Below are 144,179 nucleotides of genomic sequence, written 5' to 3'. Positions count from 1 at the left end.
CTCTTATTCCCCTATATCCTCTTTTTCTCCATCTGAGTGAGCACGGTAAATCTGGACAAGTCAATGTGCCAGCGCAGCACATTCACGGAGAGAGGCGAGTGAATTACTCTGGCAGACGAGCCATGGCTGCCGCAGTAATGGCAGACACACGCAATCTTTATTCATCAATGCACTGACTGAGAGCCATAGTGCATGTTGGGATAGGAAATTGAGCTATATAGAATTTCTTAAACGCTCAACTCTGTTGGGATGTATTCTCATAATGTTGTCAAAACTGCAATGGACATAAACTTTCCTAAAACAGCTTTTTTTAGCCCAGTACTCAATCTTCAGCATTTTGGTTCGAAACTGTATTATAAGAAAACAGAAATTTGTGAATGAAAGTTGATGTAGTTTAATAGCTCAAATCATAATCGTAGAAACTTCATTTACTCCCATCAATTGCAAAATTACATAGTCACATAAGTTTTTAGTGAATTTACTAGTTTGACAACATTTACGTTTATTAATTGACAAATTCATCGACTTTGATATTGATTCATCAATGTTTATTTCATTTCTAAATTCGTTTTACTAAAGGAATTTGCAATCAAATTTGAGCCCATTTACTTCCTTAATACATCTTTCCATTTAAAATCTAGCCATTTTTCTCATTAAAATATCCTGAAATTCATCACAATATAGAAGTAAAAAGCATTTTTAATGTATTTTTTTCTGATTATAATTGGCCTTGATTTTAATATAATTAAATCCTAATCTAATAATCATTGTGGCTTATAACATGTTGTTTGTAGTGTTTTGGCAGTTTTGGGGGCAGTGTATGTGATGCGCGAGTGCTTTCCCTCATAAATCCACCCAGGGGCTGAGACACTGCCCTCTCTCCCCACCATTAACTTTCTTCCTCCCTCACTCCATCCCTCCTTCATGAAGGAGTGATCAATTAAACTCCTGTCCAGTCGGGACCACACGTCAGCATTTCCCCATCTCTGTCTGTTTAGAGATCTAGACTTCCTGTCTGCTCCATTAGCTCACATAACTCATGATACGATATATGTTGCGTAAGAAATAAACTCAGAATTGCATATTATTACGGTACTGAAAGACAAAGTATACATTTGACATGAGCTTTGCCATTTAACCTGCTTTTATATTAAATGTGGGAAATGAAATTTATTTAAAAAATAACAGACACAGCCTTACTCATCTCACTCTGCATCAGCAATGTCACACATTTCCCGCTCTTAATTTTCAGCTCTATCATTTTCCTTATTTAAGCTTCAGCTAACCATGAAATAATGAAGCATAGACTGCATATTAGACAAGAATACTTTATTCAAAGATGGGAAATTTGTGTCTATATCCGAGAGAGAGAGAGAGAAAGAGAGAAAGAGAAATTTGAAAGTAATTTGCTTGGTCCCCCATTAAGACGAGATGGCTGGCATTTCATAAGAGCACAGCGAGCAGCAGCAATCTTTTGGCAGCGTGTACCTTTTTGGATGAACTTTAATTAATACCGTAACAACCACTAATTGCTATAATGACAGTAGCAATAAAGTAGTACTTGCAATATGTGCTGTCACCAGAAATGTTTCCCAAAAAAATTTTTTAATCTGGTTTATCATAAAAATTCACCTGAAAGATGTACCAGCCTAAAGGAAGATTTGACTCAGTATACTGTCTATTTAGTGTGAAGCCACACAATATAGACATTCCTCTGAAGACCTTCGCTGTGAATTGTTCATCTGCAAATCTTTTTCTGTGAATTGCCAGGCCCAGTAAGACACATAACAAAATTAAATTCAACAACACTATTGCCTTGTTTTCTATCAAACTCAACTATAGCCATTCAACCTTCAAAGAAACAGCCCAGGTTATTTACAACTTGCTCAGCCGAGTCATTTCTACACCACTAGCATCAACAAACCAACAGCAAAAACTGGTTTCCCTGAACACGTGCCTCAGCTTCCACTGTTTTCCAATGATCAGGAGAGATCGTAATGATCAATGTGGTGGATAGACTCCCGTCTCACGGTTAAAACAGCCAGTCAAGTTTTTAGAGGCATCTCTTGTTTGATTACCCATGAATATGGACCTATGAAAATCTGAACAATACTTATTTTGCATGATTTTAGCAGAAGAATTTATGATATCAAACATCATAACACTGACCAACAGTTTAAGGGATTTGGGTTGTTCCCCATTTAGTATAGAACTGTACTTGCATGACTGGACATAGCTGATGACCACAAAATGCACTGATTTTAACTAATCTCCTGAGTCCCTGGCTTAATGATATGGATTTAGGCTTGACTACCTGTTTGCCCAAACAATGGCAGATTGGGGTAATGGAAAGGCAACCTGTTTGGAAACAATTTATATATATAAATATATATATATATATATATATATATATATATATATATATATATATATATATATATATATATATATATATATATATATATTTTACAAATTACACACAGTAGCTTTAAATGTCAAGATTTACTGACAAGCTTCAATTGGTAATATTCTGCTTAATGTTCATTGGTTGTACAGTGCCCTACAAAAGTTTGAAAACATGGTGAGAAGCCATTAACGCATTCATTTATATTTATGCATTTAGCAGACACTTTTATCCAAAGCAACTTACAGTGCATTCAGGCTATACATTTTTTTTTTTTTTTTTTTTTACCAGTATGTTTGTTCCCTGGGAATCGAAACCACAACATTTTGTGCTGCTAACACACAATGCTCTACCACTGAGCCACAGGAACACACGTTCATGAGATGCAGGGTAGTAGTGAAAAAAAAAAACACAAGACCTAGAACCGTTCATGCGTAAGACGGCGCAAAAGATGCGAGACGCAAACGCAGCAGTGAAACATCCTTCTAGTGCATGTTTTCATAGAAAACTATGGACACGCAGAATAATGGATGTGAAAACAGCTTCCAGTCAGCTTTGAACAATGTCAGCACAAATCATTTCTTAGAATGGAAGCAGTAAAGTAACTTGCAATTATTACTGAAGATCAATAAAAGTGATTTTCTTTTGGATTACATAATGTAAATAAATACTCGTCAGAGTTAGATTGTGATGCTTTTTTACTGGGTTTAACTGGCCTTGCTTTCTTTTTTTGAAGATTACTTGGTCAGCACACTTTTAAAGCTTTAAGGATTGATTAACAGACCAATCACAAAACAGTATACAACAGCTCACGTATGTTCTGGATACGTTAATATTTTATTTACTAAAAGGATTGTATAGTCTCTTATCAATGCAAAATCATCACAAAATGGCAAGGATTTATGCTGATATTGTGCAAAACCCCACTTTACCCAAGGCGTTTCCAAACATTTGTAGGACACTGTATGTGTAAGTGGGAAAAACAGAGCAAGAAAGAGAGATTTACCTCAAATACCTGTTTTTTTTTCTAGGTGACAGTAGAGAATCAGGGCACAGTCAGTGGTTGTGGCTCTGCTCCTACTCAGATATTCATAGGATCATCTCTGAACACTTCACACTGTCTGTCATTTCACAGAGATGATGGGAGATTCTGCCCTTGTCTCCACTGTCTTTGTGCCTGCCATTTCTCCAGTATGTCTCAGGGGATTATTAGTCTTTCTTCCCACACTCTTTCCCACTTCCCTTCTGCAGTATGTTTTTCTCTCCTCAACTGTTTTGTGATGGATGCACTCACTGTTTGGCTTTTTTGGGGCATGATGAGCGCTATTTCTCTCAAGCTGCGAAGCCCTTCTTCCTCTTGCCAGTAAATGTTGCTGAGTCTCACTTACCCCCCGACCACCTTCTCCGTCTGTTTCTGTCCATCCCTCTCTTATTCCCCTATCACTCTTTCATTTTCTTATCCACTTGTCTAAACCACTTCTTCAGCCCATCCTTCTCTCGTTTTGCGCTGACTGTGTCTCTTTCTCTAATACACGCCGTCTCATTTTGTCTTTCATTACCCTTGTTCTGCTCTTGGCTTGTCGTCTTGTGAGGGCCTAATTTCTCCATCGGTCTACATCTCTGTCCACGTCAAAGGGGTATTCCATCTTTCACTTTCTCTATATCACTCCATTATCTTAACCACTCAAACCCTCTAGCAGTTCTCCAACTCTCCTATCTGTCCTTGAATCAAGTGCCTTTTTCATTTTTTTTAAGATGTGGTTCATATGAGCCTTTCACCTCACGTCTGCCACTATTATCAATATTTCTCTCTGTTTCTTCTGCTCTTCCCTCTCTCTCTCCTCGTCTTCCCTTAGTTGAACGTTACCAAAATAGATTTTGACATCTTAGAGAACTTTTGCACTGTGCTAGATGTAAGATGTACAATGTCACACAAGTTTGAGTAACACTTTACTGGCCGTTCCTCAGAGGTTCATGTCGGGTTATGAGGCGGTCGACACAGTTAGAAGATCAATAATCAGTGTTTCACTTTTTATGTTTAGGTTTTCATTCATTCCATTTCTGAACAATTTCCATATAGTGAACCAATCCGATTGTCATTTACAGACACTTTGCAGTGAAGGTTTTTAGCGTTCCACCAACATCATAGTTCAGTTTGAGATGTCTGAGCGAGCCTTAAACGTCCAATCAGAAGCATTCTCATTCCAAACCTCAAGATCCTGCATTATTCCAAACACAGTCTTGAAAATAAAAGCTTAATGAAAGTCACTGTTTTAGGGAAATGAATAATCCCCATTCACGGTCAAACCCAAGTTTCCCGAATGCACGTTCTTTTCCAACAAAGCAATCAGATGAAGTCCTTAGAAACTGCCTCCACAAAGTTAGGAGCTGACATGAGAATGGAGATGGTGCAGATGATGTTGAAAACACTGAATGCCACCAGACAAAGTCGGTCGATTACGGCTGCAGCAAACTTCCACTGTTCAGCCATGCTGTCGTTCTCATCCTGTCCGCGGAACCTATCAGCAACGTATCGCACCTCTTCTAATATAGCCTGAAGCTGTGGGTCTCCTCCACCGCTGGTCCCCGAGCAAGAACAGCCTCCGCCGCCGCCGGACACTGTGCTCGGACAACCTGTGGCCTCCAGATTGGGAGTGGGAGGCGGTGGAGGGCTGCAGAACTGTGAGGGCAGGTGAGGTGGTGGGCTGGATCCCACCGCTGGAGGTGAAATCACTGCAGGACGTGGGCCGCCTGACATGCTGTTTCTTTGCAAAGAGTCAGCGAGCAAGGATGGTGGCGAAGCTTCGTCGAGACTGGAGAACCCGATGTAGAGCATGTTGCCGTTGTTGTTGGCACTGTTGGTCTGATTGTGAAGATGCTGGGTGTGGCCGGCGGCCGCCGCGGCTTGCAGGAGGCTCTGGGGGTGAAGCGGGTGTAGCGTAGAGGACGTGTGGTGGTGGTGGTGGTGCAGGTCTGCAGAGGCAGATCCGGGTGCGTTTGGGAGGCTGCCGCTCTGGGATCCCGAAGAGCAACGTCTTAAGTGAGGGGCACAAGGAGGGCGCTCAGGGTCTTCACCCTCACCAGGACGCTTCATACGCAAAAACCAGGCCACCCACTGGAGCAGGACTATCTGAACCTAAGAGAAGGCAGATAAACATTTGTTTTATGATTATTGAAAGGTATAGTTCACCCAAAAATTATTCTGTAATTAATTACTCACAGATGGGATGCGCAGGAGAAGAATAGTTGAATTAAGTCGCTCTTTTTGTTTTATTTGCGCACAAAAAATATTCTCGGAGCTTTGTAATATTACAGTTGAACCTCTGATGTCACATGGACTTTTTTACTGATCTCCTTGCTATGTTTTTGAGCCTGGGAACATTTCAGTTGTGTTGCTGACTAAGCAGGGTCAGAAAGCTCTCGGATTTCATTAAAAATATCTTAATTTGTCTTCCAAAGATAAAGGTCTTATGGGTTTGGAACGACATTAGGGTGAGTAATTAATGATAGAATTTTCTTTTTGGGTGAACTAAATAACAAATATAACATGTATCCTTATATAGAAAACAAATGTGTGTGTGTAGTAGTAGTTATAATAATCCTCATATTTTATATAAAAAGTACTGTTTGTATAAATCCTCACTCCATTCTACTCTTTCATAATCAATACTTATTCAAAAATGTATGATAAATAAAAGTCACCTTGAAATATATGCGTTTCTTAGTGCTACTTGTTCCAGTGTTGCTAGTTGTGGATACTGTAAGGATGATTTAATCAAAACTGAATTAATAAAACTGTGTAATTGGAATTATTCGGATTAACTATACTTTTTTCAATTTAAGAATATTATCTTTGTATAAATCTCATATCTCCTTAATTCCCCTATGGTACCAACTTTTAAAACTGAATCAAATTTTACCCATATCCAGCTTTCTCAGTAAAAAAAAACATATGATTTGAATATTAACAGTAAAGTCCAATGCGCAAGATGATAATTTTATGTATTTATGTAAGAGGAAGCATGCATTTCACAGCAGCATGTCAAGCCATTTGAACTATATATACTATATATGCGCTACACGTACAGTCTTAACAAAAGGTTATACAGCACTGTCTGAACAGCAAATAAAGCAAAATAATCCATGCAAATCTTTCTTCAGCCACCGTCAGCTGAATCAAGATGGGAAAGTTTTGAAGGAACAGAGTTGTAAAACAGCAACATATGACGGCGAGAGTGATAAAGAGGTGACAAACTAGAATTATTCAGTTGCACTGCCGAGTCCTGGCCAAGGAGAGGCATAAAGCATGGCAAAACGTATGACTAGTGGGGATGGCAATGCTTTCATCTGCAGAAAAACTGCAGTTTAAGCAACTAGGTCTTTTTTGGCGTCTTCACACGGTTTGGTGTATTAAAAGATCATTCAATACAAGCCAATGCATGTTTGGCTATCATAAACAATAGTAGTGCGACTAGTGCAATATCAAAAACTTTGCAGAAAATATATAATGAAAAAAAACAGGCATTACCAAGACACTCTAGACAACTGAGGTTTGTGTTTGCCCTTGAGGTTTTAACAAGCATCACAACAACATCTTTCCCTGATCAGTATCCATCTGATAGCTTCTTCTTCTGTATCTCTGTATCTCTTTTTAGCTCTTTAGATTTTGAGATAACTACCACTGTTATGCAAGCGTTGCTTTTTCCCAGTTGTTCAGATAAAGAGGGTTTTCTTTTTCAACAGAGATATGGCTCTGTTGGACATTTTCATAACACATTGTTCATTGTGTGTGAATGTTGCTAAAAACTGATTCCAGGATAGGATCTTTGGAATTGTGTCACTATTATTATTGCTCATACTTTGAGTTAGAAATTAAATAAACACCTAACCTTCAGTATTAATCCTAATTGTGCAGCTGAGGTGTTGTATTTCGTTTTATGAGCAGTGAGGCACACAATGTTGGTCCAGCAGCTGAAGAATTCCATAGACTTTCATTTAAGGAAAACAGAAGTCATATCTAAGGGCCAGAAAATCATTGAGATTTGAGCCTTTTGAGGCCACCCTAACACATACACTACCATTTAAATAATACTTTTAATACAAGGAAGCTTTCAATTCATCAAAAGTGACAGTAAATGCATGCATGTTACAAAATATTTCTATTTCAAATAATTGCTGTTCATCTTTCTACTCATAAAAAAAATGCATCATGATTTCTCATAAAAATATAAAGCAGCACAGATGTTTTCAACATAAAAACATTTTCATTGTAAAAAAAAATTTCTTTAGCACCAAATCAGCATATCGACATGATTTATTTTGAAGGATGGGCTGCTTTTTTTAAGCAGCACGTAAAAATCCAGTTGTGATGCAGAATGGATGTCAGCCTCTTTGAGTAAATAGACATGTCAGCTTTCTCTTGTTGTTGCATTTGGCTTTATAAGTGAATGGGGTTCGATCAGCAGGACCGGGGCACATCAGCTGAGCTGCTAATTAGCTTGCAGAACGCTCAAATACGGTCATTCATCAGCACCGACAGATTGCAGATCTATATCCATCTGCATCCTATTTACTCATTTAGTCCCCTTCTGTTGACTTTATCTCTATTATCATTGAATAAGTAAATTACTGCTTTCAATGCAACTGACGTGAGAGACGTTGCTGCTTGCATTTGTGAATCAGGGCATTGATTGTGTATGTGTTTGTATGTGAATAGACGTACCCATTTTGGCATGTTCCCACCGTTGGGGTCATGATGGTGATACTGGAGCACAACCACTGTCGCAATAACTGACATTCCGACAATGATCATTATACTGGCAAAATACTGTCCTGAGAGAGAAACAAAGAGAGAAAAGCATGCATAATAAAGCTTTCATTTATTACTCTCTCAGCAGAATAGCCTTTTATCATCCAGTCATACTACTAAAAACCAGGGCAAATGTTACAAAAAAGGGGCAGTGATTATAAAGGAGTGATGCTGGGAAGAAAGGCAGAATGAGGAACAGATGAGTGAACCATAAAAACTCAATCATAAAGGAGAAGGGGGAGCAGACAGGAGAGACAAAGCGATGTGGGTGAATACTCTTCCAGCAAACACATTTCTGCAGATTACATCTTTGCGGCTTCTGAGGGCCTATAAACCAGAGGGTGGGAAAAGAGAATGTGGGGCGGACTGCTTTTTTCTGGAGGATCATCTCTGGGTCGGATTCATTTTTATTTTCCTCCTGCTGCTTCTCTCTCCTGACCTGCTCATCATTTCCAGTTAGCGGTCTTTTACGATGCATGTTGCAAATTACCATGAGAAGCCAAGCGTATGGTTGCCAAGACCAGGGCTTTTGGCCGTGATACAGAATGATCAATTTATCCTTCAGTGGTGCAATGTGTGCATCTCAGCACACGTAAAATATATGTCATTATGCACCAAATTTGACATATCATTAACAATAAGATCAAAGGCTTGAATAAAGACTCTAATACATTCAAAGAGCCCTGTGTTGTCAAATGCAAAAGAACTAAAAGAGATAGATGCTGAAATACATACTGTAAGAAACATACTAGGAATAGTTCACCCAAAAATGTAACAATTTCTCACCCTCAGGTCATCCAAGATATAAATAAGTTTGTTACTTAATGAGAACAGATTTGAAGAAATTTAGCATTACATCACTAAATGGATCCCCTGCAGTGAATGGGTGCCGTCAGAATGAGAGTCCAACAGCTGATAAAATGACTCCAGTCCATCAATTAATATCTTGTGAAGTGAAAAGCTGTTTTGGTCTGTGTTTGCTTGTAAACAATGCTTGCACATATTTCTCTCCTGATCCAGATGAGACAACTTTTCTTTGAAGAATATTACAAATACATGACTTGTATTTTAGCTGGAAGCAAAATGTCTTAATGATTGATTTGTTTCTTACAAACGATCAACTTTTCGCTTCACAAAATGGTATCTGATGGCCTGAAGTCATGTGGATTACTTATGGGTTATTGTGTTGTAATGTTTTTATCAGCTGTTTGGATTCTCATTCTGACGGCACCCATTCACTGCAGAGGATCCATTGGTGAGAAAGTGATCCTGGACATCTAGGATGGCCTGAGGGCGAGTAAAATTTTGCAGCAAATTTGGGTAAACAATTTTCTTTCAAATGTTAAAACATTCACAGACACACACATGCATGCTTTACCTATTAGCGGGATGGAGTCTGAGGTTGCTGGCATGATTTCTGCCACCAATAACATGAAGACTGTTAATGAGAGTAGCACAGTAATACCTGTGAATAGGTATAAAACAAAAAGAAATGGACTGCATGAAACATACATGTAACTGCATAATGAATTATACACATCTAACAAGATATTAAAAGTTGACTGGTCCAGGTCAATGAATTGGTCTGTCAGTTTTCGGACATTTTTACATTGTAATGTATTGTTTATATAATTTTTTTTTCTAACTTCATTAAACTGTATGAAATTAAAGTTTATTTAATCTGAGCTTTTTTGTATCTCATATTACTATAAATCATGTCTACAAATGGTAGTATATATATTATAAATAATAATTCTTTAATATGTATACATGTATTTATTTTTCTATTCATTGGCATTAAATCTCCAGCCCAGCAGTGTAGATATTAGCATCTGCCACTGAAAAACCAATAACAGTCTACCACTAGAATAAATGCGTTTTTATACAGCATCTCTAGTTATGTGTGACATTGGCACTACATAAGATGCCCAAACACAGCTTCTTATTGGATGTAACTCATCGTGACAGAATTTGATTGGATCTGATTGGACGGCAGTGCAGGGCTTGGAGTGATACATAAAGTGAATTACATCAGGCCATTTCTCTTCCTCAATAGCTCTTTAGTTCAGTTCAAGTCATCTCCCTCCCTCTCCGGCTGCTATCCATCTATCCCTCTTAACCCCCCCCCCCCCCCCCCACACACACACACCGCACACACACACACACACATACACACACAACTCATCCATCTCTATCTGCTGTTTAAATCTGCTTCCGCTCTCTCACTCAGCCTCCTTCTTCTTACATATGTTTTTTGCTTAGATTCATAAGTGCTATCTTGGCATAATGAACACTCAATAAAATTATTGTCACAAATACTCCACCAAATGAGACTCACTGAATTCATCAACTGGATTCATTTAAAAAAAAAAACTCTTGGCTTTACATCAGGGCTGCCATTAAAATGTACAATTAATTAATTATGTTATATGCTGATTAATTGAACACAATTATTGGAACTTTCACGGTTTGCATTTCTTTGTATTACAGCCTGTGCATCAGTGGTGGGGAGTTTTCAGTAACTGTCAGTAGGTGGCAACAAGTATGAGTGAATCACTGAATTGTTCATTCAAATGATTCATTCAAAAACACTGAGTGATTTATAAAACAAGTTACTGTCTTGATAAGGGAGTCATCTATTATCCAATTCCTTAAAATACACTGATTGATTTATTCATAAAATGAGCACTGTTTATCAAAAAAAAAAAAAAAAAAAAAAAACACTGGAGTGCAAAGTTAAAAAACTAAATAAAACAAAAAAATGAGTAAAACATCTTTAAAAAATAATCTATATGGAAAATTCCTTCAGATTAGTAAAGTACTACATTGAGCCATATTTTACCGTTTTTATTTTACAGTGAGTGAGCTGATGAATCTGATTCATTCGAAAGCACTGATTCATTTAAGAATAAAATAAGCACTGTTTATTAAAAAACCAATGGACACTGTCAAAATACAGGATAATACCTGTAAAAAATCTCTTTTGAAAATTCCTTTAAATTAACACAGTATATTGTCCCATAATCTTACAGATGTTGGTTTTATTTTTATTTTTTTACAGTGAGTGAGTCTTTGAGTCACTCACTCATCTGATTTGTTTAAAAACACGGATTCATTTAGGAACAAGACACAGATGATCAACCATTCATTGTTCAGAAATATTTTTGTTGGCAGCAAGTTACTCATCATTTTTGTTTATTGAACTGGTGTAGATAAGAAAAAGAAGAATAAATGCACTTAATTAAATTGTCATTGTGTAGTTTGGTAGTCCACCCAAACATTTAAATTGTCAGTATTTTCTAACCATCGTGTCGTTTCAAGCCTGCATGACTTTGTTTTTCTGCAAAACACAAAAGATATTTCTTTTAGTATGAAGCCCCAAATATACCTTGTTTTTGAACAATCGAACGTGTAGCCTTTCAAAGTATACTCCATTTGATTTTGTGTGTGAACATGGGCGGTCATCACATGCGCTTTAGAAAGCTTCATCCATGTCCAGTGTCTGCTTCATTTTCCCCCCTTAGGTTATGACTGATAACAAATACCTTGAACTCTTTTAAACCAAAGCTGAGCTGTCTCATACCCTCTCCCACAGAAGAAAGAGAGTCATACAGGTTTGGAATGACATGAGGTTGAGTTAATGATGATAAAACTTAACTTTTTGGTAGATTATCCATTTAATACATGCTTTTAAAATTTACGTTTGAACTTCTTTGAGATCTATCCTAAGCTAATTTCTGATCTATCAAACATGTTTTAGTATTGCAGCCTGTGTTCCTGGAAAGTGCAATGCATTCTCTCTCCTTCTCTCTTACACACATTGACTCATCACTGCTTTAATTACATCATTAGATGAATTGCCCATATGAGTGAACAGCAAAGCACTTCCCTTCCCGTGCTCGAATTGAAGAAACTGCCTCTTTTCCTTTCTCTCTGGTTGCTCTAAGCTTCTTTCTTCTCACTTTCTACTCTACTTATATACTGTGAGTTCATGCCTCTTTACATTTCCTGACAGACATATCAAAAATTCCTTCCATTTAATCTCTGGTGACTGCTTTTGCTCCTCTTTGTACTGTCTGCATCTTTTAAAGGCAAAGGTCTCTTGACAGCGAGAAGAAAAAAACGCAGATAAAAGCCCTTGATGTAAACCAAGAGTTCATTCGATACGACACAATCAGGCACTATCTACGAAATGAGCACCCACACATTTTCTTTTGCATGTCCCTGCTCTCTGTTTTGTGTCTAGACCTTGGCAAGCCTGTGGAATTTTTTCTTTTCTCAGCACTGAAATCGAGATATGCGAAAATGTACAGCATCTTTTTTTTCTAAATCAGTCATGTTTAGTTATAAAACATAATCGAACTTAAAAAAGAGGATCTTTAAATCTGAAGCCATCTCCGCTTTATCTTGCTGTTTAAATAAGCTGTCAATATATTTCTCTTTCTCTGTCTATCTTTCATAATACCTAGTGAAATCTTCTCTCCGGAGTCGGCAGGCAGTAGAAAGATAAGCAAGGTCATTGATGAAAGGAGGACGCAGGGAACGAGGAGGTTTAAGGCGTAGTAGAGCGTCCGTCTGCGGATGGTCACCACAAACGTCACATCTGGGTAGGGCTCCTTACAGCAGTCATAGTACAGCTCGTTTCTTGTACCCGGCACACCTGATTAGACACAGAACGTGAGGAAAATGATGAATATATAATGACGGAAGGTCAAAAATAAAAAAATACCTGTACTTGTGGTCTCATGTTCAAAGAGCCGAAGCTGCTCTTCCACCTTTGATCTATCAGAGAAAACCAACATCCTAATCAGCAGATGCAGCCAGAAGCAAGTTCTTCTCTGCGACTGAGCATCATCCTTTTGTCTGAACATCATTAGTGTCCTCGGTAGCCTTTCAAAAATGTAAAAGGCAAGAAGGAAACCAAATTTTGCATCTGGTTTGACATCTGTGTTTGGTCAAACCAAAGGCATTTTGTGTCGTTTTGTGTGGTCGGTGTCATTACATGAAAATAAACGGCAAGAACATTCTTCAAAGACAGAGCTTTTATGTTCTACAGAAGAGGAAAGGTTTAGAGCAACCTGATGAAACAAAATGACCTAAAACTGAGGTTCATGAGAGAACTGCAGGGGTTGATGGAAAGCTAATAATTAATTATACAAAATGTAATTAATTGTGAAATAATTGTGGCTCCATGATAATTGCAGTATGATCAAATGTATTCAGCATCTTAGAGCAGCTTGGTATGATTTAACTTATTTATTTACATATTTATTTACAATTTTGGAGGGACAGAAAGTTACAGCAGTATTCCAACAAAATAAAAGCTCAAGGATGTAAATTGTTTAAAGCTTGAGGGTTTAAACATTTGAAAGTGAAGAATTTAAGACTTATAACTTGTAACTTGCAGTGTAAATGTAATGTACTGTGGCACTAACGGAGCTAAAAAGAAGTTTGTTTCCACTTTAACGTCCAGTTACAATATTAAAATAAAGCTCTTTTTTTACTGTGAACATGCAAATGTATCATTGAATTATTGAAATGGTAACTTAGTTATTCTCTTAAGTATTGCAAGTAAATATTTTAGGTTAACCAAAAGTTTGAGAACCCCTGCTTTAAATCATGGTTAAAGCAACTCAAGCAACTTAGCCAACTAAAAATTTAATTACATAAACTAGTATGACAAACTAACAATTAAGCAAGGAGTAATCTGTCTTACTCAGTGTTGGGGTAACGCATTACAAGTAATGGGAGTCACGTAATCAGATTAAATTTTTTAAGGAACTAGTAAAGTAATGTATTACTTTAAAATTAACAAAAAATATCTGAGTTACTATTTCAAATAAGTAACGCAAGCTATACATTGTTTTCCTATTTATTCACTGACACATTTCCTGTCCCCATGTTGAGGAAATTGGGAGTAAGTGCAGAGGCAGAGGCATTTTCTCAGAGCCGGCACAGCACTGATGAGGGTGATGACATAGCACAAAGTAAAAGTAAAAAAAAAACCTTATGTGGCCCATTAACATATCTGTCGGAGCGTAAACAAACCTGCCTGCTACTATTACAACTAGCCTATTAGAATACAGGGTTCACACAGATAGTGTTTTGGTCACGAGAAGTTTTGTTTTTTTATTAATTATTATTATTATTATTATTTAAGTGCAAGGTCTAGAGATGTGTTTTAGAAGCTGAGTTTCTTTAAACTTGAGCGCCGTGTTTTAGAATTATGTATTATGCACGAGAAATATGTGCGAGAAGCTGCTATAAAGACCTGAGACTAGAGCGCAGCATTCCAGACGTCGAGTAGAGCATTTACACTGAAATACAAAGGAAAAGTACAGCAGTGGAATGTAAAAATGGGTTTCGAGTAAATGACCCTTCTAAAAGCTACTTAGCAAATACAGATGACAGAGTATTAATAAAACAAAATTGCATAGTCACCAAATTCGAAAATCTAACATCCAGGAAATAAATATGTCTTAGGCAGTGATACCACCATTTAATACTAAAATAAAATCAAATAAAGAAATACTTTATTGTGTGTGCTTTACAATGAAACACAAGCTCATTGCGATTCCCTGACATAATAAATTCACTGCAACCCATTTAACAGATGCATCATTTAACAATACAGTAACAATAACAATACAGCAAAATAATTAACTAACTACGGTCATCTAGCCTTCTGTTAAACATGAAAAATGATTTCATCGTAGCTTACTCGGTAGTGCTGCATTCTTGCACCACTTGCGCAGGAATTTGTGTCAGAAATGTAACAATTAAAATGAGACTTTGTGAAACAGACTGTCCTGAATTGTTGCTATAGTAGCATCATATAAATGCTAGAAAGCCTATGCATTTGGCAACTATATATTTTTTAATAACCATTATATTTCATAATTAAAATCTATTTTCACACTCATCTTGGGTGAGGGGTGGGATAGTCCAAATAAGATGGCGATGCCCCAAGCCCCTAATCATCAAAAATATACTCAAATGAAACCAATCTATGATTTTATGTAACTGATTTATAACCAGCCTATAATCACAGTTCATACAACAAGTCACAGATTGGTTCATAATGGCTATAATCCAGTTAAATAAGAACCTAAACCAGCCTGGACCAGTCTTGATCATAAATAAAAAATTCTGACTACACAGAAAATCAACAACCGTAACCAACTGGTTTGGTAACACTTTATTTTAGGGTGTCCTTGTTACACTTTACATGTAGTTACTATTACAATAACAATTAATTATGCATAATTACATGCAAGTAACCTTAAGCCAAACCCTAATCATAACCCTAATAATTTATAAATGTAAGTACATTAATTAATAGTTATTTAATGTTACTCCATACTTAAATGTATAATTACAATGTAACAAGGACACCTTTAAAAAAGCGTAACCGCTGGTTTTAATTCCAACAGGGCTGTATTGTTGTATAGACAATGTAAACCATTGCACTCTTTTAAAAATGATAAAGAGAATTTCAAGAGAGTGACTGGCCTGATATTACAGATGTGCACAGCAAAATAGCAAATTATGCAATAAAGCAAATGAGAAGAGTCAGGAAGAGACAGAACTGTGCATTGCAAGATGTTTTTCCAGTCCGCTTCCTCTTATCCACTCAATTTAATTACATTAATTTGAATACTAACAGGCTCATCGGATGAATATGAATGGACATGAATTTAATGAGATGGGCTGGATATTTTCTTTTCCCATTCTGAAGCTATTTCAGTTTTATACAGCAGGTAAGAGTTCTCATCAGTACTTTTCAAAAATATGCAGTATGCATTTTAGCCATTTGAGTATGCTTCTGCCAAACTGACCTCTCGCTGCCTGAGCCGTTGGCAGTTACTACAGCAACGCAAAGCGCACAACATCATCTGCCTGTGGGTGTTACATTCGCTTGCTTGTGAGAAGCTTACAAGGGAGGTTGTCTCTACTCACTCACCCACAAGATCCCACTCTCCGTTGGGCATGAAGCCAGAGATATCAGCCTCATTCATCTGGAGATCCAGCAGCCATCCGTCAAATGTCCACGAGCCGAATTTGAGCTCGCACTTCTGGATGTCAAACGGAAACCAGCGTACATCCACGTTACAGGTGCTCATGAAGATACCTGGGGTAAAGACAACAAACATGAGAAGAAAGAGGAAAAATATCTGTGATTTTCATTCTGATTTCAACTGCCTGATGAATGTACTGGCTCGAAATGCCAAGGTCTTTCTTCATCAGTGCCATATTGCAGCAGACAACACCAAATTGAATCCAATTGACCTTTTTACTGGAGTAAAACCAGACAATTAAAAGATACACATTCAGAAATGCCGGCGGTCTAGGAAACACCATTACATAAAGACCTTTATGCACTGTACAGATAACCAGGCTGACAATCTCATTATTATTACACACAGACACCAGCTAGATGAGTCATATCAGCAACTCACTCAAGTTTAAATACCACAAATTAGACAGATAAACTTTAGTTTAGTGTTTCAAACAGCGTGCAAATAAGCCATTTTAAACACTGAAAAGAAAGATTATTACAGTTGGAGGGGACAATAAGAGTAGTTTGCAATAGCCAAAAAATAATGCCAAAAATCATTAGGAAATTGAGTAAATATCATGTTCCGTGAAGATATTTCTTAAATTTCCTACTGTAAATATATCCAAACTTAATTTTTGATTAGTAATATGCATTGGTAAAAAATCAACTTCAAAGGCGATTTTCTCACTATTTTTTTTTTTTTGCACCCTCAGATACCAGATTTTCAAATAGTTGTATCTCATCCCAAATATTGTCAGATCTTAACAAACCATGCATCAATGGAAAGTTTATTTATTCAGCTTTCAGATGATTTCAGATGAAATTTTAAGTGTCTTAAGACTTTTTTTGTGGTCCACAATCACATTCATTGAAGAAATTACACTTGAAATGAAACAAAGGTAGGAAAAGGGAAGTTTGTTTTGCCTCTGAACACTGATTCAATATTCCAGCAAATTTACCCAAAAAGCCCACCATGAACCTTTTACAGTCTGTTCTGAATAAGTTATTCTCACACAGCAAACATATTTATATGCACAAGGACTAAATCGCCACAGATGTATAAGTGAGCAGTACTTGTGCTTGAATGGAATTATTGAAGAAAAACTGACAAACTGCAAGCTGTAGCACAACACTTTTCAATTTCAGAAGTGTTCTGAGTGGCTGTCAGAGCTTCTGTGGTGTTTGCGGTGGTTGCTCTGTAAATGGCCATGAAAAAAGCTTATCATGGTTTCAATCACTTATTCAAACTAAAAGCACATGTATCATTCATGCAGTAATCATCATTCATGATGAGGGTGAAGTTTCAGTAGGTTTAGGAGTTTGTTTAAATGAACAAAGGGAGTGATGTTTTTGTAGCAAACACCATTAGCAATAGGAGAGCATGAGTAACTCAAAGCATTCAAGTGCATTTCAAAGGAGAAAAAAAAACAACAGAACATGCTGTTCATTCCCTTGACTACGCTAAATACATTTTAGCCTTTGAAAAGTCAAGTTTCCAGAGCTGAGGAAAAAAGGATAGAACAGCTAAAAGATTTCGTACAAAGAGAGAAACATTGATTTTCCGATAAAAGTGATATTTTTCAGGTGATAATGTTCTGCTGTGCTGACCCCATCCACAAATCACTTCAAACCGTTCTTCACTGCTTCAGAAGATTCCTAAATAATTCACCTCTGTGCTGGGCCTCTGATGAGACGGAGGATTCTCTTTAATCTATGGTCAGATGAAGACCAGAAACTCTACTGAAAATGGTCCCAGGTTCTCAATTTACAGTTTTGGTGGAAAAAAATTAACAAAACAAAAAAACACTTTCAAAATGCTTGGCCTGATCATATACGCACATACAGACACACACACACAGGCACACACACACACACACATACATACACACACACATATTATGTATTTGTATATGTATAATACAGTCACAACATGCTGCTGTGTGAGATAAATAACCTCCCTAGCATGCATGAATCACCCCTTTACCAGATCTAAGCAGGTGGAGCTGGGGAAGGCGGAGGGTTTCTGAAGCGCGCTGCAACCGCTACAGCAAGCACTAGCCAATTATTTTTTACATTTTGAGCAGCAATCTTATTGGCTATTGATACAAAACAAAAATCAAAACAAAAAATGATTTGTTTTGAAAGGTTTGACCTGCCTATGCATTTTAAAAGTACAGGACATGTCAGTATTTCACATCAACTCCCTATTTGCAGCAATATTATTCTAATGTTATGGTTGCTTCTTCAGTAGGTATAATGAGATGTGTTTGCATGTTTTGGTGTCACACTTTAACTTAGAAAAACACACAATGTGCCTATTTTATTCCCAAGTTTAATACTTAGGGCTTTTGCTTAAATCCCTAACCCTAAGTATTCAAGCAATTTGCTTTATAAAGCTGCACTAATTACATTCAAGCCTGCTTATGGAACTGGGGGTCTTCCATGTGGCTACGATCCAATGCCAGTCCTAATGCATTTGCAAGAAGATTTTTTCTTTTTTTTACTTTAGAAAAAAACACTGTCGTAGGCACAAACTAAAATATGCCGCTGACAGTGAAACAAAGTGGAGGGAGTCAGTGTGTGACTCACAGAAATTAGCCAGTCTTGCGTTTCCAAAGGTTTACCTCTCTCAAAAATCATCCACTGGGAAGTATTCAAACTGACCCCCGTTTTTGTCTTTGCTAGCCGGACCCCCCAGCATATAAAAACCTCCTCTGATATTTTGACATTTAGAGAAATCTTACCCAGAGCAGTTTACAGTACACTCAAGAGCACAATGGTGATTTTTTTTTTCAAATCAGTCTAAACCTAAATCAATACTGGACTTAAACACAGCTCAGCCTAAGCACCTCAGACCTGGATTTTTGCTGCCTTTCTTCTTGATGTCAACAGCTTCTACTCCAGAGAACCAAGAGACTAATCCTAAAAGCTAATCAATGAGAATGGCTAGCGAGCTAGCAAACCCACTGCCGCTAAATGGATTCTTCAGACGCTGAAAAATATTAAATAAGATGACGCAAAGAAGAGCAGAAACCTCTAGCTGAGTGAAGCAGCCGGTGCATACTAAAAACCTCTTATGACACCTGCTAATCACGCTTTCATATGTCTGGGCAGATATATCTCATATTCATGTAGTTTAAGTCTTTCATTGGTCACCACCACCTTTTTGTCAGTATATAAACACACAATGTTTAATTATATCCGTTTGCATTGTGGGGACTCTCTGAGATAAACAAAATGAGAAAGACACAGAGTCGGAACCTCATCAAACCAGTCTTTAAACAGCAAAAATAAACAAAATAGACCAAATACACACCCAGATTTTGTGTAACACACTCAAGAACATGCAGGCACTGTAGTTCGCCTTGAATCTGTCAGAAAAATGAGTCACCAGCCCTACAGGGCATCTCCTGTCAGTCCCAACAGGGATGCCACCGCAAACACAGATGAGTCAATATTAGAACAGGCTAATCTACTCTGAAATGAAGTTTGCTGTCAACACAAGCCGCTCACTGCAGATTACTTCTAAATGAGTCTCTGAGTCTGATCTACTGCACACTTATTACAATCATGTTCGTTTCATTCAAAATCAGAGTATTGAAAAATCATGAAAGCTTTCACAAATATCTTCAGGTCACATTTCAGTCCAAATTTAAACAGAAAGAAAATTAAGCCTTTCCTATAAATACATTATTTTATTTTATTAATAATAATTGTTATCGCATGTTTTTTCCATTATTTATTTATTTGCATAATTTGTATTGCATGACAATTAAACGAAGACATTATAAATTATATATGTGTGTGTGTATATATATATATATATATATATATATATATATATATATATATATGCACAATTATTATACATTGTCATAGTTGTTTATAGCTTTTAATTTATGTTGGTTTAAATAAATAAAACAATTTATAAAAACTGCAAGGTGTCATTAATTGTCAAGAATATAATTTATATAAAAAATTTATTAAATAGACTTTTTTCGTTATACAAAATACACTCTGGACATATAATCAATGATAATCAATTCATGAAATGTGGTAAATTCATAGGTGCTGTAACACATTTCACTGCAAGTATCTTCTTATCGCCATCCATGTGCATAACATCACTGACTGACACAGATGCCAGGACAAACAGTTGCAGCAAATAAACAAAGCTTTCTTTCTTTTCTCTGTGTGTGTCCCTGGCATTTGCCCAGATCACTGGATTACCAAAATCTGCTCACACCCACAAGCCACTAATGAATAAACATATTTCTGAAAACGAGATGTGAGATTTTCTCTCTATTTCTGTCTGTCATTCTCCTCCCTGCTTTTCTTCTCTCCTCATCTCTCTGCCTGACTTGACTTCAAAAAGGCATTTGATTTCTGTTTGCTACTGTGGGACTGGATGACTTTAATGCGAGAAAGAGAAAAGCAGCGTTAAATTGCGATGAAATCAGCGTGAACTGCAAATACGAGCCATTGGGGCACGATCTGCTCGTGATAGAAGTTTGTTTGCATCTGCAGTGACTCTGAGGGTTATTTAAAGACTCCAGCTTTAGTGCCGAGCATGTTGTTGTGTATCAATCTGCATATGCATGTAAGAGATCGAAAAAGAGGTGTTTTTCTTCATAGACATAAACCGTGAATCTGTGAGACTGGAGAAACCATGTCATCGCTTCAGCCTGTAAACGTACAATGCATATATTTTCATCAAAGGGAGATTTCCGTTCTCATTCAGTTTCCCAAAATACTTGCAATTTGCATTAGCAATGCATATTCTTCAGCACTACTGCCCTCAGAGGAAATAAAGTAGCTGCAACATAATTCATGATCTTCCAATCTCCTACATACAAATCTATAAATTGATGACCCATGAACCATCATTTACTATGACACATGAAAGAGGCTTCTTTGATTTCCATACTCAGTAACTTTTTCATGCTTAAATGGCTTTAAAAAAATACATCTATTCATCTGTATGACTGCATTTATACCGACAATATAATATTGCACATTCCATAAAACAGATGACCTTTTCCTGCTGCCTTCCTGTGTTTATTTCCATGCAGAAATCTTTTTATAGCTTAAACTACCACTGGTGTTTTTGTGTTGTGAACTGCAGCTCACTATTGCTTTTATCATTATATGTGCCATAAACCTTAAGCATAAGCGTTCACACTGACCTGGAGGCAAGTAGTTGCAGTAGCCACTGGAGTTCACTACAATATTCGATTTGAAGGTGGAGTCAAACTTGTCATCTGCACTGCAAAGGGAGGAAGGGTGCATATATTAGACATTTTGTGTTGGGTATCAGGAAATATCACAAGCCAGATTCGAACAGTGATCACCAAACTTTAATGTTCACATTTAAAAAATACCAAGCCATAGCTCCAACATAATCAAAGACATGATTGATAACTAGAGACAGTGATAAGGACAAAATCTTGATGCAAATTTAGGCAGTCATAAGATTCACTCAAAGTGAAAGCTAAATATGAGAAAAGATTCCTGTGGTTCATGAGGTTATAACAAGGTAGGAACGAATAATGAATGAATAATGAATAATAAAGGCCATGATTAAATTTAATGTACAACTAAGTAGCAAGCTCCCAAGTGAATTAAAAAAAATGGGAAGTCTACAGCAAAGGATGTTAATAGGCTGTTTGGACACCAGCTCTTCGACTAAACGATCTGCTTTTGCTCAAGGACCAAATTTTCAGTTCATTGATCTGTAGTTGCTCTTCTGTTTAGCCCCACACTTTGAATTATAGCCCCAGTACTGCAATCCTCAGTCACACACGCACAAACTAATGCTGCCGAATCCAGTTCCCAAGGTATCTTTGCCCAAGTAAACACAGATAACTATTTTTGATGTTGTGCTTGAGAGTATATGATTTCACTGAAGGATTTTCTTCTTATTCTGTAGTGTCTGTCTGCAAGATCACTGTAATTAATGGTTTTCGAATCTATGAATGCATATCTCTTTCAGGGATGTACACTTAACGTTTTTTCCAAAGTTACTTACAAATGAGAAAATAGGTATTCAGATACAAGACACAAGATGGAAATATATCCCCAAGAGAAAAGCAAAAGAAAACTAATACTATTCAGTGTAACAATATGAATGGGAAAAAATGTCTTGTTTCATTGGACAAATGCTTATATACCTATTGTAGAGCAGGAGGTCTGGTGTCCAGACTTGGTCTGTGGTGAAGCGAAGGTTTTTGACACCTGGGTACTCAGACTGGTTCCACTGCAGATAATGATCATACCAGTGCTGAAGAATATATAAAGAAAGAACTGTGTCAGCTGTTTCAACACATGGACATGTATTAGTATGCTTTATGAGGCCAGATTGAATAGATTTCATATTTTGACTTTAACCTTTTGAATTTGACCTTTAAACAAGAAGAGCAAGAAAACAAGGTGAGGCACTTACAATGGAAGTGAATGGGGTAGATTTTTGTAGAAATGCATTACTTTAGAAAAGAAAATACATTAATATGTTTAAATCCATGCATTATTTGAGCTATAAAGCTGTTTAAATCATCAATTTTAAAGTTGTTTTAAGAGTGATATTGTCGTGTCAACAAAGTTTTGTGGCTTTACTATTTATAGAGTGAGTACTTTAATATTTATGGATTGTCCCCATTTACTTCCAATACTTGCTGTAACCCAGCTTCGTTTTCTTGAAGAAAAACTACAAGCGGAAGTTGATTTTGTGGTAATCAGCATCAAATCTGTACTGAACTCAGAAGAACTGATGTCATAGATATGATGAGTAATCATTAGGTCATTTATTTAAACAAAATACTACTAACTACTAAGATATGGCTTACCATGTTAAGCCAGATATTGGTGGTCAATACTTGATTTTTCTCATCCTGTATGAGCAAGAAAGGCTAGAGTGAGTTCAAAACCAACTGCGAGCTTAAAGATAAATGTCAACTATAAATACCACTTGGCAAATCCAGAAAAAGGATCTCAGCTCTAGACAAAATCAAGTTCAAAATCTTGAACTAGCATCAATATGTTAATAGGAGGTGACAAGAAAACAGCCAAAGGGGTAAAGAAGATCATGTAACACATTTGTGGAGCACAATTTCAGCCAGGCTCAGAAAGCAGTATGCAGAGCATTTGAGAAGTATATTTAATGGGTCAATAAAACATGATTAACAAAGATGCCATAACAGAAAAAAACTGACCACGTGACGACAAGAGGAACCAGAAAAAATACACCTTGAGTTATCAGATAAACTCCATACTCCACAACACACATGAAGGGAATAAAAAGAAAAAGAGTGACTTACCACATCCATGATCTGTATCAAGCTCATAGACAGAAAGACAGTGAGCGGTTGAGAGTCATTAGCAACAGGCCTTTCCATGCGGTTATAATCCTTCAGGAGGTTCTTCAGCAGGGTCCGCTGGTACGGACCTTGCACTGACACTGTCAGAAAGACATGAATATACTATACAGCACAGAACACAGACTTCAAATCAAGACATTCGTTCACTGAGCTGAGACAGAATGATAAACAGATGGAAAGATAAAACAGACAGTCAGTCAATCAGATGGATGGATGGATGGATGGATAGATATTTTCCACTGGTCAATCAATAGAGACTTTAATTAAGAGAAATAATACACAATAGAGAAAATAAAGGACTGAAGGTTAACAGAGGTGAGGTGTAAGGGGGGCTATAAAGTATGTCTCATATATAGGCCACCTTTGACAACTGCTAATTAGCATAATTGCCATCGTAAATTCTTAAGAAGTACATCTGTGAAGGACCAGAGTTTAAAAACTCAATTATTTCTGCCTAATAGCACCAGAAAAGAGGTTTAAAAGCTGCTTGAAGAGTGTGTGTATGTGCCTGGCATGTGTGGAAAAGGTATGACTGAATGAAAGAGAATACATTTAATGGTTAAAAGCAAGAATGGACCTGCTCTTGAATTTATTAATATCATCAGCTTCCCTGTGGAAATTCACAACTGACTATGACCACTAGCAGCAATAAAGAGAATATAGAGCTTGTGGCATTACTGACACGACAAATCCTTCGGGGTCATTCTGTGCTGTTTAGCAAAAGCATCAAGCAATGATTTTCAGGCACACAGACATTCCCAAAAGTGCATCAGACTCGAGATTAGATGAAAAAAAATCCTGGAATACAGCATTACTAAGTTAAGATAATAGAAATAAAGGTGGAGGGATGCCATTGTTTACATGATTTACCCTTGTGCTGATTGACAGAATTAGAAGAACATGCTCCGCCCACACACTCAGCTGAACCTATCGGAACGTCTCACTCTTCAATCAAAACACCAAATGTGAATATAGTGAGGGTGTAAGTGTCATGTGTTCACAAATAACTTAAGACTCAACCAAGAAGGGTTATTTGACACAAGCAATGATTTATATTTGAGAATAATTACATTTCATAGTTCAAATGTTCCTTCACAAATGATCACCTACTCTGATATATCCATGACCTTCTGGTTTTACTTATTAACGAGCAGAAAGATCAACCTTGGACAAATAAAGGAGAAGGTATTTATTGCTTCCAAGGTTCTGATAAAACATTTCTAGAGCTCACGGTGGAGGCAAGTAAATAATAAGAACTACTGAAAGAAATATCTGATGAATTGAATTTTCATTTAAACTTAGAACTGTGCAGATATTAAGCAAATATCTACCTGCTTTTTACAGTTAATATTGTATTTAGATTTTTATAGACCTCATGGTCTACCTCAAGATATTTATTTGCCAGTTTTTTCTATAATATTGAAATAAATATATTTAATCACTGAAATATGAGGTTGATTTGGCATTACTGTTTCATATTCTTATTAGAAACGATTATAAACAACTTACACATGCAGCTGCCCTTCATGAAATTTTTTTACATTTTTAGTGTTTAAAAAGATTGGAAAATTTAATTAATTTTCACATTCAAAAACTCCCCAGACGTTGTATAGAATTTAAAGATATCAATCACTAGTTGGATTTCTTTTATTTCACTGCGGTGTGTTTTAACAAATTAAAATTAAGAGTCACCTTTCTGAAAAGTGCATTGTGGTAAAAGGAAGTGTTCATGCTTAAATAGTATTAGTCTATTTTCTACTTAGATCAGAGGAACTTAGAGTCAGAATAAGGACTAAATCTTAAAATTATTATTAAAATTTTTCCACACATTACTGGAAAAACACAAAATAAAATATAAAAGAACACACATAAAAAGAGGCAAATCAACAGAAACCGATACTTTGCAACATTTCTTAATTTCCTGCAACATTAAAACGCTGAATATTCTATGGTGTGACACAATTTTAAAAATTATAAAGAGAATAATATATTAAGAGAATGTATGTGAAACAAATCCAGATGGCCTGGAGTGAGACTAACAACCCAAATAAAAGTTCTGCTTTATGACAGACAGGAGTGATGAGAGGAAAAGAAAGAAAAAATAGAGAGAAGCTTTCCATGGCAACACACACACACACATTCCCTCTTTCAACTCTACTGCAGCAACATGTCCACAGCAACACCGGAGATCTGAATCTACACATGCATCCTGTGCCTCCGTCACCTCTATGCAGTCTATGTACTTATAGATTTAGAGGAATGAACGAGAGAGAGAGAGAGAGGAGACGGGAGGGGGAGAGAAGGTGCAATTTATGATTGCAGAGTCTAATTCTTCATGGCAAAGCAATTTTGTTTCATTCTGCCTCTCGTCTCTCCGATTCCATCTAATTTTTCCTCTTTCTCTCTCTCTTGACTGCAACAGTGGTAAACACACACACACACACACACACCAAACATCTGGTGGCATAAGGTTGCCCACAGGCAAACAGGTTTGCAGAGAGCACACAAATGAGAGAACCAAAAAATAATAGTATTCAAATAAAAACCCATTATCTTATGCTGCTCTCTTTTAAATGTTTGCCTTCGTTCTCTTTCCTAAATAACAGTTTCATACACACACACACAGATTTATATACTTACATGCATGTGCACATAGTGAGGAACCTACCCTGGATCAAAGCGGAGATCCCACACAGAGTGAAAGCCAAAGAGTGCCACATTCCAGGAGATGTGAAGGAAAAGCGGGGCAGAAAACAGGAATATGTTCGGATGTGGAAAGAGGAGAAGGAAATATCCTGGTGGAGTGAAGGAGAGGAGAGGAAAGCAAGAGCTGGCTTGATGCAAGCAGTGGACAGAATAAATGTGGAAGAGAGAGAGAGAGAGAGAGAGAGAGAGAGAGACTCCCCGTGATGTCGGCAAATCGCAGCAAGTGAGAGAAAAGGGGAAAAAAAGACCTGATTGATTCGAGGCTCACAAGTCAGCTTTCTCTCCACCCAAATCTCTGAGATTCCTTAAGAAGGACAGATGAATGAGGAGGAGGATTGGGAATACAAAGGGAGGCAGATCAAGGGAAAAAAGGGGGAAAAGGGGAACTGATCTTCCTGTCTACCTAAAATAATCACATTCGGTTAAATCCTACCCTCTTTCTTCTCTCTTTGTCCCACTTTCCTTCTCCATAATTTGTGGCTTTACAGAATCGCACAAATTCTCAAAGTGAGGCTATCATCTTCAGAAAAAGTCAAATGTGTCACAGCAGGAAAAAAACTTTTGTTATATAAAAGATTTTCTTTTCAAAAAGTATACAGAAGCATTGCTGGATTTAGGGGTTTTATAATTTTAATATATTATAGGGTAATTCTGAGGTTAGTATGATTTTAAAAAGAAAATCTAATTTGATTCAACAAGGCTGCATTATATTCATCAAAAATGCAGCAGCACAATTGTTTGTTAATAATGAGAAATGCTTCTTGAGCACCAAATTAGTATATTAGAAAGATTTCTGAATACAATATAATAATCTGAAGACAAGATAATAATCATTAAAAAAAAAATTAAATTTTTTTTCATGTATTTAATTTTTATCGAGATGATGTGAATAAAATGGGGGGAGGGGGTTAAAGCAGCCAGAAACACTCTGCCTCTAAGGAAGATAAAATAAATTGTATTGAGAAACTTTAATAAGACACACAACACTTAAAACGATAAAACAAGTGTGTATAGCGGGAATTAGTATGAATGTCTATTTTATGCCCATTTTCTCTTTCAACAACTGTCATGGCAAATAATAATTTAGCCGATCAAGTCAGTGAAAGTCCCACTAAAACTTTAGCGTAGCCTAAGTTTTATAGCAACTTACCTGAAATAATATATATATATATATATATATATATATATATATATATATATATATATATATATATATATATATATATATATATATATATATATATATATATTATACATACATAATGTCATAGGTATTTGAATATCTAATATCTATCGCCCCTTTTTTGTCCTAATTTGTAATTTCTTACCGCCAAGCAGTTCAATCGGACCGCGCGTGTACTTCCGGCTTGAGGGTGTCTAAATTGCATCTCGTCACAAAATGCGGTCAGACACATTTGGTAAAGCTAACATCACAACACAACTTCATTGTGAAAGTAAAAACAGAAAACAACAACATTGCCATAAAAAAACTGTAAAACAATATCACAGCCTGTAACAGTAACAGTAGTTAACAGTAATCACATATTCTTCAGCAATGCTTTCTGGGAATTAACTTCCATTTAATATTAAATTGTTTGCTCAGATGACTCTTTTAGGCTAGCTGGGGCAAAATTTGAGAGAATATTGTGACAATATTAAATGTGTGTGATTCAAAGTAATTTACCATTTTTAGTATCTGTGACTAAGAAAAGCTAGATATAATGTGGGCTAATTGTTTTTTTACAGTATGAATTACAGTATACAGTTGTTGTTGTTGTTTTTAATCTGTGATGGACACCAGTAAAGTCAAGCATGTTCAGGCACTCTTGCGCATGTGTGTTAATGGGATAACAAAGATTATGGTGGAGGGGGTTTAATTGAGGGAGTGCTGGGATATGCATGTGGCCCACAGTAATGTGCTTAGTTAAACTCCTCCTCTCATTCGTCCTGACGAAGTGCTGAGACAGGGGCCGGGGAATGGAAACCAGAGAGCGAGTGAGAGCCCTATAATAGATGACCCTATTACTACAGATGGCCTTCGGTAGTACTTCACATGAGCGCAACTCACAGTCAGGCATCCGGAGAGACTTTCACTCTGACAGCAGCATAACATATAGACATGTCACGGAAAACAAGCATTTAATATATCAACTAAAGACAGCAGCATTAAAAATTATGATGGCGAGATGTTTGATTGCATTTAGCAGGAGGCTTTCTTACCTGTCCAGTTTTAGGTGTTATTGTTTTGTTTGTTTTTAAAGAGAGTGCTTAAATGCTCTTAAGAGTATGTGGAAACCTCAAGTCTATCAAGAATTAACTGGACGGTGAAAACTGGCCATTGCATGGAGCCAGACAGACATGTGAATTTAGGGATTGTTGAGGCTGAAGGTCAAGTTCACCCTTGAGAGCATCTCAATGTAAGGCAATGGCAATGCTAAATCATGGCAACAATAAATATGAGGCTATTGTTTATGGCTAAATGTGATCATCCTCATTTGTGGGACCCCCATCCTAAATTTTAAAGCCATCTTTAATATATAATTATAATATAATTTGAATATATAAAGTTCCCATTTATTCCATAAAATTATTACTGAGAAGTCTAAAATATTATTTTGAAATTAGTTTCTATTACCCTACATTTTAACTCATTATAATAAGTACTGTTAGATATATTAATTTCAATCAAAGTATATCTAGTGTTTATTTTAATAAATGTAACTTCATTGTTTGCAATTAAATATAATATAATACAATAGTTTTTCCTGTGCCATATATTGATTAAAATAGCTTTTTGTTATTTGCCAACAGAGCATGTTTTGATGATAACAAGGCAGTCGAAATGCATGTGTAGTCAAAACATAAACCCCAAAAGCTAAAGCAGACTTCTGGGTTACTGATTCTCTGACACTGTGTGGTCATTTTGGGAACTGCATTTGTAAAGAACGGTTGAAGCCGGCCTGCTGATCTAAAGCAAAGTGTGTGGTATCTAGACTAATGTTCTTCATAATGGGAAAATAATTGTCCATTGCATGAATTAATTGTTTCAAAACATGGTTCACAGGAGAACACCATGTGGTAAGGATTGCATCCTGGTGAATTCATAAGAAAAAACGAGTAAGCAATATAATATCTATAGGCTATCTATCTATAATAAGAGAAGATAGTGGAGTATACTGAAGTTTTGACTCTTGAAAGTAATCATGAGATCCTCCCATGAGGCTGCAGTTTCATTCCCACAAGGCGTCATTAGGGAGCCACAATTTGCAGTTGATTTGGTTAAGGAGGGACACAGACAATTTAGTCCACTGGTCTCGTTCCTGGAGGGTAGAGAATACAATTGAATTGATTTCATCATATTATCATTAAGGAGCCACTGAAGATAGCAGCTCGGCAGAGAGAAGCAATCAACTAATGATCTCAGAAACTAAATGACACGACACAACCGCTTCCTGTCAAAGTGCTGCGCTGTGGGCCTTTAAACGCTGTACAGATGAGTTTGAGTATTATAGCTCAGACATTTTATTTTATTTTTTGACAGTTTATCTTATATACAGTATTGTAAGATTAACTGCTCTTGATGCATCTTGTCGTGTATCACTTTATCTTGCGGTTCTTCTCTCAGGTAAAGATTAATAAAATGTCATCCACTGATGCTATTTGATCATCACCATTCTACACTCAGTGGGTTATTATGTTCAAGCCACTCATTTGGGTCTTTGGTGCCTCAGCCTTGATAATGAATGTCATCTGTATTTTATGAATACTGGGAAGAAAAGCCTTTTTGAAAAGCTATTAAGAAATCCTAATGCATTTATACTGCAGGGTTTTATTACATTTAACCAGAACCTCAGTAATACTGCTCCGGGTGTGCGAGTTTACTTTAGATGGGTTAAATGCAAAACACAAATTCTGAGTATGGGTCACCATAGTTGGCTGTATGTCACTTCACTTCACTTATTAAGCAATACTTCATTTTTAGATGGGGATTTTTTGGGAAAACATGCAGGCTATTAACTCATGGTATAATAAGTGCTTCCATTTGATGTTTTTTTCTTTTCTTTTCTTTTAGAAATACTACGGTTCCTGATTAAATGTATACTTCTATTCAGCGAAATGGACACATTAAAGACTTTTCATATGTTACAAGAGAATGTTTCAAATAAAATGCACTTTTTAATTTTCTATTCATTAAGGAATCATCAAAAACAGTTCTCATGGAAATGTTAAGCAGCATATTAAAATACTTGCTGTTTAAATGATTTAAGCATTCATGGTAATGGATTTTCTAAGCACCATACCTGCATATTATACGGTTTGATTATTTTTTCTCAGAATAGCTTTGGTATGGGTTGAATACTCAATTCTGATCAACTAAATCAACCACGTGTGCGAAGCATGACAGTTAAAAAAAAAAAAAAAAAACTCATCACAAGCAACACTGTAGCCCAAAAATTTTATTGAGAGTGAGACAGAGAGAAAGAGACGTTAGGTTGGAGGGTGTTTCTGTCAGTTCTTCAGACCTCTATGGGTGATTGGATCTACTTCATCTCTTGCTTGAAATAATCAGGCTGCTGTCACTGAGGCCGGTCCGTCTCCTCCCTCTCTCTCAAACAAAGCATCCAGAAAACATCTTAATGCTGCTTCCTTCTGAAGGAACACCCTGGAGAAATCATATTAAAAAAAAAAGGTCATTATCAGACACAACAGCTAAGCTCATTAACAACAAGAGCATGAATATCACCCCGCAGTGCCCTCAAACATTTGGAAAGCAGCACACATTCTGTTTTTATACTGTAGGTGAAGTTTCATTTCTGTGCCTCCAGTTACAATAAAATGACTTCAAACTGGTTTCTAAGACATTATTGCCATTAGTTGGACAAAAAGTTCGCACATCCAACATTTCACTGGTTGAGCCGATGCTCAAATAGGCCTAGAAGCTCTAATAATCAAGCCTCAATCATCCACATGATACTTAGCTGAACATCTATTAAAAATCACCTAAAGATTTGCAAGAGTTTAAAAGGTCTGAAAGAAATCAGAGAGACTAATACACTGCAGACCTGTGATGATGAATATAATATGCACAACAAGCCCCTAAATTACGGAAAGATTCGATTTATATAAACTGAAGGATAAAGAATGGCCAAGAGTTGGGAGGGGATCAGCATCCAAACTCCCAAAAATGTCTGTAAATGCTGTCATACTCGATGAGAAATTATTTAAATCTATCCTAAACTGAACTCAGAGCAACATTATGTTTGCACCAGTCAGCAGCTGTTAACTTAACGTACTGTCTGTATGGTTCATTTCAATGCTATTCCCAATAGTGCCAGTGTTTACCTGCGTGGCATCATCACAGATCTTCCAGCATCAGTTTAAGCTAAATCACTCATTTCCATTCAAATGACTCTACTAAATTACAGCAATTTACAGTAATGTTATGACTTGAATCAGGCCAACGAATATCCGTGAGATCTCAATCTGCATTTCAAACGGTCCACTTGATTTATGCTTCATTCCTTACATCAACAGCAGATTTTTCAGGCGGCCTTAAAACAAATTAACATACTTAACATACTTTATTATTATTTACATTATACTATTGTATTTAAAAAATACTTACAGAACAATAGTGAAATTAAAATATATACAGAAGCTATAGTATCAAATACAATTAAGATATTTCTTTTGGATGTAGTATGCAAATGTATGCAATTTCCATGGCTCACGAGTCTCAGTGCACAAAACATAGAAATTTGTATAAATACTATAAAGTTGCATCCCTGATTCTTAGAAAGCAATGCTGAACCTATTTATATTTTAAAATTACATCTACTTAAGTTAACGTCAAGCCTCGAGACAATAACTACAGTAGAATAACAGAAACCCTCAATAGAGGTCGGGATTGTTACGTCACGTCACAATGCATTGCGGCAACCGCAGTACGGAAGTAGATGTACTGTATAATAGCATATGTTAGGCGGTAGGTGACGTCGGTCATTTGGTCATTCATTTAGGTTATTTTTTGGAAAATGGTTCAGTATTGCGAACTGCTGTAATCTGTCTAATGATCGTTTTCACAATTTTCCTACTTGGAAAAGAAAACAAGGAGTGTCTGAAATCACCAACAGGCGTCGGATGGCTTTTGTTTGTTGAACGATTGTTTTCTCCAAGTTTGATCAGCAGATCTTGCACCCATCCATTTGTGAACTGCAGGTGAGCCTCCAGTGACTTGACATTTTTTAACTGATCGGAGGTGTAAGCGTTCACTCCACAGACCAGGTAGGAGGAAATATCAGGGAAACTGAGGCTGGGTAAACTTTCATAATTATTACACCAAACATTGTGTTCATAGGGATCGATCCCGATTATAACCTCGATTTTTTTTTAAGTAGCGTTGTTTGGCTTCATTAAGTTTTTCCGTATATGGTATAGCCAACTTTTTTTTGTCACATTCTATAACTTTTTCTGGAGACACGCCGGCTACACTATCTAATTACAAACCGGCTTTCTATTGCCTCTACAATGGCCGCTGTTACCCACAATGCACCATTCCATGACGTCTACGCCCGAGCTCTATAATATGTGGGTTTATAATACTACCAATTCCACTGTTGCTCCTAAACATATCTGAGTTTGAGTAAAAACACAAACAAACCTTCTGTGAGTCGAGCTTTGCCTCCGGTGGGCTGACACAGCACAGTTGAACAACCAACGCAAAGCACGACTGTCTGTGCGTGGCTGAACACCGTCGTGATCTTATAACATCCTGAAAAACAAGACGGACATTAAGACCATTCAGATGACAACTAGTCCAATGATCCAGAGTCACGTGCAGGACACTCACCTGGACACTTGACATCCATGAAATAAGAATTGGGGCACTGTACGAGACGCTTCTTCTTGTGCGTCCTCTTCTCCTCCTCGGGGGTCGGGTGCAGCAAATCTTTTGCGAGCTATAAACACAAACAATATGATTTGACATGGAAAAAACCGCCAATAAACACCATTTGTCCAGCAACTTCCCACTATCCAGACAGCATTTTGGCCATAACAGCAGCATACAATGTCCAAATATATTGTCTAGGAAGGCAGATAATTGTGTTTTGAGAGAGCCATGTAGAGGCCATTGCGTTTTGATCATTTTGAGTTAATTCTGGCAACTCCAGAGAGCTGCACGAAATCCTTTACCGTCATAAAGCAACTGGTAACTCCTCTCAAACATAGGCATTACACAGTTCAGCTATTTTAAAGTGTTATTTTATAATTTCAGACTATACAACACATAGACACGTAATCGTGCGTCACATTACTGTTAAACGTCCATATTTTTATACTGTGCGCGCGCCGCCATCTTGATGCAGGGCGCGAGCGCATGCTGCCGAGCCATTCAAGACTTAACACTTGTTTTTACTTTCATCTTCGAGTTCATGCGACAACGCGCACATTAAGGTCAGCCATAAGGACATGTTCTTTAACCCGCTTCGATATTTAGGTCTCAATGTCATGTAAGTGGTCTATATTGACATGTTTTCGCTCTCCGGTACTCACTGGCATGTTGGCGAAGATTAAGCCGCTGCCAGAAAGGAAGTTCCAGGCGGAAACAGACGAATATCATCGGACGGACGCGGACGTGAGCGGAAGTGCGTCATCGCACACAGATCGCAGACATATTAGTAGTGGCAGAAGATGTCAATAACAGTAATACAAACGGGGAAAATAAAGAGTTTAATCTTAGGAAAAATACTTATTTTGGCTAAGTTTGACATACATAAATACATCTGTTACCTTTATGTTATTTACTACTGATCATCATGGTTATGATGGCTTACCTTACTGTTTGTGGGCTTTATTGCTATCTATATTGTTCTTTTATCTCTCTATTGTTAAATGCTATTCTGTGGTCTGAATAATTAATTATGAATTATTTTTTTTATAGCTAACGTTACAGTTTGAAGAGGATGCGGGGCTACTCTGCAGTTTTATATAATAGACTTCTATAATAGGCCTATCCTTAATATTTGTATGCCAGTACACATAATAGTTTGAATTATTTTTAGTTTTTTCTTTCCTTTTATTTTTACTGCACAACATCCTGGTCCCCATTTTGAAAACGTTTTGCCTAGGCTATTTCATTATATTTTATCCAATGTATAATATTGATTATTGCATTCGTCTATTTCAAAGATGTCAGGGAAGAGGCAAAGGAGCATTCTTTCATGCTTTGCTCTAAAAGATCAGCTCCCTAAAAAGGTGGCTGGGTCAGAAGAGGAGACTGTGGAGAAGACAGTAGTGGAGGTGGCAGTTAGGGTGCCAGTAGAAGATGGGTCCATGGAAGAGACTGTGGAGGATACCGTAGAGGAAACAGTGGAGAACCCACTGGAAACAGGGGAAAAGGGAAGGTTAAGTAAAGCAGCCACCTATAGGTGTTCCTGAAGGAGTGGTCAACCCGATGGCCATTCATCACAATGGGAACCACAAGCTCTTTTTACTGGTGCTTAGTCTGCAGACAAGAGAACTCCTGTGTCCATCAAGGTGTGAGGGACATAAGCAGGGAGGCTTTCTAAAATAGCTGCATTGGTTTTAGTGCTCCCTCATTCAAATGCATATGCTGAGAGGGTTTTCTGCATGGTGGGATTAAACAAGACCAAAACCAAGAACAGCTTAGCACTTGATGGCTGGCCTGAAACCACAGTGCTTCAAATGGGAGCCACCAACCCCTGGCCTCAAAACCAGCTACCAACACCTACAATAAAAAACACTGACCATTTTCTCTCGCTCCCTCTTACACACACACACACAAACAAATAAATGCTGAATTAAATAAATATTATTTTATTTGTAAGAATATGTGTCATTTAGGAGATCAGACACCCGTCCCCATCAAACCCCTGCGCCATCGCGGCCGGCGCCAAAATCTCACTCTGAACTCAGTTCAAAACTTGAGAGCCCTGTTAATAGACTAAAAATAAAAAGGTGCAGAGACGCAAAAACTGGTTTAACGTGTCCTACATAAATGTTGGAAATATATGGTCAAAGATATCTTTATTTTGTTATCAATTCCTATCTTATAAACAAAAAATACCATGATACTTTTTTTTCATTTTAGATTCTACAGTTGTTTTTATAACACATGAATTAATGAGTGATTCTGTTCATGTTACATAAGAGTACTATTAATTTCTTTAACTGTTTAAAGAGGGGGAAAGTAATGAATTCTTGGGTGGAATATGCAGCTGGTGACGGGAAGGTTCTTCTTAGGTGGAAGGTCGTCTCAAGTACGCTGATGTTCATGGAGTTAGCAGAACCCAGGAAGTGGAATCAAGGCTGCTCACTTCCAGCTAATCATGAGAGACAAGAGTCTGCAGATGTGCCCATCCAGAGACTTGAGGCTGCTGGGAAGCATCATGGTTCACTGCCACTGCTGTAGCAGCTCCTGATCAGCATTCCACAACAGACAGTTTATCTACAGGGGATCGAGGGCAATTTGCTTACAATAGAATAATGAGTTTGCTGATAGGATCCTGCTGGCTACAAGCCCAGGGTTTTCCAAATATACAAGAGGATGTTCAGTATGATACACTGGGCTGGTTAAAAATAATTGCCTATTATTCTGGTCTGATTATCTCTAACACATATCATTGAATTTTCTTTTCCAAACGAAGTTAAATGGACAAGGTGTGTTTCATCAAATAAGTGCTTTGTGGTCAGGTTATTCACATAGCCACTGAAAATGGCTTTCCTGCGATCTTCGAAAGATCTCTAGTGCATGTGTACACTCAAATGGCTGAAATGGAAGAGTGCCTTTCGGTATGTGAGACAGTTTGATCAATGCCTGCCTATCAGAGGAGCTGAAAACACACACAAGTCATCAGCAGCATGGCACTTATGCAGTCAAATCCTTATGCAAATTCCTATCTTATATTCCTATAAATAAATAAAATAAGACTTTTGGTAAAATGGACAAATGTAATTATTAACATAATAAAATCCCTTTATTCATTTTTGTTCACAATAAGTGTTATAATCAGTGCATGTTTCTTTTCATTTAAACATGGAAAAAAAAGTGAAGCACTATACCAATCATCTAGAAATGTACATTCTTTGAAACCTTTGGTAAATTAACTTTTAAAAACCTTAACACACAAATCCCATGGGCCTACGAAAAGGATCTTTTCTAAGATCAAGAAAATTCCTTGAAGAAGAGCGTGAAACAAATAGGCCACATAGAAATAGCTTGGCCACCATCACTTAAAAACATTACTGTTAGCAGATGGGAAATAGGCCTTTTTTAGGCCATTTTTTACATTTAGGTTAGTTAATACGTGCCATTTGACATCTTTTGAAATATTCAGTATAAACGTAATTTAGGCTAAACAACATAACTAACAAATGTTGCATATTTCTACATTATATCTATTGGCTCATTGGTATGATTTTCGTTTGCAAGAGGTCCCAGATTCAAACACTAAAAGACAAAAAACCTCTGCAATTGTATTTCATTACATGTCTGTCAGATGTTGCAAAGTGTGGTAGTAAGGTAAAGTGGGGAAAAATGCTCTTACATTTACTAAAATACTCATTTACTTACTTACATTTACTAAAAGAATATTTTACTTACCTCACTGGCAGATATTTTTACTTGTTTAAGCAAAATGCATTTTTTCTCTCGATATTTTGAATAGAAACAAGACTAAGTAAGATAAGCCATTTTTGCAGTGTGTGAAATCCGCTTTTTCCTCCGGTACATCACCAGTGTAAACTTCATAGAGAATACTTCTACATCACTCTTTTCAACGTAATCCAATTTTGCAATAAACATTTATCTTGACTTGATCTTGTGGTTATCCCCCACTCCTACCATATATTGTGCAAAAACCTACCACTACAGTTCTTGTACTTATTTACAATTTAAAAATAGCTGTTAGACATTGATTTGTTCTCTGTATTTTTAGTCCCTTTGGCAGGAAATTGTCTCCTATGAACTGAAATGCAATGTAAGAAATGTGAATGTAATACAAAAAAAAAAAAGACAGGACACAAAATAATATTAAAATGTGCAGTATATGCTACAAATGATGTAAGATGTATAAAACATTTCACTCAAAAGTTGCTTGTAAATTTCACAAATAATTACAAAGAAGCATTAAGTAGCACACTGATTCAAATAAAATATTTTTAACGACTGATACAGTATATTTTCCTATAAATATAATCCAATAAACTTTGGAATTCTTCAAAAGCCTTTTTCTACTTTGACAATTGTTCATCATTGTATAATGCACAAACTTCCATTCTGGACACAGAGGTTTTCAGAAAGTCCTTTGTGTTGGATTGGCGAGATCAGATATCAGTTATTTATCTGCTCCTCCTGGTAGGTGGAGGTGGAAATGGCTCCATATGGATCAACAACTGTTTGAGCGCAACGCACAATGGTTACCACCAAAAAAAGGCAAAGAATTAAGAGAAAAAAGAGGGCAAACCCCAAATCCACATCGACCTCCAGCCATGATGATACTGGTGGCGTTGGCTGGTCCATCTGCGTTGCTCCGGAGAGAGGCAATTAAAGACCCACCAGACCTTTTAGTTGCAGTCTGTGCCAAAGTTAAATGGCTCGTTCTCCCACAAGGAAATTGAGATGTTATCCACCCTACTTGTGTTATTGTTTCCTTGAAATTGAGTCAAAATCCTTTGGTGGAACTGGAACAGAGTACAATGACAATCCCTCCGGCAAACGCACAGTTTCAGTGTTTGTTTTTTTGACAGGGATTTTTACCGTGGCTTTGCGAATTGGATCCCAGAATACGAGAATGGTTGCTTACGGTGTATGAAGCCACATCACCCTGATTAAAAAAGAAACATCATCAAATTGAAACAGTAACATCATACAGGCTTTGTAACTAAATATTTGCCACCCACATTTGATGTCAAATTAATTAAGGCATGATTTAAGGCATGATGAATTATGAATCAACTGAAATATAAATAAACTTTACTGGCTCTGTTCCCATTACTTCAACAAGACACTAAAGATGAATATTCATGCTAAAGGGTAAGATACTGCCTCCCATCATAGGCTCTGTTCTAAAATCTAGAGGAACCCTGCTGTCCTCTAAAGCTGCAGTTGCATTACATTGGTTACCTTGTCGATTTTCAATAGTGTAGTGTTGTTTAAAAATCTCATACAAAAGTCACCTGGGGAAATCTTTTGCCGTCACAAGACTTTCCGGAACCTGTGGATTCCTATAACTGGATTTCACCGGCAAAATTCGTGAACACAACTAAAAGTTAAAGTGTTTACAATAGTGACCCTGGACCACAAAACCAGTCATAAAGTTTTTTTTACTTTGAGATTTATACATCATCTGAAAGCTGAATAAATAAGATTTTCATTGACGTATGGTTTGTTAGGACAGTATTTGGCCGAGATTCAACTATTTGAAAATCTGAAATCTGTTAGTGCAGAAAAAAAAACTATATATATGTATATATTTATTTATTTATTTATTTATTTATTTATTTATTTATGTCCTTAGCAATACATATTACTTATCAAAAATGAAGTTTTATTATTTTTACGGTATAGGAAATTTTCAAAATATCTTCATGGAAGATGATCTTTACTTAAAATCTAAAAGATTTTTGGCATAAAAAAAAATTAATCATTCTGACCCGTATATTTTTGGCCAATATATCTACCCAAACTACTTATGACTGCTTTTGTGCTCCAGGGTCAAAACTGTTCTGCGAATTTTAGCAGGCAAAACATAGTAATTTCAATAGGAATGAATGAGATGAGGAATTTTGAAAGATTTCCCCAAGAAGATTTTGTGAGTTAGTCAAGCAGATTCTCTGCGCTGACTAACAGAAAACTGCTTGGTTTGAAAGTGACTTGCTTCATACTCACATACACTATTGACAATAGCAAATTTGCCTTTTCAGCCCGCAAAATTTTGCTAACATAAAGAGGCAACGGAGAAATCTCCTTACATTCAATTCAATTCAAGTTTATTTAACTTCATAATAATACACATAAGTTCACATGAAGTACATAGGAAACCCAATGGAGTTAGAAATGCTAAGCTAACAATGTAGATGAGGTAGCTTGAAGTGGCTTAAATGTTCACTTTTATTTTTTTTAGGGTACTTGAATGTATAGTGAATATTTTTTGCATTTATTGAATATAATCATCAAGGATTTTTTCACTTTGATCTTTGAACACCACTCTCTCACGAACACAATTACGACAGTTAGCGGAAGCTAGAGATTATGGTTTATAAAGTTTTAAATCTGGATACTTTTTCTAACAAAAATGCATTGATTTGCTTCAGAAGCCCTTTATTACTTTCCAGGTGCTGTGCGGATGGATGCACTTTATTGGACTTCTTTTGGACTTTTGAATAATTCACTGCCATTATTAGGCTCGGAAGAGCGAGGAAATTTTTAATTGAACTCTTTTACCTCTCATAGACCTCTGGCTTCATCTCATTACCCATGCTAACCTCTACATGATACCCCATCTCTGCTGTCTTTCAGTCAAACATCTGTGTTCTTCGAGTTCACCTGGTCCAGCTCCATCAAGCAGAGCGTTTGCATATGTGTGCCCTCCTACTGGCACCCAAGCCATTATGAATAGTTTAACAGGAGTTGAATGACATTGGATTGAGCCTGGCTGCGCTCTTTACCGAGGGCTGTGGTTCATTCACCCGCCCGGTTCAAATGCACCCGTAACTCAAGCAGGCCTCAGACCAAAAAGGTAAAAACTCCCACATGTCACACCAAGGGAAGGGAGAAGGAAGGACAAAGAGGAACATGACGGAGGACAGGAAGGAGAGAGGACGAGAGCAGAAAGACAATACGCAACTGCAATTAGGTTCGCCACCAGGGCAGCGTAAGGGGAAATTGAGTCAATGCAGGGAGGCAAAAGCTTTAATTTGATTGGCTGCCAGGCCAGACAAGGGATAGAACAATGATTTTGAAAAGATATCCTCTCCAGTTAGCAGTTCGCTGATGACTTCTACACTCGTGATCAGGAGAATAAAGGGGACAGCAGGAAGCAACAGTTGAGTAAAGTAGAGAGATGGGTGATTTCCAAAAGCTCTTATAAATAATGGACAATCCTAAAGAGATTTCATTAGGGTAACTGAATAAAGCTTAGCCATTGCACAATTATTCTGGCACCCCATGGAGGTATAGATCTCATTTCAGGTACACTCATTTAAATATATTAAGTGACATATTAAAATATGCAATTATTTAACATTAATTGTGAATATTAAATTATAGAGATAAAGAGAGAGAGAGTTTGGACTCCTCATTATTAACATATCCAGAAAAATGACTGAATGGTCTCTTATGCTCACCCATGTTTATTTGATGTAAAAAAGTTTTTTTGTATTTAAGATTTCTTTATTTCTTTACATCATCATTCCTGTGAGGCAAAGCTGAATTTTCACAATCATTACTCCTGTCTTCAGTGTCACACGATCCTTAAGAAATTATTTTTAATCAGTTGATTTGCTGCTCAAGAAACACACTATTATTATTAACAATGTTGAAAAGTTTTTCCTGCTAAATCTTTTTATGTATAAAGTCAAAAACATAACTATTTTCTAATATATAAAATATATCTAAGATATATAGAGCACTTATATGGAGGGTTTATCACAAATATAATGCATGTTATGTAACATTTTATTATCGGTTTTGAATTAATTTGGCATCATGCACTCACCTGCTTCTCATGTGCCATCCCAGTCCCCTCAGTGAGGCGTACAGATCTTATCTAGATAGATTACAAACTAACACATGATTAAAATGACCCATAGGCCAGGGTTTCATAGAGATATGGAGGAAGAGAGCTGGATCACTGCAGGCAGACATGGACAACTGAACAGCAAGCGTACTGACGCTGTGACCTTTATGTAGCGGCGACGCCACATTACCATAGAGGACCAATTACAGTCATTGTGTGATCACGCAGATTGCTGATCTGAGATCAGATTTCAGCCCATAACCCTTCATTTAGGTTAAGAGTCATAGCGTGGTCGGTAACTGATCTCAGATATTAAAGTGGCAGTTAACCGTAATGTGCTCCAAGGTTCATTACACAGCGGAGAGAGAGTCACATAGCCACAACAGTGGAGAGTTTCAGTGGACGTATCTCACACACGTGTGCTGTACAAACATTTCGGCTTGTGACAGATCAAAAAACGAATTTCTACCATGCTTACATTTTGCATTTAATTGATTGGCAGATTCTTTCTCGTTAAAAGAAGCGAAGTGGTGGCATTTATGGATCTACTACTTTTACAGGCATTAAATAATAATAACTATACTTTTGATTTTCTAAGTGTATTTAAAAACATCATTGAATGTAAAATCTCTAAATACACTCAAAGCAAAGCAAAGATTAAATATACTTAAAGCAAAGATTCTAAAATGAACAGATTACATGTTGCCAATATATAAAACATCTAATTCTCTTAATTTGTTTGGCATTTGTGTTCAATTACAAGGACTAAAAGTTTAATATCTGGAGGAACTGCATAAACTAGTTTGGGGGGCAGAATATATTTATTTTTAATAAAAGGAACTAATACTTCCATTAAAAAAAAAAAACACTTTAAATCGATCAAATGTGATATTAAATACATTTACATGGTTGCAAAATAAACGCTGTTGTTTTGAACTTTATAAAAATTGTTCCTGAAAACACTACCACTCTTTCCCCAAAAAAAATTAAACAGCACAACTTTAGAAATATTTAGATTAAATGATTTCGGAAGGATCATGTGACACTGAAGACTGAAGTAACTACTAAAAAGTTTTTTCATCACAGGAATAAATTGCATTTTAAAACGTAATAAAATAGAGAACAGTTATTTGAAATTGTTATAATATTTCAGAATTGTACTGTTTTTACTGTATTTTAAATGCAGCTCTGATGAGCACAAAAGAAAAGAAAAAGCAGACAAAAAAAACTCCCATCCACAAGAATCTTTATCTTTCGTCACTGAATAATGATACAAAATACTGGCAGTTGGGACACAGATCAAATAGTTTGTTTATGCAGTGGACCCACTGTGGACAGGAAGTGGTGAAGGGGAAGGTTTGGTCTTCTCACCGGGCCGCGGGGAGAGATGAGGTTGAATGGATGTAAACAGAGAAGGAGTGAGAGAGAGGAGGATGGTTCAGCTTAAAATCTTAAAGCCATGAGGTCAGGAACACAAGGACGACAAGCACATGAGCAAATGACACACATACATTTACAAATAAGGCACTTGTGACAACTTTTGGAAACTTAAAATAACTTTGTAAAGCCAATCTGGCAAAAATGCTAAAATGCATTACATGCTGAGCACCTGTATTGACATTGACTTTCATATATTAACAAAAGAAATACTGGACCACAATTTGTAAACCTGTTGCTTAAATTAAAACATGAGATGACACTTAAAAGTACAGTTCATCCGAAAATGAACATGATGACATCGTTTTTTCACCCTCTTTCTTCTGCAAACATAAATGATGAACTATTTTGTCCATACAATTAAAGTCAATGGTGTCCAGTGTTGTTTGCACACCAAGTTTCTTTCGTTGTCCACAGAAGAAAAGTCAGGTTTTGGAGCAAAATGATGCTGAGTAAATATTGACAATGAACTCTGCCTTCAAGGTTTAACATGATCTCATGTAAAGCACCAGACACTGGGCAAACATTACATTTTGGATCATTTCCATAACCTTTTTTTTTAACTATGAAATCCATTTCCCATAAATACAACAAATGCAAGCCAGAGATTCAATTATGTCAAACCGTTTGCTAACAACACAATCATTATAATGCATTTTACATTAGACAAGAGTTACAAAGTGCATCCAGCACTCAATACTGATTGTTATTGTAATTATTCATCAGATAAATGGAAGAGAAAAACACTAACTACAGGTTCTCCTGCCAAGTACTTTGTTTTTTTTGCATTTTACAAAGTCATTTTCCACATACTGCATAAATGATCAGCTTATCAGGTTTCCTGAAAATATCTGGACCTTAAATAAAAAATAACCTTAAATGAAAAAAAAAAAAAACACTTTAAAATAACTGTGTTACTAATATATTTAAGAATGCCTTTTTACAGGACACACGCCGACCAACACAAATATTAGATACGAGATTCTTTCACACACACATTTGCTGCTTTGTTATGAACTCAACAGACAAATGTTGAATGCAAAAAGCAGCACACTGATTTAGCTCTTTGGGACGTGATACAATGGCAGTACAAATCTCTGTGTATCTGTAAAGTGGTAGTGTTGCAAGAATGGGTCAGTATTAGTGCAACTGGATTGGGGGAAGATCAAGTTTTCTCAGTAAAGCAGGTGTGTGAAGGTCAATTGGTGAGATTGTTATTATATAGAGAACTAATGGGTGACACGAAACAAAACGAAACATTCCAATCAGTTTTTGGCAACTTCAGAACTCTAAAAGGCCCGTTCACACCAAGAACGATAACTATAAAAATAACGATATCAGCGTCCACACCAGCGAACGATATCGTCTGTTTATTCTAAGCGCGTCTGCTGCTTTAAAGTCTCGAGCTCATTTCAGCAGGATTTATTCTGATTGGATGTCAATGTTTTTATCATTCATCAGAAAAAAAAAAACATTCTGAGAGTGATTCCAACGATATCGTTCCTCTTTGTCTTTATCGTTACAGTTGTGGTGTGGACTCCGCTATTCTTTAATATTGAGAATGATTTTTAGAACTATATCTTTATCATTATCTTTATAGTTATCCTCAATACTGCGGGATTCTTGGAAATTTGACAGTTGACCTGACAAAACATGCAAAAAACGTATTACTGACAAATAATGGGAGGCTAACAGTGTGTGTGTGCGTGATGCCCAAAAGACAAAAAGGAAATGAAAAGAACATCAGCACAACTTTGAACTAATAAGGCACTGAACACCTAATAAACTAGAGGAAATATTTCCAGTAAAGCAAGTGAACGTTGTATTCACTAACATTAGACAAGACCCTGAACAAACAAAGGATTATTGAAATGATACGGTGCTTATTTATAGTGTTTTCAATTATTTGCAAAGGGGGAAAAAAGTTACATCATTCCTCCTTTTCAAAGTATGTCCTTTTCCAAAAAATGAGTATCATGTATATATCTACATGTATTGTGAGCGTGTTGGCTCTGGGCCTTTTCAATCCATTAGTCTACAGGTCTCGTCCATGTGTACCTCCTCTCTGGTCTCTGCTAGTGTCACTCGTTCTTGCGGTGATGGTTGTTGTTTAGAGGAGAGTGGCCGTTCTGCACTGGTCCATTTTTCACTGGCGCTTTCCTGTCCTCCTGTTCTTCCTCATCGTCCTCCGTGTCCGTTTCTTCTCGGTCACTCCTCTCGTCCTCCACAATATCCTGTGGCATGACAAATGAACTGTGATGAAGCATTACAATCCTTGCAGTTCATATTTCTTACAGATCAATAGTGCATAAAATGCCTAAATATAATATCCAAAGTAGTCCGGTCTGTGCTGGATAACTTACATTGCCTGGCAAGAATTTGATGGCCATACGCAGAATGAGTATGGCCCAGAAGATGTGCAGACACTGCAGCACAAACAGCAGCCCATTAAAGAAGTAATATCCAAAGAACGGAGGATAAACGGTCACCGGATACACCCAAGTACAATGCAAAATCCTGAGAGAGACAGAGAAGAGAGAAACTGAGAGTTTAACATCTGACATTTATCTAGCAATGAAGAAATTTTTTTTTATAGAATTATTAAAAAGTGGGACATTGCAATCAAAGTTTGAGGCAGGCACGAGCTTTCATTTGATATCATAGAAGCAAATCATTTGATCTCTCAAATGAGATCAATACAGAAAGTGGGTCAAGAGAAATGCATGATTTATAGGTTTAATTATAAACCTTGGGATCAAGACAGAAAATTGGCCAACTCACCAAAATGGGAAGATGACGAGTCTGGTGATGATGAAGATGACAGCAAATACGATGAATATATAGTTGCACGCTTTTCTCCAGCCGGCGTAGTTAAACATTTTGGCAGACTGTTGGGACAGACAGAGATTGGACATTATGTCTGTGACTCTAGCACAGAAAGCACCACTAGGAGGCAGTGTTTCAAACCGGCATTAATATCCCTGACCACATACTGAAGCAGATGTACTGAATTACCTTTGCCATTTATAAGAGCGACATGACTTTACAAGCACATGAAGCTCGATAAAAGCAAAGGAAAATATTTGTTTAATAAACAGTATTTGGCTTACAATTATTAATACCATGTAATGGACAGCACTATGAGTGTATAAAGTATGTCTGCAAAACACTCATCTACTCAACCTCCGTAGAGAAAATGATTCACTATACATTCTATTAAACAAAATGATGTGTTGTTATTATAATGTTGCAAATAAGATAATCCAAAAGTTTGAAGAACAGTCTCTCTCTGTATTAAAGTGGACACAGTCTCTAATGTTCCAGTACCTCCAGCAGATAGTCGGAGGCGTCATGCACCAGCATAATGAGGGTTCCTGCTCTGATGTAGTTCACACACCAGGAGAAACTAATCAGCAGGATGGTGGCAACATGGTGCACTATTTGTTCTTTAAAGTCCTGAAGGAAAGAGAACGAGGGAAAATATGATCTTACCAACAAAATAATGCAGTGGTTATGGACTTAGTACTGCCATGGTTTATTAGAAGTACCATGCTAATAACATAAATGTGACCCTGGAGCACAAAACCAAGTCGCTGGGGTATATTTTTAGCAATAGCCAAAAAAACACTGTGTGGATCAAAATTATACATTTTTCTTTTATGCCAAAAATCATTAGGATATTAAGTATGTTCCATGTATTAAGTATGTTCCATGAAGATATTTTGTAAATTTCTAACTGTAAATATATCAATATATATTTTTTGTAATATGCATTGCTAAAAACTTCATTTGGACAACTTTAAAGGCGATTTTCTCAGTATTTTGATTTTCTTGCACTCTCAGATTCCAGATTTTCAAATAGTTGTATCTCGGCCAAATATTGTCCGATCCTAATAAATCACACATCAATGGAAATCGTATTTATTCATCTTTCAGGTGATATATAAATCTGAATTTTGAGAAATTGACTCTTATGACTGGTTTTGTGGTCCAGAGTCACAAATAAGGTAATTCTTGGGCAATAAGGTACACTGTCAATCAAACATTTGGGGTTGGTAAGATTTTTATGTTTAGGAAAGAAGTCTCTTGTGCCCAACAAGGCTGCATTTATTTGATCAGAAATACATAACTTCACATGCTCTTTTAGAGAATATTAGTATGCTATTGCCAAAGTTTTAGACTCAAAGTTCAGGATGAGCACAATAGACTAGCTGACTGATTAATCAAACCATCACTTAAAATAGGTGACCTATTAAAATTCAGTTTGTGAAAATACCACCAGGTGACATTCGATCTGCTGGATTTTATTATCTCATACACGTGTTTTTTTTTTCCATGTTGGATTAAGCTTGATTTGATATTCATGATATTCATTCATTTAGCTGACACTTTTATCCAAAGCGACTAACAATTGCTACATATGTCAGAGGTCGCACGCCTCTGGAGCAACTAGGGGTTAAAGTGTCTAGCTCAGGGACACATTGGGGTCTCACAGTGGATTAGAACCTGGGTCTCTCACACCAAAGGCAGGTGTCTTATCCACTGCACCAACACCACCTGATTTGATGTCGATTTGATGGTTTTGTGTAGATATCTCATCTTATTGGGCTCTTAAATGTTCCCTCAAAGAAAGAATGAGCATTGATGCATCATCTTCATTCAGCTCAGTTTTGAAGCTTTATTTGCCCGGTTGGCAAGAAGTTCAATGAATAGCACCAAACATGAGACGTACTTTATGCATCTATTTGAAAGATGAACTGTTTAAGCTAGCCAAAGTTGGTTTATGGATTTGCCAAGCTAGTCTGAAAAGTGTCTAAAATCTGCCAACAGAGAAGTAAACACCAGCTTAGGCTGTTTTTTCAGCAGGACTTATAATAAAACATTGGACAAGTGAACCACTGATAAACCTAATCCTGCTGTACTTTTACTGTTCACTAATGCTGTGTGGAATGGCTAGAGTTCTTTCTGTGCTGGAAAGTGCTTTGACACTAATACTAAAAACTGATACTTTTTAGGTAGGGTTTTTAGTTTAAAGTGTTTGGCTCACTCACTTTTCGCTTGACGTCTGATGCGACGCTGAAGAGAAGGGACATGTAAAAGCCTAGTTCAATCATGTAGTACCAGTACTGAGAAGGCAGCAGCGTCTAGAGAGAGAAAGAAAGAAATGAGAAAATATCCTGAAAGATGACATTTCAGTATGTTTAAAAATGTCCAAAATGTATATAATGAGTGAGTACATCATAAATGTATCTACCAAACCATCTTTTTGTCTTATCCCAAATCACTATGGTATATTTATAATAAGCGATTATTTTTGGACTGCGTGAATCGCCATACACATACACTTTGAGAAGTAGCTCCGGTTAGGATGTGCTTCCGTGGGATGCGTACAGTTCTGTTTATTAATCGCTAGAGCGCCAACGTTTACATAGTGTCGCTTTAAGGGACAGTACTCTGGCATCAGTTTGCATATTTCTCATATGAAACAAATTTGTATTTACATAAGCTTAGCAACACCGAAGTTCACGGAAAGACCATTTCAGATTACAAGGTTGTGCAGACACATTTTACACCCACAAAATTAATAGAAGAACGAAAGAGGTAAACGCACCATCATTGGAAACCCTGCCCACATCTCCTTCATTGTGTAGAGCCAAGGTTTCTGCACAAACACAAACAATATGAAGACAATATGCACCAAGACAAAAGCGCTCTCATATTTCATCTCAACAAAAGCAATGCAGGTCACAAGTATGACATTACATGAAAGTTATAAACAGGAGGGGTTGTGGTCCATCATTATAGGTTTTTGAACAGCCGATGCCAGAATTTAGAGAGCAGGTTGGCTGATAGATTTTATAATGGTAGATATAAAGCTTAGTTTGTTGGTGTTTTAATGCCAGGCCAGCTATTGGCTGTTATCAGTAACAAGTTGAAATTTGCTTTGGAATAAAACTCTAGAATGGATTAATGAAACATTTAGAGACACTAGATTTAACATTCATGATCTTAACAACATTCTGATCTAAGGCCTTTCCTTAAATTCTTGACATTAGTTTTGTAGACAAAGATCATTTGTCCCTATGTATGGTTTCAGAATTTTTGTGTTTGATTTTTGTTTGCACCTAACGCCCACGCGTTATTTTGAAGAGTTTACTATTATTCTAAAAATGTAGAAAACGGTAATAAAAGAATAAACAGGTTTGTCCAATTTTGCATCTATAGTGAATGTACATACATATGAGATAGATATAAATTTAGTTTTAGAAAATAAGGTGTTCATAATATTGTTGAAATACAAATTCGGACTATAAATGGGAACTTTGCAAATATCAGAATAAATTCTGTGTAAATATTGTGCAAACTAAACAATAGTAACCCAAAATGTCATGAAATATTTGAAAACAAAAATTATGCATTATCCCTGGATAAAAATAACATCAGTTTTTTTAAATGGCACTTGGATCAACCAGCCAAGAGGAACCATACATCAGCTGATTAATGAAGCCAATATTATAGGAAATAAATATACATATTTTGGTTTATGCCAATAAACTAAAAAATGGCCAAACACTGATTTGCTACTGAAGAGGAAAAGGGAAACATCATTAATACTCACATCAATAAGTGCAGCAAGGCCAGCAATGAAAGCAAGAAGGTAAAAGGTAAATCTCCAACTGCAAGACAATCCATATTCATTTCAGCAAATAATATCCAGAAGCAAACACATTACCAGCAACATAATATACAATCCCAAACATCTCTCGTAAGAAGAAATGACATTATTTTTTTCGATTAATAATTCAGAAACATTACCTGAACACAACTCATTCAATTTAAAGGTCTAGACTTACTTTTACATTATGGAGTTACTACATAAAGTGACAAAATGTACAAAAAGGAGGCAAAACAACACTGATACAGTCCACTCACAATACAATTACTACTATTGCAAGCCCACATCACGCTCAACAGCCCCTACAACTGTATTTAAAGCATCTACAACCTACTGTTGTGACTGACAGCTGGAGACGGCATGATAAACTCATTTAAAGGATCTTCCAGGCTCAATACAAGTTAAGCACTATCGACAAGCACTGTGCACTAACAGGTAATGCACTTTTGAAATATGAAAATTTAATTCGTGTTAAGCGCCAACATGAATTACATTTGAACTTTAAGTTTGTGTTGTAGTGCATGGATTTCTAGTTATTCAGTAGAATGAATGTAAAAAGCTTTATGGGGTCATAACAGGAAAAAAGATATGCAGAATAAAAAAATTTGCAAGGTTAGTAATCGATAGAACTTTAGCCTTTGATTGACAAGTATAATATCAAGAACTATTCTTCAAAAATTGATTGAAAGGTTTGCTGCTCAGCAGAGTTATTTTATCGGCAATTTTTCAAAATGAAATCTCTAAAAATTATTTACTCGCCCTCAAGTCATCCAAGATGTAGATGAGTATATTTCTTCATCAGAACAGATTTGAAGAAATTTAGAATCACATCACTTGCTTACCATTGGATCCTCTGCAGCGAATGGGTGCCGTCAGAATGCGATTCCAAATAGCTGATAAAAACATCACAATAATCGACTAGTAATCCACACCACTTGAGTCCATCAATTACCATCTTGAAGTGAAAAACTGCATGCTTACAAAAAAAATACTATCGCTTTCACCAGATCAAGCACGGTTTACAAAACTAAAACAGATGGATTTTGATAGGAGAGGCAAAGAGGATGGACTTTTCACTGGAGAAAGCTTTATTAAGGACTGTGTTTTGGCAAGAAGTGATGATTGAAAAGTTAAATCTTAATGATGGGTTTGTTTCGTACAAACATGCAGCTCTTCCCATCACAAGATGTTAATTGATGGACTGGAGATGTGTGGGTTACTTGTGGATTATCATCTTGTTTTTATCAGCTGTTTGGACTCATTCTGACGGCACCCATTCACTGCAGAGGATCCATTGGTGAGCAAGTGATTTAATGCTGAATTTCTCCAAATCTGTAACCTTAGAAGAAACAAACTCATCTACATCTTGGATTGACAGATTTTCCTTTTTGGGTGAACGATTTCAAGGTAATTTACATTACCCCAAATGCTTTGGATTAATCTTAACACTGTATTGAACCCTGTGCATTCCTTTAATTATGTGTGTTGGATGTGGTTCTGAAGCACAAGACAAATGAATGTTGAAATGTCAAGGACAAGATATTATAGGGGTCATATGATGCCATTTAATTTCTTCCTTTCTCTTTGGAGTGTTACAAGCTCTTGGTGCATAATGAAGATCTGTAAAGTTGCAAAGACTACAGTCTCAAACCCAAAGAGATATTCTTTATCAAAGTTAACACTCTGCCATGCCCTCTTAAAACAGCTCATTCAAACACGCCCCCACGTCTATGTCGCTATGTGGAAATATTTGCATTACGCCGCCCAAATGTTCACGCAAAGAAAGAAGGTGTGGTTTCAGTAACCACAGTTAGTGTTGAAGAAGCCGTGTTAGGGAGATGTTGTGTGTATCTAGGAGAAAGTAAAAGCACTTTATTTGGCCTTCCAAAAGTAGATGCATTTAGGAATCTTTAAGATTACTTACAACAGAAGAGCAATGTATTTAATGGACGACCGTTTTGTGAACCTAGGAGAGGAGGTCATTCTGGCTTTGCTACGACAATGTGGTGCTTCTGAATCAGCTACTGGAAGTATGATTTTAGTTTTAAGTATATTGACTGTTCAGATGCACTCGCATATGTGTGTGTGTGTGAGAGAGAGAGAGAGAGAGAGAGGGTCACACAGTGGAGTCAGCGCTCTTAACCGTCTGTGGTTTGTGTACTGCAAACACATACAATCTTCATTACGGTGTCTGTCACACCACTCTGTTCCCCTTTCACGCTTGAACTGATGGTAAAACTAAGGACAATATTAACGGTCTTTACTTTTATTTTGAAAGAAGAAGCTTGCAATTATGGAAAGGGGCGTTGTATTTCCGATGAGTGCTTGCTGTGTTTGGCCAATCGCAATGCACTGGGTCAGTTGGCCAATCAGAGCAGACTGCACTTGTCGGAAAGAGACTTTGTACAAAACAATACGTTTGATAAAGGACCTACACTAATGTACAGTATTCGAAAAATAAAGTGTTTTTTGAACATTAAAGCATGTCAAAGTATTATATTACACCTAATACACAAAATAATGATCTTTGAAAAAAAGCATCATATGACCCCTTTAAAGGACCAACCATTAAAAGGATGGAAATGTGGTTCAAACAGTCTGTGAATTGTTCTGTACCTGGCCTCTCTGAACTTCTTCAGCTTGTTGGGTCGCTCTTCATTCCTTCGTCGCCTGAACCATCTGTGGATCTGACTTTCTGAGTACCCGGTCTTTTTACCTAAACTCTCAATTTCACTCTGAAGAGTAACAGAACACATGAAGGGTCATTTAATGGCGAGACATGATTTTATGGATTTGAGATATATATATATATATATATATATATATATATATATATATATATATATATATATATATATATATGTATGTCGCTCACGATTGGACTGAAACAACAAAGCATTGAAAATGTGTGTATATTTAAATAAACAAGATAGCAAAGACCTGCTGCATACATTTACATTCATAATGCAGATGCATGAATCTAAAGCAGCTTATAAATGAGGAAACATATTACAAGTAAAGGGTTTTCCTGTAATAATGAGTTTGGCAATGTAGTACCTGTTTGGGATTTTTATTTGTGATTCTGAAGTACGACTCCAGCGTGGGGTTGTGCGCAGCTTGCACTCTGACTTTCTCCTTTACGCCAAAAGCTGCGGCCAGCTGAATGGCCACTGTCCTAAATTTGAAAAACATTAATAAACTTTCACCACTTGAACTGGAAACTGAAAAAAACTGCATCAATATTAACCATATTTAAAACATTGATCATTCAAAGCTTATGCTTTAAAGGTTTTTGAAATGCAAATGAACAACATAATTCAGATTGATTATTGGATAGTTCCAAACAGATAAAATTATATCAAATATCCTCCTTCCGAGCTCATGTATACAATACAGTATGTATCATTCACTCCATATTACACTACTGTGCTTTCTCTGTTTTTAACCAATCAAATAATAATGGCCACTAAACGTGACAGACAATTTATGCATAAATGAGTATTGCATAAATCATATGTCGTAAATACAATACTGTCATTGGTGATAACCAATATGATAAGAAGGTTTCATGCTGACCTCTCAAAGATCTGTCGTATAATGAGGAAGGCGAGGGCGATGGGCAGGGACACCCAGAGGTCAGATGCCTTGGCGTAGGTGAGACTGTCTCGATCCTCCAGGTCAGCCCAACCCAGTCCTTCTGGAAACCACAGCCTCTCGTTCCAGAACCACTCGCTCAGCCTGGACAACATCCTGATGCAGAGGAGAAATCAAACATAACATAATCAGATATTTTCAAGACTACCAAAGAAGATCTCATGGGGCTTTTGCAAGTGTGAGCCGCTTGTTTTCTTTGACTTTTATGAATGAAAAAAAAAGTACACACATAAACAAACAAACACATATATGGATATTTAGCAGTAAAATTTTAAATCAATATTTGTATCATTTCTCCAGCATTTACCCCAATTAATTATAAATAAATATAAAGATTCTAACTTCTGAAATATGGTTGTGTACACAAAATCAGGCAGTGGTGTTAAATTTTTAATTAAATTTTTTTCTGAACAAAAAAAACAAACAAAACAAGCATAATAAACTAAAAAATATTTAATAATGTCTATTACTATATGAAAATGATCGTCCAAAATAAAAAATTTTAAAGCTACTGCTGGTCAGACAATCTCTTTTATAATGTGCATTCTATGTTTTCAACAAATTCTAATTATTTTAGCATGTTTGGTTCATGCTACTAAATCCTACAGGAAAAATGAATGGGAAATTAATGAATGAATAAGTTTTATATTAATAGTTCAATACAGCACACCGGGATTGCTTTGAGGGCGGCATAATTAAGTTTGAAAAAGCCTGTAACACACCCTATGTTGCCTTAAAATTATATGTAAGCAGCTTACTAGTGTTTAAAATACAATATTTACAATACACTGTCAGTAAACCAGTCAAGCAAGACATTGAGAGATTCAAAGCTGAGATGTCATCTGCCCTCAATACTGATAGTCCACATTTCTCAGAAACTAAATATGAGCTCAAAACCACTGATAAGCTATTGTCCCAGAGGAACAACATGAGCTCTCCTGAGAGGTATATACACACACCCCGGTACAGGACCATTCACATGAGTCTAAAGAAACACGCAGAGGACTTTTCATTGAAAGCCCCTCCTTATTGTCGTGCTGTCAGTGACACGGTTTGAGCGGGTGGGCCTCCGGCTGTCCTAAAGCCTGCTCTTGTCTCAATGGAGTCATTCTGAGAGGTCAGCATGACATCATGGCCGCGTGTCAATAGCTGGCAGCAGCTGAAAGGGTGTACTGTCACCTGGTAATGAGCACTGCTTGGAGCCGGCCGGGCCAGAGAATGAGACAGATTCTCTTCCTTTCCGTGCTATTCTGTGTGAATGAAGCGCTAAAAGCACTCTGATAATAAATGTTATCCAAACAAGGCCTGAATATATCAACAATGTCAAAGAGCCAATAATGTTTGATAAAAGGCCTGAGAAAGATGATGATATAAAGTGGTGCAAGTAAGCGAAGTAGTGAATCATAAATGATCAAATAAAGGCAAATGTATCTTCTAAATCATTAATATTCTCTGAAACAGTTGGTAAAGTGCCAATCCAAGACATTTTTTTTTTTATCTCTACAACTACTAACAAACAATTTCCCAAACTTTTGTGAGTTTGAAATAGCAGAATGTCTCACAAAGGACTTAATTAGTTGCCAAGCATTAAATAAGACAAATGGCCTTTGAACCCTGAGGCTAAAGACTGTCTGGCATATCAGCGTTTGATTGCAGTCACACTCAGCTTTGAAGAATTGTTTGGTTAGCGAATACACAAACTATAAAGAGCAACTGGAATGCTCTGGTTTTGTTTTTGTTTGTGAATGAATCAGTGACTCAGACCTGGGACGAAATTGGAGGAAAAAATATAAATTAGCTTTGTTGTCATTTTGGGGAAAATTAAATGTGATGCTTAGTCGCGATAAAATGGGAGTAGTGACATATTTTTATTCCATATTGTGATGTAAATCCAAGTTGGGAAGTGGGAATCCTCTCAATGAGTGGAGAAGACCTGCATACGTTATCATGGAGAAGTCTGTCGTTTTCACCGCAATATTGAATTATGATATTCTGATTAAAATTTTCTTCAAATGTTGATTGGATTTTGTAATGAGGCACTAAATGAGAGCCTAAAGAGACAGAATTTAAATTGACTAAATTAATTGTTCACAGTAACCTTCCTTACATGTATTTATTAAACATATAGGGTGAACTTTGTTTCATGCCAACAGTGTGTGTCAACTAATCATTTCAGTGAATGATTCAATGACTCATTCATAGAAAGCATGCATATTTAAACAAATAGATGTTTCAGTGTCCAAACAGAGTATTATGTCCATTCATGCAGTGTTCATAAAACAATAAGTGTAAAATATTCAGATGACCTAAATGGATTCATGAATTAATCTTTTAGTGAACACAACCAAAGATTTTATTTAAAGGGATAGTTCACACAGAAATGAAAATGTTGAAATGAAATTGTCCTTATTCACTCACCCTCATTTCGTTCCAAACCTGGATGAGTTTCTTTTTTTATGATGAAGCCAACATCTTATGTTTTGTTACTTTTTTGTTTAATTCAACGTGTTACTTGTCGTTTTATTCTCAGACTTTATAGCAATGTCTCTTTTTTGTGTACAGTGTAATTTACATATTGTTAGAGGATAACAGTAAAATGCAAAAGTTAATAATAAAAATCAAAGAGAGAGAAATGGTGCTCGTCTATAAAAACGTCTTGTGCATCGTACGTCATAGAGTAATACGCCACTTCAAAGCCCTGGAGTGTAGCACGAGACAATCACAAGTTAAATCAAACACACACATACGCTTCTTACGAGCGTGAACAGTTTTAGACGTCCGCGATAACGGTTCACATTAAAACGTGCGAGTTATTTGAACAGCCGACGTCCAGCTTTGCAAAATACCGGTACCTAACAAAATTTGCCACAGACATGGAGTCAAAACACGATCTGCAATCTAGCATTTAAAAAACTAATCCTCTAATGTTGCACTGACTCACTAAGCTTCATCCGAGCAGCTTTTAAACACGGAGTCCGCCCCTAAAAGCCACGTAAGTAAAAACATTGTCGGCTTTCTCTACTGTCGATGCATTTCAGGATACATGAACAGCATAGGGTACAAGTTACGACCGATATTTGTTCGTAGGCGTGTTGTAGTCACAACCATGCACACTTAACGTTAACCACGCGCTACAAAATTGAGTAAGTTACTTCCATTTCGCCGCTCCCTAATGTGTAGGCCGTACACATCAAACAATTTACTTCAAGAGGCTATCGTGCTAAAACTAAACAGCAAGTTAGAAATCGGACAAATATGAATAAATGAAAATACATCTACGGAATTGACAGACGCAGGAACGAGCACAGCTGCGTATAACGGTAACTTACTTACTTTTAACAGTAGCCAGAAACACAAGGGTGCGAGGAGATGAGATGGATCTAGCAAAGGTGCATGAAAGTGGGTGTAATCTTGCAGTTATTCAGGGCAATCTGTACAATTGTGTGCGTTCTTCATAATCCATAATCCAGTCTTTCTGTATATTTTTCTAAAATCCCCGTAAAAGGACGCCAAGGGAAGTCTGGTGTTAAACTGACTTCCAAACTCCTTTTTTTCCTCCGCTTCGTTCACTGTTGGTTTTAATCGTATATCTGTCAGTCCACGTGGAGACACAGCTCAAACTTTATACTTTTTTTTTTTTTAAACACTTTTCTCTTCACATATCCGAGCTGAAAGTGTCCAGACGTACTTTTGCCGGGTGTTGTTGTACAGAGGTAGGCGAATGAAAGAGTGAACATGAGAGCCAAAAAAAAAACTAAATCTGAAGGGCGGGGCAGATGCTATTTGAGGTGACGTTTTTGCTATTTGCATGTGAGTTATGACGTGTTAAGGATGACGCAATATTCGAAGAAGCTGTGATGCTGACTGTGATTTACAGCTTCTCAATTGACCAGTTGATAGCTGAACATGCATGGAGAACCATCAATGCATAGATTATAGAGTAGCTTAGCCTTATTTAAAACATGATATATTTATTAGCCACACAGAACTAACGTCTGCAAGTAATATTAGTTGACAGTTTAAGGTTTTTTTTTTCTACACACAAACACACACATATTTTTGTTCTGCTTCATTTGTCTGTTTTAAATTTTTTAATCCAAAAGAGTACATCACATTCAAAAAAATAATTGTCTTCATTGTGCATGTCTTGGATTAATAAAACAGAAAATGTAGTTTAGTACAACTTTAATTCACAGCATATAATGCAGTGGAAACCAAGAGGTTTTACACCGTGTCTATTTAAATAATTTGTGATGAAGTTCATGCAGTCACTATAAAGATGCAGAACTGTCCATATTTGCCTTTGTTAAAGCCAATAGTATGAAGACTTTTAGCACACACAGAGGATGTTATTAATAATAAAGGGTGAAAATATGTTCTGCTGCAAGTTGGTAACAATTATATATACAGTATATATCATACTTAATCGGAATTTTTATGCATATGAAAATATCCAACATACACACAAATTCATTCCCGTAATCTCACAGACACAAAAATATTGTTTAAAATTTTATTCAAATTTTTTTTGTTGTTGTAATTGACAGGTTGTGAAACAACAGTTGAAGAAAATAAATAGAATAATAATAATGATTGTTCATTAATGGTAAATCTGTAAATAAAATGTCTAAAAATACATGGATTCATCAGAACATGTGCCAATGATTCTCTATCTTCATAAATAATAATAAAAAAAACGCCCTCCATCAAATAAATTAATTGCAAAAAAAGATAGAAATCACTTTCCCTAAATAATAATAATAATAATAATAGTAATAATATCCCAAACATTTAAATCTTGACCTTCATTTTAAAAGCATGATATATACAGTGAAATACATTTTTAAATGTTTGTAACTTTCATGAATCTTCTCGAATCATTAACAAATTAAAAAAAGAAAGAAAAACTAACAAACCTAAAAATAAAAACTCTAACTACAGCTTCTCTGTGATAAACTATATTCAGTCGTTTTAGGGAGGTTCGCAATATAGGACCAGCATCCTTAACCTCAGGTAATTTGTTTCCTTAAGTATTAAAGATGAAGAACTATGTATAACTGGACTCTGATTAGAGACCAAGAGCAAATCCTTTAAAACTCCCAAAAGGACTTTCTTTCTCTAGCTACCATATACCTCCCATGATTCTTTGCTCTGATCACACTGACCCAGTCCCACCCTCCCAACCGTTTCGATATGTCTACACATGGTCCCCTCAGATTTCTATATACATATGTTAGATCGCTGCAGAAAGACTTTAATAGATCATAGTTCCTTTGAACCCAGAAGCGAAACTACTGTAGTACTGATATATTTGCATTGGTCCCATTTGTGTGTGTGCAGGGCATAGATGTGTGGACGAGGGCAGAAATGTCACGACCCACAAGCACACAGCGTGTGAAGCAGAAGAGCGTTGCTGATTGGTCTTATATCGTATACTGTTTAGGTAGCAAATCATTCTATTTAACCTGCACTTTGTGCGATAAATCTGTCTTTGTTATTAAATGTGTATTTTTGTTTAAATAATCTCGGTAGGTCTTATACTGTAGTTTTTGTGAAAGTCGTTGGTCCCGTAATTTGAAGTGGAGGAAAAGTGACTTCGACAATCCTCTCCTTTCTTCCCTATGAGAGGAAAGAAAAACAGCAGTTAAAAGCAAGCCATATAAACACAAAAAGTACTTCTTAACACTATTGTGCATTTGGGCAGGTTATCTAAGGCTACGTCCACATTGATCTGGATAAATGTGATCTCTTTTCGTCCACAATAATAATCCGAATTTTCTTGCATCTGAAAATATCACAAATACCCATTTTTTTGGTCTGGCAAAAACAGCTCTTTGAAGATGCTCTCCCAAGTATATAAATTTGAGAACGTTGTAGTGTGGACTGTGATATTCTGTGAATGGAGGTCACGTGATCAGGGCTGATTTTGTGATGTGTTGTGGGTTTCGCGATAACGGAGATGGAATATGAACAATTTACGCAACTAAGTCTTCTTTGACACCTTGCAGTGTTACATATGATGGAGGATGAGAAAAACACAATGCTGCAGAAAACAGGTTAAAGCCGTTGTCATGGGTTTCCATGTTCATGGAGTAAATATTTTTATGTGGCTTTTTAAAAATGCTGGGTAGCCACTGTTTAGTATGTGTTTGGTCAATCAGTCTACACTTGCATCACTAGTAGTTCCTTTAGAACTGTTTTAGACCCTACTCTGAAGTAGCAGCTAATTTAGTTCCCCTAAATGCAGTTCCAGAACTCACACGAACATGCTTAAAAACGGGAAATTCCATCAACAGTTGTAGAAATTATGAAAAGGTTCCTCCGATGCAAAAGCCCATATTTATTACTAAAATGACAGCGCTAGAATAACTATATTATGTCTGGTCTCTGTAAGCGTTTATGATGTTATACATGAGCACAGCAAGAGAATTTAAGCATTTTCAGGTTAGCAACGTTTTTGAATACGCATAAAAATGCTAGTGTGGACGGAGAGCATTTGAAACCTTTTAAATCTGTATTAATGTGGACGTAACCTAATGTTTACCGTTCTATACTTCCATGCAACCTACAATGTAAATCAGTGAATGAGGTTTTTATGCAAGTGTGTGTTTCTATGTTAGTGATCGTTTAGAGTGGGGAAACATTTCTGGCAGGCAAACAAATTTCCAACATGCACCATAGGAATTCTGGGCTGTGTTGTGATCAGCTGGAGACTTAACTGCGTCTTTTTTGAGGGCTCAGACGAATGACTGAATATAAATGAGCAAGTAAAGGTTTTCTGTTATAACCCAGAATTCCTACAGAGGAATGCTGTTCTTAGGTCGGCACAATGCGTCACTCGTTTCACCAGAACAACCACAAAGTGTCACCTCAAACCTCAGCGTGAGAGGTTTGAGAGATATAATGAATGAAGTTCCCTACCTCTCGTTCGCTCTCACGCTCAAACGCACGGATCGTTCGCCTCATTCACGCAAGCACGTACACAAGCTCACTCGTTGGCACGAAACAGCATATCCACTAGCACAAACGCTCTCTGAATCAAATACAACCACACTGACCCCCCCCCAACACCCCTCACCCCCCACCCCACATTCACAGTAACTATAACACCACCAGACTACATATGGGAGTATTTTATATAAGAAATAGAGTCATGACCAAACAAAACACAGAGGAGACTGATCAAAAACAAAATCCACCCAAAAGCAGCACATTGAGCTGGTTGATTAGAGTTCAATAGCATCAATTTAGTTTGAGTAACTCCATTAGCTACCGGAGTTACTTTAGGAGTAAATCACAGATTAGTAACAGTTATTGATCAGTATTTATAAAACAAAAAGAGAGAGAGTCACAACGCACCAAACACAGTCCATAGTCAACACGGTAACCCGCCATGCACTCTCAGCATGGAGGATACATGACAAAGGGCCAAAAAACAAAACTGCTAATGGCAACCATCACAGGCAGGAATATCTCCACAGCAACCAACACAGGCCAATCAACTTACAAACCAACGCTGTGGGAGGAAGGGGGAGCTTTATTGGATGCTAGGCCACCGTAGCCATAGCGACGTGGACTCCGCACGAGTTATGATTGGACGGGCAGCCTTGGTGTGGATGAGGTTGTGTTTGTTTGATTGTTTTTTTTTTTTTTTTGTGAACAATGACACAGCACAAAAACAATAAATGAAAGTAAAAATTAATGAGTGTTTTTTTTTTTCCTTTCGGCTTTTGTTTTTAAGATCTAATGCTGATGAGTTACTCTTTAGGTTACAGTTTTTAATTATACATCATCAGGTCAGTGGTAACAAGTTTAATAAGTCAAAACAGGCTAGACTGGTTAGTTTAGATCAGCTCACAAAGCATAATACTAAGAGATTTAATGGAGAGGCACTAGCTTTCGTCACCTGTTCGGCTCAGTATGGGCGGTTGGCGTCTTTAGGCCTCTTCAGCTGAACTTTAAGCCTCTTCATGCCGATCTGAAAGCCGTTCATGGACTGGATGGCAGCCTGAGCGCTCGCCGGGTTGTCGAAGCTTACGAAACCTGCATTGTGAAGGACATGACCAGAAAACAGAAGATGTAAATGCTGTGGAGGAAGTGCTTCGGTGAATGAGTCACTGATGATTTAGTTTCAACGGTAAACTTCTGCTTCTTGCTTTGGAGAAGTATGACATACTAATTAAAGAAATACATAATTAAATAAGTCATGGAATGCAATAAATAAATTGGCACATACCATTAAATGTATGCTTAAGTAAATAAGGAGTGAAATACATATTTTTATGCGACATTAAAGTTCATATTTCATGTCATTTTTCATCTTAAGGCATATATTATTTTTTATTTTAGGTTTTCATGTTACATAAATAGATTTCACAACCAATTTATTTATTTGTTTTTGGAAATCACTCACCAAAGCATTTGCTCTGGTTGGTGGCGCGGTCAACGAACACCTTGGCTGAGATGACGTTACCGAATGGCAAAAACATCTGCAGCATCTCAGAGTCCGTGAACTCCTGAGGCAGATGATAAATAAAGATATTGCAGCCTTCTGGGCCTGGAGAGTAACAAGAGAGAAGATATGAGACATTGGCAAGGGCAGAGGAGGAAATGAAATACATCAGACCACACTGTTGCACAAGTTTCAGTCTAATTCTTCTATCATAAAAAGGAAGTAACATGCTGATTCCCTAAAAAAACATATTTTAAATATTTTTGTGGCGCAGCATGAGATTCGGAGAACAATGATTGAGAAGTGTGTTCGATAATAGTATAAGGAATTATCAAAACAGGATGCCGGTGGTTATAAGAGCCAATTGAATAGGAAATGACATCATTACCTTCTCGTTGCTGCAGCTGCTGCAGCTGCTGTGGCTGTTGGGCAACCAAAGTGTGCTGATGTGGAAATGGTTGACCGACCAATCCATAAGCAGCGGGATATGTAGCTGTGGGTGGAGTAATGAAGTTAAACATGAGATCAAGATAAAGTAATCTATTCAAGTGCCATTCCACAGTCTGTTTTTGTTATTTTGAGCAGATCAAACCTTGAGGAAGACCAACTGCATTAGCCAGCCCTGCTGCAAAAACAGTCTAAATCAACTCAGCTAGTGACTTGCTTCATTTAGTCTTTGATTAAAGCTCAGCAGTGAAAACAACTTCTGACAGTACTGAGAATCCCATCAAATCTTTTTTTTTTTTTCGTTTAATGAAAACAGTGGAAAACTATTTTCCTTTGTTGGAAAAGAGAGCACTGTATTTCACATTCTTCACTTTTGACACATTTCGAATAGCGATTGAAGAGTTCAGAAGCCTCACCCGTGTAGTGTTGCATGCCTGTATACGCCTGCTGGAGAGGATCCAGTGCAGGACTCTGAGCTGAAGAACAGATAAACATTGAAAACAAACAGAAGAAAAGCAGTGATGAATGAGACAATAATAATGGTAATGGTAATACAATTATAATTCAATAAAAAATGTAGCACTGAGAGCATTAGTTCACAGTCTTTGTTACATGTTTCAGCAATGCATTTCAAACATTAATAATGAGTTTAGAAGAGATTCTCAGAATTGATTTTACTCATGGATAATGTTTAATAAATCGAGAGAAGCAGAAATCATGATCACATTTAAAATAGCAGCCCTATAATATAGTATAATAAAGAATTAAGACTGGAGGAGCTATCCTCACCCTGATATGGATGGAGACCATTGGTGTAGAGGGTTTCAGATGCAGAATGGCCATTGGGTGGTGCAGGCACTTGAGGGTAACTGTTGACTGCGATTGGTGGAGGCAGAGCAGACACAGGTGTGGCAGCAATGGTTGGAGGAGTGCTCGTACCTACAGCACAAGGACAATTACAAATCCACGAATAAATCTAACAACTCCTGGAATGGGAATACGAAATATAAACTGCTTTTCGTTGACTGTCATTTACCTGAGGAGGGTGTGATGGAGGCAATGGGTGTTGCTATGATGCTGTTGGGATTGAGAGCAGCCAACTGCTGCATCTGCACTGCAGCAACCGTCGCAACGGGAGACAGGTATGCGGACTGAGCCACCAAGGCCTGCTGCTGTTGGACGAGCTGGAGGAGACAAAACAAGGAGTGTATCCAAACTATGACACATAAAGTTCTGACTGAATTCAAGTCCTGTGCAGGGGTTGTACAGGGGTTATTAGGTCAATGCCATTTCAATGAGAACCTCCTTTGTGCAGAACGGAAAATAATTATGGAAGTATTTCTGGTACTGCAACTTCCAGTTATTGCCATAATCCCAAATCAATTTCATCCCAATGTATTTTCTGTGAACTGGTGCATATAGTGGCCCAAGAAATATTTGGACTCTTAAGCCACACGTAAAGCATAAAACTCACTGTGTTATAGAAACAAAAAAGGAAACCTATTAGAGACTGTTCAGAATGGTTACATAAAACTGTTCAAAACAAAGTCAAAAATATTTGCTTCCTCATTGGATGATTATAAAAATCACCTGCAGTTGAATTATTTAATGTTTCATTTGATCTGTAATCTTATTCAGTTCATGTAATATGCACTACTGTTCAGACATTTGGGTAAGATCAGTAAGGATTTTTAAAGAGTCTATGATGCTCACCAAGGCTGCATTTCTTTGACCCAAAACACAGTAAAAACAGTAATATTGTGAATAATTTTCAGCATCATTACTCAAGACTTCACGTCACATGATCCTTCAGAAATCATTCTAATACGCTACTCAAGAAACATTTTTTTTTGCTTAGGCTGCTTAATATTTTTGTGGAAAATGTGATTTACTTTTTAAAGATTCTTTTGTAATAATGTATAATTCTTTACAAGCATTGATTGTGAACTCCAAACCAAACTTTTGAACAGTAGTGTAAGTTTGGTATATGGACTGCATTTATATAGCGCTTTCAACAGACCACATGGCCATCCAAAGCGCTTTAAGTTTGTTCTTGCACTGGGTGGCTTGTGTGGTGTTAGTGCTCACTGCCTGTGTGTAAGCGTTGTAGGCTCCCAGGTGTAGGCTCATGGGACTAATGACACCCAGCTGGGAGGCCACCTGCTGCATACGCCTGATTCCTCTCTCCTTCTCTGTGTCTGCAAACTTCACTACCAGACTAGAAGATGCACCCTGAGGGGATCAAGAAAACCAAATAAAACAAACTGAGAGGTCTTGAGGTAAAATATGCAGTGGGTGAGGTTTAAACAAAGCACAAAGACTCTGTAGTGAGTGAGTATGAATAGCGAAACAATGTGCTAGTGTGTTGTGTTATGCTTGTAGGTGTGATTGTGGGAGGAATCCTGAATGTGTCTGTGAAATGAACACTAACCGGGAGAGTGCGGCTGCCGTGCAGAGTGCTAATAGCCGCCTGAGCTTCTGCATTACTCTGGTATTTTACAAATGCACAACCTGCAACACACGACACATTATTAGACAAAGCCAGAGCAATGTGGCAAACGCATTAGTCTGACATTTAATAGTCTGAAACAATGCATCATCAAGTGAGAGTATTTAAACGTCCAATTAAACAAATTCAATCAAACACAACAAGCTGCGTTTGGTACTGACGCCCACATAATTTCACAAGGCCTATGTGTGTATGTATGGGAAACAGTTAATGATTTACTACAGCAGGTGCATCTGTTCCATTCACACTCACACGTAATTACCCAGAACACACATCCATCACATTATAAATCACAGCCTGTCCCGAACGGCTATCATTCATTAGCCAACATATGCATGAGTGAACACACTGCTGCAACCCCACTGGTGTTGTATTACTACAGATGTGCTTTATGGCCTGCAGTCTTACTGAAAGTCAAAAAAAACTGGAAAGCCTTACTAAAACCACTTGTTTCCAATATTTTATACAATTTATAATATGTGGTTAACTTGCAGTCAGTGCTCAGAATGTGAGTCTGTGAAAATGGGGATTGTTTTTGGGGAGTGGGGAGTATTTTTGTAAGGGACTGTAATTTATCACAGACAGGAACTCCACTCCATCTGTCCCAAAGAAGAAATGCAAAGAAATTTAAATTAAATTAAATTTGAAATGCAAAGAAAGAATAATAATGGGTAAAACTTTATTATTATTATTATTAAATAAGTATTGTTATTGTATAATAACAAATATGTTATGATATTTTTTTCTAATTTAAACAATAGTAAATTATCAGTTATTATCATTAAATAATTATTATATAGAATGAGAATCTATAACCAAAATTAACCAAGGTTAGGTGGGTGGAAAAATTAAATAATAGTGTTTAATATTGTATTAGGATACAAAATTCTTCATTGTTTCTTTTTTTTTTTTTTTTCTTGTTTTTAGTCAAAATATCCTTAAAATAAGACAAATTTACCTGAGCAAAATTGCATAAAAAAAATTACATTTGTTTTCCTAGAATATATTGAAAATATGAGCACATATTTTTATGCATACAGATTTTTAATTTGTTTTAAGCATACACTTTAACAACTAAACAAGGAAATGTAATTGATGTAATTGCACAGACAGAAACTCTACTCCATCTCTTCCAAGAAAAGAAATGCAATGAAAGAATAATAATAATGAGTAAATGTTGATCTTTAATGATTAATAAATAAGCATTCAATTCTTTAAGAAAATAACTGTGAAAAAATAGGATTCACTAAAATAATTAAAAAATATATATCTTCCAAACAAAAAAGCTAATAAATGAATAATAGCAATAGTAAATTCTAAGTTAATTAATTATTATATAATATTAAATAAAGCGATTCATTAAAAATTCAATAATAATGATAATATTTATTAGTAGTAGTAAATATTACAAAAATATAAATATTATTATTGATTAATTATTATTAGATATCTATTAAATTATAAAGCAAAATAATTAATAAAAATACTATTATTGTTATTATTAATTGGTTAACACTGTTCCTTGCAGGGGAATTGGGGAAACACAAAGTGCACGTATTCGAATGTGGTTTGTGCACCTTTGCTGGCTCCATCAGGGCCTCGGAGTACCGTGCACTCCTCTATACTCCCGAAAGGCTCAAACATTTTTCTGACATCGGTGTCTGACAGCTGTTTCCCCAACATCCCCACAAACAGCTTCCTATCTACACACAGAAAGACAGATCATGATAAGTATACATATATTAGAGAAATGGCTGTGTGAGATCATGCATCATTCTTAAGTGGTAATAACCATCAAATCATCGCAGACAATATTTGTCACTCCACGTTAGTGTAAGCGTCATGGTGTGATAATATGAAAGGCCACTAGAGAGCCCTAGAGGACCGTCACTTGCTGAGCAACACAACAGCACTAGCTCGTGTTTTGTTTGTGTATCAATACAGAATAAAGATGAAAGATCCATTTGCATTGTATTTGGGATTGTGTTGCTGTTTTCATCCAATAAAAGAGGATTAATTCAGTCTGTACTCATTCCACACCCATTTAATGGGTTTAAAATGTTGAATTCTTGAATTATTAATACATTTTGGCATTTGTACTATTCTCGTAAGTGAGCAAAACGTGACAAAACTGTCCTTTGAAGACATTCTTAAATGTAAATGATCAAGTCTATATATATATATATATATATATATATATATATATATATATATATATATATATAAAGATAAATAGACATCCATGTGTGTGTGTGTGTGTGTGTGTGTGTGTGTTATACCTCCTCTGCCCTCACTGTCCGCTGGCTTCACTTGAATGGGGCGGTTCATCTGAAACAGAGCACATGATGAACTGCACTTTATAATCCAGCTCCTTCATTTCCTCTTGTGTTTGTGTGTGCTTTTATTGCAGAAGATCATGAATGTTTATGCACATGTAGATCTCATGACCTCATGATCTGCCTTAATATTCTCCAGTTAAAAGAAAGCTCTCCACACTGGCTATGCTGCTGTTTTATTTCCGTCCATTTCTCTTTGTTCTCTCCATGTAGCCTTTGTACTTGTTTGCCTCTATTTGAGGCCTAATCGCCATCTCTCTCTCGCATACTTACTTTTATCTCTCATCAAGAATCAGTTTTATGCTCTTTCTCTCCCCATCACACCTAATCTCTCTCTCTCTCGGGCACCAGGAAAAGCACCCCCCCCCGCGGGATTGGGGAAGTGATGGGATTAAGCACGCTCGCTGGCTAATCTGGATTACAGATGCATGGCAGATTAATATGGTGAGAGATTCTGGGTTTGTGAAACAGAAAAGAGAAAGAGGGAAAGAGGGATGGGGATATGAGAGGGAAAAGAAACATGAAAATAGAAAGGGAGAGCGAGAGAGGAAATGAAATGAAAATAGAAAGGGGCAGAATCAAGGAAAATGAGAGTATATGATAAAGCATTTTGACAATTTTAGATTAATATACACAATTCTTCATTAATATCCTTGTCTTGTTTTTATTGAAAATATCAAAACAGCGTTAAAAACAAGATTACCTGAGCAAATTTATATTTTAAAAAATGTCTTTTGTTTTCCTGGAATGTATATTGAATATACGTGTACATATTTAAAATTACAAATATATCAGTTTCACAATTATGATCACAACTGCTACAATGCTAAACTGTAAAAGAAATCTGACAACAAACTATCACATATTTCTTATTCTAAACAAACATCAAATGATTGCTAGGACTAAATCATTTGTTTTACCATGAAATGAAAAGAAAGTATGGATTTGCATGAACAGTAGATAGTATTAGTATTGTAATTCAAATGATTTCGCAACTCTACGTGAAATTGTCCAATCACTGGAGCTCTAATTGAAATAAATACAATTAGTAAAGGACTAGATGAGAGGCAAGGAGAGAAGCTGTGAGCTCAATCGCTCTAATCAACATAAAGACGTTAATTATGCAGCAGGTGACATTTCGGCCCAATTCAGATCGCCTGTTTTATCCGGCCAGCAGCGATTGCTCATCTGGGGTCCGTATTGATCAGGCACTCGCTCGCTCGCAATCACTCACACACACACACACACACACACACACACACACACAGAGCCGTATAAACCATACATAATGACTTCCACTATTTCACAGCACGCCAAAAATATATTACACGACTCGCAGAGAAGGACACAAACAGAAGGGCGTTTATCAGGATGACTAATGAAGCAGGTCTCATTGATTGCTGCAGTAATGTAAAGCACTGTAAAGATCTCCAACACCCACTATACGTCTGTTCTGGATCAGTTCTTTTGCTTTCCTAGTGTAACTCCCTCTGGAGATTACTAATCTGATCTCAGCTGTAAGAGCTTGTTTTGCAGCGCTCAAATCTGATTTGCCCAAATTGCTTTGTTTATCTTCAGAAAACACAGGCATACAGGGGGAAAAATAACTTTTGAGGGCATTTTAGCATTGTATTGAGGGCAGCTGCTCCCAATTTAGTTCATACACAAGGTTGATTAATGGTTTTCTGTCACTCTAAGGCAAGGACTTTTCTTTGACCCCTAAAATTCAAACTATTATTTGCTGAAAATCTTGTTAAATATGACTGGAGTTCACATAAATTCAAATATGGGTCAATGGCATTTGACGTCATTAATCCTCCATATTGAAATATACACTACTGATCAAAAGTTTCTCTTTTTTTAAATGCTTCTGTTTAGGAAGGATGCATTACATTGATTAAAAGTTACAGTAAAGGCATTTATAATGTTACATTATGCTGTTTTTCTCTGAAAATAATTATATTCATCAAAGAATGCTGAAATAAAATGTTCACAATTTCCACAAAAATAAAAAATTTCAACATTTATAATATAAAATGTTGAAAAATCCAGCTTTGCTATGTCACAGGAATAAATTACATTTTAAAATTAATTAAAACAGAAAATGTTTATTTTAAATTGTACAAATATTTCACTGCTTTGACTGCATGTTTCATTAAATAAATTCAGTCTTGGTGAGCGGTTTTCAAAAACGAACCCCAAACCTTGGAATGCTAGATTATAAGATCATAAATAAGATTTGCAGTGGAGTGAAAAAATATAATAATTTAGCAAATAGCCTCTTGTGTGTCTTCAGAAGCAGTGAAATAACATTAACTTCCAGTGCATGTTAAAGGATATTCTGACAGGGAATAAATGATGACAGAATTTCCCTTTTTTTGGTGAACTTTTCCATTAAACAGTCCAGATCAAAGTTTTCTATATTATAACGGTAAATGAAAAAGTACGGGTCTTTCAGTTCGGTAAGCATGTGTACTGAACAAATCAGCATTGCTTTTTAACCACTGCATGAGTGAAACTTCACTGGAAACTTCCAGTTTTATATTTTGATAAGAAACTAATGTCCACTTTTCCAGGACATTCAAGCAACAAGTGATGCTTTGACGCTATTTGATTTGACATGAGAAATAAAATGTCAATAAAACAGCTTGTAAACAAAACATCAAGTAGCATTTCATTTACTTCAGACGAGTCATCAGTGTCTTGAGCTTATAGTTTGCTAGAGAAATGAAGTCTAGAGAAGACCATTTCAAGAAATATTAGATGTTTGTGATGTCTTATTTAATGTATGTTTCAATAAGCGTGTTATGAAACAAGTTATGACAGCCACTGTGTAAATGAATATTTTTTAACAATAAAAAGAAATTGTTGAATTTAAAACTTGATTTAATTATTTTTGTTTAGTTCATTGATCTTACTGAAACCATACTGAACCGTAACATCAGAACCGAGAGGCATATCGAACCATCATGTTTGTGTACCATTACACCCCTAATATATATCCATCAACAGAGAAAAAATAAAGCCCTCCTGTTAAACATGCAAAGGTTCTTCTATGACATTAACCTTTATTTTCGAGAGTGTATAACACACAGCAGGTTGCTGGCCAACTGTTGACTGCATGAGCACTTTGAAATGGTCAGTAAAATGGATTAGGTTAATGACTGTGCCATTTCAGTTTCATTTTCGGAAAGGAGCCAACTCACATCAAGGTTGAGACAAAGGAACAGCTCATTTAACATGCATGCATCAACAGGAAGATGGCACATCAATCCAAAAAATACTGGAAAGCATCACTTCTGTTCTGATACACTGGGTGGTACAGGCTTTACATGAGGAGCTTTGTTCAGATCTTGCACTGTGACGAGTCACGGAGCTTCAAGGATTACAGAACAGAAAAACAGAGACAGCGGCAGAGAACAAAAAGAAAAGGGTGAGGAGAAAAAGGTACAAAGGGACGAGAGAGAGAGAGTGTGTCGTGGCACTGCCACTTCAGGTCGGCACGGCAACCAACCCTGTGTCTCCATGACAACGGTGAGACGAGCTACCCAGCAGGTAAACAAGGTTGCCCCGGACGACGATGGGAGGGTGAGGTAGTGATGGTGAGACAGAGGCCGACGGAGGGATGGGAATTAATAGAGAGAGAGACTAAAGTAGCGGGTGGAACTGCTGTGGTTACCAGAGCAACAGAGACGGTGAAGACTCTCCATCCTCTTCTGGGTGACACAAACCTGTTGGCTTCCATAAACACACAACCCAACCCAGAGACTCCGAAAACCACACGAATGATTAAAGGGCTCATTCTGCCCAATTACTCCCATTATTACACATCTTTTCCCACATACTGTCCCAAGAGCGTATTAATATGCAAACTAGATACTGTGTTTAGATAATATCGTGTTTAATTATATTACATAAAGAAAAATGGTATATCAAATTTATTTATATTTATATTTATATATATATATATATATATATATATATATATATATATATAAATATATTTTATAAAATATATAAATATATTTTTTTAAGCCAAGCTTTGTATAAGGATGATATATATATATATATATATATATATATATATATATATATATCATCCTTATACAAAGCTTGGCATAAAAAAATAATTTGGTGATTAAAAAAAATCCCATTGTTTTTGCCTTTTAATGTCTATTCATGGCATTTTATTTTTAGAAAAACTTAGTTCTGGTGTCCTCTACAGATAACAGCATAGACAGGTGCTTTGACCTACTATGGATGTATCCATCCAAAATTTGGCAAACTCCCTGACCTTCTGTGATTTTTGTGTCTGGATTCTGTGATTCTGTCTGCGTTTTCTACATCACAGAAACATAAGGCCCTACCTTTAAACCTGAGGATGAACATCTCATGCTTTCCATAAATGTCCAACAGATGTTTTTATATTGCAGTACCACCACTGACATTAAAACTAAGTGCATTTTAATAAAGCAAATCCTAAACCCTAACCTGTAGAACAACTGATATTAAAAACACCAGGAAACTGAGACTCAACAAATGTGTGCTCTTTTTTTGTATACAGAAAAATGTAAAACACACCAGTACAAACGTAATCCTTCAATCTGTGTTGCAGCAGGAAAATGCAATTGTACGCTTACAAAAATAGAAAATATTAATGTAATATCTCTTCATAAATGCCATTAGAAGCACAGGTCATAACAGTCACTGCGTTCGTCTGCCAGCAAGAACACTCCATTGACATGAGCACACACATTTAATCTCCGCCTTGATCTGAGGCCAGGGATTTCAGTGGGATTATGGGATATTAAATCCATAGATTATTCAATCAACTGACATTTTACCCTGCGGCCACCCTCCATGTATTGCCTCAAACATATATAGAAATAAATTACCATGTTTGACCTGTAAAATACCTATGTTTATATATCTAAAACAAACTGTGAAGACACACCCAAATCTGCCTTTCCCATTCACACAAAATTCAGAAAGCCGGTGACTCATAAGAGTTTAAAAATCAGATCACAATTCACGTTCACTCATTCATGCACGCACTATATATGCCTGCAAGGCATGCTGTTTGTTCATATTCCCCAAGTTTCTCTGTGCATGGAAAGAATGACTGGGTGTGTGATTGCACTCAAGCTCAAGAGGATCTCTCTTGCGACTTGTCATTGTGTGTGTTTGGCAGATGTTAAATTAGGTGTGTATCTACACAAAGACTATTCTCAATCTTGCCTCTGTACCCATCATGCAATGCTGGCCATTGCATTGAGCTGGTTCCCTAGCAACCCAGCATCCCTTGTCCCAGCTGTCTCCTGGCAACAGGACCTGCGACCGTAATCAACCTGCACGCTACCCCACCCCCAATATATTCCACTCGCTTTCTTTCCAATATCCTTTTCTCTAGCTTATTCTTTCAGCCGTTTTATCTATCTCCCATTTTTTTTAACACCGTTACAACAGAAATATGCATTTTCATCCACATTCAACATGTCAAAGAGAACATACTTTTATCCATACTAACATTTCTTATCCCCAAACACAACATTTTACATTTAATATAAACAAGCAGTTTTCAAAAATAGCTGAGAAAGGTAACACTGAAATTAACTTTTTTTTTTTTTTTTTTATTCAAGATTTAGCATTGCTTAAATTAATGTATAATATACATTTTAGGTGCAATAGTTGTTACCATTCAATTTAAATGTACCTTTTTGCAGTTCATTTGCTGCGTTTTGTATTTACACTGAATACAAATATACCTTTTTTTTTTTTTTTTGCGGTCATCAAAACTGCATGTATTATAATCTAGTAAGAATGAGAAAAGTCATTTAAATAGCATGTAATACTGCTTGAAATGCCACATCAATTACCCTTAAACAAGGAAATAACATCTCGGCTGGACGATTAAAGCTCCTGAAATCTTTATTCTTGAGATAATCAATAAACTCTAATTAATTAGCATGTTTCAAATGTGTCATCCACTAGACCTCTGGCTATTACAATGGTAACACAGACTTTGAACTGTCAGCGTAGATGCCTGCTTAAACAGGGAAAGATGGACAGTATGTGAAAATGAGAAGCTGAGATATGCATTGGTTGGGCTTGCTAACTCAATATGCATACCAAATTCTAAATGTAGCACATTCAAACAACCTTGCTTTTGCCAAGCAAACAGACCTCATATGAGCGATGCTTGCAATAACGCCGATATCTAACACGCAAACACGCCGTCAACACTGGTGATGCTGTCCTATTGTTTGAGATAGGGGTGCCACTTTATTTTTGTCCATGGGAACAAAATGCCAAGTGGATGAGGGAAGCTATGGATTTCAACACTCTTTTTATAAAGTAAATAATGCATGTTTGCTTGCTAGTCTTTATAGATTAGATGGACTTGGTTCTCAGTTTGTAAAAATGAACAGTCACACTTTATTTTAAGGTCCAATTCTTGCTATTTACAAACCATTAACTACAATTTTTGCCTCAATGAACTCTTATTCTCTGCTTATTAATAGTTAGTAAGGTAGTTGTTAAGTTTAGGTATTGCGTAGGGTTAGGGATGTACAATATGGTCATGTAGAATAAATACATTACAAGTACTAATTAACAGCTAATATGTTTCTCATAGACATGCTAATAAGCAACTAGTTAATAATGAGAACTGGTCCTATACTAAAGTGTTACCAAATGAACAAACAAAAAAAGTAACAATAGAGAGCGGTTTACTTTAAAATGGAAATCTAAGAGACAACCATTCATTCCTATGTATTTGACACACAATATTCTTGAAGAGTGAATATTCTTCATTTGAAACACAACTTGCCTGGTAAGAACAGGTGCAGAATATTATTTATGTTTTAAAAAAATCATGATGGGCACTTCAAATTGAAAATTCGATACGACCTTATTACTCATAAGGAAATCTGCAAATGCCATATTCATCATTTAGTGCCTTTATGGGTTTTCCTGAGCAACAATATTGATCTGGGACACATTCAGAAAGAAGACTGATTGCCACCTGCACACAAGCTCTTAAGATTGCATGATTTGTTGCAGACGACAAAACCAACCAAATCAAGAGAGGAAGTAGGATGGACCCAAGAGGATCTGTTGTTCGTGACTTTATTATAACGAATGTCTGAGCATCTGAACACTACCACAAATGTAAACATGATGAAAAGCGCAGCTAATATTTGCAGCCAAAAGTAGAAAACGGCCATTAGCTAGTTTATTTGTGTCTCAATGGTGTGAAAAAATCAGCTGTGCACAGTGGATAGATGTCCATCAGATTAAGTTCTGCTCTCATGGAGTGTGTAATCATCAAAGGCCACACACATGTGCGCGCACACACACACTCATGCTAGCAGATGTCTGTCTTTAAGCCCGTGGATGTCCGCCGCCTCCCCTTTCAACAGAGGCACCTCCCCCCCACCACCACCGCCACACATGGCTCATTATGTCAAATTTTCTTTCATTACCCCCCTTCCCCCAATTCCCCCCCCCACCCCCCTCCATATTTCCTCCCTTTTCACATATCCGTCCAATTTCTCTTTAATTAGACCTACTTTCACCTCTCTCCCTCTTTTGCGCTCTCGAACCCTGTAACCCTACAATTCATCCGAACAATGGACTCATCCTGTCTGGATGTGAGTATAGACACTGACACTAAGTCAAATATACTTAATCTCGCAGCCTCTGGAAAGGAAGCATATGAGTGCATGCAATTTCGCATTTGACGCGTCGGTTTGTGTTTGTCTGAATTGATCGCTTGTCTTTCATTTGTGTAAAAAAGTCTTCATATGAGTTTGCATATGCTTTCTCACACATGATCCACTTGGATTTCTATCGAAGTACATCCCGTACATGTACAAGTTCATAAGAACCCATTAGTAGTGCACTGTGACACATATTTGAAAGTATACAACCACCGATCTTATCTTATTTGACTTTCTGGATGCACTATACATTCTACGACGGAAATCAGAATGAGCACATTGTACTAAACTACAAACAAACATCCAGACATTCGCTCTCACACACTCCATCCCCCTCTCTGATAACACCTGCCCTCCCCTCCCCCACAACAAAGGCACAACAGACGCTCTTTTAAACACGCGTTCAGACGCACAACAACTTGTCCCAAACACAAAAATGCCAAAATGTGCGCGCACACACACATCACAGATAAATTTTAACTGCCAGTTTGCGATCAATAACCAATGGAAGTACTAGTTCAATAGAGATGGGGTGTAATTTGATGCTTCGAATCAAAATTATAACAGTATAAACAACATTAACAGTGCAAACAGAAGCTATCTGGTCTGTCCTGCTGATCGACTACGTCTTGCTTTCTTGTCACAATTTTTATGGCTGAGGCAGGAGTAAGAGTAAAGATGTTTCCCAAACAGCAAATAAAACAACTTAGAGCACAAAAAAAACTCAATGTGAAAGCTGATGTTTATCTTAACTGAGGTTAGATAGGATCCAGCTGAGTCACATTTTAGCATAAACCGCCAACACAACAACTGTGTTTCAAATTCATCCAGTATTTTAGCCCTGTAGTTCACTTGCTACTGTTGCTACTGAGAGAAGGCCAAAGGGAATATACGATTTGAGATGTGGCCAATGAGCGACTACAGGAAACGGTAGATCAAGGGTATGTCTGTGAATGCAGTGCAGGATTTAAAAGCGCAAACGAATGCGTGCACGACTGAAGTGTCTTGGACGATGTGCTTTGTTGTGGGGCCATGTGATAAACAGAGTTGAGGCAAACACGTTGGGATGGCAATGAGAGTGAGAGATCGGAGAGATGGAAAATATAAGTGGGGGAGGAGGAAGAGGGCATGGGAAAGAGGACTCCAGGTCTCCATTCTCCTCCTCTGTCTACAATCACTGCGTGCCTCTCACCTGAAATTAAACATAAGGCCAGGTGCCACTCCAGCCATGCCATCTGTTCAACCCCTCCTCCCTTGTCTTCCTTTACCTCTCCATTCAATTCCCTGCTCTCAGTTTATCTTTTATTCAGTTTCAACTTTAGCAAAACTAGAATATTAGACAGTTTTTGTCAGTTATTTGTTCCTCATCCAAACAAACCGTACCATCTAAAAATGAATGAAATATGACTTTTACAAAACCCACACATTTGAGTGTTTTGAATCTTCTTTCATCTGCAGAACACAAAAGATGTTTTGAAGAATGTTTTAAGCATTTTTGTAAATACAATGAAAGAGCGTAATAAATTAAAACTACAACTGAAACTGAAGCTATTAAATATCAGTTTTGTTCATTGAAATAACGTAAATAAAATAAAATGAAATTAATTGAAAGAAATGGTAACTAACCTTGATAAACTAACAAAAAAAAAATTAAAGCTTAATATAAACATTATAAATAAAAAATGTTAACAAATACTATAATAATTAATAGTAAAAAACACTGATGGAAGTCAAAGGAATCCAAAACAGTTCTCATTGGTTCTCATTAACTTTCAAAAAACCTTTAGAAAAAGTTTTCTAAACATCTTTTGTGTTTTGCAGAAAAAAGAAAGTCATACAGGTTTTGAAATGACATGAGAATGTGTAAATGATGGGAGAATTGTCATTTTTGGGTGAACTATCCTTTTTCTTACCACATTTGAACAAGCGGTTATGTTTTCATCACTCGCAAAATGAAAAGCCACAAACCGAAAAATCTGAAAAACAAATCTGAATTGGGAGTAGTGTGAACAAAGCCTGAAAGAAAAAAAAACAAAAGGTGAGAAATTAAGGTTCCAAGCCAATTTCTGTCTTATCTTATCTGTCTTTCTCCCCTCATCGTGGTTACAACTCCTATCTTACCCGCACACACACTCTAAACACACATCACGCAGCGTCGTGGCTGGAGCGATTCTCTATGATTGACAGGGTGGGGGCGGAGCATGCTCTGAATGGCAGGTGCCATGAGCTGGTAATAACGCCACACAGCTGGGCTGTCTGCGTGTGTGTGAAAAAAGAAAATAAGAAAGAGAGAGACCGAGAAAGAGGAAAGAGGAAACAGATTTCTTTGTAGGGGAAGGGGGGCAGTTGTTCTTAATAATGTGGTTCCCGTCGTACCTCATGGGGGAGGTTTGAACACAGTCTTACCAGGCTTAGGTGAGGGGGTAGACTAATAGAAGGATAGAGGGATAGAGAAGGAGGAGAGAGGATTTAAAGCCAGGGGAACCCGCTGATCTGCGCCTGAAGAGGTCGGCAAAGGTCAGACTACTGTCATGCTAATAATGGGATTTGTTCTGGAGTTACTCACGAGCACACATGCGCATAACGTTACTCGCAATAAGGAAAAACAATCTAATACTAATTCCCTAAAACAAAGGCAGAACGAGGTTTACTTTGTTCACACTTTGATTTAATTTTGCCGCTTCGAACACTAGTTTTCGATGTTACGTAATGTGACATACAGAGCAATAAAGCCATATATCCCTTCATTAGCCAACGTCTGGTGGGCCCACAGTTGGCTCAGAGTCTGTTCAGAAGCACCAGAAGCTTCTGTTTGACCGCTCAGTCCACATCGTGTCTCATCTTTTACGACGCTCAGCTTCCTCTAGTGAAAAATTAAACTCGCTTAAATAGAATTTGATGGGAAGCAAAAGATTCCCTGTGGGTTTGCTTGCTCCAAGTCTAATCAATGTGACAAAAAAAAAAAAAAAAAAAAAAAAACACCACGCGAGCACTAAGCATATAGTTGTATTAAAGGGATATTCGACCCAATAATGGAAAACACTGTCATCACAAAAGAAAATATTCTGAAGAATGTTCCAGCTTTGGTTCCCATTGTATGGACAAAAAATACAATGTAAGTTAATGGGAACTTAAATTGTTTGGTTACTTAAGAATATCTTTTTTTGTGTTCAGCAGAAGACACAAAGTCATAGAGGTTTGGAATGGAATAAATTAAGAAAAAATGTACATTTATTAGGAGAACTATGCCTTTAGTTCCTGCCTGTAAATCACAAAACAGACCATATGATCTCATCCTCAAGTTTTATACGTTGATGTTGAGTACATTCGACTCGCAACACCGCTCATAATGATCCTGTACATCTGGCAAATCTGAAAAAGTAGGTAATTTATGCATGAAAACATAAAAAAAGCATTAAAGATGTAGAGATTGGAGGTTTCTGAATTTACAGGTTGCCCATCACGGCGCTGGCAAGGCAGATGGCCTAACAGCTAATCAACGACTTCTGAGAGCGACACGATCAAGGATGCCTTCAAGGAGTGTGCCCTCCTACATACCTAATTAAAGTCTGTTCCGTCAACACAGATTTTCACACATCCTGTCTCCTGAACCACATAATGTGTTGTTTCCACTTTTAGAAATGACTTCATATCCCTCAGCCTTGTTAGAGGAGCTTTATGGTAAAAGATTTATCCTATATGTAGTCTGCTATATATAGGCAAATGGAAGTGTTTGTCTCACTTAAATCTATTTTTTATACAGCCCGTTCACATTATTAACAGCGACAACTCACCCCCGGCAATGTCTTCTGCTCGTGCAGTGCATTCTGGGCCTTCAAGGCTGACTCCCTCGCACAGTACGTCAAGAACGCACATCCTGAAGAAAGAGCAAGAATATAACGTGTGATGTAAAAATAAAAATCTACCAGTCCTAGACAGAGCATGAATAACAAGCAGTGTTGTGCGGACATAAAAGGATATGACAACTGTGACTAAGAAATGGGGAAAACTTTGAACAAATTGTTTTCGCTCCACAAAGATGCATTTTGGCTTGAATAGATTTGTTTATCTCAGGAAGCTAGACTTTAGCAACCCAACTCAAAAGGAAATAAGAGGAAATTAATGCTATTACAAACTAAAGGTTAAAGATTCTACACATTAAAACACAGTAAGAGAAGAAGACATCACTACATATACTAACACAGACGTTTCTCTTAAGATATGAAGAGGAAGCTCATCTAGCACCATAAGTCTCCCATCTCCCCTTGAGACTGTCCGTTCAATAGAGCCGCGTCAATCTCGTTTAATTACCTTTGTGCATTCCCGTGTACTTGTCCTTGATCACCGTGAGCTCATAGATCTTCCCAAACTGCTCAAAGATGGGCTTCAGGTCCTTCTCCTCCAGATTCCTCGGGATCTGGCCGATGAAGAGCTTGATGGCGTCGGCCTCCTTCATTAGGACCGTTTCCTAAGGGGACGGAGCGGCAGCTGCGCCCGGGGTTTCAGCACTGGAGAGCGGCTCAGCGGCGGGGAAGAGTCGCGATGTTAAACACGAGTCCCGGTGGAAAGGTTTGAACCGTGACAGCTCTGAATAAGAAAAAAAGGAACAGATAACGCTAAAACCAAGACGCTTAAAATAATCGCTAACACTTTATACTAACTTCCTTTAACAAGATTTATGTTTGTAAAAGGACACGTGGTCCTTGTAAGCAGCCAAAAAAAAGTTTAAAACTAGTAATTCGTTTTATAGCACAGTACGTGACCAGTAACAAGTCATTTCTGTTCGTGAGCGTTTTAAAACCAACTACATTTGTTCTTAAATGTAAAACGTTTTATTTTAAGGCCTTCAACCTCTTTTCTTTGACTTTCTGAGTCCCTTTGCTACCGAGAACCAAAATGATCAGTTCCGCAATCTGAAGGCTTACTTAATTAGATGTAAAAAAAGACAGACCAATCGCAATTCAATATGCAAATAAATACAAGAAAGACCTCCAATCGCCATTCAGCTTGCCAGAATCTCAATATCTTCTTCCAAGACGGTCGATTTTGAATGGCAAACAATTCTCACACAATGGAAGATCATATAATTTGTTTTTTAAAAGTATAACGTTAACAGATAGCAGCCCTATAATAAAAATTATCCAACAAAGTTTGAATACAGCTTAATTAAATGCATAATATTATAGAGGATGATAAGGATTATAATAAAATGCTGGCTTGCTTTTTGACATTTCAACATAATACAATGCTTTAAAGATTTGCAGTAGCTATATATATTCAAATATAAACATGTTAGCTGTTTGAATAAACACAAAAGAACTGTTTGAATGAATGCATTATATAATTTAAATATTAATAATTCAAGCTACAATAAAGTGTCACCGAAAGCACATAATATTATTCGAGTGATCAGTCGATCTCTAATTTTAAGAGATTAAAATGCTATAGTAAAACAAAGAAACGTGTGTTACGAGCTCTGGCAAGAGAGTATATTAAAAGTGAATGCAATAAAATGAAATGCATGAATATTGACCGATAGCTTCTTTGTTTAATCCACACTGGAGGCTCAGGCGTATGTGGCTCTTTGTCACGACACCAACTGCACATACGCACATACATGACAGAGAACAAAAACATGCAACTATCCATGCAACTTCACGCCTTTGAATCAAAAGGGACTAAAATAAGTTCATTCAAATTTTACGAGCTCTCTGGTGTTTGTGCATAGGCGAAATTCGCTCTCGTTTCCTTCCCTCTTTCTCTCTCTTTTGTTAATCCCAAGGGGATGTTTGTTTATTTGCTGTCTTTCCGCCTGGTTGTAGAACATGGTCTGATATTCTACGTGCACAGATAAAGAGAGATGATGGAGAGCGGGTGGCTCGAACGCCAGCCACTGTACATTTAACTAAATCCGTGCATCTGTCACCCTTGAATCGTCTTGGTTTTGTCTCTCTGTGCCCTCTCAGATATCTCTTGTTGACTAGAATACATGCATGAATCAATACAAGTATAATTGCAAATAAAATGTCAATTTCACTCACGTTTTAATGCAGAGGCTGTGAAGAAGACGCACTGTAATGCTGTAGCCTATATTCACGGTGTTGACACTCCGTAGCTTTTGACGTCGGAAGCCGGTGTCCCCCTCCTGTCTATCTCCCGTCCTCCCTCGGGGTGTGGAAACCGTGATGCTTACTCGGATTAAGGGAGCGTCTAGATTTTCCTCACAGAGCGTAGCCGCAAAATTGCCATTGGGTGCTGTCACATAGGTACAGCTGTCCCTTTTTATATACTGAAATACTATAGAGGTAAAAAGAAAATCTAGTCATGTTTTTCTCCTAATCGCGCCTTTATTTCTCAATTTAGCATCTGCCCAAAATATCTTGCAATATATTTTGCAATTATTTTAGTATTCATAATGCATAGCTCAAATTTGACTCTAATGTGACTCAGAGTCTTGTAATAGCAAATTAATACATAAAAAGGATACAATTTCTTTTATAATTCTTATATCATTTTATTATTCATACAATTACTGCAGATTATCACAGCTAAACTGAACAGAGTACAGTACTATAATTACAGTATGATTCATGTTCTTTTGTTTTAAGAAGTGTTGTACAAGGGAAACAAGTTTGCCAAAAATAACATCAATACATATGTATGCAAAAAATGAAATTAAACATAAAGGGGAAAAAAGAAAAAGGAGGATGGAATAATCATATGTAGACTGATGAATAATTAGACTATATGAATAATAATACACATTCCTGCATGAAGAGCCATGATCTATAACAAACATAAAATATGACAAGATTTGTTTTACTGTTGAACACGTTTTACTTAAATGAAACGTACTGTAGATAAATAGGGTTACGGTTCACTTACGCTTTATTTGATTGTTCGTTTTTTAGGTTTGCATGTAACATTTGGACGGTCCCTGATATCAAGGACACTAATCCGCCTTTTGTTCTCGTCGAGCTCTGACCACGGTGCTGAAACTACGTTGAGCCAAATCATGTTTTCTCGCAAATTAACGCCCACGTAAACTACGTGATGTCCTCGCTATGTGGTCGAGCAATTTCGCTATCTTTGTGCGCGATCTGACAGGGAATTAATTTTAATTCATTCTCTATTAGGTACTTACCAAATCAAATCAAATGAACCTTTAGGAGATTATAGATCACATCACAAACCGTGTGCTCGATTTACATCCGCAGAGACATCAAGTTGATTTGTAATTGTTAAACGGTCAGTAACCTATATATTTTTTGGTTGTGTGGCTTTTGGGGTAAACTAAATTAAAGACTAGTGTTGTGTTCATTTACTGGGATTGGCAACCATCTGCCACGAGCCCCTAATTCCACCAATGCGGTTTTTACCCTTGACCCAAATTCATATTTAAAACGTATCTTTCGGATAACCTCACTTAAGGAGAATTATTATAATTTTTTAATAAAACGATTTAATATGACCCAAAGCACGATGCATTCACGTACACAAGATCACGCACTTAAAATCACAGATGACTCAACTGGTTATACCAGACAGTTGAATTAACCACGACATCTGCTGGTTATTTCAGTATTGCCAATTTGTAAGCATTGAGAGCTTGTCAGTGGTCAAAGTCGGTGTCAATTATGCAGGAGGATCAATGCAATATAATCTCCCAGATGCTCAAAATGCTTTTTGAACAAGAGCCAAGAAATCCAGATGACAAACAAACTACTTTCATCATTTGTGAGTAGCTTTTTTATATTTTATACATGTATATTCATATAAAGCGACCCAAGGCCTTCACATCTCAGCTGCATCCACCTCGCTTCAAGTGAATCGACATAAAGGTCATCTACTGATATACCCTGACCATTATGTTGTGCATTCTTTTGAGCAATCACCTGATTTGTCAGTTCTGGATTAGACACTACGCTAGGGCTATTTGGTCATACACTCATCCAATAAACAAAAGAAATTTTAATTTTTCCCTTGTCTTATATGTACGCACAATATTGTCTGCATAATCATTACAAGAACAACAGAAGCCTCAATAAATACCTCTAACAAGAGAGCAAGCGAACCAAGGAGACCTGTGATAATTGCCTATAGCAAAAAAGTACTCTCTTATTAACATCAGTTTGTACCAGCAGAGGGAGGTAGAGCTCTAACGTTACACTGTGTATTGCATTTGTCCTGAAGGCCTCAAACCACTTGAGGTGAATAAAAGGGACCGTTATATTCTGTCCATTGCATAAGACAATATGGAATAGATTGTGCATTTTACCAGAGAAAACGAACCACTGACAGTGGAGTTCATTGCTTTGTCATGAACTTAGTCTGATATAATTTACATTTCTTGCAAATATGAATGATAATTAACACATGCTGAGTGTGCTTTTTGCAACTGCTTACCTTGATTTGCAAACGGATGCGATACAAGGGCATTGAAAGTCCCCTCAAGCACTCTGTTGCTGGGCAGAGATAGTCCTCGCCAGAAGATCTGCATACATGGAGGATGGACAGAGGGAGAAAAATAAAACAAACTGTTGATTGGGTTAAAACAACACAAAGGAAAAAGATAAATCATTAATTGATATGGTTATGTTTATAATATATATATATATATATATATATATATATATATATATATGTGTGTATATATATATATATATATATATATATATATATATATATATATATATATATATATATATATATACACACACACACACACAATCTTTGTACCTTATTTGCACTAAAATGGTGCTTTAAATACATATAAAAAAATACATATTAGTGTCTACTGCTCCTTCACATTTTGTATTTTTGGTATTTTTTATAATTGTATATATATATATATAGAGAAAACATTTTATTAAAAAATATATTAAATGCAAAGAACAACAAAGACATTGGTTACTTGAGCAGTGTTTATTTTAATATTTGATACCGAGGTCATGTCTAGTGTATGAACTGTGTATTCCGAGGGCGGATCATTTGATGGATTACGTCCCACGCAGCACACGCCTCTGTGGAAAGTTTTGCATGACGCGTTAGAAAACGTTCCACTGTTATGAGCCGTGCACGCGCTCTTCGCATGTGGGGGCGTGGCCCTATGTTAAGTAAAATAAGTGGACGAGAGAGCTGATGAACTTCAGAAGACCACTGGTAAATGTCATATTCGGTGATGGCAGGTATATTACATATTTAGAACTACTTTAATAAAAAAAAAACATGACTCTAGACTGCTTATATTATCTGTTAATTAAAATGCAATACATAATGTGTTGTAATGACACGGCGTTTAATTATATAATTGCATATAATTAAGTTCAATGGGCTCGATCTTATTTTCCTATTCATTAACTTATTTATTGCATTAACTTATTTATTCATTAACTTATTTATACATTTATGAACGATTGACATAACATCTGACATAACTTTCTAACATATTGGAGGGCTACACCGTCAACTCTCGTTATATTTTAACACATAGCTACGTTAGAAATTCAAAACAACTTTACATATTCATATGAGAGTTGACTGGTTTTGGTTCTGATATGCAATGCTGAGCTCTGACATTTCAGGATTTGTGTACAAATTTGTACATTTCTGCATTTGTGTAACACTATTTAAAATGTAATTTAAAACCATTAAGGAATATGCAATAACTTTATTTACCATTATGGCGTCTATTAGTGTACACATCAAGTCTGTAAAAATGCTCAGTATTACTTTAAAAACGTGATTTAGGTGTTATTAATTATTCCTAGTCCCACAGTATCTCCAGACATGCATAGCTGGAAACTGTTAATGATCTTAAGATCAGATGTTTTACTTATGGTAGTTTCTACATGTAATTTAAAACCCTTCTCTTCATGCACATCTGCCTTTGTCCACGAGTTACAGAGAGATCAACTGTAGGACACCTCTAATGCAGGTGTGTTACTGAAAGATACATCTCAGAAGGGCCAAAGAGAGTATGAAAACACCTGGTGTAAAACTATGAAGATATAGTTCATCCATCATTTACTCACCCTCAAGTCATTCCAAACCTGTATGATCTTCTTTCTTATGTTGTGGGTAACCAAACAGTTGCCGATAGCCATTGACTTCCATAGCACAGAAAAGAAAAAAAAAAAAAACTTTTAAGCCAATTGCTAACAGCATTTGGTTACCCATATTCTTCTAAATATCGTCTTTAATGTTTAACATAAGAAGAAAACTCATATATGTTTGGAACAACATGAGAGTAAATGATGGAAAAATTTTCATTTTTGGGCGAACTATACCTTTAAAGTTGGCTAAACATCAATTGTTTTCTTAACTTGAGAACACTATTTTCTTAGGAAAATGACATTTTCTCTGAAACGAACAGGAAAATGCATGGGCTAGATTGAATGAGGACGTGAAAATTTCATTTTTGCAATTTAATGCTAATTTAATGCTTTTAATCAGTTTAATATTATAAGCAATACATATTTATGACATAAAAACAACTTAGTTTATCAAGCAACATTGATTTGGTTTTTAGCTAGCTTTTCTGTATTTCATGTTTTACAGTGAATTAGATATCTAACTGAAGCCTTTGCTTTACTCTTTAAGGATATTGAAACACGAAAGATCTATATACGGAGGAAAAAAACGTTTCAAAATGTCCCGTAATGATTTTCTTTTGTGCTCTTTTGTTTTTTTCCGTTTTATTTTTTGATACCGTTTGAAAAACCTGCCCATTAACTAACAGACATCTAAATGCAACCGATTTGAAGGCTGAAGGATTTCTCTCTTTAATTTACACTATTATAAATGTTGTTAAAGTGAGATGTTACTCTATTCTGATTCAAGGAGTTGACTCCATAAACATCCACGTGTGCCTAATGTAATCAGCCCACGGCTGATTCTCGAGCACGAGTGACATGAAATTAAGTGGAACCAAGTTGGACCTTAATTTCTTCATTTTACTTCCTTGTCTTTTATGCTACATTTATTTCAGAGAAAGATGCAACCACACAACTGAAGTGACCAGTCATCTCTTGATAAAGTCCTTATTTGATCTGACAAAAAACTTGCATCTTAATCTAACCATCTAAACCATATAAACTGAAGAGTAAAATTTTGCAAATATTAGCCTAAAGTGAGATGAACATGGGTAATTACGAAGCAAATATTCGTTGCAAACCAGACGTATGTAAGAGAAGTCCAGGATCAATGGAAAGAGAAAACCGAAGTGGAGCTGGAATGGATCGATCAGAACGCACTGTTGTGAAATTTTCCCTTGAATAGACTGTATACACTTCTAATAACTCATGCTATGCTTTGTATAGTTTAGTTACACGGTTTTACAGTTTTTATAATACAAATGGTATATATTTACCCATTCAAACACTTAACTAATTGAGAATTACATTAAATGTGGTTAAAAGCCTCTGGTTTTGGTTTTAGAACACAGTGCAGGACAAATCTCAGTCATAAATAGTCGACATGAGTTCCAGCCATTTAGCTACAATAAAACCTCTGCGTATAATGTTGATCGTATTTTATTGATGAATGAAAGGTGTTCGCGAAACAAAAAACAAATAAAACAATCACTGAAGCAACTTGGATGAAAAGACTCAAAAGACATCATGGTCGAGACTGCACTCCGGCACAGTGGTTTTTTTCCAAACACATCTTTATTTATGTTAGTACAGTAAAAGCCTCAGGGAACTGAGGGAGGCCATGATGATTCTGCCCGACAACTTCGTTTCTTCTGCATCTTCTGCCACTGTTGGCAAAAACGGCTCGTTTCTGTACACCTCAGGACCTTACCTCAAAACTGTAAAGATTACTTTTTCTCTACATTGCTGTTTGTCCATTAAAGATGATAATGAAGTTTAACTACCTGTTAGGTTACATTTAATTACATGTACAAAATAAGATCAAAACTACCAGCTTTGCATAACAATATAGCTTGATCATCAGCAGAACTTAACCTTGAAAGTAAAAAAAAAATATTACATATCAACTTGAGTTAAATGTTGATCCAAAAATCCATTGAGTTCTTTCCCAAACATATGCGTGAGATACATGCACACAAATTCCAACTAAGGGAAAGAACATTAACCTTTCAATTAGATTTTTCATAGAACTAGACACAAAAACTATAGAAATTAAAGAAGAATTAATGAAATGAAATAGAATAACCACCTCTTGTTTTGTCTGCCTTCAGATTCCATCTCATTCCCCAAGCATTCCTTGCCAGATATTCTTTCCATTTCTCTGCTCCAGTGCTCCTTGACTTCATCTTGTTGTGGAAGAACAGATCTTGCTCAAGAGTTTTTGGCGATCTGATTCCATGCCCGTTTACTTAAATAAATTTGCACTTCTCTATTGTGATCTTGCAAAGGTGTTCAACACCATCCTCTTCGTGTCAGTGTCCACAGCAATCTTTGTCTTGCTGATAACCCAACTGCACTTGGACTTCTGTACCTCCTCACTGTGACATGCACTTAACACCTGAGCAACTTTAGTAATGCGGAGGCAAGAAGGGTCTTTTAGGGGGATAAAAGGGGCCCCTGAATCTGGGAGGTCCACCAAACGGTGGGCCAGGTCGCTTGCCCCTTGGAAAGGGCGGCTCATGACGGACCGGTGGTGGCCTACGAAGGGGCCTAGGAGCTGGATAGTGCCCAGGGTGAGGTGGACGAACATGGTGTGGTGGTGGGTGCCTGTGCTCCAAGTGAGGAGGAACCCTGTGCTCTGGGTAGTGAGGTGGGATTTCTTCAGGATAATGCCCTTGTGCATGAGGTGAAATCGGATGCATGTCGTAATGTGGGGGAGAAGGGCTACGTGGTGGTTGTTCGTAGTATGGGTCAAAGTATTGATCTTCAGGTAAAGGTAGAGGAGGACTTGAGGTTTCATGGTAACCCCTTACTGAAGGAGGAGACCCAATGTGGTGATGGGGTACACTTGGAGGGTGCTGCAGAGGTATTCTTGGTGGATGTCGGTGGTTGTAGTCCACTTGACCATTCGGTGGGATTTTAGGAGCAAGGTGCGGTGCATGAGCAGAGTGAGAGGTCCCATCCCCGTGTGGATGGAAAGGATTCGTGTTTGGAACCTCATGAGACAAGTGTTCATAATCAGAGTTTGCTGGGGCATATGATCCATCAACACCACCTCTTTCTGCTTCCCCGAAAGGTTCCTGCAAATCTCTGGTGGGATGGGGACCGCTTGCTCTCGAAGATGCTGGATGCATGAAGTCTTGTGGTGGTGGAGGAGGAAGATTTGGGATTGGTGGCAGAGGTGTTGTGAAGAAGTTAGGTGCAGAAAGATCCTGTCTTGGTTCTTTGGCAAGGTACGGCTCGGCACCGAATGCATCAGAGCTGGCCAATACTTGCTTCTCATGATCATCTCGATATGCATAGCTACCTTCAACCATTTTAGAATTTGGTCCCACATCACGAATTAAGGGGTTTTGTCTCAGGTTTTGAAGCATCACATCGGATCTGTCTTTGGCTTCTACACTGTCTCTTAAAGGTTGCTGGTTGATGGAAGAGGAACGCATTGCTTCAATGCGTTGATGCCGCATAACTTCTGCCTCAGCAAGAGAGGGAACAGATTCTTTTTTTGGTGCAATCTTCTGGTGCATGTCCATATGAGCTTGTGGATCCACCTGAGCATTTTGTTCCTGCCAAGATGGAAGTGGACGCATTGACTTAGCATCCAAAGCTGTAGAAATAGACACTGTTTGCCTCTGCTGATACGGGAACAGCTGCGATTGAGGAGCATCCATAATTTCATCTTGCGTTGGGGTAGAACCACCTTCATCCCTTACAGGGGTTCCACCCAGGTTTTCTGCACTCGCTGATGGGCTATCAACAGCTCCTTTAGTCCATGTCAGAACAGATGGAAAGCCCAAATTAAAGCCTTTCAGTCCTGGGGGTCCTTGGAGGAAGTCATCAATCTTGGAGTCCAAGGTAAAGTTGAGAGAAGACATATTCTCATTCGCCATATTGGACTGCATAGGCGTAGGAGCCACACATCCTTGAGAGGTGGGATCCCTAGCCAGTGGGAGACTAGATGGAGTAGATAAGACTTTAGGAGATGAATGAGTCTCTGCTGTAATAGGCGTGGTTAAGAATTGCTTTTCAGAATTTGAAGTTGTGGTGGCCTTTGCAGCCGGGTTGTTTAGCAAAGAGGACAGACCTGTGGGGGAAAAAAATTATAGAAAAGAGAAAAATAGGGGTAGGAACGCTTGGTTTAGCAGATTTATTTAAATACACAACAAATTTTCTGAAGAACTCATACTAAGGGTCAGACTACTAATAGCTTGTACCAGCACAAACCCTCTTTTGGCATTAAAAACTTCTGCCAGAATTTGCTAAAGGAATTACTGATGAAAAGGCATGACTGACTTTATTACGATAGCAGTTGGAGGAAAATATTTAAATTAATTGACCAATGTGTCTTACTATGGTTTGCATTATTCAGTTTACTGGTATTTGTACCATTATTTAACAGCCAAAAAAGTAGAATACCCATACCCGATTATCATCAGCTTTGCTTGTTTGCAACCTACACTAATTTATAATGCCCTTGGTGAATTTCATTGCTGCTTTTATGGGACTGCATTATCACACTAATTTTCCCGGTTTAATAAATTAGGACTTTTCTAATATTATCTGCTGTTGCTTCCAAACTAAGCAAAATATGTATAATGTTTTAGGTCAACATGAAATTGCATTATAAACTTTTTAGCTTCTGGTTAATATTAATGATCTAGGTGACATTGTCTGAGAAGGAAGCTGTTTCAAAGGTGTAGCAAGTTATTAGATTTTGATGATGGATTACGTCAAATGTTTTCTTATAAATAACATACACTGATGAAACCACCCACAGTGAGACTGCAAATGTATTAAAACAAAAATAGGGTTAATTTAGATTTCATGTTGACTTAAAACAACTTGAACTACTGTGTTCACAAATTTCATATCCCAACTCAAATCATTTTTCTTTTCCATTTCTCACCCTGAAAACCCCCTTGGGTTTGTGTTTTGGATAGAGCACTGAGCAGTGTGTTGGTGTTGATGTCCACCCTAGAAAGGATGCTGGCCAGTGGGTTGGCTGGAGGGGCAGTAGTGGGAGTGGGAGTCTTTTGAGTTGAGCTTGGAGTTGAAGGTACACTTGGGGAAGACCGAGATACAGGACTAACTCCTACAGCTGCAAAGGCGAAAGCAATGTTTCAATGCATGATGTAATGTGCAAATACAATTTCTATAACATTTCACTTTTCATACTATTGAGCAGTTCTCCAAATACAATTTCCAAAATCATTTCACTTTAAATTTTTTCTACTTTTTAATCAACAAATAGTGAAGCAGACAAACATGCATCTCTCAGATAAGCACCAAAGCTTACCACTAGGCCAAGGCTTTGACCAGTAACCTGTGCATGGCATGCTGTACAAATCAAATTTCAGCATCTCACCTGAGTTCTTCATAACATTTGTGATTGTGCTGAGGATGGAGCTGATCTTGCCTAGGTCAACACCAGCAAGGTTCACTGACAGTGATGGTGTGATTGGTGTGGTGGTGGTTGTGGTTTCTGCTGAGGGAACAGTCACTGCTGGGGTTGCAACCTGCTTTGTTTGTGTGCCTTCATTTGTTGGTAAGGATTCTATGACATTTGGAGTGACAGTGGACTGTTTGGACACAACAGCAGAGGCCACATGTTCCTCAACTGTAAAGAGAAAACAAAATGATAGAAATAATAAAAAGAGAAAACTGTGCACCCCAACAGCTTAAAGGGCTGCAAAGCTGACCTAATATGTAATTCCCCCAGAACTGCTCCCGTTTTACAACAGTGAGCGCAAGCCGAGTGATCACAACATTTTGAATATGGATATTTTTCTTACGAAAACGCATCGATTGACTACAGGAGGTATTTGTTCACCCCCCAGAGACATATGAGACACTTTTTTTTTTTTTTAAATGGAAGGGCGCTTTTTATTTCACGTCTTTTGGACTGAAGCAATGCAACAACCTCTGAGTGGCATTAAACAGCTTGAAAGATCGAAGACAATTTTTTGTCACCTAGAATGCCTCGGGGGTACATAATAAGAAGCCTTATATTAATTTCTGGGTGAACTAACCCTTTTACAATAGTTTCTATACAATGAGAAACATACAAATATCAAAGAACTTAGTAAAGGTCACATGGTACCTATGATGGTAGGTGTTTCCGTCTCCTCTACATCCGAGAGGTCCATGTCCTCTACGTCACGATTGTCTTTGTCTCCCAAAGGGGCACTTGGTGGTGAGGAACCCCCGACAGATGAGAGAGGGCTGGGAGCATCAGCCAAAGCAATGAGGTCCTCTTCCATTGCCTGCCCGTCCAGCTCTGGGTCTGGGGAACCAATCCTTTCCAGAGCATGGAAGGGTGACTCAGAGCCCGTGGGTGAGGGAGCATCTTCAATCGGGGAGGGAATGGGCGAGTCATCTGGATCAGGCAACATATTCTTCAGTGCATCGAGCTTGCGCTTAAGGTGCGACACCCGGTTTGCAAATGTCTCGTAGGCCTGGAGAGGCAGGATTTAGAGAGTTCCACTATTAGTTTCAAAAACGACATCTATCAAATTGTACATTCACAAAATTGGCAGATTAACAAATGCTTTGTTTTTGGGGTTGAACCATAAAAACATACATTACAGTTCAAAAGTTTGCAGTCAGTAAGATTTTGTAATATTATTTTATTTATTTATTCATTTATGTTTAATGTATATTTACATATGGTCTATTATCTTTTTTTTTTTTAAACCTTACAAAACCAACGAAAAGTCTAATAGTTTTATGAAATGGACAAATATGTCGGTCACAGATAGACTAAATAAAACAAGGACATGTTGCCACACAATGGTCTGGATGTCTTTATTTTTGTACAAATTCGATTGTGGCACAATGCAGCTGAAACCACTAAAAGCATTAAATGAGCACTTGGTCATTACTTCTGAAAGGGCTATTTGCTGCTTTCAAATATAAAATAAAATTTTTATATGTGCATCGAAATAATGAATCTGCTGGAAGGCCTGAGGCTGCTGCGAGTGAGGAAAGATTAAGAGCTCTTGTTGAAGCAAACGGAAATAATTCGATTTCATAAAGTGCTTTTTGGAAATATAAATAAAACAGCATTTTACTACTTTTATACTCTGCCATTTCATTTGAAATGACCTGATGGTTCTTTACATTCATTTTAGTCACCCAATGTTGAGAATTAATGAATTTAATAACATGTCTGCATCAAATACTGTAAATCACACTATAAATTTGTACATGATTATAGCAAATGTATGTTTATAATATAATTTCAAATTACACCCAAAAATATCATCACATTAAACTGCAATACTTACTTTAGCCACAATCTTGACCTCTTTATATTGCATCTCATAAAATATATCTGCATTCTCCAGAGCTTCTATCAATGGAGGACCTTTTTTGACCTCTCCATCCAGAAAGGAAACAAACTCCTGAAGCTTTGTACTCCCATCTTCAAAGTCTTTAGAAAACCTTTTACCTCCTGCCTTGTCTAAAGCACAAGATGCAGAAAGAACGAACACACAAAAATTAGAAAAATATTGATTTATTAATGAATGCATTATCAGTTTGGAATCATAAAAGGTCTCCGTTTACTGACCTTTCAGTTTCTTCAGAGCTTCTGTGCTGCACACATCCACTCTCATTGCAGCTAACTGTTTCTCTTTGAGCTCAATGTCGTCCATGGACTTCCTGTACTTGGACAGATGCTCAATAAATGCTGAGGGCTGACAGGCAAAAAAAAAAAGAAGTGGGTAAGTAGTTGTATAAATGAAAAGTATAGCCATTTTAAATTCCCCAAACCAAGGGGTCCAAAGAGCCATTCAATTCCAGTGTGAATAATGATTATTTACCACAAACTCAGCAACAATCTTGGATTTCAGGGCAGATTTGGAGTTGACTGGAGCTGAAACTAAAATTAAGGAATATTTAAAAGTCTATAAAAATTTCTAAAATATGTTTAAGCCTTAAAATGTTTATACATTAAGACTTTTAATGTTTAACTTAACATACTAACAAGCCTATAAAATACTCTTAAGAGCAACATTAAGCTGATACATCCTCAGTTATTCATTCAGACCTTTCACTGGCTCTTCTTTCTGAACCAAACTGTTCCTCAGCTGACTGATGAACTCCTCTGAATAGACACTTCTCTCTTCCCAAATGGACAGTATCCTCACCACTGCCTTGTTCACCTTAGAATCCTTTGTGGCACTACAGGAAATCACATTTACAAAGATTACGCTTGATATGTCTGTCAATTATTCAAGAATTAAACTAAATTGTCAAAATCCAAAAATGTCCCAAAAATAAAACTTATGTAATAATTATATTAAAAAAAAGAGATTTAGTATATTACATAAATGAGACTGTTGTGGTCTACAGGCAGAGAAGATATTTCCTTATATTGAGAACAACCTGGTTAGGTTGGCTGATGAAAGCAGACTCACCTGATGAGCTTCATAGCTTCTGGCAGCACATCAGTAAAGGTGGTGCGGTAGACTATGGCATTTTTCCTTTTACAGTTCTGAATGACATCGTTCGCCAGGTAGAAGAGATTAAGCCTATGTGGCGCATCCGCTGGGAAAAGAATATGGAAAAAATTTAGAATTTCATCATAAAACAATCCTTTTAATTGACGTACTTACAATGGAATGACTGAAAAAAATGGGCAAGCCATAATCAATTGTTAAAATTCATGCAAACTTAACATTGAACAATTTATGAGGAATGTCACAAACTACAGCAATCTCTTTCAATTCCATCGCGTATCTACTTTCAAATAAATCATGTATCTACTTTCAAGACAACAACAAGATATTTCTTCAACTACAGGTACTTTTATGGCCTGTGGATATTTGTATGTTATAAACTCTATTATATTATTAAGACAAAAGGGCAATTCACACCAATAGTAATAACAGTCAAGATAACTAAATGGTTGAGCTCTTTAAATGGTTGAGCCCTTTAAAACAGAATGAAGTCTGATTGGCTGTCAATGTTTTGACAAAAAAAACATTTTATAACAAAAGTGTTTCTCTGTGTAGCTATTGAAATAGCTGTGATGCAAATTTTTTTACATTCAAAAGCATTTTTAAAACTTTATTATCAATATCATTATAGTTATCATCATTGGTGTGAACAGCACTCAACTCAAACTTTTTTCTTCATATAAAATTCACACTGAATCTGTTGTGGAAAGGTTTTACCAGGTTATGGTTATGCCAATCCATAGTTAAAATCACTTTTATGTAAATTTCTGTTTGCAACCTTGTCTCAGACCCAGACTATATTATGAAATCTACGATTCTATAAAAATAACTGAAAATGAATAAATTAATTTCAATATTAACTGTGACGTTTACTTTTTACACAAGTTAAGCTGTAATATTATTTGAAATGAATTTACAATATCACTATAATTTCTACCCCAACAAATCAATAGGCTATATGTAGGAATATGACTGTATCAAATATTTATGTTGCTTTTATCATGGTATATGGCGTCATTACGATATTGAAATTTATTTGCAAAAAAGTGTTGTCATAATACGTATAATAGGTTTAATAACTTTTTTCTCATAACAAAAAGAACTGAACATTTAAATACAATAAAACAACACAAAACAAATGTATAGAGTAAAATATTTCACACATATTAAAGTGCAAATTAATTAAAAAGAATAGGTAACACTTTACAATAAGATTTCATTGGTTAATCTTAATGCATTAACATTATCTATGAACATGTATCTGTGCTACTTGGCCTCCAAATCACACACTGGCGAGTAAAATCTGAGAATTTATTAGACATCGGCTAATATTAGACATCATTTGGTCACGTAGAGTGAAGATTTAGTCGCTTATGTGAGTGATTTGCTTGCAATATAGAGGGTTGTTATATAAAAAGAACATCACATTATAAGTCTTCTACATCCACAAGACTAACTTCTTCAGGCACGCCATCAGTAATGTTACACTGTGTATGTTCATCAGCAGTACTTCATCTGATAAATCATGAATGTAAATCTTAAGTGTTAAGTGTTTATAGTGGTTAGTAGATGTTGGGAATCGAAAATTGACTCCAGAATCAGATACTTGTTGTCAAATAAAAATTTTGATTCCCTTGATGCCCTTTTTTTCTTTTTTTCTGATCTTCCAGGACCTTACTCACTATCTAGGTGCTACGTTTGGCTACATGCATTTGTTATTTATATGAAGAAAAAAAAAAATCACATCCCTGATCATTGTGATTTCTGAATTTTAATCTCTTTAAAATCTGAAAATTACAACAATCGTCTCCAAAGATCAAGGACAATGTGATTCCTCCAAATATGATCACTTCAAGAGTCTAAAGATTATTTTATAAGACATTTATACCTAACTGCTTTATTACAAATGCAAAACATGCTTTGAGAGAGTGAAATACACGTACCTCAGTCTAAGGACATGAACTTTTTCATGATCTGACAGCAGATTGCCATTTCTGAACATCTTTCTTATCTTGTGTTCACTTGTTACATAAGCCCTGCAGAATGCTGACCACACTAGACAAAATCCTGACCAATAAAATGCCACAGGAATGAGTACTAAAACCCAGAAACAACGTAGCATTTTTTTAAACATCTGGTTCCATCATCCCAAAGTGTTTATTTTGAATGAATTTTTGGTTAACACCTTTGCAGTCACCCCCTCCCATTTTCGGTATGGAGACAAATGACATCTAACACAAGCTTCACTCTGGATCCAGAACACCTGAGAAGAGATGATGCTGACCCCTAAGAGGACCTCGGGTGATGCTAACCCTGAATCATATACAGAACTAACAAATATTGCTACAAGTGTGACTGCATCATATAATAATTGCTGTAAATAATGTTCACCGTCGACTATGTCTTGTATTGATTTTTCTGAAAATTCCTGTCATATGCACATAAACTGACAGTCGCCACTTATAAGCGACTACTAAATATTGTAGAAACGTAATTTTCTGTAAAGTTGGTTTGTAATGATTTGTATCGTAAAAAGCGCTATACAAATAAACTTGAATTGAACTGAGCAAGCACCAACAGCGAGAGACTGTTTAGCACTACATCGCATGTATTTGATGAGAAGAGAAAGGGGTGGTTGTTGCTGGTTACTCTATGATGACTAAAATCACGAAATGCCCTTAAACAATTAAATATACTGCAGAACATTGTGTTTTCTAATACATAAACAAATTGCATGCATTCAAACAGAGCTGCATGAGCTTGTGGCGCCAGGATTCAAAGTCCAAAGCGCAAAGAAAATCTGCACTGAAGTAATGTTATTCGTTAGTTGTTTAGTATCATTTTTATTAATTTTTACAAGGCATGTGACAATGCTATACATGCAACAACCATCTTTGCAAATTCATAATGAGAATCATTTATAAATCTGCTGAAGCACTGAGGTCTTCCTGTGGGTTTCTATCAAAATAAAAGCTGAGAAAAAGCAAGAAATCAAATTAATATTATTTTACTGTTGTTCTGTAAAATAAAATCTAAAATCACAATAATAAGGATAATATAATTACAACAGCTCTATTAACACTTTTTTTTAAAAGCATTCACAGTGTTCAGACTAGGATCTGTAATATTTTCTAATGTTTTAAAAGTCTCTTTTGCTAAGCAAGGCAGCATTTATTTGTGCAGTAAAAATGCATGCCTGATTCAATAAAGTGACGTGACATTCAGCCAAGTATGGTGACCCATACTGCATTTAACCCATCCGAAGTGCACACACACAGAGCAGTGAATGCACACACACACTGTGAACACACACCCGGAGCAGTGGGCAGCCGTTTTTATGCTGTGGCGCCCGGGGAGCAGTTGGGGGTTCAGTGCCTTGCTCAAAGGCAACTAAGTCATGGTATTGAAGGTGGAGAGAGAACTGTACATGCAATTCCCCCACCTAAAATTCCTGCCAGCCTGAGACTCGAACTCACAACCTTCGATTGGGAGTCCGACTCTCTAACCATTAGGCCACGACTTCCCTTTCTCTCTCCCACTTCACTTCCAGCCAGTTCTGATCTGTCCTGTCATAATAAATGCAAAAAATGGCAAACATAAATCTTAAAAAAAAAAGTTGTTAGTTCCTAAACAATTAGTTTCTAAATTAGGAAATAAACAATAACAAATGAAAAATAATTTTTGTCCTTCAAACAGAAAACCTCCATTAGAGATGCCATTGTAATTTCTTACATTTTACTGTTATGGTCTTTATGCAGGCATTTCCATTTTGCAAAACAGCAAAAGATTAAATGCCACTGATATTGTTAAAGTTCAAATAGAGAACTTTTGATCAAAATACATACATGCATACATACATACATACATACATATTTATTTATTTATTTATAAGTAACCCATATACCTGAAACTTCAAATCCTATATGTAAGACAAGCAATGAAATTGCTAGTTTGTACAAAAAGTTTAACTTCAATGGAATTGATTCAACTAAATTCCACTTATGAAATATTTCAAGTTTAAAGAATATAACAGTAAAATGTTCTAAAAAGTATTTCAACAGCAAATAACAGCACAATCGCATGTGACTTAGCTGGCCATGTGAAAGTGATTTGAAATTACAACAAGTTTATTCCTGTAAAGTTTGCTAATGTTTTTATTTCAAATTTTGTTTCAAATTGTACAGCACATTGGTCAACTACCTGTTGTTTTTAATTGTGCTTTATAAATAAATTACCTTACCTTTTTACCCATAAAAGTGCTTATAAAACAGTTTTTTTTTAACTACTGTTAAAAAGTTGCTATTGTTGACCCACCATAATTGACAAGTTGCAAAGCAAAAAGACTGCAATATTTGCATTGTAATAACTACTTTATTGATTTGTTATTACAGCACAAAAAAAATCATTTTATAGGCATATTTTCATAAACAAATTATGTAAAAAAGAAAAAAAAAAAAAACGACATCTTTAAAAAAAAATAAGGTCACTCACAACAACAACACACCAACCCATCTAAAGAGATTGAAACCTGTATTTAAGAAATGTTTGTGCTAGTGCTTCCCATTTGAAATGGATGGATCAAAAATGTTTAATCCAATGTGTATGCAATTTGTCTTGATGGAAACACCCTTGAGCTGTACAAATATATGCCTGGCATCTCACAAGTAACACTTACATTTACTTTATTTGCTTGCATTCCCACTGGATTTTGATTTGGTGATAGAGGTCACTGACTAGGGGTGGCTCGACACCACTTTTTCAGAACTGATCCCGATCCAATACCAAAAAGTCTGAGTATCGGCCGATACCAGGCATTTTTTTTTTTTTTTATCAGTGTAGAAATTCGAAACCTTAATGTGTGTTGAACTGACCGTCACTTTTTTTGTGTGTTACACACAATACTAAATAGGGATGTGACGGTTCACTGAAAAAAAATAAAAATAAAAAAATCAAACCGTTCGGTTCACCACACACGGTTCGGCAAGCGTTGGGACAGCGGTTCAACTTAAACCTTATTAAGCATTTGTAATATGGTTTGCTATAAATAACATGTGAAACAAACAGGGTTCAGCTAATAAATGTTTCTGTTGATGGATGCACATTCTGGCATCCTAGAAATTACAAAAAACAAACAAAACAAAATCATGTGGACCACATCCGTTTTTCTGCACATCCGCATCCGATCGTCTAATCGCTTGAACGTCCAAACCATAAAACAAATACAACTGACATGGTTTAGTGAAGACTCAAGGCTCACCGCTCGCATGCCATCACTATGTGTTGAAATTAAGGCTGCACGATTCTGGATAAATTGAGAATCACAATTTTTTGATCTCATATAAAGATCACGATTCTCCTACGATTCTTTATTATTATTATTACTATTAACATTATCATTATCACAAGTATATAAATTAATTATTTTATTTTGCAAGGATTCTTTAAATTGATCAAGTGTGACAAAGACATTTATAACAAAATATTTCTATTACACACAATTATTGTTCTTCTGAACTTTCTATCAAAGAAACCTGAAAAAAATCTACTCATCTGTTTTCAACATAATAATAATAATAATAATAATAATAATAATGTTTTTTTTGAACGGCAAAACAGCATATTAGAATGATTTCTGAAGATCATGTGACACTGAAGACTGGAGTAATGTTGCTGAAAATACAGCTGCACACCACAGAAATAAATTACATTTTAAAATACATTCAAGTGAAAGCAGTTATTTTAAATGGTAAATATTTCAAAACTTTACTGTTTTTGCTGTACTTTGGATCAGATAAATATAGTTTGGTGAGCAGAAGAGACTTTAAAAAAACATTACACATCTTATGGTTCAAAAACTTTTGACTGGTAGTGTATATATAATATATTTAAAACCCCATTTTTTTTTATATTAGAATGATGAAAAAGTTGTTTAGATCACGGATTCAACGACTCACTCATAAACCTACTACACTTGTTTCATTTCTGGATGAATCAGCGTTTTTGAACGATTCTCTTGAATGAAAAATTAATTCATTGACAAATAAATTAAGACACTTGTCGCCACCTATTGGTGAAACAATGCAATCGACACAAACGTTATTTAAAGCGCAGTATTTTCAAAAGGGGATTTGTTATATTTTGATCGCTGCCATATAGACATCAATGTTTATATTTAAACTATAAACTTTATCCCAGTATTTCTGTGATAATATAAATGACTGTAAGACAGATATAATACTGTGTAGTTGAAAAGACTGTTTGTGAAGATGTTTCTTAACCAAACATGGTAAGAGCTCTCTCTGTGTCAGCAGCAGTGCGCGCACGGATTTGAATGATCCGGTAAGACTTTGTCAAAGGTTTAACAGACTCGGGGAATCGTCGTCTTTTAGAAATGAGATCGAGAGGGTGTCTGAATCGAGATCGCGATCTTTTAACGATTAATCGTGCAGCTCTAGTTGAAATGTCGCCAAAGGCGGTAACACCAGCAATTTGCTCCAGCAGCAATTTGCTCCAGCAACTCTTGGAATATCAACCAGCAGAAAATACATTGTACACGTGATTATGCATGAAAAAAAAGTAATAAACTGGAAAACTGAAAAAAAAAAAAAAAAAAGGTTTAAATACATTTTTTGTCAAACCGCCCAGCACTAACGCAAAACATCGGACTTGGATCGGTCTCATCTGACCGATACCCGATCCAGCATAAAATGGAAATATCGGAGTCGATACAGATACTGAATAATGGATCGCTGTACCCCTATCACTGACCCATCCTCCTTTTCCTTCAAAAAGCAATCTGACATCAAAGCACTTTAGATAATAAATACTTTTTTTTCCACCAAAATTTTTATATCTTTAACTACACATTGTCATCAGAAAAAAAACAGTCAGTAATTAGAATGTCAGTTTCAAGTGTCACTAATCATACAAATTTACATTTTCAAGTTTCCTAGAGTGACCGTGTCACCTGATTGATTCAGTTTATAGTGTAAATAGTGTAAAATTAAATAGAATATAAAAAAGGAGTAATTTTACACTTTGAACCGCTTATTATGTTCAAGAACATAATTTCATGAATTTCATGAGTTCTGTTATCTACAAAACCAACACACAAGCAAAAATGCCATTTTTGCCAATAAAGACTTCAAATGCATATCACCCATTTTAACATGATGTTTGAACAAATTCAACCACACTTAACACAGACCCTTTCTATTCCATTATGACCAATGCCTTTCAAAACATAATACAATAATAATATTATATTTACAATGCAATGTAATAAAAGCTCCAAGACAATCTAATAGCATCAAGCATGAACCAATGACTAGGACACCGATAATTATGATAAACACTACACTGGGCTCCAGACTGTGACTAAAAATATTAATCTGGGAGTGAAGTTTTTGCTGAGGTCGCCACTGGCAACTAATATATATATATATATATTTACATGTTATTACTTGTACTGCTAAACGAAACAATTGTACAGCGCAAGAGAGAACAATATGACGGAGATGTGCAAAGTGAAAGTGCAGAAAAGCAGCGTCTATTTCGTGCACAACTTGAACCAACTATAACAGGTAAAGCTGTCAGTTGTGTGGATTTTGGCAATATCATTAACAATTCTCATTTATAATCATTACTAATATGTAGAGCTGCAACTAACTATTATTTTTTCTGTCGACTAATCTAACGATTATTTTTTCGATTAGTCAACTACTCTAACGATTATTTTTATTACAGTTAATAATCTAATTTTCTTTTTTTATTAGCTAATTAATCCTTTGGATAACTTTGCAAAAATATATAACTTCTAATATAATATTTCAACCTTTATTCATTTTCAACCAATGTGGTTGAAGTTTTTACAGTATACAAAAATAAAGAGGCAAAGAAAATTATTTTACTATGGTAAATATGAGTTTACGATAGCATTTATAATTAAACCATAGTATTCACAAATTTACAGTTGTCTGAGACCTCATGAAATGTTCTTTAGCATCACAAACCATAAAATGTAGTCAGGGTTCTGCTATGGTTTAGCATGGTTTCCAGAGATCTGGAGCTGATTCGGGGTAGCTTGGTGGTTTGTGACTGTTGTCTCGCGGCGCACTGTCTTTTAAGGTGCAGTTCACATATCGCGTCTTTTGCACGCTCAAGTTCATTATTTCCAATGTAGGCGCGGTATGTGCGCTCATAATGGAAGCGACACGCAAGCGAAAACAGGCACGTCCACTCCACATCGAGTTAAAAACATCTCAACTTTTCAGAATGCCGCAAGCACACCGCGGGTCATGTGACAAGAACTAACCAATCAGCTTCATCCTTTCCCGTAACAACGTTGAACGCTCAGCTAAGATGAAGGAACAGCTGATCATAGCTGTTTATGTATATATTTGAAATAAAATTAGTAGCAGAGCTACTGCAAGCGATTTTTAGTGCTGCAAATCCATTTATCCTTTGCTAAAATTTCTGCGTCTTCATGGAGAGAGCACGTCATGGTTGCTTAGCAACAACAGACGCCCCAGGGGCGCAACTGCCCGAGCGCTTTGAAAAGAAGGCGAAAGCGGCGCGCCTAGCGTTTTCCACTCGTTTTTAGGCGCGATATGTGAATGGCCCCTAACCCGTGTTCGAAACCAGCGCCAACACAGACTTACTTTATCTTTTATTTTATTCTTACTTCAGCCGCTACGGGTGATCATACCAATAACTTGTAATCTTTACAAGAATATCAGAATCATGCAATGAGCAAGTCTGCGTTTATTGGAGACTAAATATCACATCAGTTTGTGCTTTTAGAATCGCCGAATCTGCTGCAGTCGTTCCATTACATCTGCAGCAGAGACCTGAACCAGGAAGTTGGTCACCAGATCATACGGTAACCAGTTAAACCGTAACACTGGAGAGCTCCAGGATGTTTTCCTCTGAGGTGCTCATGCATCGCAGTTGTGCTGCCGTGATACATTATATCGGTTTTGCAAAGGGAACAAATGGCCATTTTATTTGGCCTCTGTTTAAAGTATTCCCATACTTTTGATAACCGTGGTCTCCGTTTTTGTGATAGAATGCAACTTTCTCCATTCCCAGTATGCCATTACGTGAGATGTAAACAGTGTGACGCGTCGACGCATTTCAAGCACATTGAGGTATTTTTGTAGTTGACGTAATCGATGACGTCGACGCGTCATTGCAGCACTACTAATATGGCTTCTTCTAAACAAGATCTTAGGCTATGTGGTGTTCTGTTAATGTGTGAACTTCATATTATTTGAAGCGCACTTGGCGTCCATTAAATCGCAAAAAGCTTTGCGCTTTGTTACTTTTTAATAAAAGTATCAGCTTTAATATTATTCAAAATTCATAACGAAATTCAAACAATAAGTACGGTTTTGTATTAGGCACTCACTTTAGCACCTCAGTTCAAGCGGCAAGTAACCCATTTAATCTTTCTCTTTACTACTGTAGTACATAACATGAATTAACATCAAAAGGTAGGCTATTTTATAAGAGAGCCTACAGTATAACATACTAAAATGTCTCATGTAAAAGCACATTCAGTGTTTCAAACTGCAGATAACGTGTAAAGCTTGTAAACAATGTAACGTAATTTAGGCTACATTTACCTCAGAATAACCCTTCGGTGTTCATAAGCTCATCAGTCAGCTAGAAAAATGGCCATAAAGATGGGGATATTTTGCCATATTTATGCGATATTGCATATTAATATTTTTCATTAACCTGTTGTCTACATGATTCAATCCTCCTATAAAATTGTTTTATACTTAGAAAAAAAAAACAGACTGAAGTGTGAAAGACATAATAAAGTTGCTTTAAAGGTTCTTCACAGAACCATTTTTAGTTCCACAAAGAACCAATTAAGGTACTTTAAAGAACCAACACTTCCTCAACTTTTTTTAATCTGAAGAACCTTCTTTCACCAAAAATAACCTTTTGTGAAATAAAAAGGTCCTTCAGATGTTAAAGGTTCTTAATGAAACCATTTGGACCAAAAAGGTTCTTTCTATGGCATCGTGAACCAACTTTATTTTTAAGAGTGTCTGACAACATTTACAGGATGCATTGAGGAGGAGCCCAAACTATACTCCTACACTAAGTGGCCAAGTGATGCTAATGGTCCATGATATTGGTATAGATTCTGTGTAATGAACAATTTTTTGTGACTGTATTTCAAGTTGGAAAAGACATTTAGTTCAAACTTTAAGTTAACCTTAGTTCCCACGTCATCTACAAGATGGGTTAAATTGCTGATAAACTCAAGAAAAGATGAGACATAAACATGACGGTACAACAAACGATCAGCCGATCGTGATCGGAGCAACCCTAATAAATTCAGCCTAGGCCTGTACGATAAATAGCAATGAAACTACAACCACGATTAGGCAGAAGATGCGACTGTTATGCATATCTTTCAGTGAAGCACAGTTCTGTAATCAGTAGTAAATTTCTATCCGAAAGGTCAGATGGCGCCCTCGTGCAGAAACTCTAACTACGCGCCACGAAAGAAATCCCTATAGCGATTGGGGAATAAACAGAAGATTTAACGGCTTTCATTGATTCAACGTGAATAACAAACAGGAGGACTATGACAAAATATGGTTTATCTGAGTTTGTCTTTAGGGGTGGGCAATATAGCCTCAAAATTATATTATGATTTTTCAAGAATATCTGCGATAACAATATTTATGATTATATAGAAAAAAAAACATGGAACATTTTATTGGTCATTGCAGCATTTATTAGTGGAAACAAAATGAAGGACATTTTCAATCCTTTTCCAATGAGCTACTGTCATCGATGACAGACTACCTAATTTACTTACTTAATCTTAGTGCAGCCTTTGACACCATAGATTATGACATAGATCGATTATGTTTAAATTGGCGAGGTGTATTAGTTCGCTCAGGCACAGGAGGAAACGAAGAAGAGCTTGGTTTGGTCTTTTTGTGTGCTCTCCGTCTGCGCACCGAACTCAGCACTCATACTCTCAGTTGAGTTTTTCCTTATCTTCTGTTTGAATACTTTAAACTGTTTTGAATGTTTAAATTGATAAGGCTTTAATGATGTTGCACAGGTTGTCTTTTTTACACTGGCCTCACGCAAGCAGTTGAAATCACAGGCCCCATCCCCTCTCTCCACACCGCTTTACTAAAGATACTAGAACCCCTCTTTCGCGATACTTTGTTGTCATACAACGATCAGTCTGCGCAGCACTGCTTTAAGTCGAACACACCTATTGGGTATGTGGTGTTGTTGTTGTGCACGCCAGGCAACTTATATCCACCATATGTCATTGCATGCATATGACACTTTTTTAGCATGTAAAAATGGATACTGGTATTATTGCAGATGGTATGATATGGCACACCCCATTTGTCTTATTAGAATTTTCAGTACAATTAAACTATATAATAATACAATGCTAACTCACATGCCCTTATCACTGCTTAGAATATTATGAAATGTTGCGTGCCTTATTCTGTGTAAGAAGCCACATCAACTCACAGAAGGATTTCAAACACTCAACTGACATTATGAAGCGAGTAAAAACATGTTATTAAAGTGTTTTCACATGCATTCAGATGGAGCAGCATTTACTTACACAGAGCCATAGTTCACACTATCACATTCGATTAATCATGCAGCCGTAATTCAATCCTTTTGAAATTTCAGTATCAAAGAAAAAAATTACAGTTTCCATAAAAAGTAAGCAGCACAACTGTTTTCAACATTGATAAGAAATGTTTGAGCAGCAAATCAGTAGTATATATTTTATTTCTGATGGATCATGTGACACTAAAGTCTGGAACAAACATTCAGCTTTTAATATAGAATATATTATATATTTTAAAATAAATTAAAAAAGAAGAAAGTTATTTTAAATTGAACTAACAATAACTTATTACTGAATTTATCAATAATTAAAGACTTCTTTCAAAAAGAGTTCAAAAACAGATTTTAATTTTTAACTTAAGATAGAAACAAGTTATGACTAGTAATAGCATTGTTTTATACTGTGGGGATGTGCAACAAATAGTAAAGATAAAGTCAGATAAAACATTGCCTGCAGTTTTTAAGTTTTTCTATTTATTGAAACAGCAGTAACATTTAAAGCTATTTTTCATAAAACAATGCAAAGTAACCAAAGGACTATCAGCCAAAGATGCACAGATCCAATTAGAGACTTATCCAAGTATGAACTATGCAATAGATATGGCAAAAAATCCAATGCACACAACAGTCCTTCAACACCAAGTATTTAGGCCTATATAGATGGAGCATTTATGTTCCTCCTGACACACATTCTCACCCTTAAGGCTTTTATAAATCCAAAAAATTACATTACACTCCTAAAGCCCCGTTCACACTACACGCAACAACGAAGCGACGCAATCCCATTCATTTTAATGGAGAGCTGGCGATTTCCAGTGACACATTTGACAGCAACCGTCGGCGATCGGATGGGGTTTGTACTAGGACTGAACGATGTGTCGTTTAAGCATCGATATCGTGATGTAAGAATCCACGATAGTCACATCTCTCCCTAGCGCATATTAATCAATTGACACAATGGTGTCGATGTTTAAATCATTTAAAATGAGAAAAAAAAAAAAAAAAAAGTAAAAAGTGTGCTCACCCTATTTTTGTTTTTAAGAAAAAATTTGATTTCATATTGCAATATATAATCACAGAAAAATACAATATCGCAATGTCATTTTTTCCCAATATCGTGCAGCCCTAGTTTGTACAGTGACGCAACAACTTTATGCAAATGAAGAGTGACTTTCGGGAGCGAAAGCCAATAGGAAAGAAAACAGTAGAGCTCATGTGATCATTCTCCTCTCAGGCATAGATAAACATACGCAATAGAAGAAAGAAGGCTCTGTTTCTCATTCATTTTTTTTTTGGTATGTACGGATTTCATTTAGATTTCGATTATATTTAGTCTTTTGCCTCCATAATGTTTGTACTTAGCGGCAAGAAACCTGATTCACTGTCAAGGGAACCAGTATTGAGAACGCCCACTAGCAACCAACTACTTTTCACTTCCACACAAAAGAGTTTTTATAACTTTTTAAACTAGCAATTGTAAAGCTTTCAGCAACTGCTTGGTTAATGCGTATTTTGTCCATATGATCACTAGGCGTTCATAGATGAAGTCCCAGCAGTCCCAAGAATCATAACAAATTCTATGGAATCTCATAAAGTAACAACCCACCAGAGTATTTATAACACAAATAAATTAAACTAGTACTGAAGAGGATGTTAATAAAAAACGAACTATTTTAGGTTCACTGAACAGTGACACAATGGCTGTTTTAAAACCACAGTCTAGTGCCTGAAGCCCAAAACTGCAGCTGACATGGAAGACACTTATAGCCAAATTTGCATCAAGTTTGTTTGTGGTTTAGTGCATCAAAAGGGTTATCAACACAGCAGTTCAGTTTAAAAATGACGTCACTATGCACATCAGGTTGAGGGAAGCAAAATCGGCTTTTTCATGCGTTTCCACTTTGCCAATAACAGAACAGTGCAAATACTGGATGGAAACTTGGTTTATGAAATTATAGATTATGTGGACTCTGAAATGCTAGTTACACCCCAAAATGCTGATGACTTGGAAGGACACCCACAATGCGGCTGACCCTAAACGTCCCATTCTTCCCCAAAATGCTGCTTACACCAAACAGCCCTATATAATCCAAAAACGCTCCTGATCCCAAACACCTCCTTGAACACCCAATAACACTACTGGTTAGAAACATGCCTAACACCTAAAATATAGCTGACCCCAAATTCCTCAAAACCTTTTTACTACCACCCAAAAATAACTTGTTTGACACCCAAAATTTAGCTGACCTTAAAAACCTCATTTTGCCCTAAAATGCCCAAACAATCTTTTATTGCTCAAAAACATTGCAGATGAAAAGATGCCTGCTACACCAAAATGTAACTGACACCAAATGCCCTATTCTGTCCGGAATGGCTGCTGACACCAAACACCCCCATTTAGCCCAAAACTGCAGCGGATGTCAAACACCATTTATTGCCGAAAAACGCTGATTTAAAACATGCATGTGACACTCAAAATATGACACTGAACAGAACACCCCAATTTGTCCCAAAAATAATGCTGCACATTCGAAACATGCCTATAACACCCAAAGTATAGCGGACAGAAACACCCCCTTCCTGTCCCAAAACAAACAAACCCTGCTGATTCTAAATGTGCTTATGACACCGAAAATATACCTTAATTCTGCCCCAAAATGCTGACAACAAATACCCCTGTCTACTGCAAGAACATAAAAATACTATTCCCTGTAAATGCCTCAATCCTTTCTTTGCTACTGTACCCAAAGTTGCTACTGGACCCAAATATTCATATTAAGCTGAAAAGAAACACTCACCCTGAATGTCCCAATCTGCCCAAAAATGCTGCTGCCTTCAAAAACTCCGTTATTGCCCCAAAATGTTACTGACTGATATCGTGACACTGACCCAGAACCAACGTTACCCCTATTTGGCCCAAAAATGCTGCTGACCCCAAACACCTCTTCTATGAAAGATAAGGTTGCTCAAAAGAACTGCTGCCTTGGAAGGCGCCTAAATGCTGTCTAGGAAGACAGTTCTCTAGCTTTTGAAACACGACCCACGTCTTGACCTGATAGGAACAGATTAGCAGTTTGCTAACTAGCCACAACAGTTGTTTAGTGGACCGAAAAAGATAAAATAACCAGACACAATTACTTATATGCTACTTTCACATACAAATATCAGATACGTAGATACTGGAAGTCCAGCTAATATAGATTTGATAGCGGGATCGGGTTGTTGTATCAAGGCTGGACTCAGATTAGCGGGCTAACGTGCTAAATACTCACATTTGCGCAGCCACTTTATCCAGTATCGCACGACCACGCTGTGATATTTCTTGTTCTCGATGCACCAGACGGATAGTCCCTGAATGGATTCCATGGTGTTAGATATAGTCTGAAAACGACGGTCCAAAGTCGACTCCAAGCGCGGCGATGAGCCACTATTGTGGCCGCTAACACCTGCACTTCCAGCCGCCATTTCCCAGGTCTTGTGTTCGCAGTGCTGCCCCTCACAGGTTCATGTGTGGATACTGCAACATCATGGACTCTGGGCCTCCATTACTATCAATATTACAACACCAGCATTATATATGCACAGGCGAATGTCCTGATGTGTCTTTCTTTCTTAATTTATTTCTTTTTCTCGCTTGCTTTCTTACTCTTTTCTCAGACAAAGAAAACGTGTTTTACAGCACAAAATTTTCAGTATTTAAGAAGTAGAAACTTTGGTGTTTTGAACGTACTGAAGCATTTATAAACATGAATATTTAATATTTCTAAAACATGCAAACATCCAGCAGGGGTCAGTCATGGACACTGGAGATATATATGTGTGTGTGTGTGTGTGTTTACAAATTAAACTTCCTTAAATTAGTAAATATTAGTAAACTTCCTGAAAAATTTGTCAACTTATTTCAAAATATATTTTATATTTAAGGTATATTTCGAAATATTTTATTTTATGTATTGTTTTAAAATACGCTACCATTTAAATAATTTGGGATTTTTTTTTTTTTAAGAAATGTAAATGTCATCATAATAAATTTTCATGTGACACTGAAGACTGCAGTAATGGCTGCTGAAAATTCAGCTTTGCCATCAATGAAATAAATTACATTTTAAAATATATTCAAATATAAATCGTTACATTGTAATGTTTTACAATATTAATGTTTTTACTGTATTTTTTTATTAATTAAAAAAAACGAAACTTTGAATGGTATATTTAAAATTCCTCTCTCTCTCTCTCTGTGTGAGAGTGTATATAGATAGATAGATAGATAGATAGATAGATACACACACACACACACCCTGTATATGTGCTATCATAATCGACCTCTAAAAACAATCACATATAAGAAACTTGGAAACATTTAATGATATCAAAAAGTGAAGCATATTGAAAACATTTCAGCAACCTTGACAAAAACTTTGATGCAACAACAGAAATGACTTACAAGAGAAAATGGTTTTGAATAATGAATAGAAATGTACAGTGGTGCTACAATGGCTGACTTTTCTGAAACAAGTAATAGTAATAATAAAAAAAAACATCTTCCTAAAAATGCTACCTTCATAATCACATGAAGCTGTCAAGTGACATTAAATATTAAATCACAACACATCTTCATATGCCCTTTTCCCTTATAATATAATCACTATTATAATTCCACCAATACACTTACATGTATTTTTCACACAATACTCATACAGCTGCACAAGGATGTGACTACATGCGTCTCAGTCAACATACCGATAAAGTTCTTCTCATTCCTCATCTACCAAATACTGAATCTCTAAAGTCAGAATCTATTCTACAAATAGTTAAATAAAATACAAGCCTCATCTTCCTCCGTGTGACCTTTACAGTGTGTGACATGCCACATACTCGTCATCATTAACTTGAACATTTCTTAGTTTTACAGAATGGTTAATAGTCCCAATGCTGAAATTCACAAATTTTAAATGGGAAAAAAAGGTGAGTACAAAAAAAACAATTGTTCCTATGACAAAAACCTAGATCTCTATGACAAAATGAACTCATATGACATGGAAGCAGAACATAAATGTGCAAACTATTTTTGGCAAAAACATCGTCAATAAATGAACGTTTACTCTCCAGATCAAGCGGCATCCCGTTTGTTGTTCCCGGGATTATTATTTCTGTATCTTCATAAATATAAAACATTGACCACGGCTCACTTGTACTGACTCTTTAAGGCTGCTAAAGTGAATTCAGTATCTTCAAGTAATGCAATAAATTAAACTGCCTCTAAAACATCCTCTCATATAATGCATTTCTATTTCATCTGATGCTCAAAGTGGTTTTCAGTTCAAGTCAAAGGACATTAAGGTAGATTGCGATCGCAGTCACACTTCTGGACGTTTTACAAGACCATTCGTCTGCTCTCTGCTGATATCTGGCCTCCTGGTTTTATGTTTATTAAGCAGCAGATATTGTTGGAAGTCTGTGTTTATCATGGAAAGCAGTGCAGAGTGTTTGATAGCTGTGCATGCTTCACCGGTCAACTGTCCGGCTCGAGCATGTATTTTAAGACACTTCTTCAGTCTATAACCGTACATGCACAAATCCTATGCCATACATATGATTACGTCTGTGCTGTACATAGATGTGGCAGGATGCAAAATCTGACTAACTGAACAAAAATGTCACTTTGTGAAAAACAGAGACTGGAGAAATGCTTTAATGCTTTTAAAAAATGAGAAACTTTTAAATATTATGTGTTTAACATCCCTGTGTCAATCAGTTTTTTTGCCCCTTCTTCTTTTGCAGATTGACCCAAATCTTTCTTACTAGTCATCGTGTCTACTGGTGGGTTGGAAGTAGGAGTTGTGGAGGACACCGAGCAGTCTTGCGGGCCCAAGCTGCTGCCATCTGTGGCTGACGGTGGTATTACAAGCGGAGGTGGTCTTCCTGTTACAGTCAGAGAGCTTGTCTTTTGCCTGACTAGAAGTTTGCGGTTTTCAGCGAGTTTGGTTTCAGATGTCATATTATTTTGATTTGTACAGATCGGACTGTCTTCTTCAAGTTCGCTAGACATGGTATCAGAGCTGCTAAGCCACGAGCCGCTATCGCTGGGGCTCGGCCCTCGATCGTCCTCTTGAATGCGTTTGCTGCTTGAAGATCCTTGAGAGTCAGAGTCTGACCAACTTAATCTGCGTTTCTGAAAGAAAAAGATGTAATTTTATACATAAAAGGTTTTGACGTTATCAATGACAAACAATAAACCATTCCAGATTGCTGTAGACACCCGTTAACCAATATAATGGCTATACTGGTTGCTCTTCTCACATGGTTTGTTTCAAAGCATTTCTATTTTGGAAAATAAGCCACCTTATTGTTAACATAAGAGCAGATGCAGCCATTTGTAACTTTTGTATTTAGTTTTACCATTTACTGCACTTTTGTCATTCCTTTGGTTATTTACCTATAACAACTAATGAATCAGAAGTCTCACATTTTCACAGAAAAGAGCTTACTTCTGCATTACAAAATAAGGTGGATATCAGCCGCTTACCTTCACAGGTATATGTAACTGGTCCTGATTCCAGCGTGAAGGCAGGTTGTGGAGTGAAGGGGTGCCTTCCCGATGCTGAGGCCTGACCTGAGGGAACCAAACCTTTAACATCACCTCCAGCTGTAGAAGAGTGCCCATATACTTCTCCCTACAGAGGTATAGCAGGAATTTAATATGATTCATCAAAAGGCATTATATGTATTGGATACAAGTAAGAAATGTCTCAATGGGGAAATTATAACAGAATAAAATTATATACCCAAGCTCAGGTTTTTGTAGAACACCCACAATCCTTCGCAGTCTATCAATGGCAACACTATGTTGAAATGTGCTCAAACCTGCCAAAAAAGAAAAACAAAAATACACAATTACATGTAAACGATGGAGACTACTAACTACTAAGTCTAAAAGCATTTAAAAATATTTTTCAAATAACTTTTATGCTCACCAAGGCTGCATTTATTTGAAATTAAAAATACAGTAAAAACTGTTTACATTTAATTTTTTTATAAAAAATAGAGTTTAAATACTTATTTTAAATGTGTAAATTAGTTTTTAAATTACTCAAGTCTTCCGTGTCATAAAATCTTATATCAATGAAATTTTTGTGAAACCGTGATAAATTTTTTCAGCATTCTATGATGAAAAGAAAGTTACAAAAATACAGCCTTAAATTTTAAATACCAATTATTTGTGACACTATAAATGTCTTTAATGACACTTTTATCAATCCAGTGCATCTTTACAGACCCAACTTTTGAAAGGCAGTTTATGATTTTTTTCTTTAATGCATTACCTTTATCATATCGACCTGTTTTCAGCCCCTTCAACAGCTCCAACAGAGGTCTGATGTACCCGCGAAGCTCGGCACACTGTAAGAGAAATATTAACAACACACATTTATCATCACAGAAACATCTCAAGATACAGAGGCACGACAGATTTAGAAAACTCAGTGGCTTGAGAAATTTTAAAAGAAACAGAAGGAATCACACGTTTAAAATAAAAGAGCTTGATGTTCTATTAAAACACACTGAAACTTTCAGAACTGAAGACATTTATCAGAAACAAGCCACAATGACACATTCTAAACTTCCAAAACTTAGTGACATTAAAACTTTGCACGCAGATCAATGCATCAGCATGAGCACCCACAGTTGTACATCAATGATACCCTTTAGTCTAGGTGACAAGAAACAGTCATTGCGAGATGAGCAGTCTGCATTTATTTTTAACAAAGGTTCTTTGTTGTTTCCATCAGATCCATTGTTTGTCACATTTTATTGTTGTGCATCGGTCACAAGGAGATGCAATGCTTATACCAAAGAATGGGCCAGCTGCAAACTATATCTGACATGACATTAAGCCTATGTGTGCAAGAACGTGCTCAAGAACGGTGTGCATTTCACAGTTTAAAAGGGCGCCTCTTAAAGGTACATCAACAAACAACACTGTTGAATTGGAAATGGTCTTGAAAAACAACTCTGCTGAAACCGACCTGCAGCACACCCGATTTTAAATAGGATGAAGAGATTTTCAGACTCACTTTGCGTGCAAACCTCAGGTCCCCTTCTGTGGGAATTCTTTCAGATGATGTTGAAGTCTGACCGGTGTAGGCTGGAGATCCAGAGGAACATCCTGTTTGACCATTTTCAGCTCTATCGCTCCTCTGGTTCACAAAGGTGCGAGGCGATTTTGAATTCTGAGAGCTCCCATTAGCCATGGAGGATGGCTTTTGATCAGGCACAACTCCTGCGGCCTCGCTCTCAGAGGAAAAGACCTCCAGTTCATCCTCTGTCTGGTCACTCTCGTTGTACAGGAGACTTGGGGTCGAGGAGAGGGAATCTCGCACTTGCCATTTGGTAGGACTCCCCGGTGACAGCATCACTGAAATGTGTGAAAACAGATATATGTGAGGTGGCAGGTTGTCCTGTTTAAGGCCCCGTCCACACGGAGACGCGTTTCTGTGAATACGCACACATTTTTTATCGGATAGGCGTTTCGTCCACACGGATCCGGCGTTTTCACAAGGTGAAACCACTATTTTTTTAAACCGGGTCCCAGAGTGGATAAATTTGAAAACGGCATCTTTGCGTTTTCGTCTGGACGGCTAATCCGTATATTTTCTGAAACGATGACGTCATCAGTCAACGTCTCCCCCCAAGTCAGACACCTCTACGTCACGTAACCAGTGATGGGAATAACGGCGTTATAAATAACGGCGTTACTAACGGCATTACTTTTTCCAGTAACGAGTAATCTAATTGATTACTCTTCTCATCTTAATAACGCCGTTACCGTTACTGCCAAAAAATGCGGCGCGTTACTATAACTGATGATGAAGCTGTTTTTTTTTTTTCATCAGACCAACTAGATCTCTGAGCGAGAGGCAAATACTTTTTTTTTACTGTTCTTCCTTGGTTAGTGGGCAGAGCACGAGACAAGCGCATAAATGCTGACGATTGGCTGAGGTAGAGTAAAATTTCATTGTAAGCCAATCAGAGGTAGAGTTGGGCGGGTTTTCGAAAGCACGCATAGTAGTGATGGGAATTCGGCTCTTTTGACTCAGCTCACTGAAAAGAGCCGGCTCTTTGGCTCACAAACGGCTCTTTAAATGACTTTGACTATAATATTTCAATTTTTATTACATAAAATATTTAATTTCTATAGGCTAAATTTGAAAAAATAGAGTTGGCTCTTCAGATATGCGAGCCAGCTCCCGAAGTTCAACTAAAAAAGCCGGCTCTTAGAGTCGGCTCATTCGCGAATCGCGAACGACTCATCAAAAGCTCATTCGCGAACGAGTCGATCCATCATCACTAACGCTCATTCGCGAACGACCCATCATCGGACAGGACAGGACACACAACGAACAACACAAGCCAGTCGGTCAACCAGAGACAGGTATGGCGACGAGCCCAAATAATCCAAAAGTAGCCTTCTCTAAATAGAAGTATATACATTACTTTTTCCTTCAAGAAATTAAAGAAACAATAAAAGGAAATATCAAAAGTTCCCAAAAATCTATCGTGTTATTTGCATTGATCCACTATATAAACATAATATCTACATACATGCCATTTGATTGGAGGCTAGTCTCACTTTGTCCCACAGCAACTTTTTTTTTTAGATGTGTGTACAATGTTTCATGTTTCTGTTAATAATGTATTGTATTAAGTGTCCATTTAATTATAATATTCAGATTTATCATAAATAATTGAACATGCACATGTATTTTAAGTTCCTTTAAAGAGGGGTAGAGGTGGGGTCACATTTGAGCATTTAAAATGTAATTTTACTTGAAAGTAACGCAATAGTTACTTTCTTAAGTAACTAGTTACTTTAAAAATTTGTAACTGAGTTACTAATTTAGTTACTTTTTGGAAGAAGTAACTAGTAACTGTAACTAATTACTTTTTAAAAGTAACTTGCCCAACACTGCACGTAACAGCAACAAAAACATGAACAAACACTGAACGATTGTCTTTTTATTAACTAACATTAACACTGATTAATAAATGTATTGTTCCATGTTCGTTTGTGTACCACGCGCAAGGTTTATGAGCATAATCCAAGTCTTCTTCTCTGTTTTTAGTGTATCTCTGTGGCAGAATTACAGCGCCACATACTGGTCTGGCATGTATACTACATCATTATGCGGTTTCGTGTATACGTGGATATTTCTTGAGACGAGGAAAAAAAAGATCAGATTGGGGTAAACTCAGTTTACGTGTGGACGGGGCCAAAGACTGAGGAACGAACTGAACTGGTCGTAGTGAGTGATTTGCCTCAAAGGAATGTGGCAACTGAACAGTATGAAGAACACGGAATACATCTGAGACAATGTAAACAAAAAGCGCAACAATGGGGGAAGGAGTCGGAACGGTCACCGGGATTGTCTTGCAAACCCTTGTTAAAACGGCAAGAAAGATTCGGAAGCATCAGCTACAATAGTTAGAAAACAATAAATAAAACAAGTCATGTTTTTCATTGTATGCTGTTATTTTTCAGAAAAAAAGGGTGTACAAATTTATAAACATTTATTATTTCAGTAAGAAAATTAAACTTTGAATTCATATTATATATATTATTATCAAAGTTGAAAACGGTTGTGTTCCTTAATATACATTTTACATCCCTTTACAATAATTTTATCCCGTTACATTTTTTTTTTCAGGATCCTTTGATGAATATTAAGTTCAAAAGAACATCATTTATTTAAAACAGAAATATATTCACACACAGACCCCAATCGTTCTAAAGAAGTGCGTTTGATATATCAGGGTTGTCAGATTAATGCGTTAACTTAGTTATGAAAAAAGAATGCGATTAAAATATTTTAACACAGTTGATGCACTAGCTCCGCCCCCTGACCTGTTTGTAATTACATTTCATAAAGTTGACAAATATGATGCAGGTATAAATAAAACATGATGCAACTCCATAAATGCAGGTACGCCCTGAAATTCATGATATTTGTGCAATAGATGCCCCGTAAATAATAATAATAATAATAATAATAATAACAACAAAACAATAAAGGAATAGTTCACCCAAATTTGTTAAATTCTGTCATTTACTCACCATCATGTTTTTCAAACCTTCTTTTGTGGAACATAGAAGAAGGTATTTTGAAGACTGTTACTAAGCAGTTTTGGTTGCCAATGACTTAATCACTGTATTAACAAAAATACTGAGATGTTTCTCAAATTATCTTCTTTCATGTTCCATAGTATACATTTTAAGCACCACACATACAAAGCTGAACTACTGGCTTGATTGGACTTGCAGAAAACCCCTTATTGTTGAGAAATATGTGATAGAAATATGTATAAAAACTTCCCTTTTCTTTAAGTACCAAAAAAAAAAAGTTGGGAATGCAAAGCATGGATTAAAAAAAAAAAAAAAAAAAAGGATGATGAAACACGGGGTTCATTCCATAACTGATATAAAGATCACAGTGATACCATAATTTTAAAAAATCATACCTCCCATTAAGAACAGCACACACTGTTCCTTTAACTAGGTGAAAGGGCACAAAACCACATACTGGATATAAACTACCTATAAGAATTTAATATAATATAGAAGCGTGCATATAATGTTGTTTGGATGGACAGCTAGATTTGGGACAGTCAGGGTGTAGTATTTCAGAAATTACTAAGTTAAAGAAAACCCTGTGTAAGGGCATGTGCCTCATAAAAACAAGCAGCTAGGCGGTGCCATTAAGACAAATTAACCCTCTCCAGATGGACTGTTTGGTAGACTGGTTAAAAAAAGGGAAAGAGTAAGGCGTACAATCACTTTAGATAAACTCGATTGCTAAATGAATAAATGTAATTAAGCATTTAAATAGCACTATTATTTATTTCGTGTTTATTAAGCTCTTGGTCCATGTGGGCTGGAGCATAATCATCCATAAATGAAATCATGTCAGCTGTTAAACAAATGAACAGTAATGCATATTCTGTACATAAAAAAAATATAAGTAATTAAAAAGTGATAATCAAAAACAGACGACACTGATGAACTCTACATATTCTCTAATTTCAGATTGTAATAAAAAAAAAAATTCCTACTATGTAAATGGATTTTATGATTAAAAAATTTTTTTTATATAAAATTATTAAAATTATAGTTTATCAATTATGTCATCCCGGATATTTAACACCAGACTGACGAAACAAATGAATAATTCAGCTCCGTTTGACCTAAACAAACATCAAGTTCGATGATCAACACGTGAAGCATTTCTGAAGAATAACGGAGACATTTTTAATAATTATAAAATATAAAATATACCCTTACCTTAAGGGGGGTTGGTCGTTTCTGGGTCGGTATCACAACAACCTGGTGTCCAGCGCCACTGAGTATAACACAACCTGTCACTGTACTGCTCGTATACGAAGAAGTAGTTTCATGTACTTTATTGCTTAATAAGACCGTGTGCAGACGTACGCACTATTGTCCTGAGAGAGAAAAAATTATGGACTTCTATCCTCTTCCTTTCTCCACTAACGTCAGTTTACATCGAGGGATAACATGTGAATTGCTACACGTGCTGGACAAAAGCCAACGCAGACTGCGTTTCCATTGGCTGACAGATGAGAACAGAGTCGCTGATTGGACAAAATGTAAATCCAATCCCTAAGCGTCTGAGCCGTGATTGGTCAGATTCACAGCCCCACCTTCGCACGTGGCACTCGTGTGTGGAGGCAGATACTACGGATTGGAGCACATTTTACAGATGGTACTTATTGTTCCACATTAGGAAGAGATTGTACCCAATGTGTTTGGAACATAATACATTTGTTTTCAGTGTTTTATTTTAGATGGCCTTTCAAATGTATTTAAAAATGGTTTTAGAAGTAACCACAGCAACAGTATGCTGCTCTTAAATAGCCTACTATCAAGAAGATATATACATTTATTGTAAATTTACGCGTCATACATGTACTAAAATTGGTGCATCTTAAAAGAAAATAGGCTATTTATCATTTTCATTTAGTTCAATTTAATTTACTAAAATATCTAGCCTACAAAAATTATTTGAAAAAATTATTTTAAAAACTGCCTCCTTGAAAGTCATTGGACAATCTACACACTACCCTTGTTAACATTTTATGATCACTACTATCAAATTAATCTTTCCTTTCCTATTTGATAGCAGAACTGTAACTGGAGAGAGAGAGAGAGAGAGAGAGAGAGAGAGAGAGGTCAGTTCAGGACAACAAGTGCTTGACTCAGTTTCACTCAAAACCAATTGATCGGATGAGTCTGCTCCCTGTGGTCAGCAAAGTGAACAGGCACAATATTGTCCATAATTATGCATTTGCTTTGGCTTGTTTCATGGTTATTACTATCAAAAGGACACTGTCACAAGTAAATATGTGATGAATTAAGATGAATGAATAATCCTTCCTATAGTTGATGAATTCTGTACCCAATTTAAATCTAAATTACAGCTTTATTGTAGAGAATATTTATTCCCTTAGTATTAAATGCTAAAATTACTGTAAATAGAACCTTTAACCCTAATTTTCTTATTATTTTTTTTCTACATCTGTTTCATTTAGGGGAAAACGTGTCTTGGATAGCATCCACGGTGGGGGGTTTTTTGTGTGTGTTTTTTTGAAAGTTTACATTCTCAAACACACTTGGGGCTCGTTCTTCACAAATTAGTATGAAGTTATCACGAATAGAAGATCTGTAAGATGTAATAAGCAATGTATGAAGAACAGGCCCCTGGTCAATCTTTAAACAGTGTCAGCCATTGAAGGTCATCAACTTCCTCCAGTTACCCTGTTGTTGCCCACCTGTAGGTCAACAGTCAATGTAGACAACATAGGTCACACGTTATCCATTCTCTACTTTTTCAAGATCAGCTTGCCCCCATTCACACCATGAGCATCCCCATGTATTGGTGTTAACACCAAGGACAACAAAGATATCGAGTGGATAATCCCAGACTCTGTGGGAGGCTGATTTGACACAGTACACAGCAGGAGGGACAAACTCATTTCAAATCAAGTCAAACATAGACAGTTTTTTTTATGACATTGACCAGTGTTATTGTCTAGTTTTAAGTGCAAATTTTTCAAAATTAAGACTTATACATCATCTGAAACCTGAATAAATAAACTTTTTGTTTATTTATGGGTTTTTTTATATAACACAATATTTGGCCAAGATACAACTATTTGAAAATCTGGTAACTGAGGGTGCAAAAAAATATAAATACTGAGAAAATCGCCGTTAAAGTATATATGCATTAAATATATAATGCATATATATGACCAAAAATATCGGCACCCTTGGTAAATATGATCAAAGAAGGCTGTGAAAATTCATCTGCTTTGTTAATCCTTTTGATCTTTTATTTTAAAAAATCACAAAATGTATATTTTCATTGGATAATAAGAATTTAAAATGGGTGGAAATATCATTATGAAATAAAGGTTTTTCTCAAATACACAATTATTGGCACCCCTAGAAAAGCTCATGAGTAATATATCTCTAAAGTATATCTCCATTCATATTCACAATTCTAAGCATTCCAGGGTGATTATAAACATGAAATTATCCAGCCTTGGTTTCCTGTTTCACAGAAGTATAAAGAGGAGGGAAAACAAAGCCCAAATTCCCTTAATCACCCACCACAATGAGAAAAACCAAAGAATATATTTCTGATGTACAGCAAAAGATAATTGAGCTTTACAAATTAGTGAAGTGGCTTTAAGAAAAGAGCTAGAGCAGTGAAAATGTCCATTTCCACCATCAGGGCAATGATTAAGAATCGGGTTCAGAAAACAAAAAATTGTCAAACAGCCACATGTTGTTTGGGAGGGTTTGAAGAAAAATTATCCTAGCTCATCCAAAAACAATCTAAAGCATATTCAGTTATCAGACAGGACAGGAACTTCAAATGGGACTGGCTTCTATGGTCAGATGAAACTAAAAATGATCTTTTTAGCAGCAAACACTCAAGATGGGTTTGGTGAACAGGGATAAAAAATACCCGATATGTACAATGAAATATACTGCTCTATTTTTGATGTTGTGGGCCTTTATTTCTGCTGGAGGTCCTGGACATCTTGTTTAGACACATGGCATCATGGATTCTATCAAATACCAACAGATAAAAAATCAGTAAGTGACTGACTCTGTTAGAAATCTTATAATGAGCCATGTTTATATCTTATATCAATAATCCAAACACAAACCTCAAAAACAACACAGAAATTGGTCACTGGGCACAAAACCAAGTTTCTGTTATAGTTATTCCAGTCCTCTGACCTTAACCCTATAGAAAATGAGTGGGGTGGACTGAAGAGGAGAAGCACCAACATGGAGCTGGGAATCTAAAGGGTCTGAAGTGATTCTGAATTAAGGAATGGTCTCTGATCTCTTGTCAGGTGTTCTCTAACCTCATCAGGCATTATAGGAGAACATTTAGACCTTTTACTGGCAAATGGCGGTTTCAAAAAGTATTGAATAAAAGGGTGCCGTTAATTGTGGCCAATGTGTATTAGAGAAAAAAACTTTATTTCATAATGATATTTCCCCCCATTGTAAATTCTTATTATTCAATGAAGGGATACATTTTGGTGAATTTTTTAAATAAAAGATCAAAAGGATTAACAATGCAGATGAATTTTCACAGCTTTCTTTGATCATATTTACCTAGGGTGCCGATATTTTTGGCCATGACTGTATATATAAACACTATAATAACACTAATGTGTCATATTAGTGAAATTAAAAGCATAATTGTATATATATATATATATATATATATATGTATATATATATATATATATATATATATATATATATATATATATATATATATACACACAGTTAAATATAAATACAGTTAAAAAAATCTTAGTTATTTTCTTTATTACACAGTATTTAACAGTATTTTTGCAAGAAGTAGAGTGCCTATGGATAAGTTTCCATTCTACCTATACTGTGTGAACTCACTAACCCAGCAGCCCATCCCCTTGCATAGTTTACATACAAGAGTATTGTTAAATCTGTGTCACAATGTCACATGGCTATACAGCTTTTGGATCTTTTTCTGTGCACAGTTTAACATGCACAATTCTAACAATAAAACAAACACAGCTTTGGGCACAATAATTATCTTTAAAAATAGGAAATAATTCAAACTTCCACTCTGGGTAAAAGACTTTGGAGTGAATAAACAACAATTGTGAACAACATTGTTTATGTACCAAAAGCAACTGAAAGAGAAGCAGAAGAGGCATGTAATATGGTTATAGACTAAAATGCAAACATGACTTCATGGAAAGCAAACCACTTCAGCTGCTTAGAGCTGAGGCCCCATCCACAGCTCAAGAGAAAGAGACCCATCCCCCGTCTTACACATTTGACCTTGAACGCAGTGAAAGAACACTACAAAGTTCCTCCCAGTTAACAAATACTTCACAATTCAGTTTAACATGCCTAAAATTCCATAGACTGAAAACTCCAGAGCAGACAATTTACATAGTAACTTCATCTGAAACAACTATTTAACCCAAAAATTACAACTCAGGCCGTCTAGGATGTAAAGCGAAGTCAAGTGAAAAGGTGTATATTTGTACGAAATAAATCCATCTTCAAGGCATTTTAACTTTAAATAGTAATTCCTGGCCAAAATACAAGTCCATAGGCTTGTTCCAGAGGAAAACTATATCCCCTGTTGTTCTCTCACATCAAAATCCATCAGCATATTTGTAGCATATTTTTGAACAGTTTTTCAATTCTAAATGGTGCTTGATCAGTGCCTATTTCTCTCCTGGATCGGATGAGACAACTTTATCACTAGAGAAAGCAATATCATGGATAGAGGACTTGTATTTTAGTATTTTAGCTGGCTAATATCTATATAATTAGTAGTATGCAATTATGAAATGTCTTCACAATTTCAGTTTTCTCTACTCATTTTTATCTGATGGTGGAAAAATATGCAGCTTGTAAAGACTACACTTAAGGTTTGGACTCATTGTGATGCTTTAACCATTTCTTTTTAAACAGACTTTCACCCTGTTAGTGAGTAACCAGTCAGATAACGTCTGCATTCATCTAGAGCCCCTGTTGTTTGCTCAAGGAACTGTCACTCATGGGACACAAGTCTGGTTTAGCCTCTTTTTTTTATTTCTGGTTATACCAGGCAGGCAATATATCTTATTTAGCAAATTGCAATCCTGTTAAGCCTCACATTTCACCAAATAAGGAATTTAACTTTTGTATTCTTTAAATGTTAGCATGGAGAGAAGATAAGATTTATACATGACTATGTTTAATCTGTTGCCCCTTCATGCCTGCTTTAAATGGTCATAAACTGTCACCCATTGTTTGAATGTTTTCTACTTTAAACATTGCTTAATGTGCACTTTTTTAGCTCAAAGCAGGATTCAAATTTCAGAAAAAACACTTTCTACATCTGATAAAACACAAATTCATATTTATTGGCAAAGCATCTATTGTTCATAATGTTGTTGTAAATGACATGAAAACTTCTTATGATGATTTTACAGCTTTTTATTATTAACAACATACAGCAGTAAGTCTACATGTTAAGTCAGCAATATCACAACACAGTCCTCCAATTACTTTTTAATGGTGAACGTATAAAATGTTCCTGTGGATCTTCATCTTCTGAGGCAGATCACGGTGCATGACTCATGTGTTGGTCGACACAAACCGTCAGTTTATGTCATCTTAACATCCCAGCCATGGATCTTGTCTTTGTGTCTTTGATACGAAAGATATCTTTCTTGCCATCTCAGTATTGTAGATTCTCTTGCAGTTCTCATAGCTCTTTCTCTCTCGCTTACGACAGGGTTTCTCGTAGTATCTTCTACGCTTCACAGATTCAATTATTCCATCAGTGGACAGAACTCTGCAGACAAAAAGACAGAGAAAGAGCATGTAACAACTACAATATCTGTAAACATGAAATATCATACTCTATTATTGAGTTGCATAAACCAATGGTAAGAGTTTTGATCATATTGCAAGACTACAACTCACCTGCACCCTCTTTAGAAACTTCTGCAATAACACAAAAATCATTTTTTTATATATTGATATTACTACTTTATTTGATTTACCTATGACTGTTACTTGATCTCATTTTGTTTTGTTTTGTGAATTATTATTTCATTGAATATGTTAATATTACTTGTTTATTTGCGCTATTATTTGACATTGCATAATTTCTCATCAGAGCTTATATAATCCTGCAAAATTTTTGGCAATGCAAATAGATTTTAATGCTAATAAAGCACACTGAGATTTAAATTATTAAAGACATTCAGACTAGTAAGTGTGATTTTTAAACTGTTCAAGGACACAATTAATAATACTAAAATGACATCACAGGCAGCATTGGTCAACAAATACTTTAGGATGTAAATGTGAGATTTATACACTTTATAGTAAATTACCTTATATCTACTGACCTGTTAATCATTATATAATATACTAATGCTCAAGTTATTATGAGCTAATATGAAAAAAACGTTTGATACAGAGTCTTGAGTGAGGGATCACTGGGTTTGCAACTTTGCAAGTTTAAAACCCCCTGGCCTGTACAGTACCCCAATGCATACATAACTCAAACGTATCATCTCAATGACCGACCGTTACTGAGAACACATTAGGTCTACATCACTTGACATATAGCATGTTATGATATGGTCACGTGTTTAAGTATTTATAACAACATTTCATATACATATATCAAAGTCTCCAGACACCTCATAAGTACCTGCTCAGAGCGCCATAGGCCGCATCCACATTGCCGTTCTGCACCATGACAGTCCGAGCGACGAAGCGAAGGTGGTTCGCCATGTTTCGTCCGTGTTACCATCAATTGTGCACGGCTGGAAAATCCGCCTTTTCGCTCAGAAAGTTCCTGGAATTAAGCGCGCGAACTCTAGGTGGCGCCAAATAGACATTAAAAGATTTAACGGTTGAGCTTCTTGGACGACATGTACTGTGTGTATTTTCAACAATCGATCACTTGAGAGGAATCACTTGGCCAATTCAGGTAAATTGGATTTGATTTTAGCTTTATTTCAAACAAGACATTGAGAAACCTAACAGAATGAAAATAAAAAGCTAAACTTAGCGACTACTCTGTGTGAGATTAGGAGTTATTATATGTGGGGCCAACTTGATATTAGTTGTGATATTTTTAACCATCTTTTGAAATGTTATCATGACACTTTCTGCATCCTCTCAAAAACCTAATTACTACCTGTTACAATAATACTCTCTGGGAAACATTTTTGTTGATTCGACAAGAAAAGAAGTGAAAGTGACATACAGCCAAGTATGGTGACCCATAGTCAGAATTCGTGCTCTGCATTTAACCAGAGACTAAACCCATCCAAAGTACACAAACACAGCAGTGAACACACACCCGGAGCAGTGGGCAGCCATTTATTCTGTTGGATAGCAATTGGGGTTCAGTGCCTTGCTCAAGGGCACCTCAGTCGTGGTATTGAAAGTGAAGAGAGTGCAGTACATTCACTAAAATTCCTGCTGGCCCGAGACTTGAACTCGCAACCTTTTGGATTACAAGTCCAAATCTCTAACCATTAGGTCATGACTTCCCAAAAATGATGGAGCGTTTCACAGATTTGCATGTCATCCTTTCACAGGGGCTATGCTAATCTTCTCTGTATCGATCCAATTTTAGTATATGTGCCACCGTGGCAGGATGGATTCTGAGCAGGATGGATTCTGAGCAGGATGGATTCTGATTGTCTGTCAATGTTTTAATCGTTTAATCGTTCATCAACTGGGAAAAAATCATTCTAAAAAGTGGTTGTAATGATATCGTTTCTCTGTGTCTTTATCCTTATAGTTGTGGTATGGACTCTGCTATTCTTTAATATTGACCTATTTTTCATTTTTAGAACTATATCTTTATCGGTATCTTTAGTTTCCGTTCTTGGTGTGAACGGGCCTTTATTCTGCCCAAGTTACCCTTTTCTGCCATTTTGGAGAGTATCACGACTCTTGTGTGTGCTTTCCCTAATCAATCAGGAAAAAACGTGTGCATGCTTAATGTAAAAAATGCTGATAAAATTCTGAGGAAAGCATGCACATGTGCCGTGGTACTCTCCAAATTGTCAGAAGAGGGTAGCTTTGGGAGAATAACTGTTGAATAAATTATGTTACTTTTGTTTTCTTTGCACACAAAACTTATTCTTGTAGCTTCGCAAAATTAATATTAAGCCACTGATGCTACTTTTTGTATTTTTGAAATGACACGAAAGTGAGTAATTAATTACAGAATTTTCATTTTGGCTGAACTATCCCTTTAAAATACTGCATGTTATCACATATGTACAGCTAACTTTTAAAATGAAAACAGCATTTTATTAAGAAACATGTTTCTTGATATCTTGGCTTCCCAGAGAGTATCATTGTAACAGGTTATTATGTTTTTCAGAGGTACAGAAAGTGTCATGATAAAATTTCAATAGATGGCTAAAAATATCAAATTAAGTTGGCCCATTTTTGGGTGAAATAAACCTTTAACTATAAGTCTGCTCTACATTCATAAGGCCCATTGAACTTCTGTTATGTTTTGTGCCATGAAAGGCTCTTCAGTTTATTATGGCATCTGCACTTAGGTCATCAGTGATTGTTATGAGAGACTGCTCTCTCCAAATAATTGACTTTTTATGTAGAAATATTCCCCCTCCTTCTGCTGTCTCTCTTTCATACATGGATTCCTCATCGTCTCCTGGATAATGGGGTCAGTAGTAGGTGAGTGTGGGATCAGGATTGTTTTCTCATTCAAATTCAAGTAGCTTTATTCACTCGACCACTTCAAAGAAAGACTTGCTAACGTGCTTTTAGGGGAAGCATTCAAAGTGAGAGCAAGAAAACGGCTTGAACTTTTGCCACTGTCTCCATTCTGACTGAAAATATACAGTTTCTCTCTCTCTCTCTCACTCGTCTTCCCCCTCCGCTTTTCCTCTGTTCCATTTCCAGGGATATCATTTCTTAGCCAGACTTGTTGAAATGTTCTTGGTCGGAGGGGTGGGATCAGGGGGTAAAGGGAGAGAAAAGGGACGGGTGGGGAGCAACTCAGGAATCGTCTGGTAATTACCTCTGAGCATTTGGAGAAGAGGATGTGGTTTCAGTTTACACGGCCTCATTCTTTCTCTCCTCCCTGGCTCCCTTTTGGCCACTCAAACACTCCATTTGCTTCTTGTCTCCTCACTGCTTCTTTCACGCCATTTGTATGAGGAATGTGGAGACGTGCACAAAAGGAACAAAAACTAAATAAAGTGAAGCAGATTAGAGCACAGTGAGAGAAAGAGAGAGTGAATGGGTTTGGAGAGAATAAATGGAATTTATGAAAAAAAACTAATAATGCTTTATCATTTATTAAGGTCATAGCCGATGGTAAAATATGAATATGCTTATAAAGAAATACATGAAAAAATAAATAATCAAGATTCAGGGTCTGAAAATTGGTAATTCTGTGCAAAATAGGCAAAAATACAGTGTTGTCTTTTGTTGTAAAGAATTTTAAGATGAATCTTTTTATTCCAGACCAACAGAACTTTATAACATAAATGTTTATGACATACCTGATCTAATCAGATGCTATATCAGCTGTACAACTTTGCCTCTGCATAACTTTAGTAGAAAATGGAATTTTTAGATATCCTTAGATATCGTAAATATTACTTTTATTTTACATTTTACTTGTTTAATTTAAGTTCTATATTGCTTTACTATATTTCACTATTATAAATATGATTTTACTACATTATTATAAAATATATATAGTGTATATATCTCAACAAATAGTCGCTGTGATATTGCCAAGTAACATCTTCTGATGATCCTGGATCAACATTATTGTCCAAAAATATAAACTTTACCCAATCCCTATGAACCTAACCCTATCCATAATTTATTCCTAAAATCAGATGGAAATGATAGCTGATTAACTAGAGTGTAGAATCAACTAATCCTGATTGTAAGCCTTAAACAGATATTTCCTAAAAGGTTACATCTCAATTTTGATTGGTTGATTGGAATGTTGTTCCAGGATCAACAAGGATGTTGATCCATGTACATGTTGTACTTGGTGAAATCATGCTCGCCCTCAACAAATAGTGGTTGGTTTAAATTTATTTGAAACATAAATTCCCTCAAAACTAAATGCAAATTCAAAACCAGAGTCTTGTTAGGACACAGACACAGCAGCTCTCAGCAAGAGACAGAAGAGAGCCGAGATTTGAAGCTGTGATATGATTGACTGACAATGGCTGACTGTTGTGGTCTGAATACTAACAAAGCTCAGCATGACATGTCTTTGTTGGCATGTTTGTAAGAGAAAGGGAGCTGAATAATATGGGGGTTTCCATGTATTTTACACAATTTCAGTTTTTAAACAAAAGCTCCTTGTTTGACAAAATCTTCAGAATGGAATAGTTTCAGATTCAGTAGATGACAACTAAATGTAACTTAAAGTATAACAACTGAAGTACAAAGTCCGATTGATGATTGATCCACGAACAAGGAGTCTGCAAGTGGCTTTGGATAAAAGGGCCTGCTAGATGACAAATAACATATATTAGGATGCAACTAAAGCATTTAGCGGTATATGACCCGATCGCTCAAGCCAAATGGTGGGGCAAATAGGGGTCTTTCTGAATCTTTACTGGAAGAACATGGTGCGCGAGTAGCGGCCGCCCGGTGAGACGCGACACAGGCGCAAACGCTGCGGATTGGTCGAGAACTCAGCGCACATACACACACAGAGAGAGAGAGAGAGAGAGAGAGAGAGAGAGAGAGACTGCTGAACGCCGGCGGATGAGAAGAGAAGAGCGGTCCAGAACAACTGTCTGAAAGCAAAGATACGCAGAAACATGGAGGCGAACACGGAGCGAACATTTGCTGACTTTTCTGGATCCTGGAAAATGAAAAGTTCCGAAAATTTCGAGGAACTTCTAAAAGCTCTCGGTGAGTTTTCAAGATTCGTTTGTATTATAAAAGTTATATATAAGATAATTAAAATAAAATATTTAGTTTTTTTTTTCATTTGCACTTTGTATTCGTATTGGTTTATATTTTTAATTATTATCAAATAATTAAAAAAATATTTTGTGATGTTTCAAAAATGTAAAGGTAGTGTAACTTTCTTTAGATTGTAAAAAAAAGTAATCAAAAACTCGAAAAAATAAGTGTTTGCATAATTAATTTAATATACATATTTTGTATTATTACTTTAAAATGAGCAACAATACTACTTTGTTTTAAAATTAACCATTTTGATATCATCTGACAAGAAAATAAACCAAAAGAAACCCTTGCATGAGTGAATATCAATGTCTTTTATTTATTTATAAAAACATATATTTTGTTCAAGTCAAACTGAGTCTTGCTTTGACCATGAGGACAATCAATGGAAAGCTGCATGAAAAAATGTTCTGCTTCACTTCCTCATGGGATTGTGATTAGGCACACAAACCCTGACACAGGGCCCCTCGGCCAGCCGTTTGGCTCTGTAGACACACCGTCCCTCGACCCCAATTATTCACTCAAGGGGGAGTTCACTTAGACCAAGTACACAGTTGCCCCTTAATGAAATAAAGACGAGAATGAATTCACTGTCTTGACTCTGTATTTAAAAGGTATAGATTTCCTTGGTGTGAACATTAAGACTGTGGTAACAGATTTGATTGCTTAAATATGTGACTATTTAGAGAGTAAAACAGTCCAGTGCAGATTGGACACACTTGTTAAGGACAGGAAATTGGCTGTAGGAAAAATGGCTTTGATTTCTAATGATAAATGGCCTTTTAATTTATGTGTGTGTGTGTGTGTGTGTGTTCTACAGGCGTAAATGTCTTTCTGAGGAAGATTGCAGTTGCAGCAGCTTCCAAACCAGCTGTTGAGATTACACAGCAGGGGGAAAGTCTCTCCATTCAGACCTCCACTAGTGTGCGGACCACTCATGTGTCCTTCACGGTGGGAGAGTCCTTCAGCGAGGCTACGGTGGATGGACGCCCTTGCACAGTAATGCCACGCATCCATGCATCTCAGCACATCATATTTTTCTCTCTGTTTACTGTTAAACTTTAGTGTATTGCATACGATTTACTATTAGAAAATATCAGTGTCTTAAAAGTATTATTTTTAATTTTTTTACAAGTAAACAATAACTTTATTTGATGATGAAAGTTCACTGTTATCTATACACACAAACATGTATGTCTTCAACCAACTTTGAGACTCTATAAAGACATTTCAAATGAAAATCTATTTACTAACTGTTTCTAACAATTTCTCGCCAGAGTTTTCCAAAATGGGAGACTGACCGTAAGATCACTTGCGAGCAGACGCTGCAGAAGGGGGAGGGGCCTGAGACATCATGGACACGGGAACTGACCAATGATGGCCAGATGATTCTCGTAAGTGCACCATTTGCAAAAATAATGTTTATATTTTTAATTGAATTATGCCACTAGCATATAAAATAGACTACTACTAGCCTACTCTAATGAGCATCTTAAAAGCTCAACACTTAACAATAATAGATTGTTGCTCATTCCTCACCATATAGTTCACATTATTATAGAAGTCACACTGCTCCCATTTAGGCCACTTACAGTAAACAGGTCGCTCAGTGTCTGTGCTTTTTGTTCTTAATAGATATTTTGTAACTTTCATTTAGGTAAATCAGTGTTGCATGGTTAAAAAAAAAGAGCATTCTTTGAATTCAGAGAACAAGATCTGGTCAGATATGTGCATATATAACATCTGTTCATATGTTTAAGCCCATCGGATCAGGATCTTAAATGGTTTAATCAGTTAGTTGGTGGTTTCTTAACATCTCTGATGTTTATCTTCCAGACCATGAGAGCCGGAGATGTCGTCTGCACCCGTGTGTATGAACGAGACTGAAGGATCCTTAGATTTCAGTTCATTCTATTCCATTCCATCTCAGCCTTGTCCACAATGTGCTAAAACTCTAGTTTATCATTGAACAAATAGCCTGTTCCTTACACTTTTTGTATGTTAGACATGTGCTAAGTTTGTGTGGTAGAAAAGCAGACATGGTTGAAGGGTCAGAGACGGTACTTGTATAAAGATTATAGCAAGTTTGCAGTGTTCTTTTTGGTGAATTGGCTGAAAAGTGTATTTATTATTGTGGCTTGTTCATTTTCTGTTTCTGTTTCATGTTATGCCACAATGTGGCTTATTAATCAAACATGTTTTGGCAATAAACCTTTCTATTCATAAACCCCCCAAAATCTCATGACTAATTCACTGTTATTTACTTCCCTGGATATAGAAATCTCTTTGACACTAGCCTTGGTTTGCACTTTTACAGATATTCCCTGCCTCATTCCTTTTCTTCAAAGTTTTCTTTGTGTCTGTTCTTGTTTTCTGTCTCCTGATCCAACCACTTACAGTTTTGAACAGCACTATAAATTTATATTTCATGAGTTTACATCAATTGTTGAATTATTTCCTGGCAAGGAGTAATGGGGGAATGAGGGAGAGGTACGGAAAGAATGAGCAAACGTTAGAAAAGAAAAATAATTTCATATTTTTAAGGTTATATTCCCTCTGCTCTTTCTCCCATCTGTAGCTAGTTACTGCATGAGGTCAGAGAGAACGGCTGTCATTTCTCTTTCTTTTTGTCTTTCTGCAGCCAGATTCATGATCTAAACTGTTGCTTTATTCTAAATCTAGGGCAAATGATTCTGAAAGTTTAATTAAATAATATGTATGAGTAAAAGATGCAAAAAGCTGCTAATGAAAAGCCAAATTAAGTTAAAACTCTTTCTTCCACCCTCCGTATCTTTCTTTTTTCTATTTAGCAGAGTTCAGAGACCGCTGTGTTTTTCAGTCTGCTGCCGATGATGAATTTTCCAGGTTCCAGACAACAAAGCTCACAGTGGACTTATTCAAGCTTGCACATAATTTCAGTCTGCCGTGCTGTGTGTGTGTGTTCTACATTTCTCAACGGTCCTGTTAAGAGTTTTAAGCTCACATAACCCATGATGTCTTAAATGTGTATGTGTGCTGCAATGAACAGAGGTTGCCTTTAAGTTCACACACTTTCTGGAAGAGGTTGAATAATCCATAATCTCTGTTTAACATCAGAGACAGTGACTGTATTTTTGTGGTGCTTGCTGAAGCAAGAATCATTGCAACCACCCACAACCACTCAGAGCACTCGAAAAAACACCAGCAAATGCCTAGCAATGACCTTACAACTATTTGCACACACACAGCAGTAAGTAGTGAACACACACACCCAGAGTAGTGGGCAGCCATTTTTTTGCTGTTGCACCCAGGGGTTTTGTGCCTTGCTCAGTTGTGAGTACTGAGGGTGGAACAGAGCACTGTTCACCCCCTCCCCCCCACCTACAATTCCTTGATTCAATGATTTATCCTCTCCTGGGACAGTCCTCTGTCATTATCAAGAGTACCACGACACATACATTGCGCCTTGTTTACAAGCAGAGGAATGCTCACGCATGCGTCGTGTATTCTCATAACTTCATAAAATAATGGTCAAACCACAGATGTCACATGGACTATTTTAACGGTGTCCTTACTATGTAAAAGGGTTAGTTCACCCAAAAATTAATTTGGGATTAATTACTCACTCTCATATCATTTAAAACCTGTAAGACCTCCGTTCATCTTCGGAACACAGTTTAAGATATTTTAGATTTAGTCTGAGAGCTTTCTGTCCCTCCATTGAAAATGTATGTATGGTATGTCCATCTTCAAAGTAATCCATGTCACATCAGAGGGTCAGTTACAATTTGTTGAAGCATTGAAAATACATTATGTTCCAAAAAAATAACAAAAATGACGACTTTATTCAGCATTGTGTTCTCTTCCGGGTCTGCTGTGAGTGCGTTCACAACACTGCGGTGGCGCTGCTGACGTATGACACTGCTGACGTGTTATCTTTGTTATTGGGTGCACCAGAAAACACGTCAACAGTCGTACGTCAACAGTCACAGCAGTCGCGCTCACAACAGACCCGAAAGAGAAGACGATGCTAAATAAAGTCATAATTTTTGTTATTTTCGATGCTTCAACAAATTCTAACTGACCCTCTGATGTCACATGGACTACTTTAAAGATGCTTTATTACCTTTCTGGACATGGACAGTATACCGTACATACATTTTCAATGGAGGGACAGAAAGCTCTCGGACTAAATATGAAATATCTTAAACTGTGTTCTGAAGATGAACGGAGGTCTTACGGGTTTGGAACGACATGAGAGTGAGTTATTAATGACATAATTTTAATATTTGGGTGAACTAACCCTTTAAGTGAGATTCCAATCTGAAGGGGACGGACCTGTTCAGTTCGAAGAGCACTGCAGCATAGGGACTAAATGATACATTGCTTCACAGGAAGCAGAGAAGGAAAATAACTCCTGTTATTGGCTCTGAAATGGAGAGGTTATTATTAAATGTTTTTAGTATTATACTAGTATTTATGAATGGGAATGATGATGAATGTCACATTTGTATAATGTATTTTATGAATAGGTAAAACAAAGTAAAACCGCCGAGAAACACCTGAGATGTCTGTGACGAGTGGGGCAGGTGGAGTGATTGGAAATGAGGGACACCTGCGACCCACCGGTCTCGAGTCCGACGGAGGAGATGGAAGGATACAAAAGAGGAGCGACGACACTGAAGGACGAGAGAGGACCAGGCCTGGATTTTAGTTGTGTTTGGTTTTTGTTTGTGCTCGGCAGTCGTCCGTGAGGGGCTGCCACGCTGTTTTGTGTTTACTTTGTTATTAAAGCTTATTTGATTGTCCGCCGGTTCCCGCCTCCTTCTTCCCACTAAATAAAATTGCTAATTTAAATAACTAATTTTTTACCTCAGGTGTCTTAACTATGAGGCTGCATGTGGGAAAGAAAGTACTCGAGATGAGACCACTACAATCTGTAAACAGTCTAACATACATTTTGACTATATTTATAAACAGTATCCTAACAAGCCACTTAGCCTCGACCTAGAAACAGAACATCCGAAAAACCACCTAGCAATTCCCTAGGGACCCTTCAGTGAACCAATATCAATCCCATTAGCAACCACACAGAAATCCACTGTAACCGCCTTGCAATGTCCTAGCAACCATCAAGAATTACAACAATTATAACATCAAGCTTGCAATCCCATTTAAAACCACCTAACAACCACTTTGCAAATGGCATAGCGACCATCCATAACCCTATATCAGTGACCAGAAAAGCAAGTCCTAAAAGCTCCTCAGAAACCCAATAAACATTTCCTTACTTTCCATGCATAACTCCCTAATAACCACCCAGAACACCCTCACAACCATCCAGCAACATCCTAGCAACTGCCATCAGCATGTTTCACTCAGGTGGCAAGTTGTTGCTTTTTTTCATTTTTCTTTTTTCAGAAAATGCACATTTGCACGGCATTAATTCTATTTGTTCCATCTGTCAGTCTGGGCGTCTTGACTCACTTTTCAATTCCAAGAGAATGCCAAAATGCTTCGAGACACAGTTTCACATCTGCTGCGATGTGTGTTTACTGCAAACCTCGTTAACAAGATTAATATTACAAGAACTCTAGAACAAGGTCATCAAGTCTTCACCATGTATTTAACTCTGCTCGTGTGCGGTTTAAGCCCATTGTGGTGGTATGCACTAAATGAGACCCAGATACTGGTTTCTACTCTTCTTTAATTGAGACCATACAGCTGAGAAACGGGGGCAAAACCCACAAGCCCACACGATCCACCGAAGCTCCCTCCATCCCTGCTGGTTGCCTTGGCAACTCACCAGTGTAGACTTCATGTCAGCTCATTCCACAGGCGGTGATGTCATGGGGCCATGCATCGCTTGATTGGCTGAGGAATGTTGCGGTTTTAAAGGAAAGCAAAAGGAAGCACGGACACACCCACTTAGAGAAGTGAAAAGGCGGTTTTAAAGGAGAGATGGTTTAGGGAATTAAGAGTGAAAAATCTTTGTCACTTCAGCATAACCTTCCTCTGAACTCACAGATAAAGAACATATTGTTTCTCTGTGAACTGTACATTTAAGGTCCCATTCCCGTTTGCCATCGCTCTGTCATGCTCACTGACTAATGTATTGCATTTGAACTTCACTGGAGACTTGCACACCAAGATCAGATTATACAAATAATGGGATCCAGGAGCCACGCTGTTTCATAGTCAATTGGTGGAGTCTCTAGTTTCTTGGCATTCAATATGTGTTAATTTCATCCACATCTGGTCAAGACTAAAGTCAAAGTACTGAATTAATTGTTTGCGGAACACTTTATATCCTGACACCAGCTGCAGAAATAACAGAGAAATCAACCTGAACATTTGCAGTCTGTGAGGTCGAACCTTCAGTGACATAGATTGAATTTCCACATCTAAGTAAATGAGTTTTATGAAATGGCACGGAAAAGGATGATTTTGTTCGTGTTTGTCGGTGGTTTAGTGGTATATTTGTGTGTTGTGAGGTATCTTATGACTGACTTTCAGCCCTCCTGTCACCCATGTGAACTCACATGACTAGAGAATTGCAAGCCTTCAGCCATCTTCCCGTTGTGACAACTTGCCTCGCTGGTCCTACCTATATTTTAAAGAGGGAAATTACGTTGCTGCAACAGTGACGCCTAGTGATTGAATGAGGAACATAAACAGCATAATATTTTAAATTACATTTTAAATGAAGATAGATAGATAGATAGATAGATAGATAGATAGATAGATAGATAGATAGATAGATAGATAGATAGATAGATAGATAGATAGATAGATAGATAGATTTTAGAAGAAAAACGCCTCCTTGCTTTTCTCCTCAGATGTGCGCTTTTTTCACAAATAGTCTCTCTCATCATGTGATATAATAGCGCTTCCTCATTGGCTCTTCCTCGTCATGTGGCGCAACTTTTTCCTCAACGCGTCAATTCTTCTGTTGCCATGTCCACTAAATCTAAGTAAAACGCTTTCTGTGATTCGCTTACAATTTAACAACCAGTTTATTTCTAGCTGTATTTGAACTAATCATTTATATTTTTGTAAATGAGATTGATTTTTAAAAATACGTTATTTTGCTGTTTACTCGTCCGAAATGAAAAACAGAAGGGCCCGTTTAAATTTGTTTTTAAATTAAAATACTTGTTTTTATTTTGCAACCTGGCAACACTCTTGTCATGTGATATGTACACATTTCCTGTAAACTAACGCTACACGGCGCTGTCAGAGTAAAACTGAAACAAAATCGTGTCGCTCGTAGGATATAACAAAGGAAAATAAATAAATAATTTAAAAAGCCAAAGAAGAAGACCATAAACCACTGGTATATAAGGACAGAACTTGCTGTTGACTTGAAACGGACCTGTGGCGTGTCGTTGTAATGTCGGTTGGTTAGCTAGTTAGTGTTAACAGGTCGCTGTGTGATTTGTTTTAAATTGACTATTACAATCCTACACAACATTTTTCTGGCGTTTACCTGGTCATCGCGGTTGACTTGAACCTCTTTTTACATCTTGGCGAGATCTAATTTGCCAAACCAGTACCAAAATGTCAAAATACACCACTTTTGCTGAGGCAGCTGATGATCATAATCCATTTCAGGTAATAAACTGTACTAGTTTTTGTAATTGTACAACACATATCTGTTTGAGTTGTTTTTATTGGTGGTCTTATGTGTGTAGTGCTGTAACTTACCTCTTGTGATGCTGTCACAGGACTTGACCGTCATCAAAGGCCAGGCTAATCAAATTAAGTTACATGACTGTGATTTTTTATGAATGATCACTTCAATCTGTTTCCTTGACATTCTGGTTCGTATTTGAACAGCTAGTTGTCGATCACTTAAGTATAGCTAAATAAAATATATTAGCTAATGAAGTTAGGTAAATGATTATATGACACGGTATGCATAAATAGTCTGTCAGTTTGGACCACTGATCTATTATATAGAACATATATATATATATATATATATATATATATATATATATATATATATATATATATATATATATACTGAAGTCTGTACATAAGTGCAGTTTATGTTTTTCTTTAAATCTAAATTGAAGCGTTTAGGTCAGGAGGTTCTTAAAGGGGTGGTTCGTTTCGATTTCACTTTTTTCACGTTTGTAATGTTGCTATTTGAGTGTAAACAATATCTGCAAAGTTGCAACACTGAAAGTTCAATGCAAACAGAGATATGTCTTTTAAAATTATAGTAGTTTTATGCCTACAAAAACGGCTGGTAAGGGACTACAACGAGCTTCTTCCCAGGTCCTTTACATCATGAACCCAGACAAACACCGCCCCCAGGAATACACAACAAAAAGGGGACAAGGCCATGTTGTGCTGCTTTAGAGAAGGGGAAGAGAAAACTAGGGGTGCACGTAAAAATCTGTGCATATATGAATCACGATTCTGTCTTCTAACGACTCTCTCTCTGTCTCATTCAGATCGTCAGATCAGCTCCGACAAACTTCCATTTATACAGTTATTTTCACAAAGCAATAAGAACCATTATATATGGAAATGCGTACGGTTGCTGTGATTTATTGTATCAAAGCTATACTCCGAATAAAGTTGTATATTAAAAGCTAAAATAAGCAGTAGCATTTGCAAACAACAGCATATCTAAAAGTATGAGACAACAACAAACAAACAAACAAACCATTAAGAGCCATGTTTGCACAGGTTCTGCGCAATCGTCTTCTTTAATATTATCTGCTTATCAATCGGGCTCAAACTGATAAGCAATATAGAGGACATCATTGTTTACAATACAACCGGAGCACATTCTGAGTTTGAGAGGGGCGGGATGTACAGATGCGCTCGAGGCGGTTTAGCCAATCACACACTGAGCCAGTTGACCAATCAAAGCCCATCACGTATTTCACTTCATAATAACTGGAAACAAATCGGGGCTTGTGGAATAAAGGTAAATTATGTGAAAAATAATGCGTTTAAAAAAAAATGAAGCATGAAGACATGTTAGACTGCTCCCCATAAACACAATCAAGAGTAGAAAAAACCCAGTAAACCACCTCTTCAAGATCATGTGAAACATAAATTCACTCATGTGTCTAACGTTTGAGTGGTACTCTATTATTGGTTTTTATTTTGATCAGTTACTTGCAGTTTATTGGATGAATTATCTTATTGTGTTGTGAAGGTTTGTTCCTCTATAGCAGATAAGGTTTCTGCCTCAGAAACAATGATATTAGCTAACGATTGTACATTTAAAGTGCCAGTTCCTAGGCGACCTAGAGCCTTTTTTTTTGTTTGGCATCAGTCCAGATATTTAATTATTATCTATCACCAGCTATAAATGAACTGAAAATGTTTTCCTGTGTTTGCAGGATCCATCAGTGACTCAGCACAGCAGCAACACTGGCTATGCCACGCTGGACCTCTACAACCCCTTTGACAACAACACAACAGCTGTAAATATGTCCTTCCTGACACTTATCAGTCTTTACATGATTAACACATAATGGGAGTATAATGAATTATAAACTCTATTTCATGTCAACTTCAGCTGCTTCTGCTCTGCAAGAGAAAATACTAAATGAGAAACCTTCACTATTGTGTTTTGTCATCCCAATCCTACATCATTATGATGGCTTCTTTTTGCTTAATTAGATTTGTATTAAGCTGATGTTATTTGTTTTGCTCTTTGTGTTGGGTAATGAAGCCTCCACCTCCATATGAAGCCACATCTCCTGCTGCGCCTCCTGCCCAGACGCCTCCCAGCAAGACCACACCAACCGAGCCCAGGAATTACGGATCCTATGGGACACAGGTGCTGTTTAGAGGAACTAAATGAGACATATTTGTTCACACATGGCCATTGCACTGGATTGTTACATCTAGTAGTTTGTTACAATTCTTACTGCAACAATTACAGCACACAGTTGCATTATGGTTATATAATAATTAATAATCTTATAATTGTTTAGTTCTATGTTCAGATTTTTACTGATTTGTATGAACGATCTTAAGACCACTGACTGATGTTTATTATTTTGTTTATGGGAAAAGCTAAATAATAACAATAAAATTAAAATGCACTGTCGTTCAGTAATTCAGTTTGGGATCAGTAATTTATACTTTTATTCAGCAAGGATGCATTAAATTGGTAATTTATAATATCACAAAATATTTCTATTTCAAATAAATGCTTTTATAGAATAATAGAAATTCTGAATTTTTAAAATCACAGTTTCAACCAAAAATATTCAGTAGTAAACACAGTTGCACCAACATTGATAATAATAATAAATGTTTGCAGCAAGTCAGCATTTTACAGTTTCTTAAGGGTCATGTGACATCAAGAGTGATGATGCTGAAATTTCAGCTTTGCATTACAGGAATAAATTGCATTTTAAATATTTGATAATAGAGATGTTTTTAATGTATTTTTGATCAAATAAATGCAGACTGGGAGACCCCACATTTTTGAACGATGGCATATTTTCTAATTAATTAATAAACGAAAAGTTCATACTGCTATGGAAGAGTAAACACAGCTGAATTTCAGCTATAGTTTTGCTTCCTGTTGAGTTGCAAACATTTAACCGTGAATATATCTCGGTTATATTTAATACTGTGCTGAGATGCTCATTAATGTAGTGGTAATGGAAAACATTAATGCATTTCATTATTGTTAACTGCCTCTCTCTTTCTGTGTCTGTTGCAGTCTGCAGTAAATGCCACCACAGCAGATCTTTTGAGGAAGCAGGAGGAACTAGAAAGAAAAGCAAAAGAGCTGGAGAGAAGAGAGAGAGAGCTGAATGCAAATTCACTTGGGTCTGGAGCCAGTGAGTTAAGCAATATCATGATTTCTTGGTTTATCAGGGGAATTAAATGTAAATTAAACTTCTTGAATCCAGAGTTATCCTCAGTTTTACTGCTGGTATTACATGACAGTTTGCAATTAGTATTTCTATTCAAATGCTGTTTAATTCAATTTTAATGTTAAAGCAACTCATAAACACTCATAAACATTTAGATACCACATAGAAATGACCTGGCAACCATTCATAACATTATCTTGCCGGGTGTTATATGTGCAACCACCACTCACATTTTCTGAAATGTACTTATCTAGATGCATTATTGAAGAGTTTTGATGAAATGCTATTAAAAAGAGTGAAGCACTCTAAGCTCCATTTGCACATTTTATCACATTCAAATTCAGTTTTGGATAAACAGTTTTACACAATTCTGCAGATGTCAAAGCAGAAAATGTGACAAGCAATCAGTATGTTTTTTTTAAAAGAATGAGAGCATTAAACAAGTGTATTTTAAGCTCTGATGTGATTATTTAGATGGACTAATGTTGGCCAGGCTTACCATAAATGTAGAGATGGATGAGACCTTAATGAGAGAGGAGGGGACAAAGAAATGGCATGGTTAAAAAGATGACAGTGATGGATGGATGGTATTTTCAAAGGAGTAAGATTTAGACCTCAGTTGAAATGAACAAGACATTAATGGAGTGATGCAAGGAGACGTGATTGATGAATGGGGAAATGAATCTCTTTCTGTGTCCTTCTCCCTCAGCTCGTCAGAATAATTGGCCCCCATTGCCCTCCTTCTGCCCGGTGGGACCGTGCTTCTATCAGGACATTAATGTGGAGATTAGCCAAAACTTCCAGCGCACTGTCACCACTATGTACTACTACTGGATGTGTAAGTTTAGTACCGTATTTTTCGGACTTTAAGTCGCACCTGAGTATAAGTCACATCAGTCCAAGAACCAAGAGAAAACATTACCGTCTGCAGCCGCGAGAGGGCGCTCTACGCTGCTCAGTGGTAGACTACAGGAGCACTGAGCAGCATAGAGCGCCCCCTTGCGGCTGGAGACGGTTATGTTTTCTCTTGGTTCATGCCCCTTAGTTCATTTCTGACGGTTCTTGTCAAATTAATTTTGATAAATATGTCGCACCTGACTGTAAAAGTCGCAGGACCAGCCAAACTATGGAAAAAAGTGCAACTTATAGTCCGGAAAATACGGTATGTCTTTTGCAGTGTGTGGAAGGTTCTGTTTTGGCATCTGTCCTCCATCATTTTTAGTAAATACTTCAATTATAACTTTTATTGTGTGCTTTCTTCAGTTAAACTCATGACCAAATTTTTTTTTTCTGGTTGATCTTTTGCTTTAGTTTTAGCGATTTTGTGTGTAGTTCAATCATGTAATGTATGACGTATCAGCAGTTGCTCTCTAGTATAGGCATATTGACCAGTCACTACTTCAGTATATTACTTGGCTTGTAGTTTTCCTTTGTACTTCTCTTTCTCTCTCTTTTTACCCACTTCTCTCATCTTTTTTTCTTAGTCACAGCATGCACCTTGCTCTTTAATCTCATCTCCTGTTTGGCTATGTTCTGTGTGGATCCCAATAATGGAGTTGGTTTCGGCCTTGCCATACTCTGGGTTCTCCTCTTCACCCCCTGCTCCTTTGTTTGTTGGTACAGGCCTGTGTACAAAGCCTTCAGGTACGTACCACCGTGGTCTGTTGTGAGGGTGGGACACCTAACTTGTGCACATTTGTTTTTCAGCTGTAGCAAACCCATTTCAGTACTATTCAGATATTAAGTGCATTTAAAGGAATAATCACCCAAAATTGAAAATGTTCTAAAGTTTACTCAGCCTCAGGCCATACAAAATGTAGAAGAGTTTTTCTTTATCGGAACAGATTTTGGGAACTTTAGCAGTATTTCACTTGGTCATCAATGGCCGTGGCACCTCTGCAGTGAATGGGTACCGTCAGAATGAGAGGTGATGAAAGCATCACAGTAATCCACAAGTTATCCACATGACTCCAGTCCATTAATTAACATCTTGTGAAGCAAAAAGCTGAATGCTGTAATAAACAAATCCATCATTAAGATGTCTTTAACTGCTTAACCATTGCTTCCAGCTAAAATACTGGAAAGTCGTCTATGCATAATATTGCTTTTTTCAGTAAAAAGTCATCTTGTCTGAATCAGGAGAGAAACAAATCAAGCATCGAAATGAACATTTACGAAAATGTTGATGGATTTTGATGTGGCAACGGGGGGATTAAAGATTTAAAGCTTTAAACTTTAAAGTTTAAGGTTACAACTCTTAATGAAGGATTTGTATTTTAACAAAAAGGATAATTGATGGACTGGAGCCATGTGCATTACTTGTGGATTTTGGTTATGTTTTTATCAGCTGTTTAGACTCTCATTCTGACGGCACCCATTCACTCCATATAATGCTGAATTTTCTGTTGGATGGCCTGAGGATGTGTACATTGAATTAATCATTATTAATATATTTATTAACTGAACTATTACTTTAAGGGCATTCAATATAATTATTTCTGCTTCTTACTGAATAAACTCATATTAAAGTATTTAACTTTGGCATAAAACTAGTTCTGCAGATAGAGTGATATCTCAAATTTGGCAGAATCAGATTTCAGAATGTTTTTTTATTACTATTATTATTATTTGCTTGATGTCAAAAAAGTGGAAAATAATCATGAAAATGTGTAATAGTTATACCATTATATGCAATTTACTTTTGAGCGTTGAGACTTCATATGTCAGCCAAATGTTTCCAAAAATAATGGACTTGTCATTGTGCGCTTCCGTTTCTCAACAGGAGTGACAGTTCCTTCAACTTCTTTGCATTTTTCTTCATCTTCTTCACCCAACTGGTGCTTTATATTTTGATGACTATCGGTATCCCTGGCTGGGGCTTCAGGTGAGTGTGATAAAACAGACAGATTTGTAAACTAACCTGTTTATTGTTATTTAGTGTCATTCCATTCTTACAAATTTGGCCACTGGCTTCTTTCTTCCTCTCTCATTTGTGTCACAGTGGCTGGATCGTGAGTTTAGCCGCTCTTAGCAAGAACAAGGCAGTGGGTGCGATCATGATGATAAATGCTGTGCTCTTCACTGCTCAGGCGGCTATGGGAGTGGTGTTGCTCAAGAGGGTAAATCACATTATCAATAATAACAGCATCCACTGACAGTCAAATTAGGGATATTATCTTAAGAACAAGTTGAAAACCCATACCAAATGTTTATCTTCATCCTATTTTAAAACTGTGTCTTCCTCTTCTGTGGATTTTTCCACTGATTCTCCAGGGTTTGACTGGCTTCTCTCTCTGTAAACTAAAATAACCCGACTTAGAAACAAGTGCTCGAGCATTTTAGCTGACATTTTACATTCGTTTCAAACTGTATGCATCCATCAATTTTCTAGTATTAAGTAGTACAGTTTTTTTTGGTTGCAATAGAGATGCTATTTTGTTCGCCAGCTGCTTATTGTTGGGTGTAGTGATTTGTGGGTCACATCTGGGTGGCTGTTTATGGATTTTGCTGTTAAAACATGACATTCATCATGCTCTTTAGTACTTTTTATTTTGAAAAAATGCTAAATGGTTTATTAAATAGCAGTGTTGGGGAAAGTTACTTTTAAAAGTAATGCATTACAATAATGCATTACAATATTACTAACTCTAAATTATTTTGTGAGTAGGATGAAGTAATAAACACATAAATGGATAAATGGAATAAATGGAAAAACAAAGAAACTGGCATTACTTTTTTGAAAAATTTCTTGTAAATTAAAAAGTAATGCGTTACTTTACTAGTTACTTGAAAAAAGTAATCTGATTACATAACTCAAGTTACTTGTAATGCGTTACCCCCAACACTGTTAAATAGAGACTATTTGCAGAAACATTAAAAAAAATTGCTTTGCCATTTTATGATTGATTTGGTTGGTTTAAAAAACTGCTAGTCAAAGGAAATTAAAGAAAATAATTGTTTTATTCAACAAGGTGGCATTTAATTAGTCAAAAATGACAAAGTTTGATTGTTTCCTCAAAAACTGTTTTTAACATTGATAATAATAAAAAATCAATAGCAAATAAGCAGATTGGAAAGATTAAAAGGAAAAGAGTTATATGAAATTGTAATAACAAATGACTGTTACAAGAAAAAAAAACTACAAAAAAAAGGAGCCTTGGAGAAAATAATAGACTTCCAAAGACTTTAAAAAGCCAACACCAGACTTTTGAACAATACTGTATGTCGAATTTTAAATCATGATACTTCATTAACTATATTGATCTGTTGATTTATTAATTTTTTTTTTTTTTGTATTTTCTTTCATCAGGTTCATTCTATGTACAGGAAGACCGGAGCAAGCTTTCAGAAGGCCCAGGCTGAGTTAACTACCAGTGTGCTTTCCAATCAGGCAGTGCGCCAGGCAGCCACCAATGCCACTGTTTCTGCCGCACAAGGCGCCTTCACCGCACCCCGGTAGAGAGACCTGAATGAAAGAAAAGAAATGATGTGAAGAACCTTATTGTTTACAGAGCCTGGAGACGAAGTGACTTATTCTAGCACTGGCAGAGTTGGAAACCAAAGCACTTACCCTAGACTCCTCTAGCATGCATGTCAAGATACACAAACTCATATTGATTATAAAACAGTGAATTTCTTTTTGTATTTGTTGGTCTGAGAATTAGGCCCATTAGTTCAGACATGCAAAAAGGATCTAGGTGTTGGTATATTTTAAATTATGGCTTATATGAATGTTATCTATGAGGATCTTCTTTCAACTAATACAGTAGTCTTTCCATTCATCATGCTAGAAAAAGTCACTGGAATCATTTGTCAAGACCGTAAAAATACCTGATACCACAGGCTTGTAAGTCTAAGGTAAAGTAGCCTTGCAGATTTAACAAAGTGCCACAGTCTGCCTTTGCTTTTCCCTTGACTTCTTTCTTTGTGTAAATAGCTGCACATGGCAAGGAAAGGGAAATATTCATTGCCATAGAATGGAGGTTGCTACTTAGAACCTGTGAAGTTTAACTTGCCAAATGTTTTTCTTAAAAGAGAGAAATCGCACATCATATTTTAGAGATTCACAATTCTGTTTATTAGTCAGTTGGTGGATGGATTTCTTGTTTTGATGCAGTTATACACGACTAATATTTTATTTTCATGAGTTGAAACAGGTAAATTCAATTTATAAATACGGAATCAAACTTCATACCTTGATATAAAACTCAAAATGTTTTATCAAAATGTGGTTGCGGTCTAGCGGAGATTGGTGCGGTTATCAGTGGCCAACTTATTTGTGTTGCTTTTGTGATTTGTAACCTTTTCTTTGTGATTTGTAACACAATAGTATATACCTAAATGAAAGTATTTCTTGGTTGTTTCACTGTTATTGTATTGCTGCTGTACGTTCTTGTAACTTCACTGTGTTATTTGTTTTATTAAAGTTCATGAATATGCATCTTATACTTTGCCTTTGCATTTATTTCAGGTGCATCTCAATAAATTAGAATGTTGTGGAAAACTTTGTTTATTTCAGTAATTCAACTCAAATTGTGAAACTTGTGTACTAAATAAATTCAGTGCACACAGACTGAAGTAGTTTAAGTCTTTGGTTCTTTTAATTGTGATGATTTTGGCTCACATTTTAGAAAAACCAACCAATTCACTATCTCAGCAAATTAGAATATGGTGACATGCCACTTAGCTAATCAACTCCTGCAAGG

At 36.6% G+C, this 144,179-nt stretch overlaps 10 protein-coding genes and 1 non-coding gene across 15 annotated transcripts; 2 read left to right on the top strand and 9 right to left on the bottom strand.

Annotated features, from left to right (window-relative positions):
• Nucleotides 1-4,421: 4,421 nt before the first annotated feature.
• LOC127978789 (neuronal acetylcholine receptor subunit alpha-7-like) lies at nucleotides 4,422-26,593 on the bottom strand. Its single transcript, XM_052583686.1, has 10 exons — nucleotides 26,314-26,593; nucleotides 23,586-23,725; nucleotides 23,115-23,159; nucleotides 22,443-22,552; nucleotides 21,459-21,538; nucleotides 16,177-16,344; nucleotides 12,679-12,873; nucleotides 9,592-9,678; nucleotides 8,127-8,236; nucleotides 4,422-5,540 (listed from the first exon to the last, which is right to left on the bottom strand). The coding sequence occupies exons 1-10, from the start codon at nucleotides 26,363-26,365 to the stop codon at nucleotides 4,752-4,754; spliced, it is 1,776 nt and encodes a 591-aa protein (XP_052439646.1). The 5' UTR covers nucleotides 26,366-26,593; the 3' UTR covers nucleotides 4,422-4,751.
• A 4,200-nt stretch (nucleotides 26,594-30,793) lies between these two features.
• On the bottom strand, nucleotides 30,794-33,964 carry LOC127979654 (40S ribosomal protein S27). The gene is made up of 4 exons (XM_052585242.1): nucleotides 33,906-33,964; nucleotides 33,202-33,310; nucleotides 33,013-33,123; nucleotides 30,794-31,014 (listed from the first exon to the last, which is right to left on the bottom strand). Exons 1-4 carry the CDS (start codon nucleotides 33,909-33,911, stop codon nucleotides 30,986-30,988), a joined length of 255 nt encoding a protein of 84 aa, XP_052441202.1. The 5' UTR covers nucleotides 33,912-33,964; the 3' UTR covers nucleotides 30,794-30,985.
• Nucleotides 33,965-37,496: 3,532 nt separating this feature from the next.
• Nucleotides 37,497-38,385, bottom strand: LOC127978655 (cortexin domain-containing 1-like). The gene has a single exon (XM_052583456.1). The coding sequence runs from the start codon at nucleotides 37,891-37,893 to the stop codon at nucleotides 37,705-37,707; it is 189 nt and encodes a 62-aa protein (XP_052439416.1). The 5' UTR covers nucleotides 37,894-38,385; the 3' UTR covers nucleotides 37,497-37,704.
• A 3,954-nt stretch (nucleotides 38,386-42,339) lies between these two features.
• LOC127978550 (ceramide synthase 2) lies at nucleotides 42,340-56,640 on the bottom strand. 2 transcript variants are annotated; one of them, XR_008158543.1, is made up of 12 exons: nucleotides 56,211-56,640; nucleotides 52,800-52,973; nucleotides 52,281-52,398; nucleotides 51,840-51,958; nucleotides 49,167-49,224; nucleotides 48,159-48,209; nucleotides 47,599-47,691; nucleotides 45,875-46,003; nucleotides 45,329-45,435; nucleotides 44,911-45,064; nucleotides 43,458-44,781; nucleotides 42,340-43,421 (listed from the first exon to the last, which is right to left on the bottom strand). XR_008158543.1 is itself a non-coding variant. In XM_052583285.1 (11 exons), the coding sequence occupies exons 2-11, from the start codon at nucleotides 52,970-52,972 to the stop codon at nucleotides 44,629-44,631; spliced, it is 1,155 nt and encodes a 384-aa protein (XP_052439245.1). In that variant the 5' UTR covers nucleotide 52,973; nucleotides 56,211-56,640; the 3' UTR covers nucleotides 42,340-44,628. The 2 variants fall into 2 exon arrangements, 1 of the variants encoding a protein (XP_052439245.1); XM_052583285.1 differs by having other exon boundaries at nucleotides 42,340-44,781.
• Nucleotides 56,641-57,376: 736 nt separating this feature from the next.
• LOC127978549 (CUGBP Elav-like family member 3) lies at nucleotides 57,377-86,674 on the bottom strand. 4 transcript variants are annotated; one of them, XR_008158542.1, is made up of 17 exons: nucleotides 86,526-86,674; nucleotides 82,749-82,836; nucleotides 80,384-80,639; nucleotides 78,654-78,929; nucleotides 78,137-78,219; nucleotides 66,565-66,613; nucleotides 65,863-65,988; nucleotides 64,208-64,287; nucleotides 63,865-64,008; nucleotides 62,813-62,960; nucleotides 62,566-62,715; nucleotides 62,193-62,252; nucleotides 61,718-61,822; nucleotides 61,291-61,434; nucleotides 60,784-60,920; nucleotides 60,385-60,483; nucleotides 57,377-58,496 (listed from the first exon to the last, which is right to left on the bottom strand). XR_008158542.1 is itself a non-coding variant. In XM_052583281.1 (16 exons), exons 4-15 carry the CDS (start codon nucleotides 78,796-78,798, stop codon nucleotides 60,793-60,795), a joined length of 1,362 nt encoding a protein of 453 aa, XP_052439241.1. In that variant the 5' UTR covers nucleotides 78,799-78,929; nucleotides 80,384-80,639; nucleotides 82,749-82,836; nucleotides 86,526-86,674; the 3' UTR covers nucleotides 57,377-58,496; nucleotides 60,784-60,792. The 4 variants fall into 4 exon arrangements, 3 of the variants coding, with proteins under 3 accessions (XP_052439241.1, XP_052439242.1, XP_052439243.1); XM_052583281.1 differs by lacking the exon at nucleotides 60,385-60,483; XM_052583282.1 differs by lacking the exons at nucleotides 60,385-60,483; nucleotides 80,384-80,639.
• On the bottom strand, nucleotides 85,965-108,063 carry LOC127978548 (regulation of nuclear pre-mRNA domain-containing protein 2). The gene is made up of 10 exons (XM_052583280.1): nucleotides 107,805-108,063; nucleotides 92,857-92,986; nucleotides 92,487-92,620; nucleotides 92,260-92,318; nucleotides 92,007-92,133; nucleotides 91,723-91,898; nucleotides 90,537-90,891; nucleotides 89,802-90,053; nucleotides 89,343-89,534; nucleotides 85,965-88,520 (listed from the first exon to the last, which is right to left on the bottom strand). The coding sequence occupies exons 1-10, from the start codon at nucleotides 107,995-107,997 to the stop codon at nucleotides 86,845-86,847; spliced, it is 3,294 nt and encodes a 1,097-aa protein (XP_052439240.1). The 5' UTR covers nucleotides 107,998-108,063; the 3' UTR covers nucleotides 85,965-86,844.
• Nucleotides 108,064-108,874: 811 nt separating this feature from the next.
• On the bottom strand, nucleotides 108,875-117,122 carry LOC127979642 (circadian-associated transcriptional repressor). The gene is made up of 6 exons (XM_052585227.1): nucleotides 116,867-117,122; nucleotides 112,605-112,945; nucleotides 111,855-111,930; nucleotides 111,318-111,396; nucleotides 111,059-111,206; nucleotides 108,875-110,704 (listed from the first exon to the last, which is right to left on the bottom strand). Exons 2-6 carry the CDS (start codon nucleotides 112,941-112,943, stop codon nucleotides 110,258-110,260), a joined length of 1,089 nt encoding a protein of 362 aa, XP_052441187.1. The 5' UTR covers nucleotides 112,944-112,945; nucleotides 116,867-117,122; the 3' UTR covers nucleotides 108,875-110,257.
• A 4,894-nt stretch (nucleotides 117,123-122,016) lies between these two features.
• On the bottom strand, nucleotides 122,017-123,507 carry LOC127979314 (28S ribosomal protein S21, mitochondrial). The gene is made up of 2 exons (XM_052584675.1): nucleotides 123,342-123,507; nucleotides 122,017-122,471 (listed from the first exon to the last, which is right to left on the bottom strand). Exons 1-2 carry the CDS (start codon nucleotides 123,422-123,424, stop codon nucleotides 122,291-122,293), a joined length of 264 nt encoding a protein of 87 aa, XP_052440635.1. The 5' UTR covers nucleotides 123,425-123,507; the 3' UTR covers nucleotides 122,017-122,290.
• Nucleotides 123,508-124,194: 687 nt separating this feature from the next.
• On the bottom strand, nucleotides 124,195-124,297 carry LOC127981065 (U6 spliceosomal RNA). The gene has a single exon (XR_008160046.1). It is a non-coding gene; the product is annotated as a U6 spliceosomal RNA (small nuclear RNA).
• A 3,086-nt stretch (nucleotides 124,298-127,383) lies between these two features.
• Nucleotides 127,384-129,867, top strand: LOC127979344 (cellular retinoic acid-binding protein 2). Its single transcript, XM_052584717.1, has 4 exons — nucleotides 127,384-127,573; nucleotides 128,451-128,629; nucleotides 128,908-129,024; nucleotides 129,467-129,867. The coding sequence occupies exons 1-4, from the start codon at nucleotides 127,480-127,482 to the stop codon at nucleotides 129,515-129,517; spliced, it is 441 nt and encodes a 146-aa protein (XP_052440677.1). The 5' UTR covers nucleotides 127,384-127,479; the 3' UTR covers nucleotides 129,518-129,867.
• Nucleotides 129,868-134,803: 4,936 nt separating this feature from the next.
• On the top strand, nucleotides 134,804-143,919 carry LOC127979496 (secretory carrier-associated membrane protein 3). Its single transcript, XM_052585003.1, has 9 exons — nucleotides 134,804-135,223; nucleotides 136,978-137,061; nucleotides 137,313-137,420; nucleotides 138,318-138,438; nucleotides 139,184-139,312; nucleotides 139,959-140,118; nucleotides 141,257-141,358; nucleotides 141,476-141,593; nucleotides 142,784-143,919. The coding sequence occupies exons 1-9, from the start codon at nucleotides 135,170-135,172 to the stop codon at nucleotides 142,931-142,933; spliced, it is 1,026 nt and encodes a 341-aa protein (XP_052440963.1). The 5' UTR covers nucleotides 134,804-135,169; the 3' UTR covers nucleotides 142,934-143,919.
• The last annotated feature ends 260 nt before the right edge of the window (nucleotides 143,920-144,179 follow it).

The sequence above is a fragment of the Carassius gibelio genome, chromosome B19 (genome assembly GCF_023724105.1).
Source record: "Carassius gibelio isolate Cgi1373 ecotype wild population from Czech Republic chromosome B19, carGib1.2-hapl.c, whole genome shotgun sequence".
NCBI lineage: Eukaryota > Metazoa > Chordata > Actinopteri > Cypriniformes > Cyprinidae > Carassius > Carassius gibelio.
The sequence above is the reverse complement of the archived record's forward strand: the minus strand, read 5'-3'. Positions and strand labels throughout refer to the sequence as shown.

Bases quoted from the DNA above. Each gene is read 5' to 3' on its own strand.
- LOC127978789 (XM_052583686.1), bottom strand. From the start codon at position 26,365: ATGTGGCACTCTTTGGCTTTCACTCTGTGTGGGATCTCCGCTTTGATC. The intron at 23,726-26,313 runs GTAGGTTCCTCA...TCTTTCTGACAG, and splicing joins GATCTCCGCTTTGATCCAGG to TGTCAGTGCAAGGTCCGTAC. The intron at 12,874-16,176 runs GTGAGTGAGTAG...GTGTCTAATCAG, and splicing joins CGGAGAGTGGGATCTTGTGG to GTGTGCCGGGTACAAGAAAC.
- LOC127979654 (XM_052585242.1), bottom strand. The intron at 33,124-33,201 runs GTGAGTGTCCTG...CTTGTTTTTCAG, and splicing joins CATGGATGTCAAGTGTCCAG to GATGTTATAAGATCACGACG. The intron at 31,015-33,012 runs GTTTGTTTGTGT...TGATTTCTCCAG, and splicing joins CAAAGCTCGACTCACAGAAG to GGTGTTCCTTCAGAAGGAAG.
- LOC127978655 (XM_052583456.1), bottom strand. From the start codon at position 37,893: ATGGACCAGCCAACGCCACCAGTATCATCATGGCTGGAGGTCGATGTG.
- LOC127978550 (XM_052583285.1), bottom strand. From the start codon at position 52,972: ATGTTGTCCAGGCTGAGCGAGTGGTTCTGGAACGAGAGGCTGTGGTTT. The intron at 51,959-52,280 runs GTACTACATTGC...GTTACTCTTCAG, and splicing joins CAAATAAAAATCCCAAACAG to AGTGAAATTGAGAGTTTAGG. The intron at 48,210-49,166 runs GTGAGTATTAAT...GTGTTTGTGCAG, and splicing joins GCCTTGCTGCACTTATTGAT to AAACCTTGGCTCTACACAAT.
- LOC127978549 (XM_052583281.1), bottom strand. From the start codon at position 78,798: ATGAAGGAGGCCGACGCCATCAAGCTCTTCATCGGCCAGATCCCGAGG. The intron at 78,220-78,653 runs GTAATTAAACGA...CTCTTTCTTCAG, and splicing joins GTACACGGGAATGCACAAAG to GATGTGCGTTCTTGACGTAC. The intron at 61,435-61,717 runs GTAATGATGTCA...GTTACTCTCCAG, and splicing joins GCAGCTGCAGCAACGAGAAG to GCCCAGAAGGCTGCAATATC.
- LOC127978548 (XM_052583280.1), bottom strand. From the start codon at position 107,997: ATGGCGGCTGGAAGTGCAGGTGTTAGCGGCCACAATAGTGGCTCATCG. The intron at 92,134-92,259 runs GTAAATAATCAT...TTTGCCTGTCAG, and splicing joins AGATTGTTGCTGAGTTTGTG to CCCTCAGCATTTATTGAGCA. The intron at 91,899-92,006 runs GTCAGTAAACGG...CTTGTGCTTTAG, and splicing joins AGCTCTGAAGAAACTGAAAG to ACAAGGCAGGAGGTAAAAGG.
- LOC127979642 (XM_052585227.1), bottom strand. From the start codon at position 112,943: ATGCTGTCACCGGGGAGTCCTACCAAATGGCAAGTGCGAGATTCCCTC. The intron at 111,931-112,604 runs GTGAGTCTGAAA...TTTCTCTTACAG, and splicing joins ACCTGAGGTTTGCACGCAAA to TGTGCCGAGCTTCGCGGGTA. The intron at 111,397-111,854 runs GTAATGCATTAA...CTTTTTTGGCAG, and splicing joins AACAGGTCGATATGATAAAG to GTTTGAGCACATTTCAACAT.
- LOC127979314 (XM_052584675.1), bottom strand. From the start codon at position 123,424: ATGGCGAACCACCTTCGCTTCGTCGCTCGGACTGTCATGGTGCAGAAC. The intron at 122,472-123,341 runs GTACTTATGAGG...TTTTGTCTGCAG, and splicing joins GCCTATGGCGCTCTGAGCAG to AGTTCTGTCCACTGATGGAA.
- LOC127979344 (XM_052584717.1), top strand. From the start codon at position 127,480: ATGGAGGCGAACACGGAGCGAACATTTGCTGACTTTTCTGGATCCTGG. The intron at 128,630-128,907 runs GTAATGCCACGC...ATTTCTCGCCAG, and splicing joins TGGATGGACGCCCTTGCACA to AGTTTTCCAAAATGGGAGAC. The intron at 129,025-129,466 runs GTAAGTGCACCA...TTTATCTTCCAG, and splicing joins ATGATGGCCAGATGATTCTC to ACCATGAGAGCCGGAGATGT.
- LOC127979496 (XM_052585003.1), top strand. From the start codon at position 135,170: ATGTCAAAATACACCACTTTTGCTGAGGCAGCTGATGATCATAATCCA. The intron at 138,439-139,183 runs GTGAGTTAAGCA...CTTCTCCCTCAG, and splicing joins TTCACTTGGGTCTGGAGCCA to CTCGTCAGAATAATTGGCCC. The intron at 140,119-141,256 runs GTACGTACCACC...GTTTCTCAACAG, and splicing joins CCTGTGTACAAAGCCTTCAG to GAGTGACAGTTCCTTCAACT.